At 36.7% G+C, this 143,659-nt stretch overlaps 1 protein-coding gene and 1 pseudogene across 1 annotated transcript; both read right to left on the bottom strand.

Annotated features, from left to right (window-relative positions):
- Positions 1 to 25,273: 25,273 nt before the first annotated feature.
- On the bottom strand, positions 25,274 to 77,828 carry ALDH1A1 (aldehyde dehydrogenase 1 family member A1). Its single transcript, XM_037850747.1, is given in 17 exon segments — positions 25,274 to 25,876; positions 29,803 to 29,877; positions 33,482 to 33,639; positions 40,914 to 41,078; positions 43,333 to 43,517; positions 45,066 to 45,168; positions 49,690 to 49,802; positions 51,163 to 51,292; positions 53,124 to 53,184; positions 53,735 to 53,742; positions 54,326 to 54,397; positions 54,399 to 54,454; positions 57,909 to 57,957; positions 57,959 to 58,015; positions 58,017 to 58,055; positions 64,977 to 65,081; positions 77,679 to 77,828. Coding segments are annotated over 17 exon segments (1,515 nt in total). The 5' UTR covers positions 77,745 to 77,828; the 3' UTR covers positions 25,274 to 25,803.
- A 127-nt stretch (positions 77,829 to 77,955) lies between these two features.
- LOC119545171 lies at positions 77,956 to 91,637 on the bottom strand (annotated as a pseudogene).
- Positions 91,638 to 143,659: the final 52,022 nt, after the last annotated feature.

The raw sequence follows: 143,659 nt of genomic DNA, 5'->3' as shown, positions 1-143,659 counted from the left end.
AGGAATGGGAGCTAAGATCAAAGAGGCAAATGATCATCCCAACCTATTTCTTTTGCAGAGCCTCTGAGTAGGTAAAACACATTCCAGCAGCTCATCTGTTTGACTTTTTGGCTATGTGTCTGTCTTTTCTTTTGTAGACACCAAAGAGTTCTGGTGGCTTTTTAAATTTCATTTGGATTGGTTGATTTCCACAGGCTTATATATCTCTACCAGGTGGAGGCAGAGGCCAGTTTATTAAAGGGTTAAACTTGGGTAGTAAATTATGTTGAGGGTTCCAGTTTCAGACTGGATGAAGAAAAGATAAAGAATACCGGGGGGACTACTATTTCCTCTGATGTTTCGGACTGGAATGTTACATTTTTATTTTCATATTCGCTTTGACTAGTATGACAGTGTGCTCCATTCTCTGGTTATGATTTAGGACACTCCTGTTGCAAGGAAAAGAGACTCATGCCAGCTGGCACCAGAAAGAAGAATTTTGTTATAAATATACCAGAAGGAATATCACAAATAATTTTGGAAATGAAATAAATACAGCCAGGGCTTAACAGGATAAAGGGCTTCTTTTTGCTTCTGTTGCTTTCAAGATAGGGTCACTTATTTCTGCTTCTCATTTATCCATTATTCATTCATTAAATATGTACTGAGTCCTGCCCATGAGCCTCAGATGGTCCTGGGACCTGGAAATAGAGTGGATAAGGTATTAAATGGGAAGACAGACATAAAACAAACACATGTATAAAAAATTGCTGTGAATGCTGTGAATAAAATGTACAGTTTTTCAGAGAGACTGTGTAATGGAAACTTAATTACAATTGGTAGGTTAGGAGAACACTTTTTCAGGAAGTGACATTTAAGCATAGGCCTAAAAAGATGAATGGGATCAAAGACCTAAATGGAAGAACCAGAACTGTAAAATTCCTAGAAGAAAACATACAGAAGCATCTTCAGGGCCTTGTGTTAGAGAATGGTTTCTTCGACTTGACACCAAAAACACAAGCAACAAAGAAAAAACAAATGGGACCTCATCAAAATTAAAAACTTTTGGGCATTAAAAGACTTTATCATGAAAGTAAAAAGACAACCTACTCAATGGGAAAAAATATTTGAAAACCACATATCCTATAAGGGTTTAATATCCAGAATATATAAAGAAATCCTACAACTTAACAACAAAAGGCAAACAACCCAACAAAAAGTGGGCAACAGATTTGAATAGGCATTTCTCCAAAGAAAATATAAAAATGGCCAAATAGCACATGAAAAGATGCTCAGTGTCATTAGCTATTAGGGAAATGCTAATCAAAAGCACAGTAGATACCATTTCACACCCACTAGAATAGTTACTATTTAATAAAAAGCAACAGAAAATTACAAGTGTTGAAAAAGATATGGAGAAATAGGAACCCTCATTCATTGTTGGTGGAAATGTAAAATGGTACAGCTGTAATGGAAGACAGTTTGGCAGTTCCTCACAAAATAAAGTATAGAGTTAGCATGTGACCTGGCAATCATATTTATAGGTATATATACAAAAGAACTCAAAGCAGGGACTAAAACAAATATTTGCACACCGATGTTCATAGTGGTCTTATTCACAATTGCCAAAAGATGGAAGCAACCCAAGTGTCCATCAACTGATGAATGGATAAACAAAATGTGGTGCATACACAATGGAATATTATTCAGCTGGAAAAAGGAATGAGGTCCTGATACATGCGATAACATAGATGAAACTTGAAGACACCATGTTGGGTGAAATAAGCCAGACATAAAAGGACAGATATTGTAATATCTCACTGATAATGAAATAATTAGAATAAGTAAAATCATAGAGTAAAAAAACTAGACTATAGTTTACAAGGGGGCTGTGGTGGTAGGGAGTGGGAAGTTGAGGCTTAAATTGTAAAGAGTTTCTATTTGGGTTGATGGAAAAGTTTTGGTAATGGATGGTGGTGATGGTGACACAACATTGTGAATGTAATCAACAGCACTGAGTTATATACTTGGATGTGGTTAAAAGAGGACCATTTAGGTTGTATATAGGTTACTAGAGTGGAAATTAAAAAAGACACATAGGACTGAACAACACAAACAGTGAACCCTATTGTAAACAATGGACTATAATTAATGGTAAAATCATAAAAATGCTATTTCATGGATTGTAAAAAATGTGCCCCCTGAACACAAGATGTTAATAATAGGATGTTATTTTATGCAGGATTTTTCTGTAAACCTAAATTTTTAAGAGATGAATGGGAGTCAGCTAGATTTAGGGTTGGGCAGGAAGTTTGATCAGTTATAAAAGGTGGGATCCAGGAAGAATTGAACCATTATACACACACACACACACACACACACACACACGTGGCTTATTATTTAAGTAGCCTATTATTTAAATACAGGGTGAACATATCTGTGGTGAATGTGAGAAATAATCTCAGAATTAGTGAAAACAGTTGTGGAAATCTGTGAAAGACACATATTTCTGTTACACTCAGATTGGTTCTTATTTTATATTTTATTTACATAGTAATTGAAGGCAAAAATTATAAATTTGTTATCAGCACAATTTTCCAACACTTGTTCCTAATGTCATTTAAAAGTGCATGAAGTTTTTGGAGTAGAAAATAAAAAAGTATTTGCAAAGTCTTCTTGAGGAACTGGAGAAAAATGAGGAAATATTAAATTTCCCTGCTTTGGGAATTCCTGATATTCTCAAGCATTAGGGACTCCCAATTTTATAAGTAAAGCCCTTGATCTTGGGGCTACCCTTATGAAACTTATTCCTGCAAAGGAGAAGCTAAGCCTACTTATAATTATGCCTAAGAGTCACTTTTGTTGCTCACATGTGGCCTCTCTCTCAGCCAATTGTGCAAATAAACTCACTACCCCCCCCCCCCATGTGGAACATTACTCCCAGGGGTATAAGTCTCCCTGGCAACATGGGACAGGACTCCCAAAGATGAGCCTGGCCCTGGCATCTTGGTATTGAGAAAGTCTTCTTGACCAAAAGGGAGAAAAGAAATGAAACAAAATAAAGTTTCAGTGGCTAAGAGATTTCAAATAGAGTTGAGAGGTCGTTCTGGAGGTTATTCTTGTGCATTATATAGATATTCCTTTTTAGTTTCTAGTGTATTTAGAGTAGCTAGAAGGAAATACCTGAAACTGTTGAAACGTAATCTTGTAGACTGGATTCTTGATGATGATTGTAAACTATATAGCTTTTATCATGTGACCATGTGATTATGAAAACCCTGTGAGTAGCACGCCATTCATCCAGTGCATGGGCAGATGAGAAATAAAATAAAGACATAAATAAATAAATAATGGCGAGGAAGCAGTGTGAGATGTTTTGGGTGTTCTTTTTTATTTTTATTTTTATTTTTTTCTTGGAGTAATGAAAATGTTATAAAATTGATTGTGGTGATGAATGCACAACTGTATGATGAATACTGTTAGCCATTGATTGAATATTTTGGATGGATTATTTGGTGTGTGAATATATCTCAATAAAATTGCATTAAAAAAGTGCATGGAAATCATTTGCTTTGAAATTTAAGAGGGCTAATATCTCTGTTCTTATGGGAGATTTATTACATTAACTAGATCTGACTCTCTGTCTCTCCACATAAATGGAACAAAGGCAAATTTGAGCCAGGCGCATAAACACTGACATACCTACAAATGACTTTTCTTTTTAATTAAGTCATTAAAAATCCACAAGGCACTCCCTGATGTGACTCTGCTGGCACTGAGTACACCGGTATATACTTGACTGTCAGAGTCTGCCATTGATTGTTGATTCTCTTTGACCCCTCATGTGCATATCAGGCTAATTACCAATTAATGAGTTGGGCCCCTCTTATCCTGAGTCATGATGTTATTAGCGCTTTTTTTTTTTTGCATTCCCAATTTCACAGAAAACAGGAAATCCACAGTGAAATCCATAGATTTAATAAAGCTTCCTTGACTATTCTGATTCCTATTTTGATATCCATGTACTTTCAGGATTTAGGATGAGGTATAGTAGACCATAGATACAAAAAGTTGAGTATCAAGGAAGAGATCTTAATAGTCTATAGAGTAAAAAAAAAAAAATATGAGTGTAAAATGAGCATGGCTCTGTCCTAGCCTAGCAAACGGACTATTTAAAGACCCTGACTATTAAGGAAATATTCCACTTAGCAATTTTCTGAAAAATACCTAGAAAATTTAACCAATAGAAATTTACTTGCATTGCTTAAACGATAGAATTGGCAATTTAAATGCACACTTTCTGGTAAGAAAATATCCCTTGCATTGTTTATTTAAGAGGGACAAAGCTTACAGTCTGATTATTTTGTTTACTGTCAAGTCACTTTAATAAAAATAACTGGATTTATTCAGTCTTAGCCAATAGCATTTTATTATGTTTAGGGATGTTTTTTTAATCCCCTCTCCTCATTGCCCAGTCCCTGGTTGGCCTCCCAAAAGACAAACCAAGATACAAGACCTATTCCGCTGCTCAGAATTAAACATGTTTTTTCTAGATATAGGAGCAAGATTCCCATAACTGAATCATCCAAAATAAGCTAGATTAATTAGGGCCAGGATGGATGAGCGAAAATATTTATAAAAAGATTATACTGTACATAAACTTACAAATATCTCTTCATGTATGTTGCTAGCTTTAGATTCAGTCTGTGAACATGTAAAGAAAATTATGAGCCTAGCCAAACTTTAAAAATGCTCTTCAAGCTTTAGTACATTGGTGAGGAGGACAGGCTAGGATTCAAAATCCAACTCTGCAAATCACTACTGTGCAACTTTGGGTCAGTTATTTAAGCTCATTGTGCCTCAGTTTCCTAACCTACAAAATGGGCACCATCACAGTTTGTGACGATTATGAGGATGGAACAAGACCATGTTTTTAAAGTTCTTGGCACACAGTAAGCTTTTATTCAAAAATCAAACAGCACTTTTATTAGCCTGTGTTTAATTGTTTTGTTTATCCGGGTCATCGTGTACCTCTGCAGCAGTAGTTCTCTACTGGGCATGGTCTTGTCCCCCAGGGAATATTGGCAATGTCTGGAGACATTTTGGGTTGTCACAACTGGGAGAGGGTGCTGTTCTAGTTTGTTAATGCTGCCAGAATGCAAAACACCAGAAATGGATTGGCTTTTATAAAAGGGGGTTTATTTGGTTACACAGTTACAGTCTTAAGGCCATAAAGTGTCCAAGGTAACACATCAGCTATCGGGTACCTTCACTGGAAGATGGCCAGTGGCGTCTGGAAAACCTCTGTTAGCTGGGAAGGCACATGGCTGGCGTCTGCTCCAGTAATTTAGTTCAGACGCACTCTGAATGGGTGGGGTAACACCTCCATGAAAATTATCTAACCAAAGTCATCAGCCACAGTTGGATGGGGAGCATCTCCATGGAAACACTCAAAGAATTACAATCTAATCAACACTGATACGTCTGCCCACACAAGATTACATAAAAGATAATGGTGTTTTGGGGAACATAATACATTCAAATTGGCACAGGTGCTAACATCTTCAAGAAGGCTCTACTTTGATGCCTCCTTCACCAAGCTGAACATTTCCAAAACTGAACTTACATTTAATAACAGTATTCATTAATTTTATTGATAATCTGTGGCAACCACTATGTTAAGTGTCCTTCATTCATTCATAATTAAGTCTGAAAGGTTCAAATTTCCATCCTTGTTCACAAATGAGGAAACTGAAACTGCAGGTTAGAGATGTTATATAGTCAGTGGCAGCACTGACTTTTGAAAATAGATTTGCCCATCCCAGAGAGACAGTATAATATGAGTTCAAACATGGATTCCAGAGTTAGACAGCCTGTCATTTACCAATTATGTGACCTTGAGAAAGTTATTTACTATTACTGTGTTTCGGTTTCTTCCTCTGTAAAATGGGAACAGTAGTAATATCTAATTTGTAGTGTTGTTATGAAGATTAAATTAGGTATGCAAAAATCAGTTAAACCAATAACAGTAGTGATGAGAGCTGGCCATTAACATATAGCCTGATATCCTTTCTATCATGTCAAACCATTTCTGTGACTATATTTGATTCTCACACACTTGTTGAGCTAAGATGAATCTTATTCTATGAATAAGGAATCTTGACTTCAAATAGGTTGAGTGATTTTCTTAAAGAAGTAGAGCTAAGAAGAGATGAATTTAAGATTCTTGTCTGCACTTTTAATTCAAACTCCAGTGTTCCAGTCATTTTGCCAGGCTGCCTCCACCTCTCAGAGCTCCATTCTCTCTCCAGCTCCTGTGTTTACTTTTTCCTTCATGCGCTATCAAAGCAAATATTAAATGTTGATTTGGTAAGTGGAGATACAATTGATCTGCCTTAACAGAAGACCATGGAAACAGCACCAATATGCATGGCTATTGAAAACAAAATCAGTTTTGGATTGCGTTCATAGAAAACCACAGTATCTACCATGAGAAGGTACTATGTTTAATCTGTTGTGAACTAGCCAAAGAAGTCCTGGAGTATTGTATTCACATCCCCTTGGTACAAGCCACATGGTAAATGGCAGGGATGCCCGTCGAAGGTTGGACAATCAAAGCCGGGTCACATAAGGAGAACAGAGGAAACCAGAAATATTTATACTTCAGGCAAAAAATCTCTTGAGGGAGAAGGATTACGCCTGTTGTTCTAGTTTCTCAGAGTTGCTATAATAAAATACCACAAACTTGGTGACTTAAAACAACAGAAATCTATTGTCTCACAGTTCTGGAGACTAGAAATCTGAAATCAAGGTATCAGCAGGGCCATTCTCCCTCTGAAACCTGTAGGGAAGCAGCTTTTCTTGCCTTTTTCTAGCTGGAAATCCTTGATGTCCCTTGGCTTGCAGTTAGAGCATTTCACTCTCAGCTGCCATCATCACATGGCATTCTCTTGTGTTTGTCTAAGTCCAAATATCACTCTTTTACAAGGACACCAATCAGAGTGGATTAAAGTTCACCCTAACCCAGTTTGGCCTCATCTAAACTAATCACATCTATAAAGACCCTATTTCCATATAAGGTCACATTTATGGGACTGGAAGTTAGATCTTGAACATATCTTTTGGGAGGACACAATTCAATCCCTAACAACTGTGTCAAAATATTGAAGGGACTGTTATGAAAAAGCACTTACGGAATTCAAGGACATAATTAAAACCAAATGGGTTATATTTTAGAACAAATATAAAGTAGAAATTTATAATACAAGCAATCCAATAACGAGAAAGACTACCTCAAAAATAGTGAGCTTTTTGGAACTGGAGTTGGCCACCTAAAGGCAAACTAATCATGCCTAGGAAATATTGCCAAAGATCTCCTTACTTGGCAAGAGGATGGGCTTGATAATAATTTCTGCATCAGTCAGAACTTCTTTAGTGAAAACTGTTATAAAACACAGCTAAAACTAAGTTGAGGCTAAAAAAAAAAAAAGAGGGAAGTTTTTTGCTTTGTTTTAGTTCACTTAACTGAAATGCCCAAAGGTTAAATCAATTTAAGGATGGCTGACTTCAAGAGTTCAAATGATAATATCAAGAATGTTTTTTTTCCCCACATCTTAAGCTTTGGTTTCCCAAACACATGCTATGTTGACAAAACAAAACATTACAGCTACCAACAACATGTGTACCAAAAGCTCTCAAGTCACTTCCAACTTGAAAATGCAAATATTTTATATTTATAAAAAGTGAGAGGTAGCACGATACTGGGAAAAATACAAGTCTACAAATCAGCAATCCCGGATTCCAGTCTTGTCACTGCTACTATGTGATAGCAGCTGTCTCACTTAACCTCTCAAGTTCTCAATATCATCTAAAACATGGCAGGCCTAGGCTGAAAGGTATACGAGATCCATTTAAAACCCTATGACAGGATTCTGGGAAGATGGCGGCATAGAAAGAAGTGGAAGACTTAGTCTCCCCCAGAACAATTCATAAATGAACAAAAAACCAGTAAATAACCTGGAATGGTAGCGGGGAGACAAACGTGACTGTACACTCAGCATCCACCGACATGAATTGGGAGGAATGCCCGAGATCACAGCATAAAATCTGTAAGTAAAACTGTGGACCCGCGCTGAGAGCCGAGAACCTAGAGCCGGGAGCCCCTCCCTCACGGAAGCTGCACCGTGCACTTTCTCAGCCCAGCTCCAAATGAGGTTTTAATATTAACTGCTCAATACAGACAGCGAATCCTCAACAAGCAGACAGAGGCTTTTGGTGACAACTGACCTTGGGAGAATCGGGGGAAATATTCTGTCTCTCGCTCTTTCTCTGTGGAGAAAACCTCGGCTGCTCTCAGCCCACAAGGCATTGCAGTGGAGACAGCCTCACACATTCTGCATTCTGAAACGAGCTGAGAGCCCAGCAGCACAGCCAAGTGGCCCAGGGCTTCCCTAGAGGGACGGCGCACACTGATGACGTAGCACGGCACCCACCTCAGCTGAGGGAGGATCGCGGCTGAGAGGGGGGGATCGCTCGGAGAACCCAGGGGTGCTACGCCAAGTCCGGTGGTTTATGGGACACCGAGAGAGAGCTGCCCTTCCTCCCTGGCCACCCGTGCGCGCGCCCCACATTCAGGGCGGGCGACTCCAGCGGCGCACCCAGGCTGAGTTCTCCAACTGAACACACAAGAATCATTTCCCCACACTACACAGGAAAAAGGTTGAGAACTGACTGGAGGGATATAGGTGGCTCACAGATGCCATCTGTTGGTTAGTTAGAGAAAGTGTACATCACCAAACTGTGTCTCTGAAAAATTAGATTGATATCCTTTTTTTTTTTTGATACAACTTGAAAGAACCCTATCAGGCAAAACAAATGCCAAGAGGCCAAAAACAACAGAAAATCTTAATGCATATGATAAAACCAGATGATATGGAGAATCCAGCTCCAAACACACAAATCAAGATTTTGGAAGAAACGTTATACCTCGCAAAATTAATTAAAGAACTACAATCAAAGAACGAAAACATGGCAAAGGATTTAAAGGACATCAAGAGGACCATGGCCCAGGGTATAAGCACCATAAAAAAGACCCTAGAAGAGCATAAAGAAGACATTGCAAGAGTAAATAAAAAAATAGAAGATCTTATGGAAATAAAAGAAACTGTTGGCCAAATTAAAAAGACTCTGGATATTCACAATGCAAGACTAGAGGAAGCTGAACAACATCTCAGTGTCCTAGAAATCCACAGAACAGAAAATGAAAGAACAAAAGAAAGAATGGAGAAAAAAATAAAAAAAACTGCAATGGATCTCAGGGATATGATAGATAAAATAAAACGTCCAAACTTAAGACTCATTGGTGTCCCAGAAGGGGAAGAGAAGGGTAAAGGTCTAGCAAGAGTATTCAAAGAAATTGTTGGGGAAAACTTCCCCAACCTTCTACACAATATAAACACACAAAGCATAAATGCCCAGTGAACTCCAAATAGAATAAATCCAGATAAACCCACCCCAAGACATACTCTGATCAGACTCTCAAATACTGAAGAGAAGGAGCAAGTTCTGAAAGCAGCAAGAGAAAAGCAATTCACCACATACAAAGGAAACAATATAAGACTAAGTAGTGACTACTCAGTGGCCATTATGGAGGCGAGAAGGCAGTGGCATGACATATTTAAAATTCTGAGAGAGAAAAATTTCCAGCCAAGAATACTTTATCCAGCAAGACTCTCCTTCAAATTTGAGGGAGAGCTTAAATTTTTCACAGACAAACAAATGCTGAGAGACTTTGCCAATAAAAGACCTGCCCTACTTCAGATTCTAAAGGAAGCCCTACCAACAGAGAGACAAAGAAAGGAGAAAGAGATATAGAGAATTTTAACAGACATATATAGTACCTTACATCCCAAATCACCAGGACACTCATTTTTCTCTAGTGATCACAGATCTTTCTCCAGAAGGGACCATAAGCTGGGACATAAAACAAGCCTCAAGAAATTAAAAAAAAAAAAAAATTGAATATACTCAAAGAACATTCTCCAAACACAATGGAATACAAATAGAAGTCAATAATTTTTGAACTGTAACTCCACTATTTACTTCCTACATGATAAAAAATACACAAACTCTAAGGACAAATCAATGGTTTTTGAACTCAATGTAAAATATGTAATTTTAGACAACTATATAAAGGTGGGGGAATGAAGGAGTATAGGAACATAGTTTATGTGCCCTATTGAAGTGAAGGTGGTATCAAAGAAAAACAAGATTGATAGGGATTTAAGAGGTTAATTTTAAGCCCCACAGTAAACACAAAGAAATTATCAGAGAATATAACCATACAGATGAAAAGTAGAGTTTGGGTTAAGAGAAATGGGGGGAGGGGCAATGGGAAGTTAAGAAAGGAGTGTAGGGTTGCTGTTTGAGGTGAAGGGAAATTTCTAGTAATGGATGGTGGGAAAGAGCATAACATCATTCTAAATGTGATTAATCCCACTAATGGAAGGCTAGGAAAGGGGTGGAATGGGAAGATTTAGGCTGTATATATGTTTCCACAACTGAAAAAAGAAAAAAAAAAAAAAGACAGTCTAACTAGAAGACAATTGAATGCTAAGGATGAACTTGGATGGGATTAGAGGGTGGAGGACAGGTGGCTCTAAGGGACACAGTTGAGACATAAGGAAAAGGAAATACAGAATGTAAGCATTGTATCATTGTTAAATCTCTTATACTTCTTAGCTGTGCTTAATGGAATTACATAAAAGAATGTTCTAGTTCATGGGAAGTACATACGTGAATTATAGTGTATGTTCAAGGATGTGTGCAGCTAACTCTCATATATTCAGAAGACAGAGAAATATATGATGGATGATAGGGAGGGAGATAGGGAGGGAGGGAGGGAGGGAAAGTAATAGTGATGTGACAGCATGTTAAAGTTGGTGGATTGAGCTATCGGGGTAGGGGGGTCAGGGTATGATGGAATTCTGTGTATGGGGCTAGTATTGTTTTTGCAACTATTCATGAAACTTTGAATTTATTATTTATAAAATAAAATAAAAAAGATCATTAAAAAAAAAAAAAGCAAACCCTATGACAGGTGTAGAAAGGTTTTGTCTGTTTCTCAGGGGGGAGTTTGACTGTGTTGTCCTTTTACTCTGACTTCTTCCTCAAACTCTATGGCAAATAATCCATCACAGCCAAAAAGCCTTGAGCAATTCATTGAAATATAGATGACTTTGAGAAATGTAATTTTAAAGCTTCACTTTTCCCAGCTGAGCATAATCATGTCACAGCTCTCTACATTTCTTTGCTTCTTAAAATAAAAAAATCAACTTATAGATCAGCAGAAGATCAGATGTGACTTTCATAAGCCCAGAAAACTACTCTCTTTCTTTAGATTGTACCATCTGCCATGTGGGGAAATCATGCCTAGTTTTTTTTTCCTCTAGAATATGACTCAAATGATTGGAGGGAAAAAAAAGTGATAATGCAACAATGGAGAGAATCTCCTGCAAGCCCTTAATATCCTCTGCACAGTCATTTTCTGCCTATTCATGCAGAATAGAGAGACCACAAGATTCTTGACAACCTAATAGCACATCGTGCCAATAAAATCAAGACTGCCTTTTTGTTTGATGTTTGGAACATGCAATTATCCCAAGGGCAGGTTGTAGTCAAACATTTTCAGGTACCTCCAGCCCTTTCTGCCTTGAGAGAGGATATGACAGTTTCAGTTATATTCAAAGGTACCTAGATTTGCAAGGCTTAGGAGTTAACATTGGACTTTTAGAAGTCTCAGTGCTGTAAATCCTTTCTGGGGATATTTTTGGTCCTTTAATAATATCCATTTTACTTCCAGTATTTGTTTGGATGTAAGGTCTAGAAATTTCTGCCATGTCCCCTCTCCATCACCATTCAGACCTTCTTTTGAAGACTTTGTCCATCTGTCTGATAGGAAAGGATTTTTTTATTCATTTTATTGAGATATATTCACATACCATGCAGTCATACAAAACAAAGAGTATATTCAATTGTTTACAGTACCATTATATAGTTGTGCATTGATCACCAAAATTAATTTTTGACATTTTCATTACCACACACACAAAAATAATAAGAATAAAAATTAAAGTGAAAAAGAATAATTAAAGTAAAAAAGAACACTGAGTGCCTTTTTTTTTCCTTCCCCCATTTTTCTGCTCATCCATCCATATACTAGACAAAGGGGAGTGTGGTCCATATGGCTTTCCCAATCACATTGTTACTCCTCATAAGCTACATTTTTATGATAATCATCTTCAAGATTCAAGGGTTCTGGGCTGTAGTTTGATAGTTTCAGGTATTTCCTTCTAGCTATTCCAATTCATTAGAACCTAAAAAGGGTTGTCTATATTGTGTGTAAGAGTGCCTACCAGAGTGACCTCTCGGCTCCTTTTGGAATCTCTCTGCCACTGAAGCTTATTTCATTTCCTTTCACATCCTCCTTTTGGTCAAGAAGATGTTCTCCATCCCACGATGCCGGGTCTAGATTTCTCCCCGGGAGTCATATTCCATGTTGCCAGGGAGATTCACTCCCCTGGGTGTCAGATCCCATGTAGCGGGGAGGGCACTGATTTCATCTGCCCAGTTGGCTTAGCTAGAGAGAGAGAGGGCCACATCTGAGCAACAAAGAGGCATTTGGGAGGAGGCTCTTAGGCACAATTATAGGCAGGCCTAGCCTCTCCTTTGCAGCAACAGTCTTCCCAAGGGCAAGTCCCATGGCAGAGGGCTCAGCCCATCAAACCACCAGTCCCCTATGTCTGTGAGCACATCAGCAACCATCGAGATGGGGAACCCCAGCACCCCCGTGTTCTCTGATAGGAAAGGATTTGTGATCAGGTTCTCAGGCACCAAACAGAGAACACTCCAAGCAATGTACAAAAGGTACTCTCCAACGTGCTCCTTCTATTCTTACACTGTCCCTACCCACTCCTTAGTATTAAAAGTGGTTAGGGAGCAAATAAGAATTAGGAGGACAAACCACGGCCTATTTCAGGGAGAACAGAGCCTATGAAAACAGCATCTCTTTGGGAGTGACATTACACACTCATCCCAGTAGAGTGAGCACAGTAACCCTTACCTGCCTCCCTCCTTTGGAAACTTTGGGCAATAGGAAGGAGAATTGTCCCTCTTCCTCTGTCCATTGTCGCCTCCTTCCTTCTTCTTTCCCTGCAGCATCCCTCCCCCACTCCTCTTCCACCCCCAGTAGTGAGCGGCTGGCTGTCCTTTGCCACTGCTGAGCCCTGGTCCACTCTGACTTTTAAAAATACTGTGAAAGAAAGAAATATTACTGATGTGTGAGGGTGTTGTCCAACAGCCTGGAGAAATGGAATCAAGAGATTTCAGCATAATCGCTGTGTCGTCATTTTTTTTTTTTTTTTTCCACAAGCAGGTCTAGGATGACCTACATAGCTTTTATTTATTTATTTTTAAATCTTCATTTTATTGAGATATATTCACATACCATGCAGTCATACAAAACAAATCGTACATTCGATTGTTCACAGTACCATTACATAGTTGTACATTCATCACCCAAATCAATCCCTGACACCTTCATTAGCACACACACAAAAATAACAAGAATAATAATTAGAGTGAAAAAGAGCAATTGAAGTAAAAAAGAACACTGGGTACCTTTGTCTGTTTGTTTCCTTCCCCTATCCTTCCACCCATGCACCCACAAACTAGACAAAGGGGAGTGTGGTCCCCATGCCCCCCAATCCCATTGTCACCCTTCACAAGCCACACTTTTATACAATTGTCTTCAAGATTCATGGGTTCTGGGCTGCAGTCCGACAACTTCAGGCATCCACCACCAGCCACCCCAACCCCCCAGAACCCAAAAAGGGTTGTCTAAATTGTGCGTAAGAGTGCCCACCAGAGTGACCGCTCGGCTCCTTTTGGAAACTCTCTGCCACTGAAGCTTATTTCATTTCCTTTCACATCCCCCTTTTGGTCAAGATGTTCTCCGTCCCACGATGCCAGGTCTACATTCCTCCCCGGGAGTCATATTCCACGTTGCCAGGGAGATTCACTCCCCTGGGTGTCTGATCCCATGTAGCGGGGAGGGCAGTGATTTCACCTTTCAAGTTGGCTAAGCTAGAAAGAGAGGGCCACATCTGAGCAACAAAGAGGCATTCGGGAGGAGGCTCTTAGTACCGTCACTCTTTACCAGTGTGAACAAGTCAGTAGAGCCCCTAGAAGTTAAGAGTCTTCACCTATTCAGTGGCCTTCCCAGCTCACCTCAAGAAATGTTACAAGGATTAAATACAGTGATGAATGTGAAAGTGCCATATAAAATGCAGTGAAAATGTTAGCGCTGATGGTGGAGTTAATTATCACATCTAACTGTAATCAATGACGTATTGTGGGTCAGCCAAAGAGCTAAGTTAGTTACAGGTTGTTAGTTATTTACATGGATTAATTCTCACAACCCTCTGAATTTGGCACTTCATTTTAGTAATGGCAGATGAAGAAAGTAAAACTTAGGAAAGTTGTTTTACCCCAAGAAGCTCAATTATTCACAGCAGAGTCAGGAGATGACTTTTTGAAATAAGTCTGTGTTATGTTTTAGTTGGCTGTTTGTGCAAAAAAAAAAAAACTGTACAGGATTCCTTTTAAGGGCAAAATGTTAAACATTAGCCTCTGTTAAAGAGGGTGCATTTCTCATCTGCTTAGATTATTCCTATCCACGTTCAGCATGTGTGATGATGAGAAAAATGGGGCCAAGAAATTCAGCAGTTTTGGCTCTCCTTCAGCCTTCCTTCCCTGATCATTGGTTTCAATACCCTTTCCATCTTCTCCAGATTCAGAGGGTTGGAAAGAGAAAATGGCAACATCCAGAACCATGGCAAATTCAACAACTTTGAATTTAGGCTTTACATATAAAACATTTTTTTGCAAGGCAACAGGGTGGCAGAGTATAAATTCGTTTTGAAGTATTATCTGAACTCCTAATAAGTGCTAGGCTCTGTATTGGATCTAGGAACATAAAATAAAAGGATAGCCTCAACCCTCATATTAAGTCTAGTGTGTGGAGTAGGCTAATAAACAGAGGGTTACAATAAAGAAAAATAAATTCTAGGCAAAAGATTCACTGAGTTTGCTACAGTACACATAGGACAGCGAACAACTAGAAGCGGGGTAGGGAAAAGAGGGCAGTTAGGGAGGTGACCACTGATTTAATTTTAAAGAAGCAATATCAAGGTTACACCTATAATTAAATAAAGTTCTTTCTACCCCTTCAATATCCATGCCAATAAACTCCCTGTACCTTCATTCCTTATTTCTCCAAACCCTACATTGATTTTTCTTGTAATAGTAAATTAGCTACAAAAAAATTCTTAAATCTGAGAACTTCCTCCTCTACCCTTTTCCTCAAGAATGCTTTGCCTAATAACTGGCACTCCATGTATCATTGGTGGAGATGAGCCCTGACGATCAGTGGAGGGTAGCTTAAAAGCCTTGAAATGTTATAGAAGAACCTTCATATTCTCTATAATCATGTCATTTGGCCTAATAAAGCTTTGGACACTAGAGTTGTAGAGACTGTTGTTTTGAGTGTCACTGGGCAGGGGATCATTTGGATTACGTTTTAGCTGAGAGGGCCAATTCATGAGACGGATGACAGCTTCCCTCACATGCCCCTTTGCAAAAATGGGCAATAAGGAGACATGCAAGGTCCAGCAGCTTGTGTTTTCAGGCATTTAACTGCCACTAAGACTACAGGGTTATGGGTCTTTTTGACAGCAGAGGTGAATAAGAATAAAACAGACTTATCTGAGAGAAATAAAGAATAAAGAATGGGGAATAAATAATAAATAAAGAATAGAGAATAAATAAAAAAGAGAGAGCTAAAATATATTTGAAATCTGGAAAACCTCAATGACCTTTCATGAAACACTAGTGTAAAAGAAAAAAAATAAATTTTTGCTAGCAATAGTCTGCAATATGCAATTGCTTGGCTGAGCCAGTTTTTTTGTTTGTTTGTTTGTTTTGTTTTTTTTTTTTTCAGTTAAGAATGAGTGGGGATTATGTAGTCAGATGGCCTGGGTTTGAATCCCTACACTGCTACTTCCTAGCTGTGTAACTTTCAAGTTAGTTAAATTCTCTGAGCCTCAATTTCCTCATCTATAAAATGAGGCAAGTAGTTTCAGTCTCACATGGTTACTGTGAGGAGGAAATGAAATAAAGCATCGAGTGCTCTTAGAATAGTGTCCAGTGGGTACTGAGTGATCGCTAAGGCTTGTTATTATTCCATGTTCAATACCTCAGGGGCCTGGTCCTTTGCAGGAAAGATCCTGGAGTCTGTCTACTGAGCACTGCGGGGACCTTAGTCTAATTCAGCAGTCACTAGGGGAACAAGTCAGGTTCCTGCAGGGATAAACTAAGTTCTTCCAGAGAAGGGAGGAGCTGGGCTGGACCAGCCTGCTTCATGGGGTGAGGACCAGTGTGCCAATGGTCCCAAGGGACAAGCCACATACTTTCTGAAGAGGAATCATGAATGGAGACAAGTGAAGACGACTCGTAGGAGTTGAGTCTTGTGCCCTCTTTGCCCTTGTCTAAGAATTTGAGGCACACTGTCTCACATGGGTGCACTGCACTGTCTCCTTCAAGGCTTTGTTTTATTTCTAACATGGGGATGGTGGAGAGAAATGTCCCTTCTGTTTTCTCAAATCTAACTCAATTTCTGAGGAGATTCATTTGCACTTCCAGAAGTAGGGGAATAGAACATTCCACGTTTCTGCCAACAGATGCTCCTTCTGCCAGTCCCCCTTTTGGTTGCCTTTTTATACTCATACCTGGCTTGGGCATGATGATAAGACATTTCAGTGCTATTCAGAAGTTGTTAAAGAAAAATAAATCAAACTCTTTCTAAACATATCTACCTTAGCACTTGCCAAGACAATTCTCATTACAAGTGGTAAAATATAATCATGTGTGGCTCCATGTTATGATTTGACACATGCAACAACCCAGATGCATCTCCAGATAATTAGGCTGAGTGAAAAATAAAAGCCAATTGCAAAAGTTCACGTGCATGATTCCATTTAGCTAACACTCTTGAAATGGCAAAGTTTTAGAAATAGAGGACAGATTTGTGGTAGCCAGGAGTTAAAGGGGTGAGGGTGAGGAAAACGAGTGTAGCTATGAAAGGGCAACATGAGGGATCCGTGTGGCGATGGAAATGTCCTGTATCTTGACTGTGACAATGCCAGTGTCCTGGCTGTAATACTGTACTGAAGTTCTGCAAGATGTTATCACTGGGGGAACCTGAGTAAAAGGACATGGGACTGCTGATTATTTATTATGTCTGCATGTGAATCTATGATTATTTCAAAACAAAAATTTTAATTAAGAAATTCAACCTCAGGAATTTACCATGCATCCTAAGGTTCTTCTTTGTCTGATTGGTTAAGTATTTATGGCTTAACCTGGTGTTCAAGCCTCCATAATCTCACGCCAGACTACCTGTCCATCCTTATCATCCAGCCAAACAGGACCTTCATGATTCATTTGAACCTAGAGCTTTCCCACCTTTATTCCTTATTTCCAGGCCAACATGTCCTTCCTGCTTCATCTCTACATGCTCAGGTCTTATCCAATGTCAGAAGCTGAGTCAAATACTGCGTCCTCCATGAAATCACTCCAGGGGTAGCCATTTTCTTCCTCCAAATTTTGCCCACTTTTGTTGTTATCAATCTTATAACACTTTGGGCAGTTTATCTTTCATTTCCATGATTTCATGTGTAAGTCTCATCCTCTCTATTAGATTTAAGCACTGTGAGGGGAGGATTTTTCATTGGTATATGAAACAAATAACCTCTGTCAAGCATCCAGAACTGTGTTTGTGTAGAATGATTACATCTGCAAAGATCCTTTTTCTAAATAAGGTCACATTCCGAGGTTCTAGGGGGGACATGAATTTTTGGGGACACTTATTCAACTTACTGTAAATAGGTTCCATTTTAAATTCCTTTCTTACAGATAAAGAAGCTGTAACTTAGAAAGGTTTGGTATCCTAAAGCCTGAGAGTGCAGACCAGGGATTTGAAACCCATTATTTCTTTCACAGTCCACAGTATTTTGCACACAGTAGGCTCTCTGTAACTATTAGTTAAATAAATAAGTATACTGCATTTTCATTTTTTTGTAACTGTATCATCAAGACATTGCTTTGCATTAATTACTAACTTATAAAATCATATTTAACTCTTCTTTTTAGACAAAATAAAGTACAATGATAAAACACAAATAAAATGTTAACGACATGATAAATTTAATCAAACATCAGTTAAACTTCTATGATGTCACATGGGACAAAGGCAGTAGTGCAGAAGTAGGAGTTAGAACACAAAGGGTATTAGCCAAATGCTGTCACTGATAATTTAGCAACCTTTCAAGTGTCACTGGATTTCGCTGTGCTTCTGTGAAATGAAGTTATTGGGCTAGAAGAACACTAAGATCTTTTCTAGCTCTGACATTTTGTGGTTGCATGAATGTGGGATGACTGAACATTAAACACAAGTACTAAGCCATGTGCTTTTAAGTCCACTAATCCTTCCCATTGAATTCATGTGGGCTGAGACCCGGAATCAATCATCAGGTGACCGACTTCATTGTGGACTCCTGTGCGGCCTTTGAAAGCAGCCTCTTCTGTTTTTTGCTCACTTAGCCCTGCTGTCCCTGACCATTAGTTTGAGGATTAATTGTGATGACTGGCAAGTCAGGGTGAAAGGCAGTTGAGTTCATTTAATTAGAACTAGCCCTGCTTTGGTATTAAATGCATTTAAATTTCTAACTTCTAAGCCAAGTTGTTTGCTCACATTCATTTCCACCCTGATCTTTCTTTGAGGATGAATTTTAAGTTTTATCTGAAAGAAATTTTCTTTTTTTTAAGAGAGGAAGGACAGGCAAATCACACTGTATAAAAAAATCTCTATATAAAATCCTGAGATTAGCCTGACACTGAGGGAAAAAGATGACTGAGAGAAAGCTCATATAGGAGACACAGGGTCTAGGTCAAGAGAAAGATACTTTCTTTGATATCTATAAGAAACTTTGTTTTTCTTTTTTTTTTTTGCTGCTATTATTATTATCAAAACCAAAACATAGATCGGAAGATCAGTGACATTTATGGGGCACTCGTTATGCTCTAAGCCTTCCACTAAGCATTTTGCAAACATTATTTACAAGCATTTACAAACATTATTTACAAACAGAATAACCTCATTAGCTAGTATATTAGTTCCCCAGGACTACTGTAATGAAATACCATAAATTGGGTGGCTTCTGACCACAGAAATGTAGTCTCTCATAGTTCAGGAGGCCAGAAGTGCAACCCAGGTGTTGGAGGGGTTGGATCATTTTGGAGATTCTGAGGGAGAAACCACCCCATGCTGTCTCTTGGCTTCTGGTGGTGGCTGACAGGCCTCGGTGTCCCATGGCTTGTGGCTGCATCACTCCAAACTGCCTCTGTCTTCACCCAACTGTCTTCCCTCTGTGTGTCTCTGTATGTCCCCTCCTCTTCTTATAAGGACACTACTCATTGGATTTAGGACCCAGGCTATTCTGCTATGACCTCATCTTAACTAACTATATTAGCCAAGACCCTATTTCCAAAGAAGGTCATGTTCTGAGGTTCTGGGCAGGCATGAATTTTGGGGGACACTTAATTCAATCCACTGCAAATAGGTAGCATTATGAATTTTTTTTCACAGGTAAAGAAACTGGAATGAAGAAAGATTAGGTAACTTTCCCTAAAGACCGTGAGTGCAGAAAAGGAATTTGAAACCACACTGCTTGGCTCCAAGATTCCATGTGATTACGTAGAACATTATATTGCTTCTCAAATATTAACAGCCACCATCATCTCTTGAATGACTATGATAAAAATTCAGTAATTGACCTAAGATCATACCATTAGTGAGTGATGGAACCAGAATCTGGCACCTCTGTGACTCCAAAAAGATATGCCATATACTTTAGAAGGAAAGTTATTAAAAATGCCCCTATGTGGCTAAGAAAAATGGTTAAGGGATTTGTAACTAAATGAAATTAAGGTACCTCCCTAGATGTCATCTGAATGTAGGCAACCTGAATGTTATCACGGAAAAATATTGAAATCAGTAAGCTGGGGAATGAAATAACAAAGAGCAGCTTTTCAATAATATATACAAGGGACAGGCACTTACATCCTCGAGGGAAACAACTTGTCTTCCAAATTGTCGTAGGGAGAAGGTAGATTTTTATTAGCCTACATAAATATCATTGTCATGTATATCATGGAGGGTGGTGGCTAATAATCCAGTCTTGAAATGGCATGTTGTTCTTTAAAATCTTTCAAACCATTTTCTCTGATTCATAGTTAACTCAGTAATTCTCCAATCTGAGTTTGATGTATAACCTAGGCCAAGACTGTACTAACCTAACTGACTGAATATTAGGTCTGTCTCAGAGTTACATTCCCAGTATTAAGAAATAGTAAGACAAAAGGACACCATGATAACTAAATGGAATGCATGATTCCAGATTAAGTCTTGGTTCGGGGTGGGGGGGAAATGCCATAAATGACATTAGTGGGACAGTTGGGGAAAATCAAATATGGATTGTGTTTTACATGCTAGCATTTCATCAATGTTAAATTTTCTGAAACAAGCAATTGTACTGTGGTTTTGTGAAAGAATGACCTGTTTCCTAGAAAGACATGCTGAAATATTTTGGGATAAATGGGCTTGATGTCCACAAGTAATGCTCAAACAGTTCAGGAAAAAAATGCATTGTGAAGGGTAGAGAAGTGATGAAGAAAATGTGGGAAAATGTTAAAAATTAATGAATAAAGGAGATATGAGAATTCTTTGTGGTATTATTATTATTTCTTTTTCTCTGGGGGGATCCTGTCCCATGTTGGGGAGAGGGTGATGAAATTATTTGCACAGTTAGGCTTAGAGAGAGAAAGTCCACATTTGAGCAACAAGAGAGGTTCTCTGTAGATGACTCCTAGGCATAATTACAGGTGGGCTTAGCCCTCCCTTTGCAACCATAAGTTTCACCAAGCAAGTCTCAAGATTGAGGGCTTGACTTATAAAGTAGAGGGTTCCTAAGTTCAAATAATATATGTTATGTCCATGGTAATCAATCTCTATATCACATTATCATCCCTTAGTTGTACAGTCCTCATCATTTTCCATTTTAAACAATTCTTATGATCCCAAACACCCCATAAGTCTTTCCAGCCCTGATTATTTGTCCCTAGTATTTGTGTGGCACTAATGAGGTATTTCTATTAATTATAGTCCCTAGTATGCAATAGGTAGATTTTTCCCACGTACCCTTCTGTTATCAACTCTCTGTGCTAGTCTCATACCTTAGAAGCGTATCATGCAAGCACCTATCTATATTTGTGGTGCTGATCTATGGGAAACATGCCTTTAAACAACCCCTTTGTAGTATTATTGCAGCTCCTCTAAAAGTATGAAATTATTTTAAAATAAAAAGTTAAAAAGGAATCAGTTGTCAGTATAAATAAATTTTGTGTATTCATATTGAGTATATTTTTCTAGGTCTGAAGACTCCTTAAAAAACTGACTTGAAAAACAACAACAACAAATTCTAAAACTCTGGTGAAATCACCAGGATAGCATAGTATCAGCCACCTTTATACGTTTCTATAGAACTCAAAGAAGTCCATTTTTTAAGCTGAATGTTTGTTAAACTAGTCAGCACATGGCACTAAAGTAAATGTGCAAAAAGAGTTACTATACCTTTGGCATAGATATTTCTTTAGGAGACAAAGTTAATTTTCTAGAGATTTGGGAATTATACTGATGTTTAGGAATGTGATTTTTTCTTTGGAACAAAACTACCACCCCAAATCTGAGGGCCATTTATGGAAAAGGATATAGGGACATGATCTACAGAAAGCTCAGGCCTCAACTGAGAATTTTGTGGCCTTGTCCTTAGAGAGAGACGCTATATCTACCCTTTTAAAGAATGTCGGAGTGAAAATTGACCTGTTTCTGCCTCATTGGTTTTTTGACTCAGGGTGCAATCCTCCAGCATACCACAGCTCCAGGATGCTACAATAGAAATTGTTCACGACCTCCTAGAGGTGACTGAATTTCGCTACCTAGAGAATTTAGCCACCATCTCTAATTCTGCTTCCTCAAAATAGGAAGGCTCAAAAGCACCTCCAGACAATTAAAAAAATCCCAAGGTCAATAAGTAAATGAAACTCTAATTGAAAACTTGTGCTTCATGCAGGAAGGTAACCTGCATATTTGGTATACTCTGAAAAAGCCACCGAAAGGTAAAGGTTTAGTTGATGGTACATATGTATGACTGCACTTTTAAAGATTGAAGAGAAACTAAATGCTCAAAAATTACATCCATTTTCTAGGGGAAAAGTCTTTGGGGTTAATCATCTTTCCTGAAGAAGTAGCTAAAGTTCCCATTTTGAGTTGGTTCTGTGGACCTGTCCCAACATCCTAATCCAAAAACTTAAGAAAAAAATTTTCAAGTTATTTCTTCTTGGTTATTTCAAAATGGGGTGAAATGGGAGACAGGAGAAGGATATTAGACACTTAGGAGTCTATGTCTGAGCTCTGACGTCTCTGTTTGAACAGCCACTTCCAACTTCTGTGAATTAGTTTGGACTTTCTGGAGATGAAAATACTTTCTACCATGTGAATATTGAGGACAATGAAATTATATTAATGACTGCAAAATTGAATTCTTCCTGATAAATATCCTTATTGTGTTTCCTGTAGCACAGAGGCTAATAAGATATCCTTTAACTTTTTAAAGTCAAAGTTTTAAGGATTATCAGCAAAATAATCAGCTTTGTAGAAGTTGGAGGTAAGGGAATACAAATAGTGTTGAGAGGCTCAAGATGAGCCAATATAAAACAGATATTTTCTGTTTCATCCTGCAATGTCTTATTTATACAATGAGGATTTAATTTTTAAATATTTAAACTTGCTTCTGGTTTTTGTCTTGTTTTGTGTTCAACCCTCTTTGTTATACATTTAAAAAATGTTCTGGTGGGATGTCATTACAATATTAACTTGTCCAACTATTAATTTATTTATACGTAATTTTAAACACTTATTTTAAAAACGTGGGCACTGTCTGGTTTAAGGAAAACACAACCCTCCTCTGTATTTGGATTTTTCCCTTCTCAATGTTCAAAATTTTTTCAGTTCCTATAACTCTGATTTCTCCAGTTTTCAAAATGGTAATTATGCCCCAAATCTTATAAGACAGGCCACACAAGTTGAGAAGCTCTTGCATTTGGAATCGAAAGCATTTCAGGTCTAAGAAGCTAATGAATTTCATTTATTCTCAGATTATTAAACTCCACTGTGGCACTAGTACAGTGTTCTAATAACAGTATCACTGAGGCATCTGTTAATGTAAAACAATTATTTAAAGTTGTGAATCTGAAAAAAACTGTTACCTAAAGCTTAGTAAGCTTAAATTTTAAGTTAATGAAATAAGAGCGGTAATACACTTGATTTCACTTGGGTCTAAGTCACTTCATAGATGAAGCATGGCAGAAGTATGTCTGTTATTGTCTTTATTTGGAGATTAAATATGATTTAAGAAGTTATGAACCGGTACCAAGTTGACAAGGGGTGAGCTGTGAGAGTTAATTTTAAGTGTCAGCTTTGCTAAGCTATGGTGCCCAGTTGTTTGGTTAAACGTTAGTCTAGATGTTGCTGCAAAAGCGTTTTGCAGATTAGGTTACCATCTACAACCAGTTGACCTTACATAAAGGAGATTACCCTTGATAGTGTGGGTGGGCCTCATGCAATCAGTTGAAGGCCTTAAGAGCAAAGAATTGAGTATTCCTGGAGAAGTAATTCTTACCTCTATCACACTGACTCTTGTCGAGTTTCTAAACCTACCAGCCTCCCCTATAGAATTCAGACTCAAGACTGCAGCATCGATTCTTGTTGGAATTTCCAGCCTACCGGTTGACACTACAAATTTTGGATTTGCCACAAACATGCAAGCCAATTCCTTAAAATAAATCTCTTAATAGATAGATAGATGCTAGATAGATAGATAGATAGATAGATGATAGATAGATAGATAGATAGATAGATAGATAGATAGATAGATAGATGGAAATAGATTCTATTTGGTTCTGTTGGTTCTGTTTCTCTAGAGAAACTTGACTGATAAAATATGGACAGCAGAATACAAGCATTCACTTGATTTCATTTGGGCTGAGGTAACTTCATAGATGAAGAATAGATGAAGAATGAGAATAGATGAAGAATGAGAGCATAAAGAGAAGATTTTTGTATGGGGCATAAATATCTAAGTATGGGCCACTAGTTTTAGATAGAGGGTATTTTTTCAGCTGCTCTCCTTTGATTACCAGCTCTCTCCTTAGAATAGTCCGTGCTACTTCATCACATACAGCAGCAGTTTCCAATGTGGGGTTCTTCATGTTAATTGGTGTTAAATGAAGGTGGGGGAAAGAAAGGTCTCTGGTCAAATAAATTTGGAAATACATATTAAATAAAACTAAATAGGTTGCAGGACTTCTCAGTACCTCAGATATGCTAATGTGCAGTTTGGAACTACAAGAGGGGAATCTATTACACAGAATTTACTCTCAATTTTTTTCAGTGCAACATGTCCTGGAGAGATTATGGATTAGGATCTCTTTCCTCTTTCTTTATTGTGAAGCTGCTCATCACTAAGGTTCATATTCATCAAATTTCCTTCATGAGGCCATCCCCAATTCCTTCAGTTAGACTTCATCACTACCAATTTGGTACATCGCTACACTCATATTGTTCTTAGAATCTTCATTTTCATTATACTCCATTCATTTATTTATTTATTTGTTTGTTTGTTTATTCATTCATTCATTCATTCATTCATTTGTTCATTCATTCATTTGAATCGTATCTTTCTTCTCCACTAAACTGAAGCACCTTGAGACAATGGACCATCTGTTATTCATCTGCTTTCCACAACACCTTACATAGTGCCCAGTGCTTTGTAGGAATTCAAAAAACGTTTGCTGAATAACTGATACTGTCCCTGTCAAATGTGTGCCATTGCTTTCAGGAATTCCTAAGAAAAGCAAAAATATGTCTCTTTACGTATTTGAGAATGAGTGGATTAAATGTTTACTTTTAAATGCAACTCGATTTAACTATAACACTTTCAATGACATTGAGAGAAAATCACCATAACCCAATTCTCTACTTGAAAAGTTCAGACTTAAAAAAGAATCATGCAAGGTTGTTTTTATTGAAGTTATATTCAGATTACAGCTAAGTGTTTCAGACATTACTTCTTTTGACAGACAAGGCATTCTAGGAAATATTTCAAGAGACAATGACAATTTCACAATTACTGGGAACACAGCACACCTGCTTAGCAGTTAACATGTATAAGTTCTCCAACAAATCCTTAAGGGAAAGAAGCTAAATGGCAACTGGTCCTCTTCTAGAAAATGATTATCCTCAACAAGTAGCCACAAAGGAAGGAGTATGACTATTACAGAGTTGGAGAGATCCTGCATCTAAACTCCTCCATTTTACTCAGGATAGGACTTGGTGGCAAACATCAGAAGGCAAATGATTCACCATAAGCTACACATCAAGATTTCTACATGTGATATTAATGCTAATGTGATCAGCTTATTTTTAATAATCAAGAAAAGAATAATTTGGATGTAAAACCCACTGTGATATAGTAGCGACTACAGGAGATGCTTAACCATCGAAGATTCTTCTCTCTACACTTGCAGTTTTCTTTATGAGTTCTTCTGAGAAATTTTCATTGTGACAGTCTTGACCTCTGTGTATTCATGGAAGCCATATTCTCCCCTAGACAGAGAGAAAAAAAACCGACAGACAGTATTTAAAATAACCATCCAATATACCATAGTCCATGATTTGGTACAACTTTGTTCTTATCCGGCTAGTGAAAATGGAAAATATTTTCTGTGTACAGAATGTTTCAAATAGTAGTTAGTCAACCATAAGATATCTGGCTTTACATAAATGCTTTGTGGAGAAATTTTTTCAACAATTTCTTGCACTTCAAATGATCATGTACACTCTATTGATTTTCACAGAAATTGTCCATTTTTGACAGTTTTACTTCTTAACTATAAAAGAGCTGACCAATCAAGTTAGCCACCAAAGACAATTCAGTCCAACAAGAATTCTGTAATTTCTAGTTTAGGTTCAAATAAATAAGACATATATAGTACAAGAGGAGAAGTAGTGATATTTAATTACACAAGAGTAGTTCAATAACGCTATAAGCTCAAGTCCAGGTTGAACTTAACATGTGTGATTGGCACAGAAGTGGTGAGGAGATCAAAAACTGACCTAGTTTTAACAATATCTTTTGATTCTTGACAAGACAAAAACTTGATCTTTATTGTTAGACCCTTCTCTTCCTTTCCTTTCCCTTCCCTGTCCTGTCCTGTCTGCTTTTTTTGAGAGAGGGTAGACTAGCTCAATTCAGGCTTTTAGGCTACTTGTGGTTGTTGCTTTTTTCCCTTTATAGAATCTCTTCCATCCCCTGCTGTTTGCTTCTATAACTCTTAAATTCAACCCAAATGATCAGGATAAACGTGAGTCAACCAATTGGGACCCTGGTACTTTATCAACTGAATTTGTGGGGACCTCTTACCAGATTTGGAAGCTGACTGCAATTTACCCTTTGTTGAAGAGAAGATTAAAAGGATTGGGCTAAATTATTCCCTGTATTATTCTGATGAGAGGATCAGATTACATGTATATAAAAGTACTTTAAAGTGATAAAAACCCATGCACAAGTAAGGTTACCAAGGAAAAAGGTCTTGATCCTTTTCCACCTCTCCTTTTTGTGACACAGACAGGCAGGTCGCAGACATCTTTTTCTCTTTGGTGACCTAATCCCCTTACACTGATTATTTTCTTGGGCAATGAAGCTTCTAAAAATACCTTCTAAAAGCTTCAATGAGCACATTTTTCAAAGTAATTAAAAGGTTTATCCTCAGTTGTCTGAAATCCATTAAAGGATAATATTTTAATAAGTATTTTATCTCAAGGAGTATTTAAACTAACCCATGATCTTTGCCAGTAGTGTTTTGGGTAACATGGGCACTTGAAACTGAAAGCATGGTAAGTGTGACTGTTGTCAGACTGAAATAGGTCCTGCTCCTTTGCATTCCTGTACACATATATTGTATCTCTATATAACACAAAAACTTACATTAGCATTTCTCTTTCTCTTACTTGTCCATGAATTACTAGATTTGTGCTTCTCACATGTTCCACATACAAACCACCTGGGACCTTGTTAAAATGCAGATTCTTATTCAGTAGGTCTGGGTTGAGGTCTGGGACTCTGCATTTCTAATAAACTCCCAGGTGATGCTGTGGCTTCTCATCCAGGGACCATACTTTGAGTAACAAGTTGTTTTTCACTCTGTACCCAGTCCTGAACCTGGTACTAATTAAGTAGGCATGGAGGAAATGTTTACTGAACTGCCCTGGCAAATACAGTCAAGCAAAAAATATTCACTTGAGTTTTCTCTATCAGTCCACTATTTTACAACACTTCCATGCTCCCCTTTTCTGAAAGGGACAGGAGTAAAGAAATACTTGTGTAGTGCTGAGAGTAAATTAAGTTTGAAATGGCATTCTAGCAAAGTCTCAAGTAACCATGTTAATTTAAGTGAACGTAAGTGCAATTACACAAAGGGAAGAATTTTTGCCATTTAACTCACTCCAGTGCAAACACTGTAATCAGAAATGCAAAATCCAGATTTGGGCGCTCTATGTCACCATCAGATCTGCATGCCACTATTTCTGGCTCTTTCAGGACTCTGCTCCCAACTAATCAATTATGCATTTGAGGACAAATTGTAATGGAACTCTTGGGGGTCACTGGAGGTTATAGCCTCAGTAATTCTCTTTAAACATCTTGCAGCAATTTGTTTATTTAGTTTGCCCAATTTGTTTCTAAGCAGACTCTGACAGCAGCACTCTCAGCTGAAAGTTTTGAAATAAAAATTTACAGCATATTTTTTCCTTTGCATTTTAAACAAGGAAATTATCCATACCTACATTCCTGATTTCTACGCAATTATTGATGGCTGATTCCTGTTTTCAATCCCTCTCTTATTTGATGTCCTTATGCCCTGACCTAAAAGTTTGACGAGTTGTCCCTCACAAAATTGAGGTTTGTTCTATTTTAGTTATGTAGTCCCTTTTGATTATCTTATCTTCAATCAACATTCCCTGGCCAAAGTGTTAAGTAGAAGAGCCAGCAATGAACTGACCTTCAGAATGACCTAACCTGTATTACAACGTTTTGTACAAAGTAATTAGTTCTGCCAAGGGACTCTCCAGTAACGGACATTACAAATAAAAAGAACTAGAGAAGGAAGAGACCATTTATTTCCACTAATAAAGCACAAGTGAACTTTCTTGAACTTAGGGCTTCTTAAACTGTCTCATATTTAACTCTGCAATCATACTCCCCACTCCCATAATCCCACACCAACCAAATTAATTCACTAGTCACTTAAACACACCTAAGAATAACCTCTTCTCTACTTTTTGAGGTCCTACACTTACTTCAAGCCCTAGTTCAAGTCTCATCTCTTCCATGAGGTCTTCTCTTACTCTATCAACTGCCATCAAATTTTCTATCCACTGAATTCCCACTGGGGTTAGAACCATAGAATCTTAAGCATGGAAAGGAGCTTAAAGACCTACTTCCTTTTCCATCCCTATCCCCACCTACAATCCCTGATGTGACAGAGGAAGATACTGAGGGTCAGAGAGATGCCATACTTAATGTTACCCTCAGGTGGGGACCAGATTTTCTGTCCTTCTATACTTTATGCTGCACTTTAACTGCTCTCTACCACCACAAGACAGACTTTCAATCTATGACTATTCAGTTCACAGTTAGTTAGGTTATTTTGTGCCATATATCTTTTCACATACTCTTCCTGACACCACAGTTATAGGACAACAGAACATGATGTTGTATCTCTGAGGCTCCTAGGATCTTATACTTGGTATTTATAAAATCGGCTGCTTCAACATACTGATTCCATAAGGTTTGTATATGAAGTATAATTTTTCTTCATGATTTCTTATATATTGATAAATGTAAGAAAATTTTAAGAACTAAAATGGTCAAAAGTAAGTGAAGAAATTAACCAAACATATTGCCACTGCTTTTTTATATACACATATATGTGCACATTTAAAAACATCTATATATCCTGGTTTCAAAAGTGATCAAAGGCTCAGAAGTGCATTTTGTATATATTTTCAATCTTGTCACCACTATAATAAATGTTATTTTCCTTAGTAAAATTTCCCTTTAGAATTAGTGCCAAAAATGACTCCTTCAGATATTTGAAATTTTAGAATCCACATGAATATTATTTCACACTGAATATTATTTTACACTGAAAAGCTTCTTTTTTAAATAAAGGCACCTAATTTACTTATTTAAGAAATTTAAGAAGTATAATCAAATAACCAGAGCATTTTTATATTTGCTTAGTATCATCCTTATGAATAGTAGGACCTTAATAAATTATATTTCCCTTCTAATGTCACTATTCTGCATTTATGGTTTAGAACTAGCATTTGATAATCTATTTGGAGGTATGCATCTCCAAAAAAGAACAGAAGCAAATTTTATTTAAAGTGGTGACTATGGATTAATTCCCTGGGCGTGACAACCATTTTCATGAAGATCAGTGTTTATCTTAATAGAAATTTATTCTTACAGTTCTCTTCCATTTCCAGACATCTTGAATCCACCAAAGGGGCACTGGGCTGATACCACACTATAGCAATTCACCCTGAAAAGAAAAGAGGTACAGTGTAGTTAATACATAAGCTATGAAATAGCTCCTAAATTTGGGATTTTAGAAATTCAGAGAGTGAGTGAAGAACTCCACTAATTTAAATGAAACATATGTGGTGTGATAAAAAAGCAGTACTCTAATTAAAATGTAGAAATATAAGTGTGTGTATGTATAGAAACAAATAGACTGGTATGCCTATGGTGTGTGGATTGCCATTTTGGTTGTGCATCCTGTCTCTAAGAAGTGGTAGTTGGGATTTTAAAAGAAAAATAGTCAGTATGCTATAGCAGAAAGAATATCTTTTGCTAGAGAATTGAGACTGTTGGGTAGATAGGCTTTCCTGTCCATAGTCAATAAGCTTTGTAATTCCCTAGAGGCTTGGGTACTTAATATGCTAGAATCAATTTTCTTTTGCAATTGCAATATGTATTACATTACTCAGCTCATTATTTTTTTCATTATTTTATTCAGTAACTTGCTTAAACAAAGACCTTGGAAAGGAGTTGGAGTTGATCATTAAATTTGTTCATTCCCTGCCATTTTTCATAAAGTGTTTAATGATGCTTGTATGAACACATATAATTATAAAAACATCAATAATCAGAATTAAAAGAAAAAATATGATAGAAGATCAAGACTGGGGGTGCGGTTAGAATGCAGTTATATAGGCCCTGAACAATTTGTTTAGCTTTAAATTTCTTGGTGACCGAAGTAAAAAGCAAAATCTAATAAACTACATGAATCTTGTACATGAGAGGAAAAAATATTTTTAAGGGAGAAAATATGTTCTATTTTTTTATACTTTTCCCTCCTTCCATGCTATTATTATAGGTACATAGCAGTGTGACTTCCAGGTAAATTCTATTATGTTGGAAGAGCTTGAAATATTACTCAGATCCTGAATAGCATTCAGACATTTTCTTAGGTAAAGCATTTACTATCCCAAGTCTCAGAGTTCCACATTGTCCCTGGAACACAGAGTTCTTACCCATGCCTCTCTGCTTAGAGGACAGTTACTTAAATAAATTTACATTTTTACAAGACAGCTTGTCTCAGCTTTAGTTGTTCTTCAAACTGCAAAATTAGATCTCTAATTTTGAAATTACTGGGTAAAATGCCAGCAGCTGTGGAATTAAATAATTGTCCCCAAAACACCAAGCAGCTATTATATTCTGGGGCCATGTCTGAATATATTATGTTCAAGGATATATAGCAATGAGAATGGTCACTACTCCATCTTGATAGTATAGAAACTTCTGACTGGGAATTCCCAAGACACTCACTTGGGATACCCAAGTGGGCATGTCACATTCTGATATTCCAAATCAAAAACCTGATTTTAATCAAACTCATTGTTTTTGTTAAAAAGAGCAGAAAATGAGTTTTCTTTCTTGACTCTACAATGGAAATGAAGCCGTTTTAGTATAAGCAAACAGAGAATGGAAAAATATTCAATAAGAGGAAATGAGAGTCCCAAATGAGCAGCTTTCATGGATTCTCCTTCGGTGACCCTTCTCGTTAGAAACAGTGGAGATTCTGCAGGTGCTAACCCTGGCTCTGCCCCTTAGTAACTTAATCTTGGGAAAGTTGTCTTGCATCTCTAAGCATGTGTTTCTTCATCTGAAGAATGGCCATAATAAAATTTAATAGGGTTGTTTTAAGGCATAAGTAAAATGATGTTAAAAATGTGTTTGCCATAGTACTTGGTAAATAGTAAGTCTTCAGTAAATGAAGATAACACACACACCTACAACAGCCATACTGAATTTTATTAATGCCTTTATCAAAAGGAAACTCTACATTAATCATTAGCCATAATTATTATTTAAGAATAATTTGCTCAATTTTATTTAAGACTCTGAAAGAAACCTCTTATTATAGAAAGAACCAGGCTTTAGTGCAGTGGTTCTCAATCATGGCTGCCCATTCGAATCACCTAGAAGCTTTGAAAAACACTCTTTAAATGAAAGGTCCATGCCCATCCCTAACCACAGGGATTGATATAACTGGTGAGTTTGGTGTACTCTCCTCCCACACCCCCAAAGAACTTTGTATGTTTTTAAAGCTCCCAGGATGATTCTACTACGCAGTCAGAGTTGAGAACCGTTACTGTAGAGTCTGAAATATGTCTGTGTTCTAGTTTGCCAATGCTGCAGAATGCAAAACACCAGAGATGGATAGGCTTTTATAAAACTGGGGTTTATTTTGCTACACAGTTACAGTCTTAAGGCCACAAAACGTCCAAGGTAACACCTCAGCAATCGGGTACCTTCACCAGAGGATGGCCAATGGCGTCCGGAAACCCTCTGCTAGCTAGGAAGGCAGCTGGCATCTGCTCCAAAGCTCTGGCCTCAGAACGGCTTTCTCCCAGGACGTTCCTCTCTAGCAAGCTTGCTCCCCTTCAAAACATCACTCACAGCTGCACTCTGTTCCCTCTCTTTGAGTCAGCTCATTTATATGGCTCCATCGATCAAGGCCCACCCTGAATGGGTGGGGCCACGCCTCCATGGGAACATCTCATCAAAATCATCACCCACAGCTGGGTGGGGCACATTCCAAGCAAATCTAACCAGCACCAAAACTTCTGCCCCACAAAACTACAAAGACAATGGCATTTGGGGGACACAATACATTCAAACCAGCACATTCTGAAACTCAGCAGTGGCATTTATTGTGTGATATTGATAAACTGCTTAACCTTATTAAACTTCTGTTTTTTTAATCTATAAATTTGTGATAATTAAACAGTGTTACAAGGTAAAATGAGATAATGTGCATAAAGAATACAGCATGGCATTTAACAGAGTAAGTATAAAGATTCCCTCCCTTTGACTGAGAAGATGCTAGTGCTATCAAGAGGGGCCGGGATTGATCAGTTGTCTTTAAGGATAAACACTTTTCAGTGGCTAATGGTTTTCTAATTGGAGAAGATATTTTGTCAGGAAGGAAAATAATTTGGGGCTGCTGCCAGGACAGAGTGAGGTTCGGTGGACAAAAATGACCGAGAAAGCATCCCAGAGTAGGGGAGGCTGGGGCATGGCATGCAACAGTTTGAGGCACAGCCTTGGCATTTATAGACTCTAAATTAAAGTATAAAAAATAAAAGCTATGAATCAGCTGAGAGAGATGTGCTCCTCAAAATGTAACACATTCTTTCAAAATAAGACCTTTCCAGGCATCTCTCATAATCCCAGAGCAAGAAGCTGACAGAATTAAATGGCTGCCTACCTAAAGGCACAAAGTACTGACTCACTATGTAAACGAGCTTGTTTAAGGTAGATGGGGGTTTAAACTTTTTTCTTATCTCTCTCTGTGTAGAGCAAAGTGCTCAGTGCCTAGAAATTACTTAGTCAAGCTTATTTATATTGTATCACCCAAACATCAATGAAATATTTTGGGAAAGCAATTTCAGGAGAATGGATAGACTAAATATCCTTTCAAAGTCCTTCCAATGTAACAGCATCTTTAATTTTTTTTAAGGCAGCAATTGCTTTTCCAGCAGGCCACGTATATTTCAAATGAAAAATTCAAGTCTGAAAATGTTCACTTGTTAGTGTGGTTAACTTTGAAAAGGTTGTACTCCTTAGGATGGACTTACCACACGGTCCCAGATTGCAGAGCAGAGGAGACAGTTATGGCTTTATCAAGGTCTTTGGTAAAGATTCCTGCTGATAGGCCATAGAGAGTGTTGTTTGCTCTCTTAATCACGTCATCTAAAGATTTAAACTTCATGATTTGTTGTACTGGTCCAAATATCTATATCACAAGAAACGAATGACATGAATCAAAGTAATAGAGGTTTAATCAAAATATTTGAAGTAATATGGATTTTCTAACCAATAAACTATCCTAAGTTAAGATTTCTCTTCTTATCTCAAATTTATGTCTAAGAATCAAAATAAGTAGCTTCCAGAATGCTAGGTGAAGACAGGCAATAGTTATGTATTAAATCCTTTTTGGAACAAGGTGGGGTTCAATTGAAAAAGCAAATATTCATTATCTAAATGGGAGAATGAAGGCTTCCAAGAACTTGTGCTTGTACATTAAATAATTTACTTCTCAATTTCTATTCCATTTGGAAACATTTATAATTGTCTTCCAAGTTTGCTCATCTTACAAATTACTACATGGACATCTAGCCAGAAAAAGAAATGCCTGTTCTACTGGATAAATGAGTAGGCAACAATTGATAATAACTATGTTTTTAAAGTCAGCATACCATTGATTGAAATGTCACCTATTCTCCTGAGCTTAGATCTTTTCATGATTAGCTAGGTATACAAGAAACTAGAGTGTTGAGGGAAACCAAGGGAAAACAACTTGAATTTCTGTTCAGATGCTATTTTGTAGTCAAGTCTTATGTGACTCACATACAAACCGAGTGGGTCATTACTGCAAGAGTTTCAATTCTCAACCATCCTCTACTAGTCAAAGCATGAGTTTGATGGGAATGACTGTAATTGCAGGAGAGGAACAAAACCACAATTTGCTTATTTCAGCTTAAACCACTCTTTCACTTTAACCAGATTCTCTATTTAGTGCAGCTCAAACGAAACTCTTTGTATCTCAGCCCCAGGTGAGAGAAAAATAACTGGACTTTTTTTCTTAAAACATGAGCTCCTATATTATCGTTCAATCAGATGTTTATTTAAATAAAAGGGGGGGGGGTCTTCTGAGTGTTACTGACCAGGATTTTCTAGAAGATATGAATGAGAAGAGGCAAAAATCAGAAAACAGAAATAGTTTTCCAGTGTTCACCACTGATCTAAGTGTTAAAGGGGTGAGGCTGCCATTCAGTAGAGTCTGAATACAAATCCAAAGACTGTAAATCTAATCGTGATATTATAACCTGAGAACTGGATACATAGCAGCTACAGCAATAAGCGTGTTAATAGTTTATGTAATTTGAATTGAACTTGTCACATGGCTCCAGGTTCTTACTTTGAAAGAAACAACCAAGCAGTTCTACTCTGTAAATTGTAGGATCACAATAGAAGTTTCTTTGAGTGAAGATATTTTTCCTAGTCCTTTCTGCCTATATTAATCAAGACAGACAAGAATATCAGCTCTAATTAGCTAAGTATTTGTCAATAAATGCAAAAGTTATAATTCAGATGAGGATTGAATTGATGTGGAGAAACTAAGTCCATTGGATTATCAAAACGCATTTGCTTTTACTTTTGATTTTCTTCTTTCCTCTAATTGTCTGACTCTGCTTTTTTTTTTTTTTTTTTAAACCTGCTATGATGACAATGGTGGGGTCAAGGAAAATAACCCTCTCAGATCCTCTTCCATATAATGAAGGAAAGGATTATAATTCAGTACCTTTGGGTTGTCAGTACCTTTTTATTATAGCACAGTGTGTAATACCTTCATGACCTGAAGCCAATGAATCTAACTCTGCATTTATTAAAAGCCCCCGTGCCTGTGAGTTAGATTATTTACAATTCTTAAATGCAAATTAGCTTTCTCTAGTTATTTGTTAAATCTCTGGGTCACGGTTTTTCTTGATGTTAAATAGTTTGTGCTCACCAAATGTTTAACTGCAATTTGCCTAGAAAAGTTAGGAAGTACAACAGCTGAGAAATACAGGGCCAAGGGTATATAGAAGGTTGCAGTGATGTGGTGATGAATGCTGTTTTCAAATATACAGATGACTATTTTGTGGTAAAAAGCCAGATGCAATTATGGGACTAGCAGGTAGAACATAAGGGAAGGGATTTCTAGTAAGCCAGAGGCAGAATTTTCTAATGATTAACACTGCACAAACAAGGAAATGTCTCAGGAAAATGAGTTACTTATTGCTGATGTTGTTTAAAAACAGATTGGCTGGCCCTTGGTTAGGAAAGTGGTGGAACAGACGGTTGACTTTATGGGGATCAGAGAGGTGGTATTAAGTGATCCTCCAAATTTATGATTCAGTAACAGAAGCAAGTTACTTGACATCATTCAATGATCTCATCTATAAATTTGGCTTTTGGCCTAATTATCGATAATATTTCTTCTAGCTCTAACAGTCCATTGACGTTTAACAGAATGTATCCCACAAGCTTCATGGGATTCTGCAATATGAAGTCATGGTGGGATTGAGAGGAGAGGGAACTAAATATAAGCAGCAGCTGGTCAAGCAAAAGAGTTGGGAAATGGTAGTCACGAGACTTGGGCTACACGCCCAACCTGCCTCCAACTATCCATGTGATCTAATCACTTTGCTTCTCATTTGCTATTTAGGATGATAACAAGGATATTGCTAAATCACAGTTAGCTCTGTGGCTCCAAGGAGACCTCAAGATACAAAGAGAAGACTCAGAAAAGCTTGGAATGTTGGATTCACAAGGGTAATAAAAAAGTGCATAATGTGTTAGGAGCTGACAACAGTTTCTTTCATGTCTTTATTTAGGAAAATTCTTGGATCAGAATATTATGCTTAGTTTTATTTAGCCACCAAACATAAAAATGCGACATAGGAATTATAGGCCTCATAAAAGTTCTGAGACTTTCATTAGAAAAACAACATTGCTCACAATGAGAAAAGAAGTAAATACTAGAGACTTTCTTCCAATATTGGAGACTATCATGACAAGAAAAGAATATAAGAATACCCACTCCAACAGGATTGCTATGGGAATTAAATGAGAATATTTAATATTTATATTAAATACTTTAATCAACTTATATAAATTATATAAATATATGTTGCATTTACATATAATAAAAATATTTATAATTAAAATATAATATGTAGCATATATGTAATAAAATATGATATATAATTAAGTAAAATATTGAAATATTTTATATTAACACATAAATTACATTACATGATGTATAAACAAATATTTGTTCATATTTTTTATATTTTATATTTTTCAGGCACATAGTACTATATTTGGTACATAGTGAACATTCACTAAACAGTTTTTATTAGCAATATCAGTAATGTGGTAACCCTGTTCTACACACAAACAAAACAAATTAACTCAGTAGAAGGATCATTTGCAACCTGTCCCATCTCTTATTTTAACTATGTGTTATCAGAGAGGATGGAAGAGACATAAAATAAAATGAAATAAAATGTATTTTGAAATACATTTGAAAATAAATAAAACATACTTCAACAAAATTTAAGGAAATGCAATCATACAGAGGTGTTCTTCTCCCAAAATGGAATCAAACTAGAAACCAAAAACAGAAAGATAACAGGAAAATCTCCCAAATACTTGAAAACTAAGCAACAGACGTGTAACTAACCCATGGGTCAAAGAGGAAATCTCAAGGGCAATAAAAGCACACATTGAACTGAATGAAAATGAAAATACAACATATCAAATTTGTGAGGCACAGAAAAAGTAGTGTTAAGGGGAACATTTGTAGCACTGAGAGTGTACATCAGAAATGAGGAAAAGTATTAAAACAGTAATCTAAAGAAGAGCAAAATAAACCTAAAGAAGCAGAAGGAAGGAAATAACATAAATAAAAGCATAAGTCAGTGAAATGGAAAATGGGAAAAAATAGAAAATCAATGAAACAAGAGTTGGTTCATTGAAAAGTTAAGGAACAAGACAAAATTACCATATTAGGAATTAAACAGCATATATCACTACAGACTCTGCAGACATCAAAAGGTTAATAAGGGAATAATACAAGCAACTCTATATGCATAAATTTGGCAACTAAGATGAAATATACTGATTTCTCCAAAACTGCAAGCTGCCACAAACACCCAAATGAAATACATAATTTGAACAGCCCTAAAGCTATAGAGAAAATTGAGTTCATAATTTAAAAACTCCCCCAAAAAGAAATCTCTGGGCCCAGATGGTTTTACTGGAGAATTATACCAAATGTTTAAAGAAGAATTAACACAAATTCTATACTATCTCTTACAGAAAACAGAAGAGGAAGGAATATTTTCCAATTCATTTTATTAATATAGTATTACCTTATTTAAAACAAGACAAAGACCATATAAAAACAATCAAACAAATAAAATTACAGACCCAAATCCTTCATCAATATAAACACAAATATCCTTAACAAAATATTAGCAAATAGGATTGACAATATATAAAAATTATACACCATTAGGCTTTAATCCAGGGATGTAAGCCTGGGTCAATGTTCGAAAATCAAGCAATGTAAACCACCATATTAGCAGGCTAAAGAAGAAAAAAAATCACATGATCATTTACATTGAGGCAGAAAAAGTATTTGACAAAATTAAACACCAATTCATGATAAAATGCTCAAAAAAAAAAAAAAAAAAAAAAAAAGGAATAAAGAGGAACTTCCATAACTTGACAAAAAGCATTTACAGAATGCCTACAGTTAACCTTACACTTAATGGTGAAAAACTCAATAGTTTCTCTCTAAGATTGGGAATGAGGCAAGGATGTCTGTTCTCACCCCTCTTATTCAACATAGTGCTGGAAGTTCTAGCAAATGCAAGTAGGCAAGAAAAGGATATAAAAGACCTACAGGAAAGGAAGCAATAAAATTATCCTTACTTGCAAATGACATTATTCTCTATGCAAAAAATTCCAAAGAAACTAAAATAAACAAAAAACAAAAAAAATCCTCCTAGAACTAATAGGGGAGTTCAGCAAGATCACAGGATAAAAGGTAACCATGCAAAAATCAATTATATTTCTGTACACTAGCAATGAACATGTGGACACTAAAATTGAATATATAATACCATTTATAATCACCCCAAACACTTAGGTAATATTTTAATAAACATGCACAGAACTTGCACGCTGAAAACTACAAAATGCTGATGAAAGAAATCAAAGCTCTAAGTAAATGAAGAGACCTACCATGTTCAATGATTGGAAGCCACAGTAAAGATGTAGATTCTCCCCAAATTGTTATACATGTTTTAACAATTTTTTGTGCATATACACAAGATTTTTATATAACTTATATGGAAAAGAAAAGAATTGCTAAATCTATTTTGAAAAATACAAATAAAGTGGTAGGATTTAGTTTCCCCAAAATTTCAAAACTCATTATATAGCTCTAGCAATCAAGACAATGTAAAGTTGGCAGAAGAAGAGACACATGTATTAGTGGGACAGAATAAGGAACTAAGATATAAACCCACAAAAATATGCAAAGCTGAATTTTGTAAAGGTGTAAACACAATTGGCTGAAGGAAAGATAACCTTTTCAAGAAACAGTGTTGGAGCAATCAGACATCTAAAGGCAAAAAGATGAATCTTGACTGAAGTCTCACACCTTATATAAAAATTAATTTAAAATGGATCACAGACTTAAATGTAAAACATAAAACTATAAAACTTTTGGAAAATAACATAGGAAAAAAATTTCAGGATCTAGGAGTAAGCAAAGAGTTCATACACTTGACACCAAAATCACAATCCATAAAAAAGAAAAACTGATAAAATGTACTTTATCAAAATAAAAAACTTTTGCTCTGAGAGAAACCCTGAAAAGAAGATGAAAAGATGTGATACAGTTTGGGAGAAAATAAGTGCAAACCACACATCCAACAAATGACTAGTATCTAGAATATATAAAGATCTCTCAAAACTCAATTGTTATAAAGCAAAGAATCCAACTAGAACATGGGCAAAAAAAACACGAACGGACATTTCATTAAGGAAGACATACATGTGGCAAATAAGGACATGAAAAGATGTTAAACAACATTAGCCATTAGGGAAATGCAAATTAAAATCACAAGGAGATTATCACTACCACACCTATCAGAACGGCTAAAATAAAAATATTGACAATGTCAAATGTTGACAAAGGTGAGGATAAACTGGCTCCTTCAGGCATTGCTGATGGGAGTGTGAAATGACACAGCTTTCACATGTGATAATTTTGCCAGTTTCTTTAAAAGGTAAGCATGCAATTACCATGTGACCAGCAACTGCACTCTCAGGCATTCATCCCAGAGAAAGGAAGACTCGTGTTCACACAAACACCTCTATGCAAATGTTTATAGAAGCTCTATTCATAATAGCTCCAAACTGGAACAACCCTGATGTCCTTGATGGTTGAATGTTTAAACAAACTGAGGTACATCTATACCATGGACATGACTCAGTAATAAAAAGGAATGAACTACTGATATGCACAACAACCTGGATGAATCTTTAGAGAACGTGCTGAGTGAATAAAGCCAATCCCCAAAGGTTACATACAGTTAAGATTCCATTTATGTAAAATTCTATTTATTTATTTATCTATCTATCTAACTATTTATTTATTTATTTATTTATTTATGAAGTTGTGGGTTTACAGAAAAACCATGAATAAAATAAAGGGTTCCCATATACCACCTTATTATTAACAATTTGCATTGGTGTGGTACCTTTGTTAAAACTGATGAAATATGTAACATTTGTGAAGTGACAAAATTATAGTAATGCAGAAGAGATTAGTGGTTGCTAGGGGTTAAGCAGGGAATACAAGCAAGAGGAAAATGGTTGTGGCTATGAAAGGGCAGCCTGAGGGACCCATGTGGTGATAAAATGTTCTGTCTTAACTATTTTGATGTTAATATCCTTGTGGTGATATTGTACTATATAGTTTTGCAAGATGTTACCACTGGTCCTGGGAAAATGGGTAAAAAGTAGATGGGACCTATCTGTATAATTTCTTAGAACAGCACATGAATTTACAATTACCTTAAATAAAAAGCTTAACAACAACAACAACAACAAACCCTGTAACTGTGTATCCCTTTAATTTAAAATACATTATCTCAAATGGAGAAACAGTGACAGGAAGATGGAGTTTTCTTTTCCTCTATTTAATGCTGCAATGGAAGCATCTAGAAATTAAGCCTCCTGATCTGTACTTGGCTGGAAGTTCTTGGTCAGCTAAGTGGATTCCTTATTAGTTTTAGTCTTGATCACAAATAACTTAAAGCTTATTTAATAACAGAAATGAACAAAGATGTTCAAAGAGCTGAGAACTTTAAATGGACACTTTGTATACACACACGCAGACTGAACATGGCAACAAAGGGAACAGAACAGAATAAAACCATTTACCTCTTCTTTGGCAATGCGCATCTCATCTGTGACATTAGAGAAAACTGTGGGCTGGATAAAGTAGCCTTTATTCCCCCATGGGCCACCTCCACATTCCAGCTTGGCTCCTTCTTTCTTCCCACTCTCAATGAGGTCAAGTATTTTATTATATTGTTCCTTGTCAATCTATTTGAAAAACATTGCAAGAAAAGGAAAAAAATTAGCAACTTGTAGAGATAACACATGCCCAGCCTGTTAATGTGGGATACAAAATGCTAAGATATTGTTACTAAGTCAAATATTGAATCAAAACAACTTGACAGGCACTGATTCACTCTTTGGATATATTTTATTCTCATGACTTCTCTGGGAAAAACCCTGAGGATAGATATTTGCATTTAGTATTTGTTTTACAGTTATGTAAGGAAAGCACAAAGACGCTGAAAACATATGTAAACCTTTTCACACAGCTGTCATTTATTTACTCTGGAAGAAATGCCTGTTAATAATCCAACACACTTACCTGGAAACTGTAGTCCTAACTTCAACGAAAGGAGAGAAAGGAGAAATATTTTGATACTGAGTTTAATTAGGTATGGCAGTTGGAGAGCAGGCACTTTGGGACTCAAGAAGTTTCCTATGTTTGATTCTTCGCATTCCTGAATCATCCCTCCAACCTGGTCCATGTTTTTGGAAGTCACGCTCTGACTACAGTCTGTGCATCCTCCCTAAACTGGAGCAGGCAGTAGATCTGCGTGTCCTGATCGTTACCATCCTGCTTCATTCAATGAGCCACATCTAAATAGATGGCAACTATTACGGAACACAACTGTTTTGTTAAACAACGTATTTATAAGGAAAAAATATATACATATCCAGAGTCCTGGTTGGGAACATTATGAACACATATTTCTTCCCCATACACTGGAATTGGGGGCCACCTAATTACCTCAATTCCTATTTTGCAGGTTGAAAGATTGGGAGACTCCCTGACTCCAACCCTTGGTGAAGGCTGCTTCTTTCTCAGAGGTTAAGGATTAAAGAAAAAACACAGGTGATCCAGGAAGTGAAGCTGGAGGCCTTTTGCCAGTTAACTAGTCCCTTCTTGCTACTTAAGTGGTTTTTTTTTTTTTTTGTCTTCTTTGTCTTTACAAATCTTTTCCATTTTCCAAGGCCCAGAAAAAGATTCCATAAAGTTTTCTCTCATTGTGCACACCCAGCTCCCATATCCAAAATAGATTAAGTTCTGTTTGAAACCAGAAACCATTTTCTATAAATTGGCACAATATTAGGTACAATGTTGTTCAATGTTCCTCAGTGTGCTATATTTAATTGGATATTCCAAAAAGAAAATATTCCTTTATTTCCCTCAGATTGATAAAGTTGTAGTGTTGGTTTAATAAGCAGCAATTTTCAAAGTACTGCATGATATTGAATACAATCAGACTAAGGGGATAATTTTAGGCAGACTCTGCCCAGTTTAGACATTTAGTTAGTCAGTATACAGTCAAGGCTCCATGCAAAGCCATGTGAAGCTTCCCTCTTCTACTCCAAGAAATTAAACTGCCCATGCTTTCAAAATCATGATTTTTGTTGTTCAATATGTGTTTCCCAAGTCATAATTTTAGTGCCTGTATTGGACCAGAGGGGATACCTGGCAAGAATCTCAACCTTGCATATGCACCAGGAAAAAGAGGCTCACCCTCAGTTGATACTGTTCTAGACACTGTCTAGAACAAGACCCCAAAGTGTGGAAGTAAATTCAGAAACAAGGGACCAGGAGCTTGAATAACAATGAACAGAGAACTGTGCAAGGAAGAGGGAAATGTGATCTTTGGATAAGAGACAGAGCTGGACACTCCCATTGACACTGTTTCTAAGTAGACAGAATACTGGAGCCTTAGAGGAATAATAGTCCTTTTCCAATTGAAATGAAAAGTTTGTTCCAAACCAGGAACTAAGGATCTTTTAGGATATTTGTGCTATCATTAGAAGGTCAGAGTAACTGAAGAGTTGGAGAAGACTTAGGGGTATGGTAGCTAGCTGTCTATATCTGTGGGCTGGCAGCCTTGATAAAAGGTTGATTCCAGGGAAATGATACTATTGTATAAGAACTCCCAAGTGGATAGATAACTGTATATAGGATTCAAGAGGGGTGCACACTGAGGAAAACAAGAAATTTATTTTCCACTCATCCTTAACCCCCTGCTTGTCTTTAAACTGTTTCTAGGCAAGGAACACGAAAACAGGATGCTTTTGTTACTGTTAGGAGTTAGATTCATTGTTTTTATTATCAAACTGGTAGGGTATCACTCTCTGAAAAGATATGTAGAGAGTAAGTAATCTTATTCAATTAAAAACTAGGCCAAAAAATGAGGAAAAAAAGAGAATACTTCATTCTTATCTCCCGTTAATGGTATTTTTTCTATTTGATACTTACCTGAGGGCCTTGATTTACTCCTGGGGTTAGAGGATTTCCAAGAACATACTTCTTAGCCCGTTCAATGCTCCTTCGAAGAAACTCATCATAAATGGATTCTTCCACAAAAAGCCTGGATGCAGCTATACAACATTGACCCTGGTGGTAGAACACTCCCTGGTGTGCAAATTCGACAGCATTGTCCACTGCAAAGGAGAGAATTCACATTAAAGAAGAGATGTTTTCTAAAGATTATATATATCTTATGTATATTTCTCAGAAGCTTAATATATTCCACCTCTTAAAAATCAGGTAACAAGTTAATCTTTCTGATCTTTTATTTGCTATAGGAATAATAGTAAAAAATAGTAGAATCTGAAAATTTGGTGGTTATTATTATTATTATTACTTTAATATAAACATTAGTAAGAATGTGAAAAGCTTCATAATATCAAATCTCATTGGAAACAATCTTTATAAATACAACATTTATAATTAGCTGACTGTGAAACTTGCTTTCAGGCCTCAGGCTTGCAGTTGATAATAAAGAAAATCTGCAATGTCTATTGTATTAAATAATTTCAAAATGTCCTTGAATACTGATCAATAGTAAAAGTGATATTTCAAAAAAAAAAAAAAAAGACCCAAAACAACTAACACTCAGAATGTCTCCCCAGAATTACAACCTTATTCTAGGGAAAACATTTTCAAAGTGTACTATGTCTTATTATTTCATACAATTTCATATAATTCATTTATTTCACATAATTCATTTATTTGAGATGGTGAAATATGCCTTAAAAGGAGTTGCTTCATTAGTAGATCCTAAACAAGAAGAAAATTTGCATTGCATTTTAATTCTTTAAATGCTGAAAATTTAATTCAACATTATAGCACTTAGGTATGGTGTTTCATCTATTTTCTGAACTAGTCACTCTTGCTTAAATTGTAGCTGAAGCAGTTTACAGAAAGACTTGGGAAAAAACAGCCATCTTGCCATCTTTGTAGAATACATAAGGTAATTTTTTCTAAGAAACTTCAATTAAGACCACATAGCAACACAGGCCAATTCCATGAATCACTGGTGTTTATAATCTCGCGCCAATAATGCAGCCGTTAAAGAAAGCATTAGAGGAACATTTGAAATTTCTATTTCTGCTTATTGAAACCCATTTAGAAAATAATTTTGGGATTCTATTTGGTAATATAAGCAGAATGAACCTAGGATATTGTATTGTGGAGTCACATTATAACTGTATATTCAAAATACGTAAATTCAACTACATGTGCTAGGAACACTGAGAAAATTTCTTTAAATAGTGGGTGTCATTTTCTTCTGGTCATTTCCTTTAACGAGCAAATGACTCAGAGTGGAGGGAGAAGGCAAATGTGAAATTGCTGCCCCCCTCAGTTGGTCTCAGTTACTGTGTCTCAGGGTGAGGATCTCACCACACTGAATGCAAGGCTAATATTTAAATGTACGGATGAAGAAGAATATATACCATGGCCCCAACCATTTACTTTGTCTGGAGCTCAGATGAAGAAATAAGAGCAGTGTCTGTGGTAGACATTATCTATGTGTTATAACAAGGGCAGTTGAAGAGATGTTGGAGAGTAACTGTGGACGCTGATTCATGTATTACACGTTGACTTTAGAAAACAACCCCTTTTGTAAAATTTAAGTTCACTGCACAGCATTATCAGACACCACACAAGATGAAGAGTGAACAGTTTAAAAAGTAGCTTTGACTCACAGTCGGCATCAGCAAACACAATGCAGGGGCTCTTTCCACCGAGCTCCAGGGTTACCCTCTTCAGGTTGCTTTCCCCAGCAGCTTTTTTTATCATTTTGCCAACCTGAAATGGAGCATTATGAAGGAGGAGGCTTAATATGTTTAGTTATTGTTTTAAGTTTATATGACCTCTGTGCCATAGTTACTTACACTTTATTGGGGAAGAACATTAAACAGCATTTTTTCAAGATTTTGCACCGTTAGCTAAAAGGGCTTCTCTATTCAAGCATCCAGAGTTAAGACTGAAAAATGCTCATGAGCAAGAGGGCAAAGATTTAGCATATGACAGCTGACCTTGATGTGCACAGCTAGACAGAAGGCTATCTTTCATTTCAATCAGAATTTCATCTCTCTACCAGATCAATCAGACATATCATGACCCAACCACAACACATCTTTTTAACTTTTTGTCCCATAAAACTCTGTCTGGCCAAAATAGTGTGAATTCACCACTCCCTGAATCTCACCTCTCTGCTCCTCATTATGTCCCCCTCTGAACTGGACTGCCTCCAAGTCCCACCCTTCTATGGGGTCCAGCTCATATCTTAGCACCTCCAAGAACTCTTCCCTGATGATCCCAAGCAGATTGTGTTATTTGTGTACAGACAAGTTTCCCAAATAGATTATTATATCCTTTGTAGCAGTAAGGATGTCCTCCCACAGCAACCTTTCCTCAGAACAATTACTCTGGGTTCATGTAATTATGGATTAATGAAAGACACTCTCAGACTTTCTCTCTCTCTGTCTCTCTCTCTCTCTCTCCATCTCCATCTCCAGCTCTCTCCCCCACCCCCACCCCTCTCATGTCACATCTTTGAACAGTGGAGTTAGAAGAAGAAAGAAATTGGATCTGTGCTGTGCTGCTACCTCAGTTGACTGGAATCTTACTGTTCTGGTTTCTTCCTTAATGCTAGTTCTCTCTTCAGAGAGAGACATTGTTTTCATATTTGTTTTTTCCTTTGTGGATCACTTCCTATTGAGATTATTTTCTGTAGTTATTTTTGTTTTTCCATCTCTAAAATCTGGCTTATTTATAATATACCTGACCTATACGTAATTATCTATTCTTTATTATTTTTATTAAAGCCCTAATTCACTAAAATGATCTTTGCTTTTTTTTAGGATAGTTCATTTGATTTTGCTTCTTTTATTCTCTGAGTTTCTTTTCCTACTCCGTACCAAAGATATTTGGCTTTCCCAAAGGCTGAAAGATGTAGATTTCTGCTGCATAAACTTGTGTAGCAACAAAAATGAAGTGGGTTGCATTTTAAGTTTGTATTTATGTAACCAAGGAATATGTTTTTCCAGTTAGGCTTGGCTTAAGAACATACTGCCTGACAACTTCATAAATATTTCCATCCAAACTGAACAAAAGATAAGCAGATGTTTCCTGAGTTGATGTTTAAATTTTTAGTAGCTACTGAACTAACTGCTACTATGCATTACAGAATAGAGCATTAATTATTCTGCTACTGCTTTCAAGTTATTTCAAGATTTCAGTGGACCAAATCAAACCCCTAAAAGTAGATTAATAAAAGTAGACTAAAAGTAAACTCCATTGGAGAGATCCTGTCTGAAATTTATCTTGTGTCTTATTTTCCCTCTACAATACATTTCTGATGACCACTTTCAAAAACTGAATTTTCATTTTAGATGATTAACAGTTTTCTATTTTCCAGAAAACATTCTTTGCCTTTCCTCCTTTGAATTTTCCAAATTCGTCTACACCTTTTGTTTCTTTTACTTTTCTTTTGTTTCAGCTTAGAAAGTTTTACTGGAGAAAACATATTACAATGTAGATAATTTAATTTTTGTCTTGGGAAAGGGAGGAAGATTCGAGACATTTTTATAAAAGCTACAGATGTCAAAAGAAAGGATGGATAGGAGTATGGATGAACAAGAAAGGTCACTTTTGCTTAGTAAAAGTTCAGGCAGCAAATAAAAGTTTGGATTGAGTATTCTCAAAAGTCTAGCTAGAGCCAAAACAAGGAAACTTCAATTTCTATTCCATGATTTTGTTTGCTTATGTAGAAAAAAGACATCTTTTTTCTCAATGGAGTCTGCAATGAAGAAAAGACAAAAAGTTTTAAGACTATGGGTAAATAGTATGTTCCATGATATTGTGGCATTGCCTTAGGGGTCAGAAGTAGTGAATGCTCAAGAAAATGTTCTATTTTAATAGAATAATTATCTATTTTAAATTGATTTAATGGGACTTTAAAATTGTTACCTTGCCAGGAAGGCATTGTTAGAATGGAGGTCATGGCTACATCCATTGTTGGCCTCTTTCATGACATTTGGCAAGTTCCCTAATATCTGCATGCAATTAAACCAGATGCTAAAAGAAAACTCAGAAAGAGGTTCTAGCGAGCATCCGAGCTGATACAGACTCATTTTTCTGTGTGGCTTGTAAAATCATGTTAGTTCCACTTATTTACTTAATATTTATACAGAAGTGGTTAATGTGCTGGTTTCTGGGGAGAACTGTGAATAAGACAGTTTTTGAGGATAGTCAGCAAGGGAGGGAGACACATAGCAAGACAATGGGCATGTACTATCATTATATATTGTGGACAATGGAATACAAATGAGGAGTTTTTAAAATCAAGCTGCTCCTGGGACTGTAGAAGGAGAAGCCAAAGAAGTAAGATGTGCGAGAAACCATGTGACAGCAGGTTATAGCACACTTAAGCACAAGCACAGAGGAATGAAAAGATACATGGAGTAATCAGGAAGTAATGGGACAAGAGTGGCCAAAGAAACCAGAGAGGAGTTTTTCCCTTATATTTTCCAAACAGTGTGAGAAATTAAAGGTTGGGGGAAAGAAAGGAAAAAAATAAGCAAATAGAGAACACTCATAGTATCTAGGCCATTTATTGAGCATTCAGTAAGGTGGTAATGTTTTACTACTCAATGGCTCATTCAATTTTATTACTTAACTTAATACGGTAAGCTATTACTATCCTAACTTTACAAATGAAGAAACTCACATTTAGCAAGGATACTTAACTTTTTGAAGACCCACTGCTAGGAGAGGTAGAGTCAGAATCTGAATCCACATATTTCCTGGTCTCCTTTATCTCTAAGTTTCTCTTTTGGTAGGTAAAGTGCTCGCCAAATATTATAGGGGTTCAGATTGAACCAAGGCAGTCAGTGATGCTGGTTCAGGAAGGGGTAGTGTCTGCACCAAACTGACTGGAGAAAAGAGCAGCAGTAGGATATAGAACTGATAAAATAAATGCAGTCTCTCTTGGGGAAGGGCTAGAATGCTAGGCTGAGAATTTTTACCCTCCTTCCTCTTCCGTCTTCTGCTCTGATTTCAACCCATGACTTCACCACCTTTTAATTGCCAGTTCTTTAACAACCCCAAATGTTTTGTCTGCAGTAAATCCTAAAGGGTTGACTTTGCCCCAACTCAATTAGGGATTTGCAGAATGCAAACTTTTTCTACTCTACATCTATAAAAAACAAAGAAAACATATATTTAATTTGCTTAGTTTAACAAAAAAGACCAAGAAAAAATAAATTTTGATTTTTCCACATTTCAGTTCTCTATGTAAATGTTTCTTTATATTCAAGTGGCTAATTAGGAGTATAATATAATCAAATTACCCTCTTCTCACTCTCTAGAATGTTCTTCTTGCTTCTCAAATTCCAGGGGGTTAAAACAATAACCATCCTTCAAAACCCAGAGCAAGATCTATCACCCAAAAAGTTATCGTCATTCCATCCTGGGAACCCCCTTGCACACTGTGTACGTCTTAGTACACTGATCCTTCCTGTCTAGTTTCTTAATTGTGTTAGCAGTTTTATAAGATGAAGTAATTCCTACTCTCTATCCTATATACTGCACACCAGTAAGGACATGCATTATTTCTTGCATTGAACATCTGTCACACAATCTAATAGAACAACTCAAGAAGTTTTCTGCTTGATACAGGCTATTGTCACAATTTTCCCTTGCTTAGGACAGAAAAATCATCTCAACAAATGGTAATACATTCTCCCAAACTCCACCTTCCAGGCGGCTCACTCTCTCTCTCTCCTGCCTCTTCTTGCAGTGCTCCTTTTCTTAAAACTTTCCCCAGAGTAGGCAAAGTAGTCGGGCTGAGCCTGCAGTATCATCCAGGGAAGCTGGGCATCTGGCTGCCTTGCAGAACATCCAGGGAAGCAAGAGGCCCAAATAAGGAGCCGAGAATGAGCCTCTGACATTTAATTTTCATAACCTATAGGATAAAATTACACTCGTTTCCACAACTCACTGTGGCCTAATTTATATTTCCTACCATAAACCTTACTAGTCATATGAAAAGTTTTAACTGTCCATGTTTCTTGTCAGAGAAGATAACAAACACACTGAGAAGTTTACTCTAGTCTTTCTCTGTTTGTGAAAGGAGTTTTGTCTCATCCACATGACATCTGCTTATGTTCTCTAAACATTTTTGAAGGCTAGAGTAAGGAACAAATCATTAGAAAGAACTTTTGTTTTAAGGAAGTGTCGACTCAAAAATCGTTACATAAAACATGCTTCTGATAGCGGGGGAGGCAGACATTCTTTGCCACTGGCTTGAGTGAGTGATCTTACCTCTGTAGACCCTGTGAAGGCCACTTTATCTACGTCCATGTGGGAAGAAATAGCTGCTCCCGCGGTAGGCCCATAACCAGGGACAATATTCACCACTCCAGGGGGAACCCTGCCTAAAGGCAAAAAGCAAGAAGTTACAACTGAGAATTTAATTCCATGAAAAGAAGAAGAGAGAGATTATGGGATTGAGATGCTCTTTATTCTAGCCTTGTAAGTTTCCCCACTAAGAAAAATTCACTTAAGTGACTTTATTATTATTTTTTATTATTATTTAATTTCTTAGCCCACATAAGATAACTTCAAGGGATTCATTATTGAGAGACCATCTCTCCTCATGGTAAGTCCATGTTGGACTTTTATGGATCATTGTTCCAACACGGCTGTCTCAAATTTCATTATAGTAATTCAAAAAGATGGTATGTGTAAAAGCGTTTGGTAAATTGCTTACATAGAAGGAAATGACATGTTTAAATGTCCTCGTCAGCAACATTAAGAAGTTAAAGGGATCTCACTTTTTCAGTTTCTAGCTGTTGATTGTCTCAGGGGATTCATCTGGGTTGCAAATCCTCACTGGCATTATTTAATCAATCAATTGTTAAGTAGGTACCATCATCCCATTCAAGATCAAACTTCAGATTGGTTTATCCTCAGTCTCAGATGAAGAATTATCAGGTAGGAAACAGTGTGGCAATTGAGATGCACCACATTACATTTTCATATTTTTTATTTGCATCAAAATACCTAAAGTTTAGGAAATCTGGAACTCTTATCCAAAAATATTCTTCATTTCAAATTAAAATAGGCAAAAGAGATGTCTAAAGTGAAATTTCTAGTGCTTAAAGCTTATTTTAAAATTTTGGTAAGCTATGGAGGACAAAGAACAATAAACTGTTTGCAAGAACAATATATTTAAACAATCTGGATGGCTGATGAAAATGTTTCATGTACTCCTTGGCCAGTTTTTAAACAAGGAGGCAAATGCAGAGGAAACCCTCATAGAAAAGAGAATATAAACATATCCCATCATGGACAGATGTGTTTAGAAATCATGCATGCTAAACAAGCTTCTTGACAGAGGTCTTTAGTCTCCAGATGGCCTAGGGACACAGATTTGCAGAATCAGCAGAGCACTGGTAGCAGCTACAAACCAACTTGCATTTCAGCATTTGAAAGAGAGCTATACTAATTTGCACGTGAATTTGTGATAGAAGATGGGCAAGGGGAACAAAAACGGTGATCCGAAGGGTAACCATTTGACGCCAGACCTTGAGTCGGTCTCCCGTGAGTTTGGGCAGAGGCTCATTAGGGATGACTGCCAGAAATCCAGGGCCAGCAGCCAGGCTAAACGTTGTCCTCACCCCTGGAAGGAGCCCCCTATACGGATGATGTAGTTCAGGTAGTGCCAAATGAGGTCTTTCCATTGTAAACTGGCACTTCTGAGTTCTTGCATGTGTTCTAATTTAGGAAACTTACCTCTTTTATTAAAGATGCCACATGAAGCAGCAGTGAGAGGAGTTTGCTCTGCTGGTTTGAGGACCACAGTGTTTCCACAGCTAAGGGCAGGCCCTATCTTCCAAATGAGCATAACCAACGGGAAATTCCACTAGAAAGCAACATAGAACAATAGAGTCTTTTTATGGCTGAAAGGCACATTCACTAACCTAACTTCTACATTATCCACACACTGTATGTTAACTAGTAATTGTAGGAATCTTGTGTAATCAGCTAGTGTATTCCACTTCAGTTCATTGCTAAATGAATTTTGTAAATGCTAAAAAGCTCTAAAAAACCAGGTATAGGAAGGGAGCAGAAGAGAGCCATGAACTTTAATCAACTGCTATTATTTTAAGTTCATTTTCTACTAGAAAAAAAAAAAATCACTGCATGGTTGGAAAGTCATCCCATAGTATTTAAGATATTGTAAGTTATCTTTTAGTGTTTAAAAAGTAAGATTATTCCTCTCCCCACCCCCACCCCCATGCAGATAGGTCATTTACCATAAGTATTTACCCAATACTATTATTTAGTAGCATTTGTTTCTAAGATAAATGTGTTGTTAAAGACAAAGAAATCTGGGGTCTGGTGGTTGAGTGCTCGGGTTCAAACGTTGGCTCTAGGACCAACCAGTCATGTGAACTCATACCCTCTGTGCATAATTTCATCATTTATCTGTAAAGGCTGATAAAGTCCTCTCTACCTCAGAAGGTTGTCCTGAGGATTATTTGAGAAAGCAGGAGCCCGTGACTCGTTCATCCAGTATAGTTAATACTAGCCACTATTAGTGCAAGGGTTAATTTCATCTCTTAACCTGACTAGGCTATGTTGTCCAGTTATTTAGTCAAACACTAGCTTACATGTGGCTTGTAGCACCATCCAATCAGTTGAAGGTCGTAAGAGCAGAAACTGAGGTTTCCCGGAAGAGAAGAAAATCAGCCTCAAGACTAACACATGACTCTTGGCTGAGTTTCCAGCCTGCCTCCCTGACAAAATTTCAGACACGACACTGCAATACCAACTTCGCCAGATTTTCCAGACTGCTGGACTGCCCTTTAAATTTCAATCTCTCTCTCTCTTTGTATATACTTATACACATACACATATACATATTTATATTTGTATTTATATTTGTGTTTAGATTTATACACACACATATATCTTGCTGATTCTGATTCTTTGGAGAACCTTGACTGATATAATTAGTATTTCAGGATTATGTGGTTTTTATTGATTTTATTTGGGATTTTTGAAATAATAAGCAATTTTATGGAAAGCATATATAAACATATAGATTTCAATCTCATTGGAGCAAAATATGTCATCTTGGCCACCTTTTACATTTGGCATTTTTGAATATGCTAGCCAAAGTGAAATCATTTAGATAGTCCCTGTTTGTTGAGTTTAAAAGGAAATCTTCCTGCTTCTGTTTAGGGACACCGTCTTCTCTAGGAGGAATTTGGAGGATCAGAACCTCTTACTTAATGGTACAATAAGTTCCATGCAGTGCTCTAAAGGCCCTGGCATAATTTCTTATATTTTAATAATTTTTTTTTTTTTTTTTTAGGATTTTAGCAATCTGATTGCTGCTGTTCTCCTTGATAGGGAAGTCCCAATGAGGAGATAAAAAGTGCTGAAGAGTAGTACAATAGTTTTTTAAAGAACCCATTAGCGAATGGTTGAAGTTTATTGACACTATAATGTTGAAACACTCTCTAGAGATGTCAGGATATAGATAGGGTTTCTGGACTACCAAATTCATATCCAAGAAGTTCAGTCATGGGGAGACCCCAAGTTCAAACACATCTTACATTTGCTCTGCTTTTAGCAACTATCTAAGCAAACATTTGAGTTGGGCAAAGCTTCATCAGGAAATCAAATAGATTCAGAAGTCAATTTTGTTTTTAAGATTGAAAAATTATATATAAAAAGAGACTTACAGGTATAATTTGACCACATACGCCAATAGGTTCATGTCTTGTATAAGTAAAAAGTTTCCATCTGGAAAACCAAACCACATATAGGAACATATTTAGAAGAATGTATTTGATATTCATGAAATGGTAGTTTGGGCTGATGTGAGAGGAAGGTTGTAGTCCGTATTAAAAAAAAGAACAAAAAGGATATACCTCCAACTACTTTGAAAATGAAAATTTGAGTACTCAAATAGCAATCTGGAATGATAGGAACCATGAAACTGAATGAGGTCAAAACAAAGATGTTCAAAATTGGAAAACAGTTGAAAGGTAATTGATTCTATGTCTCATCACCTAGAGTTATTTTCTGAATCATCCTTGTTCTCCAAGTTTTATAGAAAAATAAACAGTTACTAAAATAGCCACTTTCGTTGGTACTGCCATGGTATCACTGTCTCCTTTTAACTTCCTGTGCATCATTTCTAACCTACCAGATGCTCCAGTTGGTTTTGAAATACAAATCAGGGCCAGTCTGGAGGACGTTGTATTCCTATAGTCAGTAAGTTTATGGATTAAACTCCACCTATAATGTTTTCCAAATTGATGCTTTTTCGTATTTCTATCCCATCATGCACCTCTGTCGCTAAATAAATACATACACATTAGAGCATACACATTCTTAAATCAGGCTATAAACCAAGTCCCATCTTTTATTGCAAATATTTGAAACAAATCAATACGAATTAGTTTGTTGAATTAGTCTGGACTAACTTTACTGAGTTAGACCAGGCACAGATGACCATAATGGACTCTTACTGAAATAGGCTAAGAGGCTTAAATAAGTACACAATAGAAATAATATGAATGTTACTACTGGAATAAAACCCAAATCAGTAATTTCAGAGGCCAGATTTGCAGTTTTGGTCCTTAGAGAGAGACTTGTTTTAAATCAATAATCATGGCCATAAGAATATTTGTGCTTTAACATCTTCTAAAATATCTACAGTGCTATCTTCTGCATGATTGTGCCGAACCATTTTTGAAAGCAATCTGATGAATCTTTATAGAATTCCCAGGTTCACAACTGCATTTTCTCAAAGTCAAAGAGAAAATAATTTTGTCTTCTTTGGTTAACATTCTTTAAAGGGAGAGTTTGGAATTATTCAGCTCTACAGTGATTTTTCCCACCCTCCCCCCAGCCCTGGTGGTTTCCTAAAGCTACTTACCCAACTGGTATGTACGCCCCTGGATCTTGTCAGCCAGCCTGCACAGTAGCGTAATGTTTTTATGCAGCCCTCCTAAATCCATCAGATATGCATTGGAAAATAGTTTTCCACCATCATTGACTCCAGTGTCTGAAAAAGAGATGTACTCCAAATCTAACGTCCATAAAATTTCTAGGTTAAAAATTATAGCCAATATTTCAAATACTCATAAACTATAGAATTTTGGGAATGGAAAAAAATCCTATGTCATCTTCTCTGAACTCCTCTTTTTTTTAATTTTGAAGTTTTGTTATGCTTTCCGTTTCTATTGTCAATTACTTTCCCATTCCTAACAGCCATAATTACACTGATCATTTGTATTATTAGATTAAAATTCTCTTCCTATCATTTACACATTCCTGCACATCTTTCCCCCAAGATGAACCCTGGTGATCTGTAGAGCAGTTGTAATCCTGCGGTCTTTCAGTTGTAGTGTTGCAGATGAGATTCTCTTTATATGTAAGCTTTTTCCCCCTCATTCTGAATGCTTTTAATATATTTCCTTTATACTTTGAGGAGAATTAATATTGTAATTAAGGAATTTTGCTAAGTATGGATCTATTTCATCAGTCCTGGCTTGATTTTCCACATCTTTTCAGTTTGCAAACTCAAGTCTATCTTGAGCTCAGGAGAAATTTTCTTCTCCATTTGTTTTTCTTTTTTCCTTTTAGATCTCTTTTTACTTACATGTTAGGTCTTCTGGATCTTTTTCCAAGTTGATTGCCTTTTTCTTTATTAATTTATCTCTTTATGCCTTGACTTTTTTATGAGGCATTTCCTTGGTAGTACAGATCTCTAATTTCATTTATTTTTTTTGCTTTTAATATCAGATTTACTGAGGTTTAATCTACGTGTAGAAAAATTCACCCTTTTTAGGGGTGCAGCTTGAAGAGTTGTAACAAACATATTCAGTTGTATAACCGCTACCACAATGAAGTTAGAACACTTTTTATCACTCCCCAAAGTCTAAAGTTCTCTTTTGAAAGAAGCAAATAAGAATTAGAATGAGGTCATGTAGCAAAATCCAGGTAGAATGGTTAGTAGGATTCTGGCTTCTAAACCACAGTACTCCTTCTACCTCATGATGAATGTTCTCCAGCCAGCAGAGTTCTAGGAATTGGTCATGATTTTGGTTTCTACACAACTGGTGAGAATGCACCTGGTCTCCTTCATCAGACCAGAGTTCCAAGAAGATTTCACTTACTGTATAATCCAAATGTGAGTGAACAATTTTATGTCAATGATTATTAATGATGCTTCAATAATTATTTTTAATTTTTTGCATGCCATCTGGATCTAACCAATCAATTCACATAAACTGAAATGACACCTGCCTTTTTCATCCATAAATATTATAGTCCAGAATAAGGACCATAGTGTTTAAATTATGAATGAATTAAAATAAATTGAAATGTTTCAGACTTGGTGATTCCTTGATTATTCTGATTATTACATACTCAGAATTTTCTTCACCTGAATTAGATTTTTTTCATTGCGTAACTCCCAATTTTGTCAATATGGTCATAATTATCAATTGTATAGCTTGGCTGTAAAGTTCAGCATCTAACCTAGTTTCCCAATCATTATAGAATGATCTGTCTCTTCTCCCCTTGCTTTTCCTAAACAGCACTTTAAAGTGCTCTTTGGAACCTAATGTTCTGCTGGGCTAGTTACCTGGCAGGAGTGTGCAGCTGACTGAACGTTGAAACTATTCCCATCTGTTATACCATCTTCATTCTGTATTATATGGTCTGCTATCTCAAAATGTAATCAAATATGATTTTTGTATGTCTGCTCTTTTTTTCCCCTTAGAATCTTACGATGACAGAGGCAGTCAGCACTCTTTAATCCACCGATCAGAAAAATGAGAAGCCAAGTTTTAGCAAATGCTGTTTTCTCCTTTCTGGGCCTCCCAGCTAATGTGTTTTTTTACTGCCCATAGCCTTCTGGTTCTATATTATTGCATACTAGGAATTATGCTGAATCTTTGATTGACTAAATAAATGATACTTTGATTAACTATAATTACTGCCCTTAATTTTTAAAATGTAGGCCCTCTTTGTAACTGACAGTTTTAAAACTCAAAAGCTAACAAAACAATTACTCTGAAACCTGATTGTGGTATTGGTTTGTGTTACCTTGACTTTGCTTTAATGCCCAATTGAGAAAAAGAAAACAAGGAAACAGATGCCCCCACATTAAGTGGTTACTCATCTAACATTTAAAATGTCTTTTTTAAAAATAGTATATATAAAAACAACTTCTATAAACATGGACAGATTGGATTATTTTTTCTCTATTCTTTGCCTTTTCCCACCTGCAAAAAGAACATAATTTAATCAAGACCATTGTGAAGAGCAAATTTCAGGAAGGGAAAAAGAAGCCATTATTAAGTATCTAAATGGGTTAGACTAAGAAGAAAAAAAGATTTATTTTAGAGAATATTTGAGCACCTCTTTAACAAATTTCATGAGATTTTTCCACAAAAAGAGTGCAGTGGTCAATTAAGTTTGAGAATCCCAGTATAGCATTCTAGGAGATTCACACTGCACATGATTCTTGTTAACGGCTCCAAGAAGTTCTAGAGTAAAGGAAAGAAATTTAATTTGGTCTAACTTGGTATTTGCCAAAGTTTGGCCTGTAGAATCTATTATGGAGCAGAGATTTAACATCAACCAGAACAAGAGGGCAGGTAACAATTTGAGAATAAGTTCAATGGTAATGTTTCTATACAAAAGCTGGAAGATGAAATAGGAACCCTCACACATTGCTGATGGGAATGAGAAATGGTGCCCTGTGGAAAAGAATTTGACAGTTCCTCAGAAAGTTAAACACTGAGTGTTAACATGACCCAGCTATCCTACTTCTAGGTAGATAACCAAAGGAATTGAACACAGGGATTCAAACAGATACTTGTGAGCCAACATTCATAACAACATTATTCATAATGGCCAAAAAGTTGAAACGACTGAAGTGTCCGTCACATCAACAGATGAATAGATAATCAAAATGTGGTATATATATTCAATGAAATATTATCAACTCATAAAAGGAAGGATGTTCTGATACATGCCATAGCATGAATGAACCCTGAAGACATTGTGCTAAGTGAGATAAGCCAGACACAAATGCATAAATACTGCATGAAATCCACTTGCATGTAATATCTAGAATAAGCAAATTCATAGAGACAGAAAACAGATTAGAGGTTACCAGGAAGGTGAGAATGGGAATTACTGTTTAATGGTACAGGGTTTCTTCTGTTTGCCTGATGAAAACATTTTGGTAATGGATGGTGGTGGCAGCAGCACCACATTGTGAATGTAATGAATGGCACTGAATTGTACACTTAAAAATAGTTAAAATAGCAACTTTTACGTTGAACATATGTTACCACAATAATTTTTTTAAACAACTGGGAAATGAAGTCTTTTATGTTTTGTTTGTAGAGAGCATGCAGTGACCATTCAAATCAAAATGACTTGCCCATTAAAACAATGAATGGTTTCTAGAGCTCTTGCTACCTGCCTAATCTGGAGAGTACTCACCGCCAGCAGAAGACGGTCCCTTTCGATTAAATCAGCCAACTTGTTATATTAGGTTTCCCCTCTCCGAAGCATCCATAGTACGCCATGGAGAGCCGATCTGAAAAAGCCTGTCTTGCGGCCTTCACTGCTTTGTCAATATCTTCCTGCAAGTCAAAAGGAATTTAATCAGTAGGTTAAACATATTAGAAATCTAATGGCAGTCACTCAATAAAATAGAATGAAACTCCTCATAAGCAGTACTATGGTCTTCATTAGCCCAAAGTTTTAGCACACTATACCCACTCAATTACAATATGTTGGAATTAAATCCACTGCCTTATCTTAGAAGATGAGCTTCATGCATGTGCAATGCTTGGTTTCCTAGAACAAATACAAATAGTGTAATAATTATTTTGAATAGTTACTCTCATTTGAGTTCTTTTATCTAGTTCGATCTAATAACTTTATACACATTAACTCAATACGATCAATAATTTTGTGAAATAAATATTTTACCCATTTTTTTAGATGAAGAAGCTGAAGCAAGGGGAGAGAAAAGATTTGTCTAAGGTCTATAGCTAAGAGTGGCAGAACTGATTTTTGAACTGAGCCTGTCTGCAGAACCCTGCTTTCTTCCATTGCATTATACTCCTTTGGTGACTGGGTTACCAAAAATTCCAGGCAAAGCCCAGGATCCAAAATCATGAATAACCTTTTTGGTCCTTGGTGATTCTAGAACGTGTCCCCTGTCATGAAGAACCTACTGAAGGGTGAATAGAATTTTCTTTTGCTATTGAAGATTAAACATTATAAGTATGTGTTCGTTACTTTTGTGCAGAGGGGAAAAAGTGTAGAGGTGGTGGAACTGGTATAGAGAAGGGTCTGTATGTGTCAATCCCTGGGTAAAAGAGATCCTTTTTAATCTCCAAGTTGGTAAAGAAGTCAGTTTCTTATCACTAATAAGGCACTGCTTAAAACAACATTAGTTCAAACAAGAGTCAAATCATAAAGCGATTCTGTACTCGATCCAGCCCCCCTGCCTTCACTTACCCCCTTCCTTCCTTGTGTCTTTCCAAACCAGGTTTACTCCTCAGGTTCTTTGCTTGTCCCACCTCAGTTACAAACTACATCTTGACCACCTTCATTCTCCCACAGATGCCTATTCAGTCTCTTTTGAGCTTCTCAGACTTTCTCTCCAACAAAAATCATCTCTTCCATTTCTACTTGACATGTTTTAGACCTAAAAAGTGCAGATCATTCCAGCGTTCTTTTGTACATAGTGTGGCCTAAGCACATACTCAGTCTTCAAGAAAACATGGCTACTTGTTATCATAGGCCAGCAGGTTGCAACTTTTTGCAGGAGACAAGATCCCCTGTGAGAATGTGGGAAGGGAAATTGCTTGAAAATAGTTTAAGTTGCTCACAATTGAGCTGAAACCCCATCCAAGGATGACACCTCCCCTTTGGGGAGACATGAGACTTGAGTCACTATTTCCTGTCTCAGGCTGTATTTAATTCAAATGTCTCAAACTTACAAGTGTGCAAATTAAAATACAAACAAATAAACTCTTTTGACAATGTTTATCTCCATACTAAGATCTGGGGAAAGAAGGGTATTTAGAAGCATAATGTGCTCTGATTAAGTGATAATATTTACAGCATACAGGCAAACACTGTTTACATCACACACTTGTGTATTTTACTGTCTAACTTTTCAGAGAATAATTAGCATATACAGTAAAATATGCACATTTCTTACTTGGCCTTTATTGAGAAATATGTGTACACACTACATATTTTGGGCATTTGGTTAATCACATTGATTTCTTACATTTGGACATTATTTGATCCATAGGCTCTTATCTTTTTCCAAGTTAAATTCAGAGAACACTGTTTTCAAAAAAGCAAACCACAAAAATCTGAGATTGCCAGCATGATCTGCAGATACCACAGTTTATAAAATATATTCTGCTCTGTGTTTAAACAGATCTGTGAGACACGGCTTTCATTTGAATCCTTCTGCTCAGTGATCCACCATCAGATGTAGTCAAATATCAGAGGCATCCTGGTCTCCCAAAGGAATTCAGCTTCATTCCAGCATGAAGGCAATAAATGTAGATTATTTGTGACTAGGTTTCTCTTAGGCCTTCACTACAAGATGAAGCACCTGGCTTCAAGACAAGTAACTCTGCCATTTGGAAAATGACATCCCTAGAGAATGCTGCTATGAAGAGGTTCTCCTTGTGGTTATGTCCTTTGGGTCACGCCACTCCTCACATCTTCTCCTCAATCTTGCAGTAGCAGAAATACAGTAATTGTAATTAATACATGGTTTTGGGACAAGAGAACCCGGGTTTGAATTCTGGTTTTTCCTTATCAGTTATGTAAACTTTGATCCATCCATACACCCATCCATCAGTCTATCCATCCAAATACTTACTAAGCGCTCTAATCGGTAGCTCTGATCATCAGGCACTATGCCTGCTGCTAATGATACAATAGTGGAGTAAAGAGATTGCCCTTTGGAAATTTTCTATCTAATGGGATAGACCTACAATGAAATAATCATGCAAATATATTATTATACGCTGTGAAAAATGTTCCAAAGTGAAAGCTATTGGTTGTAACATGACTTCTCCAAGCTTCAGTTTTCTTATCTTTAAAAGGAGATAATTTATCTCACAAGGTCGTGTTGAAAATTAAATAACACTTGAAGCATATTTTCTATGTGACAGACAGTATGTTAGCTGTTCATTAAATGATAACAAATGTTATTGTCATTGCAGCAGTCATAACAATCTTAAAATCACTCAATAGTTCTATTATATTTTAATCCTTCCTTTCAGTTTTCCCTGCCCTGTCCTATTTTAGGCTCTGATTATCTCATGTTGTAGCTAGTTTTCCCAAGTCTATTCTCTCCCCGCCCCCCACCCCCAAATGGTCTGGCTGACTGTTACTAGGCTAATCTTCCTCAAATAATATCGCTTTCTGTCTCACATGTTTGCGATGGTTCCCTTTTATTTACCATGCCAAGGCCAAGCTTCTCTGCCTGGTTTTCAAGGTCCAACATCTTTGTTCCTCACCTCGTCTACCCAAACTTATTGCTCACATTTTTTTCTAGTCTATCTTAGTTTGGCCCAACTCCTTTTTGCCTCTGCTACTGTAATACTCCTAGCTTAGAATCCTCTTTCACCACACATCTTTATTTTCAAAATCCCACACATTCTCTAAGACCCAGTGAAAATATCACAACCTAAATCCTTGCCAGACTAATCCAACCTGGTAACACAGCAAAAGGTTATGAGAACTCCAGGCATTTAAGCTAAGCCCTTTACAGCTATTAGCTCATCAAGGCCCACTGTTACCACTATAGTTAAATATTATGGACCTTGTTTTACAGGTGAGTAGACTGTAGCTCTTGGACATTTAATGTCTAAGCCAGCAAATGGTAGAGCCAGGATTTGATCTGACAGTTGATTCCAAAATCCAGCTCCGATAGCTGTTCAAGGCTGCTTCCTAATAGTAATTTTCTTTGCAATGAATATTTAGTGTTCTCTGCATTATAAACTATAATATTTCCCAGTATTCTTGGTCCACAATAGGCAATTAACAAAGATTTAATGATTTTGTTATCTGTCTTATGAAGTCATCGTGCTGTATTGATTTTACATGAGGTTATGTTCAAGGTGATATAAATAATTTGTTTATATTGATATTTATGTGCTAAATTGTACTTAAATAGATATTGTATAATAAACAGAATTTACACAATTTAAAGGCTTAAGTGTTTTTGTTTGTTTGCTTTTTTTGTTTGTTTGTTTGTTTTTAACTATTCCAGGACTAGAATTTCTTGGATTTTTTCTCCAGAACTGGCATTTCCAGGAATATAATTTTCAGAATAACAAGAGAACAATTTGGTACAGTAACCCAGATTTGCCACCATCAATAACACTTTTGCTTTATAGTGTTTAAAATGTTTTTTTTTTTTTGAAGTAAGGATGGAGACAATTTGAATGATGATGAAACATCAAATGCCCCAACTGAAATTGGCAATCACTCCAAGATTGTGCATTTCCATATTAAATTTATTCAGAGATGGAGAAACTAGCTATCAGACCAGTTTTACTTTTACACTTGCTGTAGGCACTTACTTTTATGGACATTTACTTTTATTCCCACCAATCATTTGTTAGGTCTTGTTTTAGCATTAAATGCAGGTTTCAGGATTAGTAAACACAGCGTAAAAGAGCCACTGAAGTGAAAAGAAAACAGTTCCCACCCACATCTGTGCTTTGCTTCATAACTTCCATTTTTTCTTGCTCCTCCTCCTTTCTTTATAATACCTTTGAAAGGCGGTATACCGCCCATTGTTAGTTCCATTCTACTCATAAATTAAATCCCTAAAACCTCTTGGCTCATTATCTAAAGAGTCAGTTCCAGCATATTGGTTTACTGTGACTGTAATTTACGAGATTTGTACCTTTCACTAAGCAATGCTGTTAGAGGTTGCTATACATTTGTCGGCAAAATTGTGAGAACGGCAATAATTATTTAAAAAGAAAAGTAACACATCACTCCCAAAGGAATAAAGCTACAAGAGTTCTGGATGGTAAGCAAATTGTTGCTTACCAAGAGCAGCTTATATCATGAACAATTTGAGTGATCAAATATCAAGCAACTCAATTAGCAGTGTGACCTGACTAGAAGTTTTGTTATATGTTAATGAGGGTCCTTGATCTACATTTTTACAGAAAATTCTGCTCTTCTGTGGGCAAGAATAACTGTCAATAAGCATAGAGCAAATAAACGACAAGCATTTCTAAGGCTTCAGGTATGATCATAACTTTTCCTCCCTATGCTAGGAAGAAGGTAAATCTCACAAACGGGGCCAAGAAAAGTCCTCAGACTACCTTAGATGATTTCATCATAAACTCCAGGCACCAATTTGTTTTACTGATGAAACTAATTTTGGAAGCCAGTGGCAGAGCTAGATGTTCAAGGCTCAAGAGCTAAAACATCGAGAATATTTTTTCTTTTGCTAACTGCAAACGAAAACAGATCTGCAATCTCCCTCCTGAGAGGCATTTATACCTAAGAGGAGAAAGGGTAGGCAGCTGTGAGGGGCTTACTCTGTCTTCAGTTTGCTTTTTTATTTTAATTGCTCTTCACACGTTCCTCAGGCTTGCCAGACCACTCAAGATACCACAGGGACATTTGAGTTAATGCCCTGTTGTAAGGCTCTCTAGAAGTCTCTGATAAAAAGCATCACTCCTTGTGGAATGTGAAGAATAAATTTTCCTCTTATTTCTGGGAAATATAATGCTTTTTTTCTGGCAATTGCCAGGGACGGCCAGGATTTCTCTGCCCAAGTTTGCTCTTGTAACTTTTCACAGAGGTGCAGTAATTGTCACAGCACAGTTTCTAGTCACTAACCTCCTTGCCTATTAAGTGTGAACCCCTGAGAGGAGATACAGCCTATGGTTTAATACCAGAGTTCAGTGGTTTTCCCCAACTCCCCAACTGGCAATACAACATCACCAAGTCACTTTGTTAGAAATGAAAATTCTTGGGCCCCACCCTAGAATTATTGAAACAGACTGAGAGTGGGACCCAGCTATCTGTGTCTTAACAAGACTTCCAGGTGATTCTGACGTATGATAAATTTTGAGAATCACTGCCTTAGTCAGTAATCAGTTCAGAACAGGATCCCTTGGCAGATTCACGGGGTATATGGAAATTCAAAGCTTGGTGGAGGAGAAGAATATTTCATTTATTCATTACCTATAGTGTACCAGATACTGGGGATACAAATGTGAGACATCATTTTGATCTCTACAAGGAGCACATTATCTCAGACAAATTAGCCAATAGCTATGCCATACAGGGGTCATGATATGGGTAAAAGCAGAGTTCGACAATGGCACGGAAGAGAGCAAGTCTACCTGGGAAGGTTAGAGAAGGCCTTAAGGAGATGAAAGGACCCTGTGATGACTGAGGCTCTGTTATGTGCTGGGCACTGTGCTCTTTACTTATTTTCTTACTTAACTCCCCAGGTTTTCTATTTCCTCATTTTCACAAAATTAACCAAAGCTCAAAGAGGGTGAGTAAAGCCACAGAACCTCTGTGCTCATCCTATTGATGATGATTTGAACTAGGCCCCGAGGCTGCACCTCATACCTGGCACAGAGGCAGCAGACAGCAGACAATGCCTGGTGGACATGTGGGCATGGTGAAGTTGGAACCTCCAGGGTTGAAGGGGTCGGAGTGGGGTGGAAGCCAGAAACATGGGTTGAGTAAAATTATAAAGGACCTTTGTGTGTGGACTTTTTTCCCAGAAGCAGTGAGAAGCTTGGAATTTATGCATTGTTGAACCCACTGGTATATACAAAAAGTGAAATCTTAAAGAATTGTGTCTCAATTCTGAAGTTCTTGACTCCTGTGGCTGAACTCTGCACTCCTTCCCCTCCAAGCAGGGGTTTTACTTCAATCTGATAATCCCAAAACCTGAATCTGGGGCCTTCCTTAAATCCAAAAGAACCCCTCAGGTATTGCTATCTTGGAATAGTTCTGCATGGCTTAGTGCATTGAAATTAGTGATCTCAGTGCTTGGATTTTCAAAGGCAATGAAAGGATGGAGACAGGCCAGGAGGATGTGATTGCTGCAATTAACCAAAACAGTGTCACCAACAGTTCTATCCTTGGGTTTTACTGACTTCATCTCCTAGCGATCTTTTCACAAAAGAAAAAAAAAATACCTCTCCATATTTTTTGCCACAGAGATTTAAAGCTTGATAATATCTGGACATCTAAAGACTAGAAAGATTATTTTAACATAGACTCAGATAGACTTTTACTCTCCTCACTCCATAGGCTCATCATCATTAAATGACTACTGAGTATCTTCTATGTACCAAGTATGGCTTAGAAAATTTCCCCACATGTCTCTAGAAATCATATTCTAATGACATTTCTACCTGAACTTGCAAAGGGGTTTGGGAGCTCAGAATGGAAAGTGACAAAAAACAAAACAAAACAACAACAACAAAAACCTTGGCATAAAATGAAAGTAGGGTTAGGACACTCACCTTATCTCCTTCTTCCACCTCACATATTTTCTCCTCAGTTGCAGGATTAATAACTGGAAATGTCTTGCCACTCACAGAATTATGCCATTCATTATTTATGAAGATCTGGAAGGACAGAGAGGAATCATACAGAAAGACATGCAGTAAATTTTGGAAATTTTTTACAAACTTAAACTAAAGCATCACAAAATGCCTAAGTGATGTAATGTTACAGCATCACCCCATCAGATGTCTCCCCCCCATTATTTTTGGCTGTTTAAGCTATTGTATACACAGACACACAAATAAAGCAATACTTTTAAATTCCTTTAAAATATGAGGTCATTTCAACACTAGAAAATATAGACTGGAGGAAGCAATCTAGAAAAAGATGCTTTTGCCTGAAATAACTATAAATTTGAGGCAAGAGCAGATGCTTTCGAGGGCTAGATCTTTATGAATCATTGTCTCTATATTCCACTTCAGATTCTGAACATGCTCATTTTGTGCGACTGAGAGATTTGGTATTGGAAGTGACTATTTTATGGCTGTTTATTTTACACTTTTCACGATAGTTTTGGAGAGGAATTTTAAAAGAAGTTTGCTTGGAAGCAGTTGCCTAGTGACATCTTTTTCATTGACTTTTTAAATGCCTAGGGGTTCATTCCCCTTTTTAACTGATTAGCTAATAATTTATTTGTCCTCAGATGAAATCAGGTTCTAGATTTTTCAGCCTCATTGATAGCTTTGAGAAAGATGCATGCATCTAAGGGTCCATAAAATATGGAATTTTATTCTGTGTACACCATAAAATAGAAATATTAGAAAGCATTAGTCTGTCATTTAAAAAGTTTGAATTGCAAGTTTTGCAGCCCTGAATTTGAGCTTCATTAAGGAACCTAGTGGAACTTGGATATCTCATTCACCTTTCACTAAAGTATAGATATTTGACAAAGCCAAATTAAGGATATTTGACAAAGCCAAATTAAGAAGCATTCCTTTTCTGATGAATAAAGCTATGGCCTGTTTCTCAGAGCGGCTAGGATTTCTTCTCTCTTCTCCTATCCCATTATTTCTTGTTTACTCTCCATTTTCTTAGTCATTATTTAGATATTAAAATAATCATAAGTAGAGCATTGAACATTATACATTGCAACTTTCTGTTAGATTTATTATTAAAACATGAGCTAGTTCATTTAATTTTGAATCACAGGCAGTTTAAAATGCATAGTTTTAAAAGAATGGTGACAACTGCCCTTGATTTAGAATATAAATCTTAATTTCAACACCCACCTAGCTCCCTTACTTGATATGTAAAGGTGAGTTATTAATAAGCAACCCTGATGGAGAATGTATTGAAACATCTCCCTTCATTTGTCAGTTGCTATACTAAATAAAAATCATGTAGTTATTAAAAATGCCCTGTGTTATCTATCAAGATTTTACATGGTTAGTTTAGTTACCTATATTGTGTATATTTGAAATAAAAGCAGTCTTTTCAATTAAACTATATGAGTTTTTACTAACTCAGATATTTTATCTTGTAGTATCCACAGGACAGTCTAATATGCTATCAAGTAAATAAAGTGTATATTATGATATATTTGTAAATTCTTGAGATATAACTCATTCTATATTCATAAGATTATTTAGACAGAAAGCCTGTTCTTTGTACTTCTGCACACCTCTGGCCTCCTGTATGTCTCTTTGTGATAGATGGACATTGACAAGAAAAAATGGGGGCATAAATAAACAAAGAGGGGAGGGTACAAAGCAGTCCAGATAGAAAGACGAGATGTGCAAAGATACGCATATAGGGGTATGAGAAAGATAGAGGTATCTTGTTTCTCTGATAGGGCAATGGAATAATGGAATACAGATGAAGACCATAAAATTCATCATTTTATCCTTAGAGAAAAAAAGTTGTGTCTCGGCTAAACTTCAAGATAGACAAATTCAGACTAAAATATGACTTGCCCAAAATCATCACTGTATCAGAAAAGCATTTCACAGAAACCCCATAATTATTTTAAAGAATATTTTCTTTTATACATCTCTAGCCCTCATCTTTTAGTATTTTTCTTCTCAATGGATGTCTGGGAAACACCTAAATGTGTCCAAAATTGAGTTCATCTCTAGCTCCACGCTGCTACCGCCCCTGAACTTAAGCTCTAAAGCTCCCTCAGGCACTATTATCTTCCCTTTGCCTATCTCTATCTTTTCCTCTTTCTCTCACACACACTCCTTCTCTGGTTATGACATACAACCCCTAGTCACCCTTTTGTATCACTTTGTTCTATACTATTATAATAACCCCTTCCCTGCCCCCAACCTCTGCCTCATAAAAATCTAATCATAATCCTTTTCCTAAGCCAACCCAGTTTAGATTTTGCTGACACCCCCCATCACCACCCACCCTCCTGCTCCCATCCCCAGCCCACTTAGATGGTCTTCTACCATCAAACTCCTTAGCATGGTGCTTGAGTGGGGTTATGATCTCGCCCCAGCATTCTTAGTTTATTCTCTCAGTCAGCCTCTCGTAGTGTCTCAAACACATGCCTTTCTTTGCTCCACACCTTTTCTCATGCTGTTCCTGACTACAGTTTCACTATTTTCTTCTAATCATACTTCATATTTGGGCTTAAAATGTCATCTCCTCCAAGAGGCTTTCACTAGTTACTCCAATTGAATTTAACCTCTTTTTCTTCTCTTCCAATACAGCATTTTATTATCCTACTATTAAATTACTTATTATACTCTGCCACATATTAAAGTTGTGGGAGTCCATCAAATTCCAAACAAAAACTGAAGACTTCATGGAACCAGCCCTAGATTCTTTAGTCTAACAAAGCCTGCATCCGATTCACTCCCATTCTCTAATTCTGCCTTCTCCCTGCCCCAAAGATTGCATTTCCACCTCAGACTTTATATGTCTAAGCTCAGAAAATACAAGTTTCAGCTTGTCAGAAATAAACTCAAGAATTCCACTCTTTCACAGCACGATTTCACCAAAATTCTAATAGCAAGACCTAGAATTTGGTTCATTCTATTAGGTGAAACTTTCCAATTCCTGCCTGAATCCTCCTACCCTTTGGGACTGTGATAATTTGCAGTTTCAAGGTCTCAATAATATGTTCCAATATATTATAGCTTATTTTACTTTCTGCATATAATCTTTTCTGGTGAAAGAAACATTTCAGTATGTATGCACTGTCTAGTTTCACTATCAGAGTCTTGTATCTAAACAGTACATAAAACTTCCCTTTCAGATTGAAGTCAGTTAATTTTGTTTTGTTTTGTTTTGTTTTGTTTTGTAAATGAGCACTAACCTAAAGTAATAACACAAGCTTATCTGGCAGTCTTAAGGTAACTGAAAAGATCAGTTGTAGATGATTCCAAATTAACAGGAACTGCTCTATATTATTCAGCTTTAATCTTTAATATAGAACACTGTGTACCCACTTTTGTTTGAATTTGTGCTTATAGTCACATAATCCAAAATAGTCACTCTTGTGTTTTCAGAAAAGTGTATGTCAATTGGTGAGCAAATATCTGAGATGTACTCTGGAAGCTCCCATGGGAAGATGCAAGATGAGTTGTTCATGTCTCCTGCTCTCAATGGCCTTACCATCTAAGTGGACAATGTATTTATAAGAAGGCTAGCCAGAAAGAATAGGAGGACCAAAGAGTAAAATGCCCAATGCAGTGTTTTGGTCAATAAATTGCATAGCACTCATGGAAGAGGGGAATGAGGGCTGGAAGCAGGCATCCTTCAAGGATAGGAAACAACGAGCAAAGGGAAGGAACAATCTTGGGATGTCTGAATGCAGTAAAGAGATTGTCCCAGAACAGACAGTTCTGGTAGAGATACTTTCTGGGTAAGGTCAGACAATGGAAACAAAGTCAGTTTGTGGTGAATCATGAAAAGTTTGGACTTTATTCTGGAGATAATAGGGGAGTGAACAGGATCAAAGAGGTGCTTTATGAATACTAACTTTAAAGTACCCGAAATTGATTTGAAGGAGAGAAACCAGAGTCCAGGAGATTAGTTGGAGACAATGTTAACAATCCAGGCATGAAATGATGAGGTTTAGAGTGGAGTAATGTCTGCGAATTATGAATTATATATGTTCTCCCACAGAGTTCAGAGCATGAAATCATAGTTCAGCATAGAAACTGACATGATCTAGGCTGTTATGAACACTAGGCATTGCCCATTCTTTTCTTCCCTTTAGCGATGGAGAACTTATTAGTAGGAACTGCCTTAATTATCTTTTTTCTGTTTTAATTTTATTAGCTTTACAGTTGGTATTTGCCTTCCAGCTAACCATGTGACCAAATGTTTTTGGATAATCATCCTTCCTGTGATCATATAAAATGGTTATATGGAGAAGTACAGGCTAATGAGAATTTATTACAATAATTATTAAACCTATTTTAGGCCTAGAAATGATCTACAGTGATGACAACCCTCATTTTCTGTTTGCTGTTTGCATTTAGTAAGTTTGGGAGGAAGGGATCATGCTATTAAATTAAAAACTATTCTGTATTATTAACCATTAGTTAAGCCAACTATATTCTAACTATGAATTTTGGACTCAGGATACTTTTGAATAATATGTGTGTAGAGTAGACATCAATTTAATGTTTAAAATATTGATTGGAAACTATAGACGCTGACACACTCTTGGACTTTAAGTGCTTTTTATATGGGAAAATAATTAATGGGAATATTGTGGGAACTTTAAAAGTGTTTTTTACCCTTTTAATTTTAGATAATGCCAGATTTTAAGAAATGAATCATGTAACATTTGAGAAACAAGTAGCCATTTCCTCAGCCGCAGTCACAGTTTTGAAAAAAAAAAAAATATCTTTTCTAGAGTAAAAGTTAACATATCTTAAGGTATTTGGTATAAAGCTACCATTCTAAATAAATGAGCACTTTTCTCAAACCATTTCTGGCTTGGATTAGAGCTGAATGTGATGAACGGTCAAAATAAAGACTGAGTTATCTGCCGATACCAGATTTTGTAGTCTGTTGCCTAAAGGGGCAAACATCTGTGTTGCTCCAACAGATACTCAGAATGTGCAAAATTCACTTTATCTCTGCAGGTCCACAACTGGGCCAGTTGCTCTAGGTCCCGTAGAAACAAAGGTTTTCTTTTTAAGACTTGCCAAGGGAGAGGGAGTATGATGAGATACCCCATTTGGTATTAACTGTGTGGATTTCCAAACCAGAGAGCCTGGGTGGCTGTGTGGGAGTAATGCATGTTGTAAATGTGTAAACCTTGCTCAGCATTAAGAACCTGAAAAAGTACCAAAGACTATGGGAGGAGGGGGAAAAGATGGAAGATTAATAATAAGGGAAAGACCGAACAAAAATCAGTTGGGGTATTACACATTTAAAGGAAGCAATGCTAGATTTCCAGAATAACAGACTTGGACAATCCCTGGCAACTACTTTCAGCAAAAACCCCCAGGCAACAAAGCAAAACTTGAGATTCGAAGCAGAAAAATATAAAAGGAAATTAGGGAGGAAATAGCGGATGGGATAAAAAGTATTTAATTGCATTCAAAGGAATGAAAACAAAATGAGATAGAGTGACCAAAACAGAATGGGAGAAATAGAATTTTGATTTCATTTCTGTTTTAAATTACAGTTTCACTTCAGTAATATGAGGTTTTTTTTTTCTTTTTGTTGTTGTTTGAAAAACCTCTTCAGCCTCTTCAATGCAATCAGGGGCAAAGAAAAATGTCAAAGGATTTCTATTCTGGCCTCACCTTCACTGTATCCCACAGATAACAAAAATACTTGTCAACAACTTCTGTACATCAAATATACCCTGGAACTATCGAAGAGATAAAATGTAGAAGTACTCAAAAGTTCTGACATAGTTAATATTTCTTAGTATGAAGACCCAGTAATACAATTGTTCACAAGTAAGCCCCTTCCTTCTAAAGACAATGCTGCATAATTCAATTGTTTGTTATTTGTATTCCTTAGACTTCTAAAAATATATTGAGAGGGCAGGGAAAATGCTTAAATAACTGGATCTTGGGGTGGGGGAAGTGGCTGTTCCCTGGAATGGTGTTGAGAGTTGCAATATTTGCACAAATTCCCATCAACAAAATTTCCATAAACAATTCCAACACTGTAATAAAAGCACTAGAGATATTATAATATCAGAAAAGGAAATATTAGCAACACTTCATATCCCTAGCAAGCAATGCCTGTAAGTTTGTGGGAGCTTTTGATACACAATACACACACACACACACACACACACACACACACAACACACCAGTGTTACAAAGTCCAGTTTATGCAAATAATTACTTTTCTGATTTGTTATTTAATAGGGGATTTTACTTTAATACTTAATTATGAAGCAGTCATTGCGCAAGTTCTTTTGAACATGGCTTTATTTTGCCACTTAAATCTGGTTAATGTGTAATGTATCCCTGGCTACGATTACAATAGCATCATGAAAACCACCACCATCACTACCCCAAGTTATATAATTGCTATTTTGAGACAAGTGTATCTCCATTTTAACAATACCTGGATTCCCATGAGGTTTCTTTTATACTGATCTGTATTATATCATCCCATAGATGAAACATGCCATTGAGCATTACCTTAACTTTGGGTTACTCATCAAATGAATTGCTTCTTGTACTCTTTAAGAGTTTTTCTCACCCAGTCTTCCCTTTCTGGCAAGTAATTAGGGACACTTTCATTAGGTAAAGTCGACGTTGAAGAAATCGTGTAAATACTTGTAGGACTGAGAGACCGTGTGAACTGGGGCTAATATAAAACCCTCTCTTGGGATATGTGTTATTTACTTTAGGATTTTCGTTGACTATGTTTCCTTGAATTTGGACAGGTGCCTGAGAAGTAAAACACTTGCCAAGGATTTGCTATCATTAAATATTGAATTCACAGAGAATGATTATCTATTCCAAGAGCAAAATCAATGGTTGGTTCCATCTCTGGTTTGTGGCCATGATTTAGTTACTGATGGCCTCAGGCACTTTCTGAAGGGGAAGGTAAGAGATTCTGATCTGGCTGGGTGTGGTTGAATTTCTGGTAGAAACAGGAAGCCAGTTCCCTAAGTAATTGGACGATGGCCAACTTAGGAAAAGTTTTAAGGCTGTCCCAAAACTTTTAGACGGTGGTTTTGAATAGCATCAGCAAAACCTAGAGGCCTGTTAGAAATGCAGAATCTTAAACCTTACCACAACCTACAGAATCAGAATCTGTATTTCAAGTGATTCATATGCCCATTCAAATCAGGGAAGCTGCTCTAGAGCACTTTCTCTCTGATGGCCTGTCCTAACAGTACTCAAATCAATTCTCCTTCTCACCCATCATCCAAATTTCCATTTGCTCTATCAGAGTTAAGGAATGAATGATACAAACGAAGTAACAGGTGTGAAATCACTTGTTTGAGACAATCCAGTGAGACTCAAGCACTGTGTTTTAGTATTTAGGTTAAAAATATGCTATCATGTAAGGAAGTATCAGATCTAAAATGAGAAAATGCAGAATCTAGTTCTGTCTTTGCCTTCCAAGAGATGTTTGACCTTAAGTAGGTTTACCTAAGCTTTCGGAGCTTGGGTTCCTCTGCTTTAAAATGAGAAACTAGTAATATCTTCCCTAGCTCCCTCCCAGCAGGTGGATACTCCTGAGCCCCAAATTAAATATATGAAAGGAAAGCAGTTTTGAACTGTGATAAACAATACAGCGTCAGTTCCATTTACAATTGAGAGCTGAATCATTTTAGAATTCTAACAGGCCTGTTGGGTATGACAAGGTAAAAGAGAGAAGTGACCAAGTAGCTAGCTAATAAGTGCCAGGCACTTTCCACAAATTACCTCATTTAATCCTCAGGGCCACTCTCCAAGGTACTCATTGTTATTCCCAATTTACAGATGGGGGGAACTGAAACTCAGGGAGATTAGAAGCTTGGCGAAGGTCAGACCATTAACTAACTAGAAGAGCTTGAAATTGAAGCGAGTTTTAACTTATTAATTTACTGCATAATGCAGTCTTCCAGCTATTAGTTAAACTGCTTCTGGGCCCAAAGCAAACACACTCTGTTCAGTCAGAAGGGATTTGAGGAGATTCGAATTTAAGCAGCACAACGATCAGCTTTGCCTTGAGTGTAATTCTTGTCCTGTTTTAAAGCATCCCTCAGTGGCTTCCTGTCAGCCAAACTGGCCCCAGATTCTGTCTCCAATTTTGTCTCACAATTCTTTTCCTTACTTCACTGTAGCTATATTAGCCTTGAACATACCAAGCAAGCTATTATCCTCAGGGTCATTGCATGTGCTGGATCTTTTTACCTCTGGATCTTTGTTCTTTCCCCAGTTTATAAGGCCACCCTATACTTTGTAACCTTCAGGTTCACCTTGAATGCCCCTTCCTCAAAGATACCCTCCTGATCCACCACATCAAAAGTAAGAACTTCCTCTCATATTTGATCAGCTCTCGGTTTTCTTCTGCTCAGCACTTATCGTAATTTGTGATTACAGTTTTCACTTACTTGCTTGCTGTCTGCCTCATACCTCCTGCTGCTGCCAAAAATGTAAGTTTCATGAGGCAAAAACCATATTTGCCTTCTTATTTCATAGGACCCAGATCACCCATTTGAATACTTGTTAAATAATAAAGGGATTGGAAAAACGGAGAAGGGAAGGGGTGGACGATTTAGCCCAAAATGAATGAAGAGGGTGGGTATTGGAAATGCATGTGGCCAGAATTTGTTTATTGGAAGAATTTAAAGAGGTAATGATAAAAAACAAACAAACAAAGAAAAAACACTTAGAATAGTGCCAAGCACATAGTGCTCAATGAATCATAACCTTTCTTTATCAGAAGCATATTTTTTAACCCAGATGGGTTCAACAACAATACTGGAAATCTAGGAAAGTAATCTCCTACTCTAGCCAAAACTCATTCAACAGCAGTTGAAGAAATGTAGTTCACATAGAAATTGCACACATATTTCAAAACCTTCTGCACCACAGCCCCTCCCAATCTCAATCCCACCTTTTCACTGAAAGCTGAAAGCATGTTTGCTTCTGAACTTATCTATTGTTCTCTTTTTCTAAGCTGGCAGCAGAACTGCCTCCTGTTGGCTTGGGAACAGCTGTGCAGCAGCTGGAAAGACTCATGGTCATGCCCCTCCAGAAATCAGGAACGGACAATTGAAAGTCCGAATAAAGAAGGACGGAACAGAATTCTGGCGATTCAATGTCCAAGTAGGTGTATCAACCTTAGACAAGTCACTTGTGGGTGTGAGGGCTCAGAGTGCCAGCATTCAAAATCTAACTTTGTCACTCAATAACTGTGCCACTTTAGACAAGTTAACTTACATCTGTTCCTCAGTTTCCTCATCTATAAAATGGAGATTGTAACCTCTTTCTAGGATTACCTTAAGGATTAAATAATATTATTGTAAAGAATTTAGCACAGCTTCTGGCAGAGAGTAAATACAGGGAATTTTAGCCATAATTATGTCCTCCTTGTTTGTGTGTGTGAAATGTTTTTAGCTGATGAAGATCTTTTCCAGTATGAACAAGCTATTGTTCAATGAGTTAAGTTTAAAGAGTTAAACTAAACATTTCTCTGTAAGAGAAAGTGTGTCTTCTTGAATTTCCTATTCTCTCTCTTTTTTTTTTTTTTTTTTTTTAAGGTAAGAAGCAATGTTGTGAAGGCAGAATGGAAAGCAAAGCTACCAAATCCTGTAAAAGAAAATTCTTGATCCCTGAAATCCTGCATACACCCTCAGAACTTGTTCCAATGCAAACCTTGTCATGTAGGACTTGACTGTACAAGGAGAGTGACATAGAAACTAGGAGAAGAAAATGAGAGGAACACTTGTGGAAACAGGTCTGGGAGAGGTTGAGTAACAGGGAAAGTTCTGGAAAAAGTGAAAAGAATCCTCAGAAACAAATGGGACTTAATAGCTAATGTTGATCAATCATTTCTCATGTGCTGGGTGCTATTGCAAGTGTACTGCATGCATTAAATTCATTTAATCCTTTCATTCATCTTGGGAAATAGGTACCTTTATTATCCTCATTTTACACCTGAGGAGACTGAGGCAGGGAGAGGTAATGTAATTTGTCCAATGTCACACAACTTTCAAAGAAGCTCTTCATTTAAAGGCTCAGTGAAATTGGTGGGTTGGGAAGATGTGAAATGTATTTTTATTGGAAAGAGTAAAAATAACAATAGAGATGGGATACAAGTTTAGGTTGATTTGTAACAATGTTATTGAAGGCTTTAAGTTCCAAGAACATGTGTATCATTTTAGAAAGCATTTCTTCTACTCTGATCTCTGTTTTGCCCACCCCAACAAAGAAATAACCAGACTGTTCTAGAGAATAAGTCATGAAAGATATGCATCAATGGCTTCTTTTGTTTGGGTGAAAAACAGTCTCCCAATAGCTGTAATAATTTTTTGTTACTCATCCCTTCTTGTCTCCTCCCTCTTCCTTGCTCCAAGGACCAATATACTCCTAGTGATAATAAAGAAGGATATTAAAATAGTAAGAAAAAAATAAAACAGGAGTTTAGGGGCTGGCCACAGAAGGTAATTCCTCAGGCACCACAAAATCCTTGCTCACTTGGTTTGCAACCCAGGAGACTTAGTTAATAACCATCATTTTTCCAAGGCCTCTTGCAAGCACAAGTCCACAACACTTCTTTGGTGGGACACAGTGAAAAGAAAGTGCAAAGTGCTAGGCATTTTAAAAAGCTCACCCATTTAGATTTAATTATATACATAACTGGTGTCCTCCCAAGTGTGAAAATGCTGTGGCCTATAAATCAAACAATAAAATGCTATCTAAGCAGAACAGATTTACATAAAAGATGTGTGAGCAATAAAAATTCACGGACTTGCATTGGGTATTTTTACCCAGAGAGGTTCTCCAAAGCAAGAGCAAATGTCTACTCTGTGAATCTTGCCTTCTTTTGAACACTTAGGTCATTTTCCCTAGAGGGTGTTCTTGTTCAATGGCTTTTACATGAACAGGAGATTTCAAACTTAAAAACACCCCTCTGTGTTGAGGACCCACTAGCTCCATGCTTGTGTGTGCTGGATTTTAAGGACCTAATTTTTAATTTTTATCTCACTTCTGTTTCTTGCATGTTTCATTAATAACTACTAAATGAGGTTTAATTTGGCATAAAGAGCATTTCACATTAGAGCTTCCCTGAGATACACATGCAAGGAAGACTGTAAACTTCTGCAAAGCTATTTTTTACAAATTGACATTTATACTATCAAAACTCTTCCCAGGTAATATCACAGAAAAATACACCCTAGAAACAGCAACAGAAAATTGCAGTCATTGACAACAATTTTGATCTTCCTGAAATGTATTATTAAATGTGTCTACTTTGAATTACAATTTTTTATGAGTGACAGACTTAGAGCAAGAAAGTAGGGGAAACCAGAATCTTGTCACATTTTGGGCATGCCTTTGCCATGTGAAAATTGTTACGGACTTACCACATTTTTTATATTCCTATTTGTAATAAAATTAAATGGAAAAGCTTTTTCCCTTTAATAAAACCTTGTAAAAAAATATCTTGATAAATTTCATAGCTGCTGGCCAACCATATAAAAGGCACAATCTGATTTCTGCTGATACTTTCCCAAGAAAAAGAGCCAGTCAGTTGAGCAACTTCCTCATTCATTGTGCTCATGAAAATGAAAATGGAACAGACTTTGGGATTTCAAAACCATCCACAGTTACCAGTAAGGAAATAAATAAATAATAGCAGGGACTTTTACTTTATCATAAAATTGTAATGCTCTTGGTTTTTCATTGGTTAATTCAGAAAGCAAAATGGCTCTCTCCTGAATTTCAATAGTTCATTTCTTAACTTTACCTTCTACATTACTTCATAAAGCTAACTTTTAAGTGATTAGGTTAGAAAAGTTTTTGTTTTGCTCATTCTTTTCAAAGTTCTAGTCTCTGGCAGGAATGCAGGCACGTAACAGTGTGAAACAGGCAAAGTACAGAGATACTCTCAGAACAACTCAAGCCAGATCCATTTCCTAGTTTTCTCTAGCTGTGGCTTTTTAAGTCTGGGTCAGTCTCCTGCTCTCATTTCTGTAAATATTTATCAGATAATTCGTATATGCTCTAATAGCAATAAATGTGGCTGAAGAAATTAAGAATGCTTGCTCTCTCAAAATGTGCTAAATAATGCAAGTTCATTTGAGGCTTTTGAAACAGAAGCTTTCATCCAATTATCAGACTTAGGTCATTTGATTTTGATACTAAGCATATTAAGCATACAGAAAAATTGTATTATTTCAGCACACTGTTTCTCCTTTTTTTTTTTTTTTTTAATCATTTCTTACTTGTTTGGCTATTTCAAATAAGTTTCTCTAGTTAAGTATTTACCTCTCTCAACATACATACCATCCACACTGTGCCGAAGTTACTAGAACTGCTTAGTCCATAGTTGCAGTGCAAGAACCTTCCATGCACTTGAAATACTTTAAGAAATAAATTTGGGAAAAGTTGTCTGACTTGATTTAGAATTCACTAACCAGAAGGCATTTTGCAAGCCTTCTAGTTTTATATTGGCAGAGGGCTCTTTACACAAATTTACTTAAATTAACCTTTTTATGCTTGAAATAAACACAGTTTTATAAACCTGAGGCAAAGCAGCAAAACATAAATTGTACTAACCTTAGTATATTGAATCTTCAAGTTGGTGAGTGGGACAGGTAGTTCAGGCTTGCCTGAGGAGGACATTTCTGGTTTGGCTCCTGGAACACAGGTGACAGGCTCAGTGATTTGGCTCTGATAGAGCACTTGTCTTTATTTGTTCCTTTTTATCTAAACGGGGCTAAGGTTTATTTGCATACTGGGATATGATTGGATGCACAAACTCGGAGCAAAAAGAAAACGACACTACTTATTTCTAAAACCTAGGGCAAGAAGCCTTTGACTTTAACTTAAATCCTTAAGAAACCTGCGCTCCGACGTTGGCGCTGCACCTGGAGACCGTGCACTATTTGCAGACGAATTAATTTACAAAGCCGAAACCTGTGATAAAGAGTATGCAGCGCAGCTGCTCTGGCCACTAAGTCCAGTTATTATTTTTTTGGCTTTTCATGCTTTTTATGCTACTATGTAACTTTCCATTCTTGGACAGACAGAATCAGAGAATTTAAAGGATTGAAAAAGATCTAGAAGGGCACTGCTTCTCGGTAGAAGCTGATGAGGACAGGACTCTGGCCAGGTATCTTCAGGATAATACTGTCAGTGAATGAGTCCATATCCCAGAAAAGCAGGTGCCGTTTGGGGGAGCAGAGACCCTCTTTCTAGACCCTTCTGCAACAGCTTTAAAAAATCATACCAATCAAGTGTATTTTCAGTGCTAGGTACCTAGACCTACTGTGATGTCAGAAACTCTAAATTCTCTTTATCTTTGGGAACAGAAAAGGCAGTTTGGGGAACTCAGAGCACACTGTCACACACAGTTACCACAGTTAACAATATGGTAATACCGTCTGTTAAAACTCATTTGAAATGAAAGTAACCTCTGGTTTTGTAAGTTGTTTGTATTTATCAGACAGTTTATAAGGCAATTGTACAAAGAATGAATTTAAACAGGATTCTGAAGTAATCAAATTCTTAAAATTAAGTGAATGTTTCAAGCTGAGAACATTCAAACAGGACAACTTTTAAGTGTACTACTCCCATTTTAAGTACAATACTTTATTGTATTCAAGCCCTGGTAAAAGTTACAAGAAGAACAAGATAGGCAATTTTGGATGTTTTTCACTCTAGCTTTTAAGAATTAAGAACAATATTTTTTTTTCAGTGAAAAAAAAATTTCCAGTGAAAATTTTTTTTGCCAGCTCCATGGAATTTAGATAGGAGATCTAAGATCTATTGAATAGTCACCCCAAACTAGGTGCAGGAGCCTTACATTCTCTTCCCATCCTCACTTGGTATTGCCATTTTACAGAGAGAGAGTTACGTGGGTTGCTCATGATAAAAGATCTAATAAGTGATGGGTTTAAGTATCGGCTGCTTTGGTTCTCTAAGGGAATACTTACCCTCACAGGACTTAAGCTTAACCCTTTATTCATCTAAGGCAGGGGTCAGCAAACTTTTTCTATAAAGGGACAGATATTAATATTTTAGACTTCCTGGGCCAGATGGTTTCTATAGTAATGAGAGACTGCATTGCAATGCTAAAGCAACTACAGACAATAGGTAAATGAGTGAGTGTCAGTGTGTTCCAGTAAAATTTTATTTACAAAATCAGGAGGCAAGCCCGATTTGGTCCCATGGTTCTTAGTTTGTCAATCCCTTAGATTCTATAAGGCAATATGACCCTCAAGGTCCTGAATTCTCCTGTGACTCTTGTAGAAACTTCTGTGTTATTTCAACATAGCTCTTCCTTTTTGTCTCTCTTGGAAAAGCTAGTTGTCTCTTTCAAAAATGTGTTTTGAGTTAAATACCCAATTACACAACAGCTGTTACATAACTTGCAGAGTGGTGTTCCAGCCATGCCAAGACAGCTGTGTTTTGCTGCTTTCTTCCGCTCCCAAGTTTTGCAGTTGTTTGTGCAAACACTAGTTTTTTTTTTTTTTTTTTTTTTTTTTTTTGTTGTTGTTTCTTTCTTGTATGCCCAGTCACTGAAAGCTCAAGGTTTCATAACACGGGTGATATGCCTCACTCTTTATGTGCCCATCTTGATCAGATTTTATTGAGTGATTAAGACTAATGATGAGGACTAAGTCCTTTTATATCTGGCATTATTAAATGTAGGTAAAGGGAACATTCTTGGGGACAGGTGACCATACCTGTCCATTTAGTTTCAGAAAGTATATACTAAGCATCTCTTATGGGTAAAGCATTATGATTTGAGCACCAGAAATTCTCTAACCTTAACCTTACTTCAAGGGCAAATCTTACTTCAAGGGCAAATCTTAGAAACCATAGGATCTGAGATCTCCATTTTGGGGATAATCAAAAATCCCTGTTCCAAAAACTTGTCCCATAGTGTTCTAGTTTGCTAATGCTGCCAGAATGCAAAACACCAGAAATGGACTGGCTTTTATAAAGGAGGTTTATTTGGTTACACAGTTACAGTCTTAAGGCCATTAAGTGTCCACTGTAACATACCAACAATCACGTACCTTCACTGGAGGATAGCCAATGGCATCCAGAAAACCTCTGTTAGCTGGGAAGGCATGTGGCTGGCTTCTGCTCCAAGTTCTGGTTTCAAAATGACTTTCTCCCAGGACGTTCCTCTGTAGGCTTCGGCTCCTCAAAAATGTCACTGTTAGTTGCTCTTGGGGCGTTTGTCCTCTCTTAGCTTCCCTGGAGCAAGAGTCTGCTTTCAACAGCCATCTTCAAACTTTCTCTCATCTGCAGCTCCTCTCTCAGCAACTGTGCATTCTTCAAAGTGCCCCTCTTGGCTGTAGCAAGCTGGCTCCTCTGTCTGAGCTTATATAGTGCTCTAGTAAACTAATCAAGGCCCATGCTGAATGGGTGGGGCTACCTCCATGGAAATTATCCAATGAAAGATCTCACCCACAGTTGAGTGATCATATCTCCATGGAAACATCCAGTCAAAAGTCTCCAACCCAATTAACACCAGTAGTTTCCTGCCCATACAAGACTGCATCAAAGATAATAGCATTTTGGGGGACGTAATACATCCAAACCAGCACACATAGAATAGTATATTCCTGAGAACAGTTACATGGGTAAAAGGCTTTATAAGACCACACACACATACACACACATGCACTTACATGCATGGGGGGCGGGGCATAAGAGAATAGTTTTTCATCTCTTGAATCTGCAAATTCTTCCAGCCTTTGATTGTCAAAGCCGTCATACCAAGAAACTAGTAGCCTATGACCTCAACATGTTTAACTGCTCCCTCAATTTCACAAGGGACCTCTCTAGAACATCATCCAAGCCTTAGTCACTGAAAAGAGAAGAGGGCCTAACCTTCTCCCAAGATATGAATAATTGAAATAAGCAAATCCAAATTTAACAAAGCTTAATTGTATTGATAAAATAAAAATAGCTTCTTTCCTAATTTCAAAACGCTGGATACATTTATTGAAGCTGAATGCCTTTCTCTGTGTCATATCCCCACTCACCCACCCCATACTCCTCTACTGCATCCCCTCCTGTGTCAGGAGCATGGCAGGGCTAGTTGGGGTGTTGGTTAACCCAGCAGTGGATACGTCCCTTTGCTTCCAGTCACTGCAGTTTTAGCAGATACTACAACATTCTTTTGCTTATTTGGGTTTTTATACTGCCTATTTGGGGTTTTAGTACATTTGAAAAGGGGGATCGTGTATGTGATGAAAGAATCAGTGCTTGGTTGGCAAGTTGGTGCTCCATGTAGGTGGAAGGCAGAATTTGAGTATGTGAACATATGTTTGGGGCCTAATTTCTGTTTGTCTGACATTCTTCTCCAATTAGCAAAATTTCCCTACCTTTGATTTCTCCTGCTCCTCATATATACTATCACTGTTTTTCTCTTATCTTGCAATAGCAAAATATAGGAGATTCCTCTCTTATCTGATACAATCAGGACACTCACCCCTTAGTAAGGTTACTAAAAGAAAAAAGATTAAAACATTTTAAGATAATTACTTATTTTAGTTTCAATCTGGGTTTAAAAAGCATATAAGTGGAGTATTTTTAAAATTCAATGTAAGAGTCTTTGCCTTTAACTCATATGTTTAGTCCATTTATCTCTGTTTATATCTATTGTGATTACTGATGGAATTTGTGTTTTCTATTAATCCACATATGGCTGCCCACATGAGAAACCCCAAAGAGTTAGCCAAGATGGAAATGGATTTTTTTCTCACACAAACAGAGATGGAAAGCAGACAGTCTGGGCCAGGCATGGTGGCAGAGCCAAAAGAGACAGAGGCTCCTTCCAGCTCGCTGCTTCAGCATCCCTGAAGGTTAGAGGTGGTTGTTAAAATCCCAACCAGAAACTGAGCGCTCACTTCACCAGCACTTAGTCAAATGGCCACACCTTGCTTTAAGCGGGGATAAAAATGGCAAAATTTTTCTGGCAGCTTGGCTTATAGTTAAAAACCAGTAATTGTATTATTAAAGAGGGAAGAAAGAATGGTGACTGGAGAGGTAACTAAGTTTCTATTCCAGTGCCTTTTTCTTCATAACTGTCTTCTGTTGTATTGATTATGGGTTCTTTATTCCTCCTTTCTTATCCCTGGTCTTGTTTGGAAGAAATCATTTCAGTTTTTATTCTTTAAATGGTTGATCTAAAAATTTCAACATTCTCACTTAACATGTGTAGATGTAATCACTCTTTCTTACAAAGAAGTCAAGGACTTGTGAACCCTTTATCTCTGGTGCCACATTCTTGCCTTTCATTTCATAGTTGTCTATTATAAACTTTCATTCCACCTTGACTTATACCCTTCAAATCAGTCATAATTATACAATTATTATTTTGTACAGTCACTTTCTATTTTACTTTATCTATTTACTTAAATTTTTCTTTGTCCATTATTCATTCTTTTACATTAGTCCTCCTTTTTGGGTCAATGTACTTCTTTTAGAGGTTCACATTCTTGTCAGAAGATGATCGATTTTATTGTATTTCAAAGAACTTTTGACTTTGTTGGTCCTCTCTACTATATGTTTTCTTTTTCATTAATTTATGTTCTTATCATTATTTTTCATTTTTTTTAGGTTTGTTCTGCTGTTCTTTCTCTAGCTTCTTATAATTTAGATCATTTGATTTTCAGCCTTTCTTCTTTTCATTGAAAGCTCTAAATTTCCCTTTAAGCATGTCTTTAGCAGCAGCTACAAGTTTGGATATAATATGTTCTTTTTCACGTAATTCAGAATACTTCTAATTTCCATTGTAATTGCTTCCTTGACCCATGAACTTTATTTTTTTATTTTTTTATTTTTTTTTTGCATAGGAAAATTTACTATGTAGGTGGAAGGCAGAATTTCAGAATTTGAGCATGTGTGCATATGTATTTGCTTCATCAAAACTTGTAATCTTGGCCTTTCCTTCTTGCCTTTGTATAAGGCATTGGTTAATTCGACAACCTTAAAGTGGACTCAAGGAATTTCACCAACAGTATGACGAAATCCAGCAACCAGCTGTGATTTTTTTGCTGTCCTTGATTAGCTGGATGCTGACACACTTCCAAAGGGCAGAATTTGGTTGTTTGGCTTCAACCCTTCCTTTTTTACATCACAATTCCTTCTGTATGGGAAACATCTCCAAAGGGGTTGGCCTTAAGAGATGTACCCAAATGGGTTTTCTTGTATGTTTATCTTGTCACTTCAGGTCTTGTCAGTGGCTACAGAGCTTCCTGGCATTATGAAGACCTGGACACTTGCCAATCTTGCTGGCCACATGAACCTAAGCAAAGGCTTATGGATTATTTTGATGTGTATTTCTTGATTTCTCTATGAGTCAACAATAAAAAACTACCCTAAATCTTTGTAGCTTACAATAAGGCTATTTTTATGTGCTTAACAATTTAGAATTGCTGTATCTTCTTTTATTATAAGTTGTTCTTGTTCATTTCTATGCTATAGTCTCCTTTGTCTGATAAATTATACCTACAGTAGCTTTTACTTGGGGTAGAGATTTGCATTATATATCTTCCACCTCCTTGCAATCTCTGCATCTACGTTTTACATATGTCTCTTTAAACAGCACATAGTTGAGTTTTAGTTATTGATACAGTTGAACAAATTTTACTTTTAATTGGATCATTTGTTTCATTACCAAGTAATATAATTATTGATGTATCTATGTTTAAAAATTCTGCATCCCATTTAAAACCTTTGTCTTATATGCTCTATTTTCTTTTTCTCTACTTTCTTGCCTTCATTTTTATTAATTTTAATTCCATTTTTTCTCTATTATACTGGCAATTAAATATTGTCCTTACTATTATGGTAGTGGTTATTCTAGAAATTACATGCATTGATTCACTTATAAAAGTCTAAAATTAATTGGTACTTTCACTCTCTTCCTATAATCCAAATACCTTTGAACAGTTTAAACTTGGTTTACTTTCCTCCTTCCCAACTTACTTGTTGTCCTTGTTAGGTGTTTACTTAACTGTCTAGGTGCATTTTAATGTGACTGGATAGTCTGTTTACCTGTTCAGATCCATTTAACCTTTTTCAAACCCTTTACCTAGGCTCTCTTGCTCTCTGGCTTCGGGTTTGGTTTTCCCAATAGGAAAAAAAGAGGAAGGAGCTAATAGGAGAGCAGAGTTTTTGCTGCAACCCTGATTTTATTCTGTTAGAATCTCAGATGTAACTGTTTATGTAGTTCTCTATAATTAGTTTTGTATAATATAATAAGCACTAGAAAATCACCACTCATAACAAAGTACCCTGACAATAACTTACTACCTTATAGTCCTCATCTTATTGTTCTCTAACTTCCCCCCAACCCACTGAAGAACAAGGAATCATGAATTCCTTGTTCATTTTTCCTTTGATTTACTTTTTTTTTTTTTTTTTTATTAGAGAAGTTGTGAGTTTACAGAAAAATCATGCATAAAATACTGGATTCCCATGTACTTGATTTACTATTATTTTATCTATGTATTCCAAAAATGGTAAGTGGAATAAATTATAGTTACTTCTAACTTTATAAAAATGGACTTACTTTTTTCCTTATTTATATTTTATATAGATAAGTTTCATCCATGTTGTTTCCTGTCACTGTAGTTTCTGTATTTTTACTCCTGCATAATACACTTTTCTGACAATATATCTTAGTTTATTCATCCAGTGTTCTAATAATGGGTTTTGGGGTTTTTTGCTATTGTGAGTAGTCCTTCCATAACCATTGTTATATACGTTTCTCTTGGTTACAAACCTAGGAGCAAATGTGGTAGTTCTTAAGGAATGTGAATGTTCAACTTTGGGATATAATGGCAATGTGGTTGTTTCAATTTACACTTCTGCCAGCAGCGGATAAATGATCCTGTAGATCTTGTTTTCCCCAATATTTGATAGTGACAGACATTTTAATTTTTGCTAATCAAAGAGATGTAAAATAGCATCTCATTGGAATCTTGATTTGTTCTTCAATGATCACTAAGTACCTTGAACACCTCCTCATGTATTTGTTGGTCATTTTTACTTTTGTGAAATGCCTATTCGCATCATTTGCAGTTTTATTGTGTTGTCTGTACATTTTAATTGTTGCGTAGTATTTTTAAATATGCTTTCGATTCTAATCCTTAGTCATATTACTACTATCTTCTCCTAGTCCCTATATTTAACTTTATTTACAGTATCTTTTTAATGAACAAAATATTATTTTAATGCAATAAAATTTTCCATTTTTTAATTTTTACAGTCATTGCTTTTTGTGTCTTAAGAAAATTATCCCAGTGTCAAAGATCAAAGATAATCTACCCTATTTTTCTACTAAGAGCTTTAAACTTGTATTTTTCCCTTTGTAGCTCATTTGGAATTGATCTTCATTTGTGGTGGGTAATAAGGTTAGTGGTGTGCTACAGCTGACACATATTAGCTTGTGAAACATAATTGTTAACTTTTCAGGAATTTGAAAGCCAGTTGATACTGTATTGGCAGCTTGACCTTGACTACGGTGGTAGTATTTACACAGCAGAAATTGTCAAAACCTATAAACCAGGGCAATTTTTCTCCCAAGATCTGGTTTATCAGCGCACCATTAAGAAGCAGTACTGATTAATTAATTCCCAGTGAATAAGCATTTTTCCCATTCCATTTATTGAACGGTTCCCACTTTCTCCAGAAATGCGACATGCTGCCTTTGTCATAGAGTAACGCTTCATACAAATAGCATACTTGTTTCTGGGCTCTTCATTTTATTCCTTCAGACATTTTGTCTGTTCAAGGATCAATACAACATTATTTTAATTTCTATATATAGCTTCATAGCAAGCCCTAACTTTGGTAGTGAAACATTCTCTCTGCAATTTTTCTTTTTAGAAGAGTACTGGAGATTCTTGGATTTATACTCTTCATATATATTTTAGAATTTTTTTTTGTTTGTTTAATGAAAAGTCCTGTTGAAACGTTGATTGAAATTTGGAAGGAATTGACATCTTCATGATGTAAGTTGTCTAATCATGAAATGCTATATTTCCTCAATATTTTCAGAATATTTCTATTTAGAATATTTCTAATGCCTCCTAATGAAATTTAAAATACCCATACTGTGGACATACATAGATTTCATTAGATTTATTTCATATTGGTTTTTAAATGCATATGCCTGTAATTAATTTTTCTTATCTTCTTGCACTGGCTAGTCCATCCAACACACTTTGTCTGGGTGATGATAGGGGTCATCTTCCTAAAAATCTTGATTTTTAAAGGGAGTATTTCCTATGTTTTCCCAATTAAATTTATTTTTGTTATGGGTTTTTTTTTCTGTTTGTGTTTAGAACTCCTTATTAGGTTAAAGAAGGTTCTTTTTATTCCTAGTTTAATTAGAGCATTTTAAAAATTATGAATTGGTATTGAGTTTTTCACATTTTTTTCTGTATCTCTTGAGCTACTCAAAAGGTTTTTCTTTTAAAACCTGTATATGGTCAATTACATTCATGGATTTTTCTAATATTTAAAAATTCCTTGGATACTGGGACTAAAGCTAAATTGGATTTACATTTGTTTTCTTTTCTTATAATGCATTTATTCACTTTGCTGTCGGGATAATCCTGGCTTCATAGAATGAGACTGAAGTTTCTCTTCTATTCAGTTTTAGGGAAGTGCTTGTGCACATTTTATTGTCGCAAGAAGGAAGGAAAAATCCAGTATTTTTTATTCCATCTTGGCTGGAAGCAGAAGTCAGTTTTTTTAATATTACATTGAGTATTTTATTTTTAAAAATCCTTATTATGTATACAGAACCTATAAAGTCAAATAGATCTTAAACACGTATTTTTAATATACAAGATTATAATTGCATTGTTTAATATATTCATTCAGATATATTTAGATACATTGACAAATTTTTCCTTCCCATAACTCTTTATTTATCCTGCATCTCCCAACCCACAGCTGGGATAATTTTCCCTCTAGCTGAATAATAATAACTTTCAGGGCTTTATTTGTTAGCCCTGTCAAAAATCAATTGGCCATAGATATGAAGGTCTATTTATGAACTTTCAGTTCAATTCATTAGTCTATGTCTGTCATTGTGCCTGTACCATGCTGTTTTGACCACTGTAGCTTTGTAATAAGTTTTAAAATCAGGAACTCTGAGTCCTCCAACTTTGTTCTTTGTAAAGATGATTTTAGCTATATGGGGTCACTTACTCTTCCAAATAAATCTGATGATTGGCTTTTCCATTTCTGCAATTATGCTGTTGGAATTTTGATTGGGACTGCATTGAATCTGTAAATCATTTTGGGTAGAACTGATATCTTAACAATATTTTATCTTTCAATCTATGAACATGGACTAGTCCATCAATTTATTTAGATACTTTTTGATTTCTCTTAGCAAAATTTTACAGTTTTCTGCATAAAGATCCTTTACATCCTTGGTTAAATTTATTCCTAGGTATTTGATTCTTTTAGCTGCTATTGCAAATGGAATTTTTTTCTTGATTTCCTCCTCAGATTGCTCATTACTAGCATATAGAAACACTACTGATTTTTGCATGTTGATCTTGTACTCTGCCACTTTGTTGAATTCATTTCTTACCTCTATAGCTTTGTTGTAGATTTTTCTAGACTTTCTGTATACAGGATTATGCCCTCTGTAATTGGTAGAAGTTCTACTTCTTCCTTTCCAATTTGGATGCCTTTTATTTCTTCTTCTTGCCTAACTGCTCTGGCTAGAACCTTCAGTACAATGCTGAATGACAATGGTGACAGTTGGCATCCTTGTCTTGTCCAAGATCTTAGAGAGAAAGCTTTTAGTCTTTCAGCATTGAGTAGGATGTTAGCAGTGGGCTTTTCATATATACCCTTGATCATTTTGAAGACATTTCCTTCTATTCTAATTTTTCTAAGTGTTTTTATTAAGAAAGTATGCTAGATTTTGACAAATGCCTGTTCTGCATCAATTGAGATGATCATGTGTTTTTTTTCCCCTTTGTTTTGTTTCTGTGGCGTATTATGTTTTATGTTAATTAATTTCCTTATGTTGAATGACCCTTGCATACCTGGGATAAATCACACTTGATCTTGGTGTATAATTCTTTTAATGTGCTGTTGGGTTCAGTTTGCTAGTAGTTTGTTGAGGATTTTAGGATCTGTATTCAAAAGAGAAATTGGTCTGTAGTTTCCTTGCCTTGTAGTATCTTTATCTGGCTTTGGTACTAGGGTAATATTGATCTCAGAGGAGTTAGGTAGTGTTCCCTTCTCTTCAATTTTTCAGAAGAGTTTGAGCAGTATTGGTATTAATCTTGGAATATTTGGTAGCCATCTGGTCTTAGGCTTTTCTTTTTTGGGAGGTTTTTGATAACAGAATTTATCTTTTTACTTGTAATTGGTCTGTTGAGATCTTCTGTTTCTTCTAGAATTAGTGTAGGTTGTCACTATGTTTCTAGGAATTTGTCCATTTCATCTAGGTTGTATAATTTGTTGGCATACAGTTGTTAATAGTATCCTTTTATGATCCCTTTTATTTCTTTGTGGTCAGTAAGTAATATCCCCCCTCTCATTCTGTTTCTATTTATTTGCACCTTCTCTCTTTTTTCCTTTGTAAGTCTTGGTAAAGGCTTGTCAATTTTATTGATCTTTTAAAGGAATCCACTTTTTGTTTTGTTAATGTTCTCTATTTTTTTCCCTATTTCATTTATTTCTGCTCTAATCTTTGTTATTTCTTTCCTTCTGCCTCCTTTGGGTTTAGTTTGCTGTTCTTTTTTCTAGTTCCTCTGGGTGTGCAGTTAAGTCTGACTTTAGTTCTTTCTTCTTTTTTAATGTGTGCATTGGGGGCTATAAATTTCCCTCTCAGCACTGCCTTTGCTATATCACTGAAGTTTTGATATGTTGTGTTCTCTTTTTTATTTACTTCAAGATATTTACTGATTCACTTATACTTTCTTCTTTGACCCATTTATTTTTTAAGAGTGTTTTAACTTCCATATATTTGTTGATTTTCCAGTTCTCTGCCTGTTATTCATTTCCAGCTCCATTCCATTTGTTCAGAGAAGATTCCTTGTATAATTTCAATCTTTTAAAATTTATTGAGACTTGTTTTGTGACCCAACATATAGTCTATACTCAAGAACAATCCATGTGCATTTGAGAAGAATGTATATCCTGTTGTTTTGTAATGAAATGTTCTGTATATGTCTGTTAGGTCTAGTTCATTTATCATATTATTCAAGTTCTCTGTTTCCTTATTGATCCTCTGTCTAGATAGTCTATCTCTTTTGATGAGAGTGGTATACTGAAGTCTCCAACTATTATTGTAGAGGTGTCTATTTCTCCTGTCAGTTTTGCCAGTGCTTGCCTCATGTATTTTGGGGCACCGTGTTAGGGTACATAAATATTTATGACTGTTATTTCTTCTTCGTGGATTGAGCCTTTTATTAATATCTCGTGTCCTTCCTTCTCTCTTGTGTCTGTCTGGTCCCTTTCTTTTCTGTTTCTGTATATTTTTAAAATACTTTCTCTGTGGTTATCCTGGGGTTTATATTATTACACAACCTATATCTATAAACTACTAATTTGAAAAGATACCAACAAAGTTTCAATTGCATACATGTTCTTTGTTCCCATATCCCTCCATTTCCCCTTTTTGTTATTTTGGCCCCATGTTACCTCTTTCTATTTTGTGTGCCCATTATTAGGACATATGACTTTTTCTTGTTCAACTGTGCTCTGACTCTTATAGGAATTATAGAATAGAGTTATAAATTGATGGTACAATAGTATTGGGTTTTTCATTTACCCTTTACTGAATTGTTTCACTTCTTCACACTACTCCTTGTCACTCTCTTCTGTTTTTTCCTTTCAACCTGAAGACCTCCCTTTAGCAATTCTTGTAGGGCAGGTCTTTTGTTGATGCACTGTTTCAGTTTCTGTTTATCTGAATATTCAACTCTCCCTCATTTCTGAAGGACAGTTTCAGCAAATAAAGAATTTTTGGCTAGCAGTTTTTCTCTTTCATGCCACTGCCTTCTCACCTCCATGGTTTCTGATGGGAAACTGGCACTTCATCTTCTTGATGATCACTTGTGTGTGATACATTGCTATTCTCTTGTGCTTGCAGAATTCACTGATATTTTGTTAGGGTTTATTCTGTTTGGAGTTCATTATGCATCTTGGATATGTATACTATTTCTTTAATAAGAGTTGGGAAATTTTCAGCCATTATTTCCTCACATATTCTTTTGACCCATTCTCCCTTCTTTCCTCTTTCTGAGACACCCATGATGTGTATGCTTGCATGCTTCATGCTGTCACTCAAGTCCCTGACACACTGCTCAATTTTTTCTATTCTTTTCTTTATGTGTTCTTCTGACTGTATGATTTTGGTTGTCCTGTCTTCTAGTTCATTGATTCTTTCCTCTGCTTGTTCAGAACTGCTGTTGTCTGACTCTAGTGTATTTTTAATCCCCATTTTTATGTCCATAATTGTTGTTATGCTTCTTTTAAACTTTTGAATTCTTCTTTATGCTTACACATTTTCTTCTTAATATCCTTTAGCTCTGTATTTTCACCACTAATTTATTTCTATCTGCATTTTCCTTCCTCTCCTTGAATTGATTCAGATTTGTTTGAATTTCTTTGATTATTTGTTCCAAATGCTGTGTCTCCTCTGAAATTTTAATTTGTTCCCTTCATGAGCCATCTCTTCCTTTTTCTTATAGTAGGGTTTGTAATTTTTTGCTGATGTCTAGGCATCTGATTATTTTAATTTCTTAATTCTGAAGGTTAGTTTCTCCCTCTTGCTTAGGGGTTTATTGTTGATTGGCTTTGTGTTAAGATGCTTCTTTCATGCTTGACCGAACTTTTTCTAGACGTTTAGTGTAGTCCATGTTTAACTGTTCAGCTTTTCTCAGCATTTCTGCACCTGATTCTTGCCCTGGATATGTGGTACAATTTTAAAAATTGCCTTTTTGCACACAATTGTTTCACCTCCAGGAGAAAGCTTCTTTTTCTCTCTTCCTTCTCTGGGAGTCTTGATCTGTTCTGTTTGTTTTTGTGCAGAGTCCCCCTCTCCCGCCCCAGCTCCTATGATTTGTTTAAATTCTCTACCTCATACAGTGGTCTTTTCATTACACTTTTCTATCTGGAACCCATCCTGTCTTACAGCAATTCAGTTTTACCCTTTTTTTTTTCCCCTGTGAGGCTTTTCTGCCTCCCTTTATTCCCTGCTCTGGGGTTCCATATTGGGTCAATCCAGAAAAGTCCATTTTGTATTTAGGTGTCCAGCAAACAGACTCTGGATTGAGGTGTGCACCTCTTGCCAACATTTCTGCCATGGTATTTTTTCCTTTGGGGGCATTTTTGTATGTGGCAAACCTCGCCCACTTGTGTTCCACCCTGGGTCTCTGTGGACTAGGGTCCCTGTGGCTGGATAGATGTGGTATTTTAACTCACTTTTGTGAGTGGCTTCATGGTCTGTATCTGTAGCAGGAAGGACCCAGGCCGTGCTGCATCTGTGTATCTCTTAAACTGCATAGGACCAAGGGAAGGGGTGAGTTCCAGACTGTTGTGTACAGGCCATAAATCTCCTACCTGCTTTGGGTATTTTCTTTTGTTTTTCTTCAATTCAGTATTTGTGGAATTCTTATCCAGTCTCTATCATACTCCAGAGTTCCAAGGGAGTGGGATTTCTCCTTTTATTAGCTGATTGTAAGGGGAGACTTTTCCAGGGGATGTCTTACATCACAATGTTGATGACATCACTCTCAATATTGGAAGCCTTCATTCTTGCATGCTCTTTTAGCTGGATAAGCAATTCTAGGTGGGCAGTTATTTTCTTTCAGCACTTTTAAGATACCATTCCAGTATTATCATGCTTTAATTGCTTCTGATCTACCATCAGCTGTAATCTAATGGTTGCTCATTTGAAAGAAATATACCTTTTTCCCTTGCTGCTGAAAATGCTTTCTTCTCTTTATCTTTTTTTTGTTTTGTTTTTTAATTTTGCTAAGATGCCCCTATGTTTGAATTTCTTCTTATTTATTCTGCTTCTTGAATCTGAGGCTTTTTGCCTATGATAAGCTTGGGAAAGCTCTCAGACATTGCCTTTATTCTAGTCTCTCTCTCTTCTCCTTCAGGAATTCCAATTATGCTATTTTTATAACTTGCCACTGCATCCTCTAGTCATTTACCCTCTCTTGTGCAATTTTCGTCATTTGGTCTCTCTATGCTTCATTATGGAAGTTTTCTTCTACCCTAAACAACTTATTCTTGCTTCATCTGTGTCTAATTGGTGGTTAAACAATTCATCCAGTTCGTTCTTGATGTAATTTTTAGATCAAGAATTTCCTTGTTATTATTTTTTATAGTTTCCAATTCTCCTTTGACATTGTCGACTTTGCCTTTTAGACACAGATATTTTAAACTTTCTGTCCAATAATTCTGATATCCTCAGCCCCTTATTCTCTTCCTATTGTCTGTTGTTTCTTCTGGGTTTTGTTCATATCACATATTCTTCTTTTGACTTTACTACACATTGTGTGCTAGGCATTGGGTTTACAATTATTTTTGTAAAAATAATTAGAGACCTATAATAATGTTATCTTTTCCCAAAGAGTGTGTTTATTTTCTCAGTTTCCTGGTAACTCCAAGACCAGTATGGGTCCTAGTATTCTGTGATTTAAGGAGGGAGCTTTCAACAAGACTACACTCCCCTTCTTTTGATACACTAGGCTAAGTACTAGTATTGTCAAATGTGAGGCACAGCCTCTCAGATGCTCAACTATGCCTTCTGTAATTAAAAAAAAATGCCCTTAAGGTAAAGGTTGCCCAATCACTCAGCTTTTTTCCCATGACCTCATCCTTCACTAGAATCTGGCCTGGTAATGCTTCATTTTGTGGTTAGCAATTTTATGTCTTCAAGAGATTTGTTTCAAATTAATATCTTTTCCAAATATTCTAGTTGTTCTTCAATGGAGGCTTTGGTCCAAATTAGTTATTCCCTCAACTCTGGAATTCAAAATTGAGGAAACTTCCTCAGGGTTTTGTTTTTTTTTTCCTGAAATTTTCTTGATTGAAAAGTTTAGTTAAATTGTAATTCTAGTTTGGCAATTTATTTTTCTCTCAGTCATTTATAAGTGCTCTCTTCTCTCTGTGTGCTTTTTTAATGATATGATATTGTAATTTTTTTGTGATATGTCTAAATACATATTTTCTTTTTATCCTTTTTAGGATTCATTTTGATCCCTGATTCTGGGTTTCATCTTCATTAATTCTGGAGATTTGTCAGTCTTTATTTCTTTGGAACTTTCTAAGATCTTTTTACACACATATTGGTCTTTTTCACTCTAAACTCTGTGTTCTTGAATATCTGTTTCATAATTCCCACCTCTTTATCTTGCTGTGCAGCATCATAGATAATTTCTTCCAATTTATACTCCAGTTTACCAATTGTCTATTCAAATATTAAGCATCTATAGAATTTTTTTTTCATTTCAGTGACTCTGTTCTTTATTTCGAGAGATCTGTTCAATTCTTTTTGATAGTGTCATGTTGACATAAATAAGACCAATATTCTCAAATCATGCAAATCATAATTCAGCTATAGAATTCACCAGAATCATGGAATGTATTATAGTTTTATAAATAAGTATAGCTTTATAAAAAATCTGAAATTCTTCTTCTGGACTAACAATGGAGACACAAAACAATTTGTCAATTTAAATACTATTACTTGGGCAAAACAAATCGAAGTTCATTTCTGGAAGGAGGGAGGGTATCTTAGTTTTCAAGAGCTGTTGTAACAAAACATCACAAACTAGGTGGATTAAAGGAACAGAAAGTTATTGTCTTACAGTTCTGGAGGCTTGGAAATCTGAATCAAGGTGTCGACAGGGTCATACCTCCTCTGAAGTTGGCAGGATTCTGGCAGTGACTTGCCAGCAATCCATGGTGTTCCTTAGCCTGTGGCATAATATAATCTCTACCTCAATTATATGTTGTCTTCTCTGTCAGTATCCAAATTTCTTCTCCTTGTAAGGACACCAGTCAGATTAGATTAGTGCCCATCCTAATCCAGTTTGGTCTCACCTTAACTAATAACATCTTCAAAGATCCCATTTACAAATAAGTTCACATTCATAGAACTGGGGTTAGGACTTGAATTATCTTCTGGGGTGATACAATTCAATCCACAACAGGAATGCATATATTTGACAAAACAGAGCAAAAGTCTTGAAAGTCTAAATGTCTTAAAAGGCTCATTTGCATAAATAACACTTCCAAGAATATTTTAGGAAACAGAGTTGAATTATACACTTTTATACAGTTCACCACATTGGAAAGGAGTATCATACTGAGATGTTTATAAGAATGTCATTAATTCATCACTTTATCAGAACTAAATTTAAGATATGAAATTATATCTGTTCCTACGTCACTATAGGGGAAGAAGGAACATTTTATTCTTTGTATCTTTCTGATATTTCTTTCATTAGCATTCTGGAGGGACTGCAATTTCAAGCTTAAATGCTGGAATTCCTCCAATTAACACTGATAATGAGCACAAGCCTGTGTTTATGAAATCTCAGGGAAGGAAGAATTTTTTTTTCCATCCACATCCCATGCTAAGGAACTATAGCCATGTTATTGCCTTGCCATGTCGGTGACTCAAAGGGCATATTTTTCTATTACATTCTTTAGTGAGCGTAAAGCCATTCAAAGATGTGGGTCATAGTTCTGGTGCCCATCCTTCCCCAGCCACAGGCAAACTTGTCTACTCTCCCTACTTGGTTATTAAACCCCTTGGCTATTGAGACTGCAAATTCTCAAGGACAGGAACATTTTGTTCACCTCCCAATTTTTAGTTTTCTCTTTGTTTTTTTGGCTTCTGGGGATTTCTCTGGCTTTCTTCTTGGGCCAAGCATGCATTTGATAGCTACTTATTATATTTTTATCTTGCATTTTGTTGTCTTTTAGAGGGAGGATTCCAGGTTATCTAGCCTACTATACTGAGTGAAATGGAAATGACATTTTAAATCAGAAAAAAAGGATCCTAGTAATTTAAAAAAATGTTTGATAAAGCTGCTAGATTTTTTTATGACTTATTAATTTTTAGTTTGTACATATTTTTGTAAAGACTTTTTTGTGAATGGCAATCAATATCAGAAAATTTTCTTCTTACATTATAGCTTTTTTGGCTTAATTATTACTTGCATGCATAAAGGTGCATTTGTGTAGAAACATCTTTCCTGATTTAGGGCTGTTTCCTTTCCACTTTGAACTTCTCCCTTTTAAAGAAACTCTAGGTCAATTTATGTTAAAATGACAAAATCATCTCAATTTATTATTGCTCCAGTACTAAGTTCTTTACTTGTATGTTGAGTTCCAGGTTGAGCCTAAACGCAAGTTAAAATTCACCAGTATTCAGACATATTTGGATATGTCTGCAAGATTTGTCTGACCCCTAAGGAGCTTTTTTAATGGAGTTGCTAAAGAGTTCCTGTTACTAATTCTCTTTAAGTGAAGATTGCACCAAACAAGAAAACGTGGGCCTATCAGATGAGGGTGACTCTTATCACGACTGACCATCTCCCACTGAGATCTGTTCCTGACCCAGCACCTTCCCTCCCCAAATATGGTCTCAATTACAATGTTATGAGCAGAGTAGGGTAAAATTATTGTTGAACAAAATATTTTCCACCCCCCTGCCCACCACATATTCACAGAGAAATTCCAGGGATATAAGGTTTATTTTTGATACCCACATGATAAAGGGAAAAGCAAAAAGGAAGGAGCATATTCTCCCCATAGTAGCTTAGGTGCATTGATGAACCCACCCACTACACCATCACTGGCATTTTTGAAGACTCCAGTATCTCAGCATGACATTAGAGCTGTACAGGAGCCACAGCAAGGAAGCAGCAGCCAGGCAGCAGAGAGGTTGTTATTGGCAGCTGTCTTGGTTTGCTGAAGTTGTGGAAATGCAACAAAGCAGAAATGAGTTGGCTTTTACAATGGGAATTTATTGACTTATAAGCTTACAGTTCTTAGGCTGTGAAAATGTCGAAATCAAGGCATCAACAGGCAATGTTTTCTCCCTGAAGACCAGCTACTGGTGATCCTCAAGGCACATGGAGACATCTGCTGGGCTCTGCCTTCTCTCCCGGGTTTTGTTGCTTCCAGCTTCTGACTTCAGTGGTGTGCTGGTTTGAAGCTGTTATGTACCCCAGAAAAGCCATGTTCTCTTAATCCACTCTGTGGGGGCAGACCTATTGTGGGTGGGGCATTTTGAATAGATTGTTTCCATGGAGATGTGAGCCTGCCCATTCAATGTGGGTCTTAATCTTTACTGTAGTGCTTTAAGAGAGCTCGCAGAGAGAGAGAGTTCAGAGAAGCTAAGATATGTGTTCCAGAGTTTGCCCCTGGGAGAAGCTAAGAAAGAAGCTAAGACAGAAGCCCAGAGACATTTTGGAGAAAGCAACAGAAACCAGAAGCTAAACCCAGGAGAGGCCCAGCAGACCCTGGCCATGTGCCTTCCCATGTGACAAAGGAACCCCAGACACTTTTCTTCAGAGATGGTATCATCCTGTCAATGCCTTAACTGGGACATTTTCATGGCCTTAGAACTGTAAATTTGTGAACTAATTAAACCCCCATTGTGGAAGCCATCCATTTCTGGTATATTGCATTTCAGCAGCTTTAGCAAACTGAAACAAGTGGCTTCCTCTCTGTTTCTGTAGTTTCTCTCTGCTTCTGTATGTCCTTTTCTCTCAGCTTCTCTGGCTTTTCTCTCTTGTATGTAGAACTCCTGTAGGAGGATTAAGACCCATCTGGGGCATGCTTCAACTGAAATAACCTAATCAAAAGGTCACCTACCCACAGTAGGTCTACACCCATAGGAATGGATTATCTTTAAGAACATGATCTTTTCTGGGGTAAGTACAGCTTCAAACCATCACCCTAGATTGGGGACATAAAGAAAGGGATCATGTCTTTGGCTCCAATATCATCTTTCTTAAGTTGTTAATGGCAGCCATGAGGTGTTTTCAGATGACCTTATGGGATGCAAAAGCTCTGGTAAGAACCCTCAGTAGAATGAATCAAGAAAGGGGAAGCAGATAGAGGCTCATTCATGACCATGCATATGACAACCCAAGAACTCCCTACAGTATTGGGTAATTCCCTGATGGGTCTGTATATCTTGCAATACTGTGGATACTAAAAGCCTACTAAACACATAGTTTTTATACTAAACTCATAGTTTTTATTACTTTCAAACTGGCCCCAGGAATGGTTACCCTGGGGAAATATGCATTTCACATAATTTAAAATGTTTTGCTCCCATGTCCTATTGTTTTAGTCTCAATTCTTAGATATTGTGATAACATAAATAATGATTAGCATGCATTGGATAGCACTTCAAGAATATTATAAAGAGGTAATTTTCATATATTTTTCTTGTTGCTGATCATTTTCTGAAGGATAAAGAAAGATTTCTCTCGTGTTTCCCCTCTTTCAAAAAGTAAAACAAAGGTAGGTATTAATCCAAAATTTTTAGTAAGTAGTCCTCATTAATTTTGGAAAGGGTTTGCACAACATCCTGGGAATCTGGAATTCATTTCTCTCTAAAGTCAGACTACCATAGCTTTAAAAGCACAGAATGGCAATTTAGAATATGAAGTTTAAACATTTAAAAAACAAATGGTGTGTGAACATAGGAAATGGTTTTCTTCAGGAGATAATATCATGGTTTGTCCTGGACCCAGATTTCAAAGCCTCCCTCTGAACCATTGGGGAGTGGTTCCCCCAGTATATCATCTTCCTTTCCAAAAAATCAATGGCACATTTTTCACCCTCATATTCCTGTATGAATACTTATTTCATAAATAGGTGGGTCATAAACTCCACAAGTCATATAATTACTAAACATTATCTGCAGGCAATCCAAACTATTTATTCAAGATGATAGACTTCATCCGTTCAAAGTCCTGAAAGGACTCTGGGGAGTTCATCAGGCATTAACTAGTTGATTTTCCACAAGAATTTTTATTTTTCAAATATGAAGTTAGGCCTTCAATTCAGTCCCTTCCAACTACTAAATTTCAAGAATCACCCCACTAATGCTGAAAATAGTTTCTTTGGATTTTAAGAATCACCTGTGTACATAGATTCCACTCTGTTCCACAGAGTGGCAAGTTATTTACTCTCTACCTCATAACCCAAGTAAACCACTTTAGGGGAATTGAAACTGACATTATGCAACCATTCTTATTTCCACTACCAATTGAGTCAATCTGAGGGTGGACCATTTAGAAATGTCTTAAATATGCCTCCATATCTGGGCTGTCATAGATAAGTACATATACAATTTTTTTTTTTACCCCAGCGAACATATGAAAGGGGCTGGTGCAATTCTCCATCCAAAGTGTAAAATAAGAAATTCATAAAATTGGGTAAATAAAATTATTCCTTGTAAATATAGAACCAAGGTCATAAAATCTTGGTCCCTTAGAGTCCTTTGAGGCATCTGGCTTAGGAAAAGCATTTCATTCAGTAAATCCATACTAAATCCATCTAGCCTGTTCATTCTGGATTAATACCAATGAAGTATCAAGCAGCTGATGAGTCTATTTCTTCTGCCTGGAAATTCTACACTCTAACATTTTCAAATGTTGGTATCCTGTTCATCATTCAAAATCAAACTTTCAAAGAATTGCATTAACCAAAACAAAAACAGCAACAATGACAACTGACAGTTATTTCCAGATTAAGCTGAATCTTCTCTAAGTGCTTGATAAATCTAGGTTGAAAGTACTACCATTTTCTCTCTTGTACAGGTGAGAAACCTAAAGTTTGGTGAAGTTAGTAACATCCTCATAATTCTGCTGTCTTCTTTATCCCTACCACTATTCCAAATCAGTTTAGTCCCTATCTCTCTACTCACCATCTTTCATAAAAATTTATAATTCTGTGTTTCTTACTCTAACTCCCATAAATAGCTTTGCTCATCCTTCCAGCAGCCTGTAAATTGAGCAAATGGCCTATCTCACTCAGCTTTGTACCAAATGCATTTCAGAGGCAAGTGGAGGCATATAGTAGAATCTTCTATGAGTCTATTTATTGTTTGTAAATTATTGACATTGATGTTAGAGAAATACTCAGATTTGGGTGTAGACCAACCAGTGTCTATTCTCCTAACAGATAATGGTTTGTTGCTACCAGGTTTCCTGAGAGGTGGCATAACCTGAATTGGCACAGATAGAATACTCACATTATAGGGGAGAACCAGGGTCCCCAACCAGCACACCTGGTCTAAAGAATTTTGAGAAAGTCATTGGCACCATCGTTTTCCATTCTGAACTGTGGTGAATGTAGTTAACAAACGAGAGACTTGGTGTTCCTTTTTGGTCAACATAAAAGGGGATTTTCTGCAAAACTTTATGTTATTTATCTTGAGAGATGAGTCCATGACCATGACACCCTGCTGGTATTCTTAAACTGTGGCAAGTTTGAAATGCCAGTTCTTTTCCTCTCTTATGTTACAGTTCATTTCTTCTATGACCACATTGTGATTCTTCCAACTTTGTTCTCATATGCCAACTAGCTAAATGTATAGATGTTTTAGTGGCTGGAAAAATATTACGTCTTCTCTCCTCATCCCCTAGTGAAAGGGAGATAGGATCTCTACACATATCTCAAAATTCAGTCTACAAGTCGAACACTGTGAAGAATTTTATGGACCTTTCTTTCAAGGAAATATCATTTATAGATGACCTTATCATCCCCACACTTAGAATCATATTCTTTACATTTCTGTTTAGTGTGGACTGGGCTGGTGTTCCTCTGCTAGATGGAAAACTCTTATTCCATGGTAACAGAATTGAGGCTGGTACATGACTGCTCGGCACATGTTTCCAGAAGTTTTGTGTGCCACATCTTAGCCCAGGACTAAGCATTAAGTGTCCCTCCTCTACATTCCCTTTCCCTCTTCATTTGTAAAATATCCATTCATGACCTTTGCCCATTTTTCAATTCTTTTTATAGTCTGGATGTGAATCCTTTGACAGGTATATGGTTAAAAATATCTCCTCCTAATTTGTGACTTATCTTTTCACTCTTTTAGGGTATCTTTTGATGAATAGAAGTTCCTTATTTTTATGAGGTTATTTGTATCTCTTCTATAGTAAATGCTTTTTATATCAATATTGTTTAAAAAGTCATTCCTTATGCTGAGGCCAGGTAAAACTTTCTCCTATCTTATCTTCTAAACATTTAACAGTTTCATCTGTCACATTTAAGTTTTTCCATTACTTGGAATTGATTCTGTCTTTTTTCTTGTCCCAACACCATGCAATAAATAGTTCCTCTTTTGTCCCTCTTTCATTTTCAGTCATAAATTAAGTTACAATAAATGCAAATTGGCTTGTGTTTGTTTTCTTTTTTAATTCAACTTAGTCTTTGTCCAAATGTGTGCATGTAGCTCACATTGTGTATATACAATTTAGAATGCTGTTCTTTTAATTCAAAAGTTATTATAACTGTTTTTGAATTTTCACCCTTTCTTATCATATTTATTAATATATAAATTTTTGCAGCATTTGTGTTTATCTGTTTTCTAATTGTTAGTCAATTGAATTTTTCCCATTATATTTGATATTATAGAGGATGATATAATAGACAAATCTTGCATATAGCTTTTTTTCCCTGCTGAATATTATCCTAAGGATATAATCCCAGGAATAGGAATATTGGGTAAAAATAAGAATATTTTACAGTGTTTAGTGTGTTGTCATATTCAATCCCAAAATGATGATCTCATTTTAATATTTTAATTTCCTGCCTCCAAATTATTAGCAAAGGATTGATGTTTTAGCTTTATTTTAATTTACAATTGTTTCTTTGCCCATGAAGTGAAACAAGTTTCTTAGATTCTGTTTAATTGTGTGCTTCATCTGAATGGGTCTCCTGCTCATACCATTTATACTGAAGTCTTAGTATCTATGCAGATTTAAAGAGCTCTTTATAGGTTATAGATCTATACTAAATAATGGTTAATTTTTTTTTTTTAAGAACCAACATTGCTTTTGAGTCCCTGCCTGACTTTCTTTTATTTTTATTCCATCATAAGGGACAAATCAACCAAGATTAATCTTGAGCTTTGCAATAGAGGCAATGAAGTCCTTTTTCAGCTGCATTTTGGCACAGATATGGCATCATCTCTCTGAAACCACCAACACTTATACCTCTGGGAACTGAAGATTGAATTACTGCTCTGCCTGGAGTCGCCCGCAAAGACTGGCTTCAAAGATGAGGGTTTAAGTTTCGATCCCATTCACAGCAGGGGCAGGCACGGAGACAGAGCACAATGAGTCATCCTCATCCTTTTGTGGGCACTCGGCTTAGGTGGCACTTCACATCTGATCGTGCTCCGCTTTTAGATGAAGAGGCGTCAAGTGCTCAATGAGCTAATTACCGAAGCTTGGAGCCCGCCTCCTGAAGTACAGGAGATGCCTAGTTTCTGTTCCTTCACACTGGCTCCTCATCAGGGTGCAATAAACCATATAGGTTTCCTTAGATTGAACCCCAAGGGGAACAAAAGGCTATCCTGCTTCTTCATTCATTCTTTTTTAGTTAAGAACATGCCCTTTTCAATGGCCTAGATGTTATGGAGTATGTTTTAGAGATAACATCCATAACCCTTTGTTCTCCCTCCCACCTCCTCACATATCTAATGATGTCCTATAATTCAGGATTCATACATTTTGGATATATCCTCTCTTCTTTAGCCATTGCCTTAGTTCAGGCTTTTATCACCCGTCATCCAAATTACTTTATTTCCTCTCTGCTTCCATTCTAATTTGGCTTTTATAGAAACACAACCCAAACTAACAAAACAAAACAAAATTAAACAAAAAGAATTTATTGAGCCAAAGAACTGCATTAAAAAGAGAGTTGGCTTCAAACATTGCTGGACTCAGGAGTTGAAATGATGCCGTCAGGATTCTCTGTCCATTCTCAGCTCTGCTTTCTCCAGCAATGACCTTCTTCGATCAGGTTCTGTAGACACAGTGACAAAGATGGCCAAGTAGTCACACTTACATGAACATTTACCTAGAAATCCCAGGGAAAATGCATAATGCTCTTCTCTAGCCTATGTATCATCCAGCCCGAAAAACCCAGATTAAGTTCTCTTAGGCCAGGGTCCACTCTGAGACCAGTCTGATTAGCCAGCTTGGTCATGTGCCCAATTCTGTGGTGGGTCCCTGATTGCCAGCCCCACCAGAATCACAAGGAGAAGGAAAAGGGTGGTATTCAAAACAAAGGGTTGCTGAGCTGACTGAAAAGTTATAGATATTCACTACATAAAACCACCAGAATTATCTTCTGAAAATAAAGGTATAATCATGGCTCTAGTTCCCTGCTCAAATTTCCTTCAAAGGTTCCCTGTTTCCTGCAGGATGAAGTTCAGCCCTCTTGGATGGTACAGGCTAAGGATTCCCCCTACCTTCCCTGCCACCCAACATACTCTAGTTTATAATAATCATTGTCTTAACTTTCTTAATATACTGTACTCTTTTATGTTTATATAATTTAAAATTGTCCTCTTTACCATGAAAGCCTTAACCCCCTTCTCTGACCAGTTGAAAAGTTACCTTCAATTCCCAACTTAAATGTTGCCGCTTCAAGTCTTTCTAGCTTCCACCCACACAGTCCATTGCTAACACCTCATTGTTACAGCACTTTGCCCTCACCTTACTCATGATCCTAATCACACTGTTATATAATTGTGATTGTATGTTTGCTAGCCTAGACTTTGATCAACTTGAGGACAGGAATCATTTCTTAATTGTCTTTAATTCTCCACTAGATTTAACTGTACCTCTTAGCAAATGCTTGAACAAACACATGTTGACTGAACGGATGCATGCATGAAATAAGATCCAAGATTTTTGTGTTAAAAGGTTATTAAAAGTATGATATTTCCAACCCAAAGAACTTAGTTCCTTCAGGAATAATTTGTGTTAAGGGAATTCATCTGATAATGTGGCTCGACAGGGTGGCAGAAGTGTGTTGGCACAGTTACTGCTTTGCAATGCTGAACACATTCTGTGGTTTGGAAGCATTTCCAAAGAGTGGAGTGAAACATTATATAACAATCCAAGAGATTATAAGTCTGAATAATGCCATATATTAAAAGTATTTCCTTCTGGGACTTAGGTCCCTGGCTTGCATCCACTATTCTATATTTCTATCTACTTATATGTGAATGATCATTTTAAGACTCAACACATTTTAAGTAAACTGGGGTATTATATGTTCATGAAATAATATGTTTGAAATAACATTCTAATCTCTTTCATGATGTTTTCCTCTCCTGGTAATCCACAAAATGGTTATTAGAGAACAGAAGGCACCCATTTTAGGAAGACTTGAGCTATTATGATCAAGCACATTCAGAAGCTTTTTATGATGTGGCTTCTTGTTTCAGCACAGGGATCCCCCTAGACAATCTTGGGTCCTTACCAAACAGGTGATTATCTCCTCTAAGACCAGGGCTTAGGTCTCAGAGAATTCTAAGAGGCACTATTCACATACAAAACAATGCAGTCACATGGAATTTGCTTGTGCTTACCAGGTTCCAGTGTCTACAAGTCAGGCTTCAATTAGAGTTTTGGTGCAAGTAGCAACACCTACCACAAAAATGCTTTTGTGGGTACCCCACAACAACCTTTAAACAAGACTTCAGGTGTATACACAAGGTGTATGCATTTATTGTGAAAGACCACACATAAGGGCTTATGTGCATGGTGCAAGGTTACGAGAATGCCATGGGAAAAGATCCGTTGTAGACTTTAATTTTATGGGTTATGTAACAGCAACTGTGGAAATTTGTTTGTATTCTGTCCCAGCACCAAATAATGCTGAGTCATTAGGCAGGAGTCAAAGATCAAAGCCTAACGTGTAGAGTGAATCCAAGGAAAGCTGCCTTTTCCTCAGATTAAGGATATGGCCTTCATCAATAGATGTATGAAGTCACATGCCCAGCTGTGACTTTTATTTAACATAATAAATTATCCATCAAGAGTAATAATATTCGGAGCTCCATGAGACCCATCTAGCAGTGCCATCTTTTAGGAATGTCACAGTTCATGCGTGTTCTCTACTGATGGAATCTGTTTGTGTGTGTGTGTATGTGTGTGTGCATGTGTGTGTGTGTGTGTATTCTCCACAAATAGCTTTATCCTTCCAAAAGATTTTAGCATAAAGATCTTAAGGTGGGCACATGCCTTAGAGATCATCTAGTTTTACGGTTTTATTTCATAAAGTTTGATGAATAGTGAAGAAATAGACATTAGATATTACTACCTACCTATAAAAATACTGCATCCTAATTATTTGGACCAAGTGGTAAGCCAACAATAGTTTGCCATTGAGCCTAGTCCCCTGCCCTGATAATTTACTCTGAGGATCAGGATCACTGAACAGTTTTCTGAGCTTCCTTGTTTCTCATTTTGAACATTTCTCATTTTGTGCTTGAATTTTCTATAGTGGTTTTATAATTTTCATAAATGTGGGGCAAATAATCAGACACTGCAATTTGGTGCAAGTGAGTGATAAAATGATCTACATGTTTCTAAATGCATACAATATTCTAAGGCCCCATAGTTCGGGGGCCCACATTGAACTCTATTTATATGGAAGAGTGCTTGCTTTTCTTTTTCTTTTTCCCTCTTCATTTTACTGGCAAGATAATTTTCCAATTTTCTTCTGCTTCATATCCTGAGTTAATCTGAAAGAAGATTCTGATCTACATTTTTGGCTCTTTAACGACTAGATTTCTTGATATCGTCTCAAGTGTTAAGTTCTTTGATCTTCCACTGAAGCCTGCTACTCACAGAGGGAGTTATTGTGTGTGCTGGGGTTAGGGAGAAAGTGTGCATTGAATAATTCTACTTCTGTTCTATGTTACTGCTCAGATCTTTATCTTATGTCCTTTAGTATTTTGTAAACCCTTTTCAGCTGTTGCCAGCATTACTCACTGATAGCTTATGTACATTAAAGGAGATGTGTTTATGAATAATGGAGACTGTCTTTCATTCATCTTTCAGTCCTTCATCATAAACAACAGATTTTCTTAATAGTTAACCTAATATGTTTTGAAAAGGAATATATATATATAAAAGATCATGATGTAGGATTAAGGGAATGCCACTTCTCTAATTAAAACAAAATCCAAGAACCTCAAAAGATTTATTATTGGAAGTGGAGTCTCCTTAGGGAGTTCCATTTTGAACCAAGTGATTCCAGATTTGTTCTCCCCAGTTTCCCCTTCCCCTTCCTGCTGGCAGTGGAGACGGGGGGCAGGGAAAAGGGTCTTTCTGTGTTTCCTGACACCATACCAGAGGTTCCTCTCAGTATAACTAAGCCAGACTAGATTTTCAGATTTTTACTAAATACGTAAGAAGAGCAAAAGGGAAACAAATACATAAAACATAAGATGTGTTTTCTTTCAGGGAGAGATGTGTGGATCTCTTTCAGGGCCAAGAATTAGCTTTGTGTCTCTGAGTCCCTGACACCTAGCACATTCTCGACACATAGTCATTGCTTAATAAATCTTGAATGAATGAGTGAGTGACTAAAATACCTAAGTGATTTGGATTACCAAGTGCACATGGCTAACAAGCAAGTAAGCCCTTAGTTTCTCAATTTACGCTCCAAAGACTGGACTAATTTCACAACCTGCTTGCTTTATTTCCTTGTTTCCTAGGCCCTATAAGTAATTAAATATATATATATATATCTATATATATATATATGGCTTAAAAGAGTATTTTCATATGACAGTTCAAATAATTGGTCAAATTGTCCAACTAAAATGTCATGAAATCAATTTAGTGGGTTGAGACCAACATTCTTAAAAATAAAATGTAGTAGAACATGTAATATTAGAGTGCACCTCATGTTGTAAGGGTCAGTCTTATTTCATATTTCAAGAAAAAATTTTCAATTATGCCTCTGGTAAATGATATTGCATTATGTTATAGATATTGAATATGAGATATGCTATATATTATATCATGTCATGCATTGGCTCAATAAATATTTGCTGAAAAAATGAATGATGCTGAAAGAAATTATCCCTGAGAAATAACTGTCTTGGGAATAGGCCTTTTAAGAGTAGAATCTTGAAAGAGAAGCAGAGTGACTCAGACTTAGAAAGACTTCTAAGGAGGAATGTGCTCCATTTTCAGGAGGGCACTCTGCCCAGGTATCCTTTTAAATCTGTCTGTCATGGCCATGGTTTGATAATATACCACTGGGGCTACCGATCTCACAGTGGGAGTGCTCTAAGAAGGGAATTCTCATCAAAATTGTGATTTCTTAGAAACAGTCCCAGATCCAGAATCACAAACCCTTTTCAATTCTTTACCACCACCTACTTCAGAGTGATACTGCAGAGGATCTACTTTTATATATCTTTTCCCCAGGATCCTCTCTGATGTTGGAAGATCTGTTGGATTATCTTTTGCTCTGTGTTTTAGGAGACTGTGGAACATAAATTATATCACTTGAGCCTATTCTTAACCAAGTCAGGCAAGAGGAAAATTAAGTCATTCCGTAATAAATGGCTGAAGAGGCGGCTTGGGTTAATACATCACAGGGGTTACCAACCAATCAAACAATACTGCATTAAGATCTGTGGAAGCTACTCAATGATTACATTAAGGAATATCCTTAAGTCTTTTCAAAAAAAAAAAAAAAGAAAGAAAAGATTAATTGGAATATGTGTACCTACTGAGAAATGCAAAATGGTATATAAAGTTCACAGGTATGAGTGAATTTTTATCTTATTGCTTGTAGTGGGAAGCAAAAAGGAAGATGAAATAAAACTTCCTTCATAGAGATAAATAACTGTAACAGGTAATTAAAATGTAGATATATTCCTTGCAAATACTTTCTATTTTGCATTTCAAAAGCTATTAAGAGCTCCAATCTGGAAAACCCTAATATAAAATTAGGATGCTGAATCAAGTAGACAGTGTCCTCATACAAGTTAGGAGTCCAGGGGCCCAGTTCTAGCACTCCAAAAGCCAGAAGTGGAGGCACTTGAGCTCTCAAATCCTCTGTTCCCAACTGCTAAATAATACTTTGAACTAAATGGACCTTCATGGCAAGTTTTACAATGTGTGATACTGTGTGTACTTCATGCTCTAAAGCTGTTCATTCGGTGCTTATTTGCCATGGATAATAAGAATCTGACTTGAATTACACATCAAAAGATAGCAAATTAAATATTAACATGGGTTTTTCCTACATTACAAAAATTAAATTATTTTACATGAAAATGTTTAAGGAATAACTGACTATAGCTTTTTCCATTAAATATAGCACGAATACACAAATCAATCCCCACCCCTATACTGGACTGGAGATACTTTGTAGATAAGGGTGTTGTTAATCATCAACTCGTATTGTTAAAACAATTGGTCTTAAGCAGATTCAACTTTCCCTGGAACAATCTTTGTTTCAAAGCCAGGATTCAAACAGCCTCTTGATTTTTACCTATTTGATATGAGAGCAGGAAATCTGTAGATAAATATTTTTGCTGTTAGGCATTACATGAATGTCACTGCATTTTGAGGGAGGTGGCCTGGAGGAGAACTGATTACATCAAAGCAGTTAACGTATGACAAGAATAAGCACTTAGTTATGAAACATTTTCTCCTGTATAACCTTGACTTAAGAAAGACCAGGTCCAAAGGACTTTGCCATTATATAATGATTGGTGCTAAAGTTCACAGTTAAGAAAAAAGTTATTTTTTTATATATAATGATTGGTGTTAAAGTTCATAGTTAAGAAAAAAGGTTATTCTTTTAAAGACACCTCCGCCCAAATGCTTATGGATAGGATATTAGATATATTACTGAGTTTTCTAAGGAAAGCTTTTTAGCCTTATTAACGGAAAGCTAAAGCTATGTGCAGGTATCTGCTAGAAGGATTCTATTGCTTTTCTGTATTAATAACTGACTAACTTACAAGGGGAAAGTATTTTAAATAATACCTTATTCATTCATCAGATATTTATTGAGCATCTATGATATTCCAGGCACTGTGCTTTGGAGTTATTTATAAGGACAAGAAAATGCTGGAATGCATCACCAAGGGACATTGCGATTGAAACACATAAGAGAAGTAACAAGTAAAAGCTCTTTGCTTTCAGAATATAAGTCTGTTTTTAAAGCAGGGGTTGGACCCAATGACCTTAGCTATTTATTAACATATGATTTTGGGATTGTCCTCCAAGTTCTGTTTCCATGGTCATTATTTGAAGGCAAGTCCATGCAGCAGTTAAATAAACATGGAAAAATTAACACTCTAAGCATTCCCCTAACAGAAAGGAATAAGAACTGCAGAAAGACAGAGCTGCCTCAAACTTGGTCACTTTAAGTGTCCTGCCAGTCTTGGGTCCTCTAAACCATTGTCCACAGAGCTGGGCAAATCTTCCTGAAACACATATCTGGTTGTCACCTCCCTGCAAAATGCTATTCAGTGGGTGGCTCCACATTGCACTCTGGGTGATGAAATTTAAGCTCCTCAGCATGATGCGTTAAATTTGCTTCTTGTTGTAAGCCTTTACCTTCCCCAACTTACCTCTTTCACTTCCCTGCCTCTCAACACTGGGCTTCATTGTGCTGCTTTCTTTCCCTGAGCAGAGTTCCTCTCTTGCCTTTGTGAATGAAAATATGCTGTTTTCTCTGTCAAGCTCTTCATTTCTTGTTCTTGCCCTTCTTCCCTCTCTCTCTTCACCTGGCTAATGACTGCTCCGTCTCAGTGTTGATATGGCTTTATTCTAGGATACCTTTCCAGACCCCTAGAAACTGGAGTCAGGGCCCTTCTTTGGGTTCTTCCAGCATCTAATGTCTTCTGACCATGGCATTTACCCTACTATGGTGTCTATTAAACTCTCTCGTCCACTTGGGTGTTACGGACTGTGTTTTGCTAGCGTTATATCCCCAGCAACTAATATAGTGCAAGGCACAGAGGAGGGCTATTTAATAAATAGTTATTAAATACATGAATAAGCATTTATCATGATCTGAGGACATGATGAAAGAAAGACAACCAGCCTCTATTTGTATTAGGTTCATAGCAGATTTTTAAAAATCTGTGATGAAGACAGAATATACCTAGGTAGTTAATTAGCATGATTCAGAAGCCTAAAGTTTGTTCCAAGAGAACTGTGGGCAGCAAAACATGGAATGATTTAGAAACTCTGGCAAGAGCATTGGAAGTGTGAGGAGATTGTTTATGTAGAGTAGGTCCCCATGAGGAGTATGACTATAAAAAGTAAGTGCATTTCCATTTTCGGGCACCTCTCTTCAGTCCACTATCTGCCAGGTACATGCTGTCTCTTGCTTTGCTGCCTGGGATAGAGTTACACCCTCTGCATTGCATTTCATTCCCTTGATTATTTACATAATCCCTCTGGCTGTGCCTATCAATTTACAGACCAAAAGGAATCCCATTATGAGTGCACTAAGTTATATACTTGGCTGCATTGTAAAAATGTGTTTTACCTGGATTATGTCTGGCCAAGCAAGCCCCCAAGTCATGATAATTTCATTGTACTTAATACAAAATCTCCCTAGAGACGGTGGGGATAAGGGTCCACCTGAAGTGTAGGAAAATCAAACCTGTTAAGTTTAATTTGTCTTCTTTCAACTCCTTGTGACTTTAGAAACACATTACCATACAGGGTATTTAAAACTATTGCAATAAAATAGTTCAAACTAGCCTCCTTTAAAAAAGGTATCAGGCTGAAATAATTTGTGAAGCACTAAATTTCAGAGGAAAGATGGCTCAAAAAATTATTTTTAGGATGATGGAGCTTGTAGATCTCTAAATATTTTGAATAAGACCAGCCAATGTATTACCTTTTAAAATGTGTAAAATGAAAATACATAGAAATTATCAGGAGTAAATTAAGAAAGAAGCTATTTTATGAGTAGAGGGATAAAGGGTAAATATTGGCAAACCATAAAACAATTATGATGGTGCTCATAGTTCATTTATATGTTACAAATTTATAGTCTACTAAAAAGACATAGTACTAATCATCAAGATGCCTGAAAGTGTCAAGAGAACTGAGTACCATTTTTAGTGTGCTTCAGATGAATTTTCTGACACCAAGGTGAAGGTAAGTAAGTATGGTATTTGAATATAATACTAAAATGGCTTAGTACATTGATATCATCCTACAAGATATTAAAGCAGACTTCACCATTTTTTTTTAAATGACTATCTTAGTTTCCCAGCTTCTAAAACAAATACTGTACAATGGGCTGACTTAACAACAGGAATTTACTGACTCATGGCATCAAGAGGCTAGAAGGCTTGCTCTCCCTTGGAGTTGGCATCTTCTGGTTGGCCAGGAATCTTTGGGGTTCCTTGGCTTTTCCGTCACATGGCAATGCACATGGTGGTGTCTTCTCCTTTATCTTTTGGATTCTGTTGGCTTCCAGCTCTGACTGCTCCCCGGGCTTCTCTCGTCATGCCCAATTTCCTTTGCTTGTAAGGACAGTAGCCATAATGGATGAAGGCCCACCCTCACTCGTTTTGGGCACAGCTTAACTAATAACGTCTTCAAAGGTCCTACGTACAAATGGGTTCACACCCACAGGACCAGGGTTTGGGATCTGGACCTGCCATTTGTCGGGGTTGTGATTCAATCCTCCACAGCACTTTCAGACTTTCAGATTTTCCCGTTTGTAGGGGCTTATACCTAGAAAGGGAAACTATTAAGTCTAATTAGACTGCCATTACATCTAATATGATCTCCAAAGCCAAGAAATATTTGATAAAAGTTATTCATTATTCATTATATTCCCATTTTTTTTACATTATTAAAATCTGAAAATGCTTACTGTCAATTTCTTCAAATTAAGTAAAATCCTGTAAAAGTTCTATTTCAAGTTTTACCCAAATATGCCTTGAACGTTGGTGCAAGAGGAGTCTTGATGGTCACACATACCTAGAGTCTGGGGCAAGCAGATCCCAGCTGGGGCCCGGGGCTCATGCATGCTAGGCTGCTTCTACCTCTGACTATGTGACTTTGAGCAATTCTTTGTTGCCTTTCACCACACTGATGGCTCTCAAACTCAGAATCACCTAGAGGACTTATTAAAACACAAATTGGAGAGCCACGGAAGCAAGAAGCTGAAAGCAACAAAACCCGGAAAAGAAGGAAGAGACCAGCACACACCACCATACACCTTGCCATGTGACACAGGGATCCAGGATCCAGGATTGCTGGCAGCCAGGCTTCAGGAAGCAGTGGGAAACAAAAGTAACATCCACGTAGATGGAAGAGAGACAGACACCGATGCCTCGGGCTGGCTGCATGCAGGATGTCCCACAGCTTGGCCTCATTTGTCAGGTTCTGTTGAATTTCTGCTTCCAGCTCTTCCCCATGGCTTTCTACCTCTGTGTCTGAATTTCTTCTGCTTATAAGGACTCCAGTCATTAGGAAAGATACAACCCCATTCAGTTAGACCACATCTTAATGAGAAATAAATCTTAAAGAGGTCCACAACCATGGGCATGTGGATTAAGTTTAAGAACATGTCTAAATTGGGGTACATAATTAAATGTACCACACTTCTTATCTCCTTCCTGGATTATCTCCTTCCTTTCGGTAGGAAGAGCACTGAAATTCTTGAATTCATTTTCAAAAAGTTTCAAAAAATACATAAATCATTCTTGACAGATGACAGAAACTAGGAAAGAGAAAAAAGTTAACTTGCAAAGAGATATTTGAGGAGAGAAGAACAAATGTGAGGAAATGCTGGATGGCATCCATTTTCACATCAAAATAAGAAGAATTCTTCAGCTTGGTTGGAGATGTGTGACGAGATGACGGAGAATATTTGGAAGAAAAGCTATCATTATTTAACTGGGCATTAACAGGAGGTCATTAAATCATTGTCTAAGAGTTATAAGAGACTGAGCAACTCAAGTTAGAAGCAGCCATTTTAATGGGCCCAATTATCTGCAAGGCACCTAGTGGTTTGCTGAAACTGGGTTATGAAATAATTTCTGTTTACTTTTTTCTGATTACAAAATTAGTATGTGCTTACTGTAAGAAATTTAGAATATACAAATCAAAGCAAAAAAAACCCTTAATACTAAGAAATAACTACTCTTACCATTATAATGTAAATCCTTTCATATTTTTTCTATGCATAAATGCAAATAATATTGACTTAGAATGTTTTTCTTTCAATATAAACAGTGTCATGTCCAGTGTCAAAAAAATCAGAAAATACTGAAACATATAGAATAAAATATAAACTCTCATAATCAAATACTTAATGTATGCTTGTATATAGATAATTCATTTTCTCAAATAAAAATAACATCATGGTGCAAAAGAAAACAAAAAAAAAAGCAAACAGAAAAAATAAATTGCTGGGCCCCACCTACAGAGTTTCTAAATTGGTAGGTCGTGGTGGGACCTAAGAATTTGCATTTCCAGCACTTTACCAGGTATTGCTGACACTGCCGGTCCAGGAACACACCTTGAGAGCCACTGTAATGCACACATCTCCCAAACTCTCCTCTTTACTTAGAGGAAAGTAGGGGAGTTAAAATGGAATGCAGCATGACAGAATGTGTGTGATCTTGACCCTGTGAGAGTAGGGAGTAAGAAGTAGTACAGGGAAAAGTGAAAAACATTTCAGAGAATTCCAAGCATATTTTCTAGCTCTTCAACTCTGTCCTTGCCCAAACAACACCTTGGGGCTCAAAAATCTGAAATTGTATATAAATGTAAAGGGGTGATGCTGACCTGCATCCTTACAAAGTGACAACTCTCAGCAGTTTTGTGTTCTGAAAACAAGAAGGATAGAGATGTGTTTAAATTTAAACATGAGTTAACATAGTCTTTGTTATATATATATGAATAAATATTCACATTACATAGCTAAATATGGCTTTACACATTGATGAAAAACATATTTTCCAGGAGGATCACAAAAACATGAAAAAAAGATTGTTATCTCATAAATTTGTAGGAATATCAAGATGGACCTCCCACATTTTCTATTCTGGAGCTCAAATCCTATTGTAATTATTGCCATTAAAATAAAAACATGTGGAACAGAATGTATTTCCATATCCTAATGGATATATTACTTATTACAAGCAGGATTACACACAATAAAATGCCAGTATAAAAACTGTCAGGTATATAACAGAGTTCCTACAACAAGATTTGTCTTGTAAAAGCTATTTTCTTTTAAAGAGATGAGGATGCAGGCTTTTCTTATTTGCGCACAATTCTCTGCACAGAACGCTCCTTTGTTGCTGCAATCCATTGCCTTTTCATGAAGTTACTAGACAATTCAGCATATTTTTAGTGGCATGAATTACTTTGCTGAAATAAATATTAGAATGCTTCCCTAATAAGAGGATATAATAAACAGGAAGATAGTGAGACATCTGCTTTCTCTAAGGACACATTGCGTGAGCACTCTGCCTAATTCTCAATGGGGAGGGACAACAGTTTGTGACCTTAGAACCTTCTGTGTCATCTACCCATAAAAGTCATTCAAGTTCACACTGAGTCAAGTCCAAGCACAAAGTTGCCCAGATAGCTGAACAGATATTGCCAACTGAAAAGATTCAGTAAAGTAAGACAACTTTAATTATTAATTGCCTGCAAGTATTTTAGACACTTTCTCACTGATTGGTCTTGGGCCAATAAATTCATGTAAAACAGCCAGACAACAAAGTCGAGTGGTCTGATTTTTATAACGCATAAATTTCAAACAACACAATGATTTTTAAGGAAAATACTTTTATGATATTTTCCATTATACAAAATTTGCCTTTTTCATCTCACCCAAAGTGTCAAACATAAGGAAGTTACTTCAGGATATTTAGTAAGCCAATGTCTTGTCATGTTCAAATTGAGGTATAAATAATATCAATGAATAAAATTATAAAAAATGAAAATCTTTCATTTCTGTAAATTTATTAGGTGCAGAGATTTGATCTGTATTTTACATATGGAATTAATACAAATTTTCACAAAAGCACAGCAAGAATCCGAATGATATTTTCCATTTAGTTGGAGAAGGAAAGGTTATATTCAATTTTGTTTTCCTGTGGAGTATATGCAGTCAAGATTTTCCTCTTGTTACCTGATGGTGACTAATGTAGTATAATATAATATAATAGAACAAATCCCCCAGGTATTCTTTTTTCATCAAAAATATTAAAGGTTATCTCTTAAGGAGGATGAATATTTTCCAAAGTATAAAGGAAGGATATAAAGATAGCAAAAATAGTTCATTGTAAACAACATAACTCACAATACACACTTTTTTTTTACTGCTTGGTAGATCTTTGTAACTCTTTGTACCTCCAGGAACTAGAAAAGTGAGTAGTTGACGGTGAATATTCAGAACTATGTTCATAATTTCACTTTCCAAGTTGCAACAGGAAAAAAGTAATATAAAACATTAACAATGTCTTCTCCAAAACTTTCTTCTACATTGAAAAGTCATTCTTAATTAACAATGAACTGAACTGAATTTTATTTTTCCTTTATTGAAAGTAAAAGCATAAAGTGTTCAATCAAATTAGAAGATGTGTAGGAAAAACTTTTTTTTAACTGAGGCAGCATTTGAACTATTCATTTTTTAAAACAGAAAATTATGAATTTGACAATTACAGACATCTAAGTCATTTTATGGAAAAGAAAAGATGACAACTAATGGAGTAAGTTAATAAGTTAATAAGCAAGTACAGGATACCAATATTTCAACAAATAAACACCTATTTCTCTACAAAATCTTATATAAACCTACATCTTTGTTTAAAATAATAATTTGTGTTTTGATTAATAACTTACTTCTTTATCAGAATATCATTTCAGTAAAGAGCCCTTGAAATGTGGCTAGTGGTACTGAAAACATAATTATGTAAAAAAAAAATTAAGTATGTTTGGGACAGTGTATGTATATAATCTATTTTTTTCAACTGTACATTTTATGAAATCTAAATATAGATGAAGTATATCTGATGAAAATTTAGCTTCCAAATTGAGATTTGGTGTAAGTATAAGATACATACTGGATTTCAAAGACTTAGTATGGAAAATCTTTTAAAAAGTAAAATATGGAATAATTTTTATAGTGATTGCATTCAACATGCAATGATAACATTTAGGATATATTGGTTTAAATAAAATATTGAAAAACTAAAAATTTATCTGTTTTTCAAAGTTTTTAGTGAGGAAATTTGAGATTACATACATGGCTTGCATTATAATTTTAATTGGGCAGTGCTGATCTATACTGTAAATAGCAATTAAGTTTAACCAGATTTGCATTTATGAAATCTATGGCCAATTATTATTACCTGTGTTTTTAAGAATACACATTAAAATTGACTAAAAACAGGATTTCATATAACCACAACTAATCCAACTATACAGGACTTAAATTTCTCATTTGTGAGCCCATTTCAATTGCTAGTAAATGTTCAGAGCCCGTATTAGATTACTGCTTTTTTTTTTTTTTTTAGTGAAAACCTTAGTTTATCATGTTAAAGCATGTTTGCAGGGTGGCAGTGTACAGTTGTAAAGGTTGTTTTCTACACTAGGGAGTCTGACCAAAAGCGGGGGTAGGTGGGAGGTGGGTCTGAGACCCAGAGCATCTTCCACTCAACCAAACCACGGCCCTGACCAAGGCTGACATTCTTCTGGAGAAAGGGACATTTTTTTCCTAGTTGGCACAAAGGCACCATATAGGCAAGCGAACCCTGAATGTTTTTACCACACTTTTTTTTTTTTTAATTATAAAAAGCATTCTCAGAAAGAAAATTTTTTCTGCCCTCAAGATCCAGGTAGAGGGTACAATTGTCTGTAAGTGGTATGTGGTGAGAATCCTGGTATCACTTCACATTTGCCAAAGGTTTTATTATCCCAACTTTCACATTTATTTTATCAGTATTTTCAAAGGTAATACCAGGAGATAAGTAAAGCAGTTATTGTCCTACTTTGTCCTCAGTTTAAAGCCATGAAAACAATTGAATTTCTTCATTGAATTGGTACAGAACTCAGAATTACCACATTTGCGCTTTGCAGAAAAATTGTAATTCCTAAATGAGGCAACTCCATAGACATAAGCATTGCTACTGAAAAAGAAGCTAACACTTATAGTCTGAGAACAGATTATAATAAAAGGAAAGAATTCAACCACATTTCTCACACGTAGGAAAGTGGTAGATTCAGACTGTTAATTCAGTTCATGCCAGAACAATGTCGGGGATATCATTCCACAGAGCACATACATGTATGTTTTACTTGCTTTGTGCTATTCTTGTTGTGTTGCTATTTGTTCTGTTTTTATTTTTTTCTTCCTAAATGCTACATTGATAATTTTGTTTAGTGCTTTTGGTGAAGAGAAATAAAACGGCTTCTTTCTTGGAAATTTAATCCAGAACTTTAGCTATGTTAACACAGATTACAGGTTTTTTGAATCACAAAGTAAAAAATTTATACTCAATTTATATTATATTTATATATAATATATAAATATGTTTATATTCACATATATGTTATATTTATATATTATATGATATTATATATTAGAACCACATTTGGAAAGAGTATACTAGGGTAAACCAAATTGCCTCAGTAGAACGGCTACACCTGCTCCCCACTTTACTTACAAATGAAAATGACAAATCAGTTGCCTGAAGAGTTTTGTCAACACTTCCCTTTGTCTAAAAAATCAAATGATATTCCTAGTCTTAGTTATTTTTTTGATCTTTTTTTACTTCCATATGCTGTGTAAAAGATGATTTTGTATAAATAACTTGTTATGAATAAACATGGTTTCTGTGGTGAATAATTACTGAATTTTGGTTTCCAGTAAAAAAATATTTAATCATATTTCATTATCTAATTTATACGTCTCAAAAGTTAATGGCAATGTAGTGGCCCCAAGAAAAGTCTAATACATTTATCAGAATTATTTCTTCTCATTATTCATCTGAGCAAGCCCATGAAAAAGAAGTTCGCGCTCAAAAATATTCTTGAAAATAGCAGCTACCTCTGAGAAACAACTTTGCATTAAAAGCAATTAAAATATATTTTAGGTTAACAATAAACAATGTTTTTGTGCTACATATTTTATTTAAAAATAAGGAAAAAACAACTTAGCTAATACTTTTATGAGTCTTGAGGGCCCTGAGGGGAATATCTTTAGGATAATTCCTTAATATCCCTTTTGGACAGATAGGAGTAGTTTTTTATTCAATGCAGATTTCTTAAGTAGCTGACATTTATTTTGTTTCCTACCACCTGATCTTGGTACCTTAAAATCTGTTTTTCATTTGTTTTACATTTATTCATGTTCTAATGGCTCCCACTGATTTCCAATTAGAATTTTCATAAGGAGTGAGCTCTAAGAATTTGTACATATACAATAAATCCTGTTGATACCTGTGAATTTATTATTTGAAAAAAAAACCTCTATTTGTTAAGCATTAATGACTTGTTCATACTGATTATATTTCTTAAATTTCTATATTTTAACCATTGAATTAGAGGCTTATAGTTCACTTGAATATAGTCAATGGCATGTATATTAATTTAATTACATCAAACATTATGTCTCTCTTTTGACGTTTTTATAAATAACATATTGGTTTGTTGAAATTCAGACCAGGCCTAAGCCACACTGATTTTCAAGAATGCAATGCCTTACCTTTATAGTAAAAGCTGGCTTCCCAAATCTATGTTCAGAAGCAGAGCTTCCTTTTGAGGTAGTATCAGCCTACACCGTAATGGATCTATAAAGGGTTTTCATTTATTCCATTGTCATGTTTATCAGACCATTATGGCCATCAAAGATTATTCATTCAAATACTTCATCCACATTGAGTTGAAGTGGAATTTTCATAAAACAGGACAAAAAAAGAGTTTGTTTTAAAAGTAAAAATTGGAATTCAAGACAACTATCTCACATCCTACTCACTCTGGAAATCATGTAATGGGCGTTGTCATTTTGACATGTAGAACATTTCTTTTCTTCCTTCACCTTTGAATTAATCAGATTGTACAGGGCTTGGTGAAGGAAGGAGGAATGGAATTCAGATTGTGAAATGGCTCTTTGTATGGGTGGAGCATTTTGAAGTCAGGTAGATGTTAACCTAATAAGAGAAGCCCCACTGACTTTCTGTCTCCCCCAGACAATAAAATGAATTCATCATGTCTGCATTGCTCTCTTCAATTGTTCTATCATAGCACAGATTGAGAGCTAACTACAGAGTCTAATTAACTCAAATTAGACTGATGAGAAAGAAGATAAATAATAGGGCAGGAAGATGAAGAAATTAAGCCTAATTTTAAACCTCAAACATGTTGGGTACAAAGGAAGTAAATGTTTAAGAGATAAATTGGAGAGGCGGGGCAAGATGGCAGACTGGTGAGCTGTATGTTTTAGTTACTCCTCCAGGAAAGTAGGTAAAAAGCCAGGAACTGCGTGGACTGGACACCACAGAGCAATCTGTCTTTGGGCATACTTCATACAACACTCATGAAAACGTGGAACTGCTGAGATCACCGAAATCTGTAAGTTTTTGCGGCCAGGGGACCCGCGCCCCTCCCTGCCAGGCTCAGTCCCGGAGGAGGAGGGGCTGTCAGCTCCAGGAAGGAGAAGGGAGAATTGCAGTGGCTGCTCTCATCGGAAACTCATTCTACTGATTCAAACTCCAACCATAGATAGACTGAGGCCAGACACCAGAGACTCTGAGAGCAGCCAGCCCAGCAGAGAGGAGACGGGCATAGAAGGAAAACAACACGATAAGCTCCAAAGTAAAAGCAGAGGATTTTTGGAGTTCTGGTGAACACAGAAAGGGGAAGGGCGGAGATCAGGCCTTGAGGCGCATATGCAAATCCCGAAGCAAGGCTGATCTCTCCGCCCAGGGCACCTTTCCTTAATGGCCCTGGTTGCTTTGTCTATTAGCATTTCAATAACCCATTAGATCTCTGAGGAGGGCCGTTTTTTTTTTTTTTTTTTTTTTTTTTAAATTCTTTTTGCTTTTTCTAAAACAATTACTCTAAGAAGCTCAATACAGAAAGCTTCAAAGAATTGAAATTTGGGCACGTCAAGTCAAGAGCAGAAATAAGAGAGCTCTGAGACAAAAGGCAATAATCCAGTGGCTGAGAAAATTCACTAAACAACACAACTTCCCAAGAAAAGGGGGGTGTCCGCTCACAGCCACCATCCTGGTGGACAGGAAACACTCCTGCCCATCGCCAGCCCCATAGCCCAGAGCTGCCCCAGACAACCCAGTGTGACGGAAGTGCTTCAAATAACAGGCACACACCACAAAACTGGGCGTGGACATTAGCCTTCCCTGCAACCTCAGCTGAATGTCCCAGAGCTGGGAAGGGGGAGCAGTGTGAATTAACAGAGCCCCATTCAGCCATCATTTGAGCAGACTGGGAGCCTCCCTACACAGCCCAGCAGCCCAGAACTGCCCTGGGGGGACGGCACTCACCTGTGACATACCACAGTCATCCCTCAACAGAGGACCCGGGGTGCACAGCCTGGAAGAGGGGCCCACTTGCAAGTCTCAGGAGCCATACGCCAATACCAAAGACTTGTGGGTCAGTGGCAGAGACAAACTGTGGCAGGACTGAACTGAAGGATTAGACTATTGCAGTAGCTTTAAAACTCTAGGATCATCAGGGAGATTTGATTGTTAGGGCCACCCCCCCTCCCCGACTGCCCAGAAACACGCCCCACATACAGGGCAGGCAACACCAACTACACACGCAAGCTTGGGACACCAATTGGGCCCCACAAGACTCACTCCCCCACTCACCAAAAAGGCTAAGCAGGGGAGATCTGGCTTGTGGAGAACAGGTGGCTCGTGGACGCCACCTGCTGGTTAGTTAGAGAAAGTGTACTCCACGAAGCTGTAGATCTGATAAATTAGAGATAAGGACTTCAACTGGTCTACAAACCCTAAAAGAACCCTATCAAGGACAGCAAATGCCACGAGGCCAAAAACAACAGAAAATTATAAAGCATATGAAAAAACCAGACGATATGGATAACCCAAGCCCAAGCACCCAAATCAAAAGACCAGAAGAGACACACCTAGAGCAGCTACTCAAAGAACTAAAGATGAACAATGAGACCCTAGTACGGGATATGAAGGAAATCAAGAAGACCCTAGAAGAGCATAAAGAAGACATTGCAAGACTAAATAAAAAAATGGATGATCTTATGGAAATTAAAGAAACTGTTGACCAAATTAAAAAGATTCTGGACACTCATAGTACAAGACTAGAGGAAGTTGAACAACGAATCAGTGACCTGGAAGATGACAGAATGGAAAATGAAAGCATAAAAGAAAGAATGGGGAAAAAAATTGAAAAACTCGAAATGGACCTCAGGGATATGATAGATAATATGAAGCGTCCGAATATAAGACTCATTGGTGTCCCAGAAGGGGAAGAAAAGGGTAAAGGTCTAGGAAGAGTATTCAAAGAAATTGTTGGGGAAAACTTCCCAAATCTTCTAAACAACATAAATACACAAATCATAAATGCTCAGCGAACTCCAAATAGAATAAATCCAAAAAAAACCCACTCCGAGACATATACTGATCACACTGTCAAACATAGAAGAGAAGGAGCAAGTTCTGAAAGCAGCAAGAGAAAAGCAATTCACCACATACAAAGGAAACAGCATAAGACTAAGTAGTGACTACTCAGCAGCCACCATGGAGGCGAGAAGGCAATGGCACGATATATTTAAAATTCTGAGAGAGAGGAATTTCCAGCCAAGAATACTTTATCCAGCAAAGCTCTCCTTCAAATTTGAGGGAGAGCTTAAATTTTTCACAGACAAAGAAATGCTGAGAGAATTTGCTAACAAGAGACCTGCCCTACTGGAGATACTAAAGGGAGCCTTACAGACAGAGAAACAAAGACAGGACAGAGAGACTTGGAGAAAGGTTCAGTACTAAAGAGATTCGGTATGGGTACAATAAAGGATATTAATAGAGAGAGGGAAAAATATGGCAAACATAATCCAAAGGATAAGATGGCCAATTCAAGAAATGCCTTCACAGTTTTAACGTTGAATGTAAATGGATTAAACTCCCCAATTAAAAGATATAGATTCGCAGAATGGATCAAAAAAAATGAACCATCAATATGTTGCATACAAGAGACTCATCTTAGACACAGGGACACAAAGAAATTGAAAGTGAAAGGATGGAAAAAAATATTTCATGCAAGCTACAGCCAAAAGAAAGCAGGTGTAGCAATATTAATCTCAGATAAAATAGACTTCAAATGCAGGGATGTTTTGAGAGACAAAGAAGGCCACTACATACTAATAAAAGGGGCAATTCAGCAAGAAGAAATAACAATCGTAAATGTCTATGCACCCAATCAAGGTGCCACAAAATACATGAGAGAAACATTGGCAAAACTAAAGGAAGCAATTGATGTTTCCACAATAATTGTGGGAGACTTCAACACATCACTCTCTCCTATAGATAGATCAACCAGACAGAAGACCAATAAGGAAATTGAAAACCTAAACAATCTGATAAATGAATTAGATTTAACAGACATCTACAGGACATTACATCCCAAATCACCAGGATACACATACTTTTCTAGTGCTCACGGAACTTTCTCCAGAATAGATCATATGCTGGGACATAAAACAAGCCTCAATAAATTTAAAAAGATTGAAATCATTCAAAGCACATTCTCTGACCACAATGGAATACAATTAGAAGTCAATAACCATCAGAGACTTAGAAAATTCACAAATACCTGGAGGTTAAACAACACACTCCTAAACAATCAGTGGGTTAAAGAAGAAATAGCAAGAGAAATTGCTAAATATATAGAGACGAATGAAAATGAGAACACAACATACCAAAACCTATGTGATGCAGCAAAAGCAGTGCTAAGGGGGAAATTTATAGCACTAAACGCATATATTAAAAAGGAAGAAAGAGCCAAAATCAAAGAACTAATGGATCAACTGAAGAAGCTAGAAAATGAACAGCAAACCAATCCTAAACCAAGTACAAGAAAAGAAATAACAAGGATTAAAGCAGAAATAAATGACATAGAGAACAAAAAAACAATAGAAAGGATAAATATCACCAAAAGTTGGTTCTTTGAGAAGATCAACAAGATTGACAAGCCCCTAGCTAGACTGACAAAATCAAAAAGAGAGAAGACCCATATAAACAAAATAATGAATGAAAAAGGTGACATAACTGCAGATCCTGAAGAAATTAAAAAAATTATAAGAGGATATTATGAACAACTGTATGGCAACAAACTGGATAATGTAGAAGAAATGGACAATTTCCTGGAAACATATGAACAACCTAGACTGACCAGAGAAGAAATAGAAGACCTCAACCAACCCATCACAAGCAAAGAGATCCAATCAGTCATCAAAAATCTTCCCACAAATAAATGCCCAGGGCCAGATGGCTTCACAGGGGAATTCTACCAAACTTTCCAGAAAGAACTGACACCAATCTTACTCAAACTCTTTCAAAACATTGAAAAAAATGGAACACTACCTAACTCATTTTATGAAGCTAACATCAATCTAATACCAAAACTAGGCAAAGATGCTACAAAAAAGGAAAACTACCGGCCAATCTCCCTAATGAATATAGATGCAAAAATCCTCAACAAAATACTTGCAAATCGAATCCAAAGACACATTAAAAAAATCATACACCATGACCAAGTGGGGTTCATTCCAGGCATGCAAGGATGGTTCAACATCAGAAAAACAATCAATGTATTACAACACATTAAAAACTCGAAAGGGAAAAATCAATTGATCATCTCAATAGATGCTGAAAAAGCATTTGACAAAATCCAACATCCCTTTTTGATAAAAACACTTCAAAAGGTAGGAATTGAAGGAAACTTCCTCAACATGATAAAGAGCATATATGAAAAACCCACAGCCAGCATAGTACTCAATGGTGAGAGACTGAAAGCCTTCCCTCTAAGATCAGGAATAAGACAAGGATGCCCGCTGTCACCACTGTTATTCAACATTGTGCTGGAAGTGCTAGCCAGGGCAATCCGGCAAGACAAAGAAATAAAAGGCATCCAAATTGGAAAAGAAGAAGTAAAACTGTCATTGTTTGCAGATGATATGATCTTATATCTAGAAAACCCTGAGAAATCAACGATACACCTACTAGAGCTAATAAACAAATTTAGCAAAGTAGCGGGATACAAGATTAATGCACATAAGTCAGTAATGTTTCTATATGCTAGAAATGAACAAACTGAAGAGACACTCAAGAAAAAGATACCATTTTCAATAGCAACTAAAAAAATCAAGTACCTAGGAATCAACTTAACCAAAGATGTAAAAGACCTATACAAAGAAAACTACATAACTCTACTAAAAGAAATAGAAGGGGACCTTAAAAGATGGAAAAATATTCCATGTTCATGGATAGGAAGGCTAAATGTCATTAAGATGTCAATTCTACCCAAACTCATCTACAGATTCAATGCAATCCCAATCAAAATTCCAACAACCTACTTTGCAGACTTGGAAAAGCTAGTTATCAAATTTATTTGGAAAGGGAAGATGCCTCGAATTGCTAAAGACACTCTAAAAAAGAAAAACGAAGTGGGAGGACTTACACTCCCTGACTTTGAAGCTTATTATAAAGCCACAGTTGCCAAGACAGCATGGTACTGGCACAAAGATAGACATATAGATCAATGGAATCGAATTGAGAATTCAGAGATAGACCCTCAGATCTATGGCCGACTGATCTTTGATAAGGCCCCCAAAGTCACCGAACTGAGCCATAATGGTCTTTTCAACAAATGGGGCTGGGAGAGTTGGATATCCATATCCAAAAGAATGAAAGAGGACCCCTACCTCACCCCCTACACAAAAATTAACTCAAAATGGACCAAAGATCTCAATATAAAAGAAAGTACCATAAAACTCCTAGAAGATAATGTAGGAAAACATCTTCAAGACCTTGTATTAGGAGGCCACTTCCTAGACTTTACACCCAAAGCACAAGCAACAAAAGAGAAAATAGATAAATGGGAACTCCTCAAGCTTAGAAGTTTCTGCACCTCAAAGGAATTTCTCAAAAAGGTAAAGAGGCAGCCAACTCAATGGGAAAAAATTTTTGGAAACCATGTATCTGACAAAAGACTGATATCTTGCATATACAAAGAAATCCTACAACTCAATGACAATAGTACAGACAGCCCAATTATAAAATGGGCAAAAGATATGAAAAGACAGTTCTCTGAAGAGGAAATACAAATGACCAAGAAACACATGAAAAAATGTTCACCTTCACTAGCTATTAGAGAGATGCAAATTAAGACCACAATGAGATACCATCTAACACCGGTTAGAATGGCTGCCATTAAACAAACAGGAATTGTTGGGGATGTGGAGAAATTGGAACTCTTATTCATTGTTGGTGGGACTGTATAATGGTTCAGCCACTCTGGAAGTCAGTCTGGCAGTTCCTTAGAAAACTAGATATAGAGCTACCATTCGATCCAGCGATTGCACTCCTCGGTATATACCCGGAAGATCGGAAAGCAGTGACACGAACAGATATCTGCACGCCAATGTTCATAGCAGCATTATTCACAATTGCCAAGAGATGGAAACAACCCAAATGTCCTTCAACAGATGAGTGGATAAATAAAATGTGGTATATACACACGATGGAATACTACGCAGCAGTAAGAAGGAACGATCTGGTGAAACATATGACAACATGGATGAACCTTGAAGACATAATGCTGAGCGAAATAAGCCAGGCACAAAAAGAGAAATATTATATGCTACCACTAATGTGAACTTTGAAAAATGTAAAACAAATGGTTTATAATGTAGAATGTAGGGGAACTAGCAGTAGAGAGCAATTAAGGAAGGGGGAACAATAATCCAAGAAGAACAGATAAGCTATTTAACGTTCTGGGGATGCCCAGAAATGACTATGGTCTGTTAATTTCTGATGGTTGTAGTAGGAACAAGTTCACTGAAATGTTGCTATATTATGTAACTTTCTTGGGGTAAAGTAGGAACATGTTGGAAGTTAAGCAGTTATCTTAGGTTAGTTGTCTTTTTCTTACTCCATTGCTATGGTCTCTTTGAAATGCTCTTTTATTGTATGTTTGTTTTCTTTTTAACTTTTTTTTTCATACAGGTGATTTGAAAAAAGAAGGGAAAGTTAAAAAAAAAAAAAAAAAAAAAAAAAAAAAAAAAAAAAAAGAAAAAAGACAAACAAGGGGAAAAAAAAAAAAAAAAAAAAGATGTAGTGCCCCCTTGAGGAGCCTGTGGAGAATGCAGGGGTATTCGCCTACCCCACCTCCATGGTTGCTAACATGACCACAGACATAGGGGACTGGTGGTTTGATGGGTTGAGCCCTCTACCATAAGTTTTACCCTTGGGAAGACGGTTGCTGCAAAGGAGAGGCTAGGCCTCCCTGTATTTGTGCCTAAGAGTCTCCTCCTGAATGCCTCTTTGTTGCTCAGATGTGGCCCTCTCTCTCTGGCTAAGCCAACTTGAAAGGTGAAATCACTGCCCTCCCCCCTACGTGGGATCAGACACCCAGGGAAGTGAATCTCCCTGGCAACGTGGAATATGACTCCCAGGGAGGAATGTAGACCTGGCACCGTGGGACGGAGAACATCTTCTTGACCAAAAGGGGGATGTGAAAGGAAATGAAATAAGCTTCAGTGGCAGAGAGATTCCAAAAGGAGCCGAGAGGTCACTCTGGTGGGCACTCTTATGCACACTTTAGACAACCCTTTTTAGGTTCTAAAGAATTGGGGTAGCTGGTGGTGGATACCTGAAACTATCAAACTACAACCCAGAACCCATGAATCTCGAAGACAGTTGTATAAAAATGTAGCTTATGAGGGGTGACAATGGGATTGGGAAAGCCATAAGGACCAAACACCACTTTGTCTAGTTTATGGATGGATGTGTAGAAAAGTAGGGGAGGGAAACAGACAGACAAAGGTACCCAGTGTTCTTTTTTACTTCAATTGCTCTTTTTCACTCTAATTATTATTCTTGTTATTTTTGTGTGTGTGCTAATGAAGGTGTCAGGGATTGATTTAGGTGATGAATGTACAACTATGTAATGGTACTGTAAACAATCGAAAGTACAATTTGTTTTGTATGACTGCGTGGTATGTGAATATATCTCAATAAAATGATGATTTAAAAAAAAAAAAAAAAAAAAAAAAAAAGAGATAAATTGTGCCACTACCCCACAGACGCAGTGCTGACCCCATCAGTGGCTTTCGCCCATTGTGAAGGCCTGTCCCTGACTTTCTAGAAGGAAGCCTCTGAGCACCTAAAGGAGAACAGCCCAAGTTTCAAAATGCCAGGAAGACTTTTCTTGCACTTGATTATACGTTTGTCATTAGCTTGGGCTTCAGAAGGATGGGAGATATAGGAATAGGTGAATAAAATATTGATGGAAAAAACCCATGCTCTGCAATTTTCTTAAAGAATAAACAATTTAGAAAGATAGAGCATTACAACATATCATCAAAGACATTCATGTAAAAGATGTACAATGATATTTTAATTCTGATTTTATTTTCAAAGAAATCATTTATTATTTTAAATGTATATTAACAAAATTCCTTATTGCAAATGTTCACATTTTCTATTTTTTCAATAATTTACAACTCATTACAAATTATGCACAACTTTTACAGTGAACTTTCACAACTTTTGTACTGTTGCCTCATATGTTCACTAATTGCTCTGGATTCTCAGCTGTTTCCTGTGAAAATAAAGTGTAGAGAATTCTTCTTTGGTTTTGCAGAATTCTTTTCTAGTAGTTTTGCTGATAGAAATCCATATTCTATGGTAGTTTATTTTAGATATGTGTTTGTATTTCCAATCCTTGTTGTCACAAAGAATTTAAGATAGCCAAAAAAAAAAAAAAAATCCATCATAATAGAAAAAAAATAGAGCAATTAGACTGAAATTTTAGAAGTCAAACCATAGTTTTCCTCATAAAGGAGGAAAACTAAAATGAAGGTTGTAAGGTCAGCCCAGATAACATATAATTGGATATCAAACTTAACTCAGAATTTTCTGAAAGCCAAAGTGAAAAGGGAGATAAAGTAGGCTACACATTTTTATCAAAATGATGGAGGCACAACAGTTCCTCAAAGGAAGCAAGAGCTTGGAGAAATAGAGTTCTCGAATAGAATAGAGTTCTTTGAAGCCTTTCCTGATAGGAATTCATGTCATGGCACGTTGTTCTCCTCAATGTTTTGTATATTTTTAAGAATAATTTGGATTGATATTGCAAATAACACTAAAATGAGAGCTTTGATGAACTGACTTAGAACTGACTTAAGCCAGTTTTTCCATTTATAACGATTGGGTCCTTTTGGTTGGTTTTCAAGTCTCCACACTTTATTCCCCTTCCTCCCACACCGGCGGTGGTTGTGAGCTCTACACTCCCTCTGCAACAGACCAAGGGGGATGTTAAAATAAAAACAGGTTTCTGATGTCATCCAGCATTCAAAGATTTGTTACCAAGTACGTATATTCAAACAACCTGTTTTTAAAAGTGGGCACAATTCCAGCTCTCTGTGCCTTAATCACTGGCTGGCATCTTGCATGAAAGTTTCTCTGGAGGCTCAGATGACAGCAGTCTTGAGGCAGGATCAGCTAGTCATCTAGGCGGAATTAGGGGAGAGTGTCCTCCGTTATACCTGTGGGCATGTGCCCTAGGACTAGGACACCTCTCTGAAGGATTTTAGGATGCTGGCTCACCAGATTCTCATATCAGCTTTGTATTTGGATAAAGTATTTCAGACATCCCTTCTGTTGTATTGCAGGTGGAAAAAGTGATGTTTGAAGACACTGGGCTCTTAGTAATTGCTTTTAAGGTATGGAATATTGATTAGGATCTTTCAAATTTTAACTACCCCTGGGGAGTGAATCTCTAATTTGATATTTCAAATGCTAATAATCCATTGTACCATATAGATTATAGTTAATCTATTTATAGTTAATCTATCAACCATATATCACTCTGTCTATGCTGAAGTATTTAAAATAAATTGCAGACAACAGCAAAACTAGAGTTGTTATAATCTACCCAGGAGAAGACATGTAAGGTGTCCATATGAACTCTGCATCAAATATCTGATACTATAAACATTCTTTATTTACAAAAACTATATTTAATTTTAATCATAAACAAAAACATTCTACTTTATAGTTCCTTATGCACAGTGTTTCATATTTCAAACTATTTCCCAAATATTTCATTTATCTACTGAACCATGTAAATTGGAAGATAGCAGTGATCATTATTCTCATTATACAAAAGAAGATAATAGATTTCACCCTGGTAAGGTGAAGAGTCCAGAGACAGCCAGCAAATCTGTGGTAGAGTGAGTATTCGAAGTTTACTGATTTTCCATTGCATAATTTTTATTAGTGATCTTTTGTAATGCTCTTCCTGTTTTTTTTCCAGGAAAGTCTATAAGAGAAATGCATTTATATTCTTTTACCTATTTCATTTCCTCTAATTTTTCACTACAATGATTTAAAAGACTTCTCTTTGGCCGAGTAGGAACATGCTTTTAACTTCTCTAATTATTCCTGAAAGGAAAAAAGTCCTTCAACAAGGAATTTAATTTTAAATTCAGCTCTATTCTTATTTAGCAAAATTTGAATGGTTACCTGTGTTTCACAGAAACCACAAAATATTTACTACAGAAAGGACCTATTTTAAAATATAAATGGAAATTTTTGTCCATTTGTTTTGTTTGGGGGAGTAAGAAAACTGGACTATTTCAGACAAAATAATTCCTAAATTTATTTTTGTTCTCTGCCAGATAATCGGGTTGAAATTATCTCAACTTTTAACTAATTGTCCACCCTGAATGCTTCTTCAAAACTGAATTAGTTCCTCCTAAGGAAATAATATTGCTTCATGAGAAGGGCACTAAATATGAGTCAGACTGAATGAGTTTGTTTTGTCCCATTTCTGCTAGTCATTTGCTATTTAATTTTGCCCAATTCACCTAACTGCATTAAAGCTGAATGAAAACATCTGGAAAGAGACAATGACATGATTTAATTTCACAGGGTTTATGGAATTATTAAATAGGGGCAAAATATGTCGGGGTTTTTGTTTTTGTTTCCCTGGTAAGTTCTTACTTGTTCTTCATGATCCAAATCAGGCGTCATCTCCCCAGGCCTCCTTTGTTTATCTCTGTCATTCCTTATTTACTTAATGTAATATCTGCTCAATTCTGTCTCTCCCATAAAACCGTTAGTCCATGGAGAAGAAGGACTGGCTTTTGTCATTCTTTGTAGCCCCACAGCAAGAGCAGTGCTTGATAAAAGTAGATTAACAAAAAGAAAAATAACAAACATACTTGTTAACTAAAGGAATGGATGAATAAATGAATGGAAGGAATATTTATTCATTATCTTGCAGGGTTGTTGTGAAGATCAAAACTAGGAGCATGTGATAATTCAATCAAACTTTTTAAACCTGCATGCTGTGGACAGTTTCTCTCTGCACTGCATAGCTGTAATAAATGGTTGGGAATTCGAGTTAAACTAGAGTAAAACTTTGAGAAATTTATCATGATTTGGGTCCAACCACATGCAGTTTGTAAATGCTGACCTTGTGCAGACTAAATCTAAAAACCCCTGAGTAAAGTCATCTGTTCTACCAAATATCTCTTTGTTGGCATGGCCCTTGCTGTGGTGAATAAGCAATATGTGTGTGTCAGCCTGCCGAAACATAAAGCGATATGACAGGTAACAAAATGGGAGACTGCTGGCTGCCTCGGGCTCACTGAGATTTGTGTCTAACAAGGCAGGCTTGTCACCGGGCCCTTTGGAAGTGAAATGAAGCGGTGAACTAATGCTGGGCAGGAGGGCGCCTCGTGCTGACAAGCTAAGGTGTTACCTGCTGAATCCTAACCATCCCAGACACCTTCAGAAGAACAAGTGAGCTGGGAGATGGTGGGGGCAGGCAGGGTTGGAGGGGGAAGGACGTGTATACAGAGCCTACAGAGAGGAGAGAAAGAAAGGGCAGGTGAGATTACCGGTCATCTGGTGTCTTAGATCACACGCAAAGCAAACTTCAAGTACAACAGCAAACACAACCTTTGAGGATTGCTCTCTCCTAAGAGTATTTACCAAGTGCTGTCTGGCTTGATCTCCCAGACTCGGTTAAATATGCATTTTGTTAATGTTGTATTTATTTCTTTTCTTTCCTTTTGTTGTTACTGTTTCTAATTTTTTAAAAATTTCTTTTAACACCTCACTTGCCTTGACACTGTAACTCTGAGATTGAGGAAGAGGAGAAAGAAGAGTGAGGAGAGAGGAAAGGATTCCACAGGGGATTTTTAAAAAAGATTTTCCTATAGAAAAATATAATTTGACATTTAAACTTATATTATTAAATATAATATATCCCTAAATATAATATATAATCATTTAATTACATTATTAAATGTAATATACATAATTTTATAAGTTTTTCTCATTTAAAAAATAAAATATTTAGAAATTAACAGGCAATTCACTTAACTCATGCTATCTTTATAAGGTGTCTTTTCTTAAATTGAAAATGTATCAATATTAATATTAAAAATACATTTTATTTGGTGGCTAAAAACATACAAATATCTCAAAACACTTGAATATATTTATTGTTTAAATATATATTAAAGTTAAATACAATATTTCACTGTACTTCTTATATTAAGTGGAAATTACAAATAAGGAAGCTTAAAAGTAAGGTGAAAGATTTCATAGGCCTTCATTGTGGCCCTTTCATCACATTTTATCATAATTCTTTGTTTTTATGACCATCAGTCCAGTGGAGTTCACGATCTAGGGAAATAGAGAACATATTTTGTTCATCCTTGAATTTTCAGCAACTAGCAAAATCTTTGGGACATAGTGACACTTAATTAAAAATGCTTAATGAATAAAAATGAATAAAATTAAGGTCATATATATCATACTATTTAACAATATACTTTTTAAACGGTAGCAATTAAGTTTTTAACATATAACAAACCTCTCATTTTTCACACACTGTAATTATAGAAGTGTGAAAATTATGAAAAGTTAGATATTCTAATGGTTTTCTACTGGCAATGACTATTTAATTGATCATATTATTATATTTTCAGATCTATGAGAATTAGAAAGTAACATGATACTAGTAAGTGAACATACTACAATAAATTGATGAGTACGTGGTACTTCATCTGAAATGTGTAATGAAACTTGTGTCCTTCTATAGTATTTAGAGTATACAGAGCAGTAATAAGAGGACACATTTTTTAGACACAGAATGTGCTAAATCCTTTATACATTTAATAAAAGCATGTATTTAACTTGTAATAAGTTTTGTAATATAATTTATACAACAGAGATACAAATTTTCATTCCTCTTATTTTATGTTTTATTTGTACATTGAAAAATCCCAATTATAATTAGAGGCAGATAAATTTATATTTTTACATATACTCTGAAAACCCAATTCATTACTTTTTAGGGTCTTGCATAGTTTTCACCTCTAATATAAGGAAATAAAAGTAAGTAAGGGCTTCTCTTGTATCTAGGTGGTACCTCAGCAAATTTAGCTGCATATGACATTGGCAGAAAAACCCTCTCTTTTCCATTTCCCAAACCTCGAGAAACCACTGCGAGGCTGGTGCATTCCATGAACTTCATTTGCTGAAGCAGTAATTGATATTTGGAGACAACTTGTTTTCCACACTAAGAGGGGGTGGTAGAAACAGCAAAAAGGGCAGTAGAGATTTTAAAGAAAATTATGGCTAAGTGTGACATGGTGTACCATGTGGTTCTCAAACCTTCTAGGGATCATCACACAAGGGTTTTTAAAAATAAACAGACTTCTAGTTTCTAGCCCCGGGAAGTCTGATTCATAACATTTGGCATGGGCCCCATCCTAGGTGATCCTGTTGAGCCATCAGGTTGGAGAACATCTAAAGTAGCCCAGGCCATTTTACAGATCAGACACCCCAGGAAGCAGTTAAGATCACGTAAATATTAACATTAGAGCCAGGACGAGATGCTGGATCTCAGCTGTTCTGTTACCAAGATGCCACACCCTTGACTTTGTAAATCTTAGAGATTTTGAAATCCATTGTCCACTGCATGAGTTAAACACATCCCTTCTCCATGTGGGATTTACACTATTCTGTAAAGATAAACATCAATGCCAGTCATTTTCCCAAACGTTATAATTTCCGAACCCACAAATTAACCAAGATATTTCAAAGTTCAATGCCTTTAAAAAAATAACAATATTAAAATATTGTTCACATTGGTATCTATTTTCTCCCAATGAAAACTGCCTTACAAATTTTTATGATTATGTAAATGGTGCACACTCTTTGCAAAATTAGAGAAAAGGATAAACAAAAATCTCCTGAAATTCCATTGACTCAGATATAGGTATAGCATTTTGTCTAAATTCATTCATGCATCTTTATGCATTTGGATACATTTATATATAAAATAATGTAAATGGAATAATATCATACATGCTTGGACATCTATTTAAGAAATGCAGTTGTTTTTGTGAGCTGACATCTCCTCTTCCTTTAATCCACATTTCCCAACCCACTTCGTGCCTCACTTACTATCCTTGAAGGCGCAAGTTCACTACCTAGTATATGTCTTTCTATTCCTCTCCTCATGCTCTTAGAACTTTATACACATACATACACATACACAGGGTGCATAGCATAGAAGACACATTTTTGCTACTTTGTTTCACCCAAATGGAATATTGCCTATATATTTCCACTTCTTGCTTTTGTCCCTTAGCTGTATGTCATGAACTTATTTCTGAGAACATACATATAGACCTAGTTCATTTCTTTCCTTTTTTATATACGAGAACTTGTATTTATAGAGGTTGTAGTTACAGAAAAAAAAACATGCAGAAAATACAGAGTTCCTATATACCACCCTATTATTAACACCTTGCATTGATGTGGTACATTTGTAACAATCGATGAAAGAACATTTTTATAATTGTTCTATAACCATGGTTTAGGTTTACTCTTTGTGTTGTACTGTCCCGTGTTTTTTTTTTTTTTTATTCTAGTAACATATATAGAATCTAAAATGTCCCCTTTTAACCATATTCAAATATATAATTCAATGTTGTTAATTATGTTCACACTGTTGTGCTACCATCACCACCATCCATTACTAAAACTCTTCCACCATTCCAAATAGAAACTTTGTACAATCTAAGCATTAACTCTACATCCCTTACCCCCACCTGATAGTTTATTTTCTTTAATGACCAAGTAATATTATATGAAACTATCACAATATATTAAATTATTCCCCATCTGGTAGATATTTGCTTTGTGTCCAAGCTGTCAAATATTTCCTACATCTTTCCTTATGATTTTAGTTTTATGGGATAGAATACAAAGAATAGCATTACTGAATAAAAGGATATGTGGATGATTAATTTTAATACATAGTGCCAGAAAGCTTTCCTAAAAGGCTGTAACTACCTACACTTCCACCAATAATGTATAGGAGCCCCCTTTCTCTGTTGTTACTACTCTAATATTTGCCAGCCTGAGGATATTGCTGGGTATCGTAATGCTACATTTGTGTACATTCTCTTAGTGAAGTTGAGCATCTTTTTTATGTTAGCCACTCACACTTCTTTTTCTGTGAAAAGATTTCTCTCTGTCTCTCCCCTCCCCTGCCCTCCCCTTCCCTCCCCTCCTCTCCCCTCCCCTTCCCCTTTCTTTTTCTTTCTTTCCAAGCTCTCGTTGTTGAATATAGTAATACCATGCAAAATTAAAATGCTCTCTGTGTGAAAGACTTTTGCGGAAAACACACACATACACATGATCATATGACAGTGGTTTAAAAAGGTAAAACGGGAACATGAGGTAACAGAGACATTAACTGCAGGAATAAGCTACAGCTGCAAGGCTGAGAGGAAACAGGAAGGTGTTGGGTGGTTATCAGAACCCAAAAGCTAGGACCCAGCCTGCGGAGGAGAGGAGAGGAGACAGCCTTGCGCTGGTACCTCTGAGGGGGCTCAGTGAAATGGGTTCTGGAAGAAACTGAAAACTGGAATCAAAGGGCTACTGCCAGGAAGATGCTGAAGGAACCAGGAAATGGGATGGAGCCTGTCCTTTTCCCCTCCTCTTGGCTTCCATTCTCCCTTGAGTGCCTCCTACTGGCTGAATCTAGAAAGAAAGAACCAGACAAAGGGGAAATGTAGATTGCAGAATCTCAGCAGAGTTTAGAAGGAGAGTTTGGATTTGAAAGAAAATAGCTTAGTACACTGGAATAATATTCAACATTTATCCACATCCTTCTACACATTTTGGAACTTACATAAAGCAATAGCATTACGTTTTTGCCTAAGAAGATGATGCAACTATGCTTTGTCTTCCCCCTCTCCCCAGAAAAAGGTAGCCACAATGTCCCAACAGATTCATCCATTTCCAGAAAGAAAATCCATTCATGGATAATCATGGAATCCATCTCTGGGTGATGTTACTTACTCCTTAAGTTCTGTCACACTGCCACCTTGAGATTTGTGACTTGAAATCTAAACTGTAGAGGCGGGGCAAGATGGGGGACTGGTGAGCTGTATGTTTTAGTTACTCCTCCAGGAAAGTAGGTAGAAAGCCAGGAACTGCGTGGACTGGACACCACAGAGCAATCTGACTTTGGGCATACTTCATACAACACTCATGAAAACGTGGAACGGCTGAGATCAGCGAAATCTGTAAGTTTTTGCAGCCAGGGGACCCGCGCCCCTCCCTGCCAGGCTCAGTCCCGTGGGAGGAGGGGCTGTCAGCTCCGGGAAGGAGAAGGGAGAACTGCAGTGGCAGCACTTATCGGAAACTCATTCTACTGATCCAAACTCCAACCATAGATAGACTGAGACCAGACACCAGAGAATCTGAGAGCAGCCAGCCCAGCAGAGAAGAGACAGGCATAGAAAAAAACAACACGAAAAACTCCAAAATAAAAGTGGAGGATTTTTGGAGTTCTGGTGAACATAGAAAGGGGAAGGGCAGAGCTCAGGCCCTCAGGCTCATATGCAAATCCCGAAGAAAAGCTGATGTCTCTGCCCTGTGGACCTTTCCTTAATGGCCCTAATAGCTTTGTCTCTTAGCATTTCAATAACCCATTAGATCTATGAGGAGGGCCCCCCTTTTTTTTTTTTTAAATCCTTTTTTCTTTTTCTAAAACAATTACTCTAAGAAGCCCAATACAGAAAGCTTCAAAGACTTGCAATTTGGGCAGGTCAAGACAAGAGCAGAACTAAGAGAGCTCTGAGACAAAAGGCAATAATCCAGTGGCTGAGAAAATTCACTAAACACCACAACTTCCCAAGAAAAGGGGGGTGTCTGCTCACAGCCATCATCCTGGTGGACAGGAAACACTCCTGCCCATCTCCAGCCCCATAGCCCAGAGCTGCCCCACACAACCCAGTGTGCCAGAAGTGCTTCAAATAACAGGCACACTCCTCAAAACTGGGCATGGACATTAGCCTTCCCTGCTACCTCAGCTGATTGTCCCAGAGTTGGGAAGGTGGAGCAGTGTGAATTAACAAAGCCCCATTCAGCCATCATTTCAGCAGACTGGGAGCCTCCCTACACAGCCCAGCAGCCCAGAACTGCCCTGGGGGGACGGCACTCACCTGTGACATAGCACAGTCATCCCTCAACAGAGGACCAGCGGGTGCACGGCCTGGAAGAGGGACCCACTTGCAAGTCTCAGGAGCCATACACCAATACCAAGGACTTGTGAGTCAGTGGCAGAGACAAACTGTGGCAGGACTGAACTTAAGGATTAGACTATTGCAGCAGCTTTAAAACTCCAGGATCACCAGGCAGATTTAATTGTTAGAGCCACCCCCCCTCCCTGACTCCCCAGAAACACGCCCCATATACAGGGCGGGCAACACCAACTACACATGCAAGCTTGGTACACCAATTGGACCCCACAAGACTCACTCCCCCACTCATCACAAAGGCACAGCAGGGGAGAACTGGATGTGGAGAACAGGTGGCTCGTGGACGCCACCTGCTGGTTAGTTAGAGAAAGTGTACTCCACGAAGCTGTAGATCTGATAAATTAGAGATAAGGACTTCAATTGGTCTACACATCCTAAAAGAACCTTATCAAGTTCAGCAAATGCCAAGAGGCCAAAAACAACAGAAAATTATAAAGCATATGAAAAAACCAGACAATATGGATAACCCAAGCCCAAGCACCCAAATCAAAAGATCAGAAGAGACACAGCACCCAGAGCAGCTACTCAAAGAACTAAAGATGAATAATGAGACCATAGTACAGAATACAAAGGATATCAAGAAGACCCTTGAAGAGCATAAAGAAGACATTGCAAGACTAAATAAAAAAATAGACGATCTTATGGAAATTAAAGAAACTGTTGACCAAATTAAAAAGATTCTGGACACTCATAGTACAAGACTAGAGGAAGTTGAACAACGAATCAGTGACCTGGAAGATGACAGAATGGAAAATGAAAGCATAAAAGAAAGAATGGGGAAAAAAGTTGAAAAAATTGAAACGGACCTCAGGGATATGATAGATAATATAAAACGTCCTAATATAAGACTCATTGGTGTTCCAGAAGGGGAAGAAAAGGGTAAAGGTCTAGGAAGAGTATTCAAAGAAATTGTTGGGGAAAACTTCCCAAATCTTCTAAACAACATAAATACACAAATCATAAATGCTCAGCGAACTCCAAATAGAATAAATCCAAATAAACACACTCCAAGACATATACTGATCACACTGTCAAACACGGAAGAGAAGGAGCAAGTTCTGAAAGCAGCAAGAGAAAAGCAATTCACCACATACAAAGGAAACAGCATAAGACTAAGTAGTGACTACTCAGCAGCCACCATGGAGGTGAGAAGGCAGTGGCACGATATATTTAAAATTCTGAGTGAGAAAAATTTCCAACCAAGAATACTTTATCCAGCAAAGCTCTCCTTCAAATTTGAGGGAGAGCTTAAATTTTTCACAGACAAAGCAATGCTGAGAGAATTTGCTAACAAGAGACCTGCCCTACTGGAGATACTAAAGGGAGCCCTACAGACAGAGAAACAAAGAAAGGACAGAGAGACTTGGAGAAAGGTTCAGTACTAAAGAGATTCGGTATGGGTACAATAAAGGATATTAATAGAGAGAGGAGAAAAATATATATGACAAACACAAACCAAAGGATAAGATGGCTGATTCAAGAAATGCCTTCATGGTTATAATGTTGAATGTAAATGGATTAAACTCCCAATTAAAAGATACAGATTCGCAGAATGGATCAAAAAAAATGAACCATCAATATGTTGCATACAAGAGACTCATCTTAGACACAGGGACACAAAGAAATTGAAAGTGAAAGGATGGAAAAAAATATTTCATGCAAGCTACAGCCAAAAGAAAGCAGGTATAGCAATATTAATCTCAGATAAAATAGACTTTAAATGCAGGAATGTTTTGAGAGACAAAGAAGGCCACTACATACTAATAAAAGGGGCAATTCAACAAGAAGAAATAGCAATCATAAATGTCTATGCACCCAATCAAGGTGCCACAAAATACATGAGAGAAACACTGGAAAAACTAAAGGAAGCAATTGATGTTTCCACAATAATTGTAGGAGACTTCAACACATCACTCTCTCCTATAGATAGATCAACCTGACAGAGGACCAATAAGGAAATTGAAAACCTAAACAATCTGAGAAATGAATTAGATTTAACAGACATATACAGAACATTACATCCCAAATCACCAGGATACACATACTTTTCTAATGCTCACGGAACTTTCTCCAGAATAGATCATATGCTGGGACATAAAACAAGCCTCAATAAATTTAAAAAGATTGAAATTATTCAAAGCACATTCTCTGACCACAATGGAATACAATTAGAAGTCAATAACCATCAGAGACTTAGAATGTTCACAAATACCTGGAGGTTAAACAACACACTCCTAAACAATCAGTGGGTTAAAGAAGAAATAGCAAGAGAAATTGCTAAATATGTAGAGACAAATGAAAATGAGAACACAACATACCAAAACCTATGGGATGCAGCAAAAGCAGTGCTGAGGGGGAAATTTATAGCACTAAACGCATATATTAAAAAGGAAGAAAGAGCCAAAATCAAAGAACTAATGGATCAACTGAAGAAGCTAGAAAATGAACAGCAAACCAATCCTAAACCAAGTAGAAGAAAAGAAATAACAAGGATTAAAGCAAAAATAAATGACATAGAGAACAAAAAAACAATAGAGAGGATAAATATCACCAAAAGTTGGTTCTTTGAGAAGATCAACAAGATTGACAAGCCCCTAGCTAGACTGACAAAATCAAAAAGAGAGAAGACCCATAGAAACAAAATAATGAATGAAAAAGGTGACATAACTGCAGATCATGAAGAAATTAAATAATTATAAGACGATACTATGCACAACTGTATGGCAACAAACTGGATAATGTAGAGGAAATGGACAATTTCCTGGAAACATATGAACAACCTAGACTGACCAGAGAAGAAATAGAAGACCTCAATCAACCCATCACAAGCAAAGAGATCCAATCAGTCATCAAAAATCTTCCCACAAATAAATGCCCAGGGCCAGATGGCTTCACAGGGGAATTCTACCAAACTTTCCAGAAAGAACTGACACCAATCTTACTCAAACTCTTTCAAAACATTGAAGAAAATGGAACACTACCTAACTCATTTTATGAAGCTAACATCAATCTAATACCAAAACCAGGCAAAGATGCTACAAAAAAGGAAAACTACCAGCCAATCTCCCTAATGAATATAGATGCAAAAATCCTCAACAAAATACTTGCAAATCGAATCCAAAGACACATTAAAAAAATCATACACCATGACCAAGTGGGGTTCATTCCAGGCATGCAAGGATGGTTCAACATAAGAAAATCAATCAATGTATTACAACACATTAAAAACTCGAAAGGGAAAAATCAATTGATCATCTTAATAGATGCTGAAAAAGCATTTGACAAAATCCAACATCTGTTTTTGATAAAAACACTTCAAAAGGTAGGAATTGAAGGAAACTTCCTCGACATGATAAAGAGCATATATGAAAAACCCACAGCTAGCATAGTACTCAATGGTGAGAGACTGAAAGCCTTCCCTCTAAGATCAGGAACAAGACAAGGATGCCCGCTGTCACCACTGTTATTCAACATTGTGCTGGAAGTGCTAGCCAGGGCAGTCCGGCAAGACAAAGAAATAAAAGGCATCCAAATTGGAAAAGAAGAAGTAAAACTGTCATTGTTTGCAGATGATATGATCTTATATCTGGAAAACCCTGAAAAATCGACGATACAGCTACTAGAGTTAATAAACAAATTTAGCAAAGTAGCGGGATACAAGATTAATGCACATAAGTCAGTAATGTTTCTATATGCTAGAAATGAACAAACTGAAGAGACACTCAAGAAAAAGATACCATTTTCAATAGCAACTAAAAAAATCAAGTACCTAGGAATAAACTTAACCAAAGATGTAAAAGACCTATACAAAGAAAACTACGTAACTCTACTAAAAGAAATAGAAGGGGACCTTAAAAGATGGAAAAATATTCCATGTTCATGGATAGGAAGACTAAATGTCATTAAGATGTCAATTCTACCCAAACTCATCTACAGATTCAATGCAATCCCAATCAAAATTCCAACAACCTACTTTGCAGACTTGGAAAAGCTAGTTATCAAATTTATTTGGAAAGGGAAGATGCCTCGAATTGCTAAAGACACTCTAAAAAAGAAAAACGAAGTGGAAGGACTTACACTCCCTGACTTTGAAGCTTATTATAAAGCCACAGTTGTCAAAACAGCATGGTACTGGCACAAAGATAGACATATAGATCAATGGAATCGAACTGAGAATTCAGAGATAGACCCTCAGATCTATGGCCGACTGATCTTTGATACGGCCCCCAAAGTCACTGAACTGAGTCATAATGGTCTATTCAACAAATGGGGCTGGGAGAGTTGGATATCCATATCCAAAAGAATGAAAGAGGACCCCTACCTCACACCCTACACAAAAATTAACTCAAAATGGACCAAAGATCTCAATATAAAAGAAAGTACCATAAAACTCCTAGAAGATAATGTAGGAAAACATCTTCAAGACCTTGTATTAGGTGGCCACTTCTTAGACTTTACACCCAAAGCGCAAGCAACAAAAGAAAAAATAGATAAATGGGAACTCCTCAAGCTTAGAAGTTTCTGCACCTCAAAGGAATTTCTCAAAAAGGTAAAGAGGCAGCCAACTCAATGGGAAAAAATTTTTGGAAACCATGTATCTGACAAAAGACTGATATCTTGCATATATAAAGAAATCCTACAACTCAATGACAATAGTACAGACAGCCCAATTATAAAGTGGGCAAAGCATATGAAGAGACAGTTCTCTGAAGAGGAAATACGGATGGCCAAGAAACACATGAAAAAATGTTTAGCTTCACTAGCTATTAGAGAGATGCAAATTAAGACCACAATGAGATACCATCTATCACCTATTAGAGTGGCTGCGATTAAACAAACAAGAATCTACAAATGCTGGAGGGGATGTGGAGAAATTGGAACTCTTATTCATTGTTGGTGGGTCTGTATAATGGTTCAGCCACTCTGGAAGTCAGTCTGGCAGTTCCTTAGAAAACTAGAAATAGAGTTACCATTCAATCCAGCGATTGCACTTCTCGGTATATACCTGGAAGATCGGAAAGCAGTGACATGAACAGATATCTGCACGTCAATGTTCATAGCAGCATTATTCACAATTGCCAAGAGATGGAAAAAACCCAAATGTCCTTCAACAGATGAGTGGATAAATAAAATGTGATATATACACACGATGGAATACTACACGGCAGTAAGAAGGAATGACCTCGTGAAACATATGACAACATGGATGAACCTTGAAGACATAATGCTGAGCGAAATAAGCCAGGCACAGAAAGAGAAATATTATATGCTACCACTAATGTGAACTTTGAAAAATGTAAAACGAATGGTTTATAATGTCGAATGTAGGGGAACTAGCAATAGAGAGCAATTGAGGAAGGGGTAACAGTAATCCAAGAAGAACAGATATGCTATTTAACATTCTGGGGATGCCCAGGAATGAATATGGTCTGTTAATTTCTGATGGATGTAGTAGGAGCAAGTTCACAGAAATGTTGCTATATTATGTAACTTTCTTGGGGTAAAGTAGGAACAGGTTGGAAGTTAAGCAGTTATCTTAGGTTAGTTGTCTTTTTCTTACTCCCTTGTTACGGTCTCTTTGAAATGTTCTTTTATTGTATGTTTTTTTTTTTTTTAATTTTTTTTCCATACAGTTGATTTAAAAAGGAAAAAAAGGTTAAACAAAAAAGGAAAAAACAAGGAAAAAAAATGTAGTGCCCCCTTGAGGAGCCTGTGGAGAATGCAGGGGTATTGGCCTACCCCACCTCAATGGTTGCTAACATGACCACAGACATAGGGAACTGGTGGTTTGATGGGTTGAGCCCTCTACCGTAGGTTTTACCCTTGGGAAGATGGTTGCTGCAAAGGAGAGGCTAGGCCGCCCTATAATTGTGCCTAAGAGCCTCCTCCCGAATGCCTCTTTGTTGCTCAGATGTGGCCCTCTCTCTCTAGCTAAGCCAACTTGAAAGGTGAAATCACTGCCCTCCCCCCTACGTGGGATCAGACACCCAGGGAAGTGAATCTCCCTGGCAATGTGGAATATGACTCCTGGGGAGGAATGTAGAGCTGGCATCGTGGGATGGAGAACATCTTCTTGACCAAAAGGGGGATGTGAAAGGAAATGAAATAAGCTTCAGTAGCAGAGAGATTCCAAAAGGAGCCGGGAGGTCACTCTGGTGGGCACTCTTACGCACAATTTAGACAACCCTCTTTAGGTTCTAGAGAATTGGGGTAGCTGGTGGATACCTGAAACTATCAAACTACAACCCAGAACCCATGAATCTCAAAGACAATTGTATAAAAATGTAGCTTATGAGGGGTGACAATGGAATCGGGAAAACCATAAGGAGCACACTCCACTTTGTCTAGTTTATGGATGGATGAGTAGAAAAATAGGGGAAGGAAACAAACAAACAAACATACAAATGTACCCAGTGTTCTTTTTTACTTCAATTGCTCTTTTTCACTTTAATTATTATTCTTATTATTTTTGTGTGTGTGCTAATGAAGGTGTCAGGGATTGATTTAGGTGATGAATGTACCACTATGTAATGGTACTGTGAACAATTGAAAGTACGATTTGTTTTGTATGATTGCGTGGTATGTGAATATATCTCAATAAAATGAAGATAAAAAAAAAAAGAAATCTAAACTGTAAAAGGGCCACCATCCAATAAACCTTAAGCAACATAATAAGGAAAAAGAAAAAAAGAAAAAACAAACTAGCTAATACATATTAGTACAAATATACATACACATAAGCAAGGAGGGGAGCATGCATAGCTGCTATTTAACTCATTTCTAAAGCTAGTCATGAGATCATAGTAAATTTCTTAAATTTTCTTCTCCCAGTATCCACTTGTGATCCATTTATCCTCAGCTGACTGGATCTCTTTATTTGTGGGCTTATCTGACTCTTCATTTCTAAGTGTTTTAATTGTCAGTAACCCTGTCTTTTTTGGTTGTTGTTGCTATAGTTATCCATTAAATTTTATTATTGGACATGCAAATATCAATGCATGTGCAGAGAATCCAGGCAGTGTATTCACTGTTTGCCTCCCTGTTTAGAAGCTACTCAAGTCCCCTTGATAATCAGCCCCCATTGCCTCCACTAATATGGCAACCTTCTTTCTTGAGTGTTGGTTCAATGGCATAATGAGTCCAAAGTGGCTAGGTGATAGTTTTAACTTCTAGTTCAATGGGAATTTTGATGTTCATGGACTCATTCCTTCCTTGGCAGCTAACCATCTACATAAACCAAATCCAAATTAAAGTTTTTCTTCTTTAGTCAATTGGTCAAAAGGGAACTCCCTTGGATTCAGGGAGAAGGGACAATAAGGCAGGTGTCAAAGGCATTGAGTCACTTTCATGTCCACTCGGTAAGTGATTTTATGCCCAAACTCATGGCTTGGTGGGCCACATAACACCCATTTCACATGGGGCAGTTCAGGTTGCATGGTCATTTTGATGTCCTATAGTCAAGCATTTAGTCTCTACTAGGATCGAAAGCACTCCAAAAACCATTCCTCAGAAGAAGAGATATATGCCAATGAGAACATAGATTTGCTCCAAAACCCTCAGGGTCTTCACTCTGATTCCCCTACTGAGATTGCCAGAGACTCCATATGGTATCCCTATTTACCAAG

This window comes from Choloepus didactylus, chromosome 10 (assembly GCF_015220235.1).
Source record: "Choloepus didactylus isolate mChoDid1 chromosome 10, mChoDid1.pri, whole genome shotgun sequence".
NCBI lineage: Eukaryota > Metazoa > Chordata > Mammalia > Pilosa > Megalonychidae > Choloepus > Choloepus didactylus.
This window is presented reverse-complemented; position numbering and strand designations above follow the sequence as displayed.